Source organism: Lissotriton helveticus, chromosome 6 (assembly GCF_964261635.1).
Source record: "Lissotriton helveticus chromosome 6, aLisHel1.1, whole genome shotgun sequence".
Taxonomy (NCBI): Eukaryota; Metazoa; Chordata; class Amphibia; order Caudata; family Salamandridae; genus Lissotriton; species Lissotriton helveticus.
In genome coordinates, this window is record NC_136067.1 from 2,105,829,318 (window position 1) to 2,105,973,496 (window position 144,179).

The 144,179-nt window shown below is 47.9% G+C and overlaps 1 protein-coding gene across 3 annotated transcripts; it reads left to right on the plus strand.

The window, feature by feature from the left end:
• The first annotated feature begins 15,436 nt into the window (after window positions 1-15,436).
• LOC144764059 (uncharacterized) lies at window positions 15,437-109,933 on the plus strand. Of its 3 annotated transcripts, none has more exons than XM_078650212.1 (2): window positions 15,437-15,565; window positions 105,870-109,933. In XM_078650212.1, exon 2 carries the CDS (start codon window positions 106,827-106,829, stop codon window positions 108,501-108,503), a length of 1,677 nt encoding a protein of 558 aa, XP_078506338.1. In that variant the 5' UTR covers window positions 15,437-15,565; window positions 105,870-106,826; the 3' UTR covers window positions 108,504-109,933. The 3 variants fall into 3 exon arrangements, with proteins under 3 accessions (XP_078506338.1, XP_078506337.1, XP_078506339.1); XM_078650211.1 differs by having other exon boundaries at window positions 15,444-15,592; XM_078650213.1 differs by lacking the exon at window positions 15,437-15,565 and adding an exon at window positions 15,604-15,628.
• Window positions 109,934-144,179: the final 34,246 nt, after the last annotated feature.

Below are 144,179 nucleotides of genomic sequence, written 5' to 3' on the forward strand. Positions count from 1 at the left end.
GCGTGCTGTCGTGCCTATTTTTGAGTAGCCGGGTGAATAGAGGCTAAGAACTGCTCTAGGTAGATCTTCGAGAGGATATCCTCCTTCGTGGCCGTTGTAGGCTTCAGCCACCGATTTGTTAAGTCCTGAATACGTGACGACAAAGCCCGGGATGTCTCCTGGGGTCCTTCCCGTACTTGTCTTAGACGAACCCTGTATGCTTCGTCGTCTATCCCCAGACGCACCAGGATGCATGTTTTTATGTCCTGATAAGGGGTTTGCCCCTGTACGTTTGCCTGTTGATAGGCTGCTTGTAGTTCCCCGGTTAACAGCGGACCCAGATAATGGCCCCAACGATCTGCAGGCCAGGCGGCAGCTTGGGCTAGGCGTTCGAAGTTCGTAAAAAAGAAATCAGGGTCTTCGCCCGGCACGTACTTCTGCAATACGACGGAGGGCAGCGAGGTGACCGGTCTCTGTTGTCCCATGACATCGGTGAGACGTCCGATGGCTTGATCCTGAGCTGTGCCCTGACCCTTTAGGACGTCGTGTAGCTGTCCGCGATCATCCTCAGCTGTCTTCAGGAACTGCTCCATCATTTTTCCTAGGACCTCTTGGCTTTCCGCCAGTTTCTTAACAGCCTCCTCCATGCCTCCGGATAATCCCACTTCTGACACCAAGTGTGGGGAGGGGGTTCAGGCGGACCGGAATAACAGGCGAGGAGGCCGGATGAAGTGTGCAATGATTTACAGTATTGATTGTCTTGGACACAAAAGGTACGAAATATAAGGAGCAAAGGTCGTTAGGGTGGTTTGAAGTCTTCCCCCCGGAGTGACGTCATCGGAAGGAGTTCCCGGCAGGATGAGGGTGCTCTGGTCCTGTGTTGTCCCCTGGTGTCTCTCGGAGGTATGAAAGAGAGAGAAAGTACAGGGCAGTTAGTCCTTGAGCTTCGGACGGTTGAAGCTCCGCCACCGACACCGGGGATGTGTATGACCGGAAAACGGACTGTGAGGGTAGGCGGAGGGGAGGGCTGTGAGGGAGAGAATCAGAAAAGGGGGAGGGAAGAGGGTGATACTGTGAGGACGGGCAGAGGGGTCTTTCTACAGCGAACGGTGCAATTATATACAGTGAGGCGGTGATAACTCAGGTGCTTTAATATTTACACTATCTACAACTACATACAGAGGGGACACGGAGACGCTGTACTCACGTGCCCCGCCGTAACTCTCCTGTGAGTTACGGCCGCTCTCCAGCCACCTCCTGAGGACTCCACCAGTCTTCAGACCAGACGTCGTCTTCCTCGTCCTCGCCACGAATCTTCTCCTTGCCTTCGCTCTCGGTCTCGGGTTCTTCGCTTGCTTCCTTCTGCCACGGGTCTGCTGCTCGGAACGTCTTCTCTTCCTGTTTGCCGTCTTTTCTGTCTTCCAGGGATGAGCTTCCGGGGTCAAGGGGTACTGCTTCCGGTCCTGCGCACTCCGTCACTGGTTCCTGCAGAGGGAGAGAGAGGGGAGGAGTCCGGGATGACAGGGACGCGCCATGGCTAGGTTCGTGTCCTAAGGATGTGGGGCTGGCACGCCGCCCTGCCGAGGTAAGGGCCGCTTCCTTTCTACAGTTCCCAAATCACAGCTTCACCCATCCTCTCCTCCGCCGAAGACCTTACTGACCTCTACAACAAAATGGAAAAACTTGTCAAGACAGTCGCCCCCTAAAACTCAAGAAACCAAGAAGCATCCCCTCCAGATCTTGGTTCAACACAGAACTTAACAAGGAGAGGCGACAACTCCAATTAGTCAAAAGCAATTGGAGACAGCACCCCTCGCTAACCAATCACTCGATCCTATGGGCTGAATTCCTAAAATACAAACAAAACATCTTCATTAGGGGTAGGGGAACTTTACGCAGTTATACTATGTGGAATTCAGCGCAGTTGCATAAAAACACCATGGAATTCTGCTCCACTGTAGGTCTCGCAGAGGCCCTGCGACATGGATTAAAGAAGGGTTTCATGCCTCTGTTTTCCCACCCTTACTTCGTCCCTCTTGCTGCTCCTGGGTGTGTGATCTCCTCCCGCTGTGGCAGCCCCTAGACGGCCCTTGCTGTTCTTTCCCTACCATAGCCTGAGCCTCGGAGGTCACATGTCTCTCGCAGCGCAACAATGAGTGAGGGAGGGACTGGCCTCGTGCAGCCACGAGTGAGGGACTAGCCTGGCGCAGCCACGAGGGTGGGACTGGCCTCGTGCAGCCGGTCCTCTGACCACCAGCCCTGTCCGGTCTCCCTGCAGCGGCAGCTCGTCTCGATGCCTCCCTCAGCAGGCCTGGGTGAAACAAGTGCCCTGCCCCATCAAAACAAACACAAACTGCAAGCATACTCTCTAAATAAAGATCATAACAAGCCCAGTCCTTCACAAAATGAATGTAGACTACAAAATTAAGCATGGTCATATGCAAATGACTCACTCTGACAAACCGTGTTTGTAATGTAATGCCTGGGAAACAGCCGTAGTGTGATGTTTTGGGCTGGCGCCAGTAAACTCTGTCCCGCTACGCAGGAGGCGGAGTTTTTCTCTGAACTCCATGTTTCAAGTAGAGCGCAAAATAAAAAATCTTTGCGTGGTCTGTCAGTGAAGTGGAGTTCACCACCTATCCCTAACCTTCAGAGAAAAAGCTTTGTTTTTCTGAGACCAACTTGACCGGTCTAGAAATAGACCCAAAGACCTCTTCAACATCAACAAACAAAAAATCTCCTCTCTCCACTAACACTCAACTAATGACTGCTACAAGCTGCAAAGAATTCTTAAAATATTTCTCTAATAAAATCTCTAACATCAAGCCCTCCTTTGAGCCTCCCAACCCTTTACCCTGCACCAGGGCTGCCCCCTTCACACAAAGGCCTAACCAAAGCCCTACATTCAAAGCGCATCCGTCCCCCTCTCAGCAGCGCAGTCCACCAACGCCAACCCCTTCCAATTGGAAAATGACGCAACCTGGACCGAATTCAACCTTATCCCGGAAGAAGAAACCCCTGAGTTACTCGCTAGCATAAGGCCGTACTCGCACATCTCCGACCGCTTCCCTGCGACGCTGGTTTAAAACACTCAGCAACATCATCCCTCCTATTTGGACTAAAATCATAAACTCCCCCCTATCGAGCAGCCCCATGCCGCCCCCCCTCAAACTCCGCCAAGTCACCCCCCTCATCAATAAAACAGACGGGGACCAGAGCGACCTTAATAACTACAGCACTATAACTATTCTCCTTGCTAATGTCATTGAAAAATGTGGACTTACACAACTCAACAGCCACATAGAAAAATACAATCTGCACGACAGCTTCCAATCGGGAGTCAGGCAAGGCTGTGTAGAAAATTAGTACGATTTTGGTAAACATTATCTGCGCCATCTTGCCTTTCCCCCTGATGCCACACTTTTTGTCGTGCGCGCCCGCCATTTTAGGTGCCTCGATCAGAACAGCCCTTTTTGCATGCCACTGGCCCCCGACATAGCCCTTCGCCCTCACCAAGCCTGCACGCTGACCAACCCCCTGCTCGCACCTGCCTTGAGTCATAAACCCCTCTTCAGCGCAGCTCTGCCTCAGAACCCCATCCTGTTCCCAGCGCGACACCTCCCTTCATTCCTTTTCATGGTCCCAGGCCCTTTGATGCAAACCCCTTTTTCCCCGTGTGCCCGTTTGTCTTCCTCGTTCCCAGGCCGACACCCAGCTCTGCCGATACTATTCCTTGCCCCTCCCCGTACAGTAGAAAGCTTCCCTCATCAAAGGACCCCCGAGTTGATCAAAGCCCCCACCCCATGAGATCCGATCGAACCCCCCACATTCCATGAATCGGCGGAATATCCAGCTGCGCGATAATCATCACCTGTTGTGACCAGGGTGGGGACTTCTACTGTAAATGTGTGTGGGAACGGGCCCGAAGGGGAGATTCCGGGAATGTCTTTCCGTACATCAAAGCATTGCCATGAATATGTAATCTGTAATAAAGCAATAAAACCTGTATATAAGAGGCCAGGCCTCAGAGATGCGGTTAGAGCACCTCAGAACGATACCTGCTGTCTAACTGATGTGTTCTCCTCCGGAGAGAATAAACCTTGTTTCCTGCCTTCCCGTCTCCAGCGCCTGCCTCTTCATTGATTAATATTTCATGGGTTTAAGAGGCGATACCGCCGGGCAAATATCGGTTGTCCCCCGACCTAGATTCTACAGCTGCAGTACCGAGACTGCGATACTGAACATCATAGACAACCTACACAGATACCCAAATGATGGCCAGGCCTGCCTTCTAGTCCTCCTAGACCTATTGGCTGCCTTTGACACTGTCAGCATTGACACCCTCAAACATCCTCGCACAGCGGGCAGGCATCAATGGAACGATCCTTAAAGGGTTCACATCTTTTCTTGCGCCAGCGCTTACAGATAATCAAACTTAACAACTCGACTTCAAAAGAAACACCAGTCCCACAGGAGTCCTCCAAGGGTCAATCCAGCCCTATGCAACCTCTATACAGAACAATGATCCTGAAACAAGCCAAAATTGCATATCATCTCTATGCCGACGACACCCAACTCTACCTAAAAATGTTGTCATTTAAAGACATCCAGCACGTAATTAGCGCCCTTACCACAGTTCAGTCCTAGCTGACAACCAACCACCTTAAACTCATCCACAACAAAACTGAACTCCTTTTCATCAAACCCAAAGAAAACTCCTTCCCCGTAGATCTCTGGCCCGACAATTTCACTGCATTTAACTGAAAACTATCAAACTCCAATTATGTGAAATCCCTGGGGATTACACTTGACCGTCATCTGAGCATGAAAGAGCTTATAAATGCCTCAGCCACAAAGTACCTCTTGGATGCTAAAATCCCTATAAAAAGTCAAACACGTCATCCCCTCAGTAGACCTAAAGACTGTGGTGCAATCCTTCATCCTCCCCAAGTTAGACTACGGCAGCGCAACTACCATGGGTACCCCCAAAACAGTATAAAAAAAAGAGAGGGGAGGGGGCCTAGGAGCTAATTAAGATCCAGTGTCCATGCTCCTAATATCCACGTTTAAACCAACAAAAAGACACTGTTCTTATGGCGGGGTGCAAAAAGTCACCACGCGCCTTAAAAAATAGGGGAATAAAGAAAGAGAAAAAAAAAAAGAAAAATCCTAGGTCAGACAAGGGCCCACTAATGAGATGGAAGAACACTCTTTGTTCTCTGATGCCCTCACACACTCCAAAGAGTGTGATGCTTTATCATCGGGCGTTTGCTCCTCATCGGGCCGGCGCTGCAATGCAATGCCCCGAAGGGTCACTTTATCGGAGATCTTTTCGAGGACTGCCAGATAGTGCATGCGGGTGTGCGGGGTGTGGGTCTTAAATAGAGGGTGAAAAAAGTGCGTGCAATATTAGTGAAAGGTAATACAAGGGTCATCATGCAGCAGATGTATATGAGATGTACCCTTAATATACTAAAACGGGTAAATATAGTATTAGCTCAAAGGCACATTATGCCCAAGTGTCGTGCAGCATAGGGCAACATGTTTCGTGCCTTCGCCGCCAAAAACGGTCATTGGCGCTTCTTCAGGACCAAGATAGTTAAAAATAGTGAAGTGCACGTGGAAAAACAATACAAATCCCCTCAAAATTAATCAGGGCGGAACAGTAAACTGTAAAACCTTAATGTGGCTACAGCTGAATGGCGGGAGCCGCTCCTGATCAGGACCTAGGAGGAGATTAGACAAGATAGACCACAAATATGTGCATTAGTACAACTTAATGCAACATTGTGTGCCACTAATGTGTGCACATCAATTACACAAAAAAGAGAGAAAGACAGGTTCACGGAACATATAACTGAATCAATCAATCACACTAAGAAAAGCGGGAGAGATGGCCCTGTGTGGTGTACCTTGGTATCTACTGGGGGCCACAGACATGTGAACGCCATCACAAAAGGTCATTGCATGTCCAGTCTCTAACCGGGAGCTATCCACATGTGGCGTAGAAGCCAAAGGTCGTGAGACCAGAAAGGTGGTTCTCGTAGGCAGCTACTCAGCTGTGTGGTGGAACTAGAAGGTACTCCTAGGTCATAGGGTCCCGGGAATAAGAAACCCGGTATCTCCAAAGCCCACACTCCCCCGTCACATAATAAATGCTGTATGCTGATATCAAAACCCCCAGGTGTCTCATGATACAACCCTGCACTCACGGTACCTGATATTCAGGGTGTCCATACCTCGCACTGCAACTGGGAACACTCCACTGACTAGGAGAGATGGACGCCCACCTACTACAGGGCTGAAAAAACAATAAAATACAGCCAAGAAGAAACAGGCAAACACAGGAAGCAAGCTTGAGCATGAGCGATTTATGCTCAATTTTCTAGTTCCTTCCCTCACATTCTACTTGCAATTTTGTCCGGGTGCTCGCTCTTATACACCTACCCCGTCCATGCACCTGTCAGTAGTGAACTTGAGTGGGCAGGGCAGGGGTCAAAATATAGTGGCGGAGTGGGAGAATGGGCGGTAACCCTTTCCGGGAAGTTATCTGGAGCTGACACTCTGTGCGCATGCGCTGGTAACGTTCTATGATGTGCGTGCATTAACAGGGAAAACTGCTCTCCAGAGCCTGCGTGAAGGCACACTGATTATACGACGGCTCATGACAGCAATTCCTGGATTAATGCCGAGTATGCATACATCGGCACTTGTTAAACATGCCGGCATAAGAGCCTCTAATAATCAGGTGCACAGTTTCAGTACTCTGCATAAACATGGACGTACCGCTCAATGCGATACCACTGGTATTATGTAAAGAGGAATCATGTTTTTTTTTAAAAGACAGCTACAAGTCAAAGGTCCATATATGACAAAGGTAGAAGGTGTGTGGCTGGTGTCAAATTGCACTATGCCTGTTAAGAAATTCAATCCTGTCCAAGGGACAACGGGGGAGGAAGCAGGGGGAGGGAGGGAGCGTACAGAATCCAATCGCCCACAAGTCCTGTCCCATTTACCTCACTATCCAACACCAAACAGGTCCTATTAGAACTAGGTCCTCTTAACATAATACTAGTGCCAATGCATGCATACTCTGCATTAATCTAGGAATTGCCATCACAAGTCGTTGTATAATCAGTGTGCCTTCATGCAGGCTCTGGAGACCAGGCCAGCGAAGTGGAGCGAGGCAATGCAGGGTGCGGTGCGAGCAGCGGCTCGGTGACGATCATGCAGACGGCGTCTGTGAGACCAAGGCTTGCGATGCAGGGTGAGACGGTGCTCGATGCGGTGCCTTCAGGACACAAGGCCAGCGACTGAGTCGGTTGACAGTCCGTCACGGTTCCCTCTTCTCTGTGGCAACTGAAACAACGGTTCCAGGAGCGGTACCCAGAGGTTGTTGAAGTCTTTGCAGTCTCTGAGACTTCTTAACAGGAGGCCAGCTCGGTTTCAGGTCCTTGGTGATACTCAGCCCAAGTAGAGAAAGTTCAGTCCAGTCCTTTCACTGCCCAAGGCAGAAGCAAAAGCTTCAGGTCAACCCAACAAAGCAACAACACAGCAAAGGGGCAGTACACGTCCTGGCAGCTCTTCCAGCTCTTCTTCTTGGCAGGTTCCTTGATTCCAGCATGTTCTAAAATCTTGGGGTCTGGGCCCCAATATTTATACCAGCAATTCTTTTGTCCTATGAAGGCCGAGGGGCCTGGACCTAGTTCAAACCAGTTTGGGGTGCATTCTGCCAGGGTGCACCTTCTTCCTTTGTCAGTGTGGCCCAGGGTCCTCAGACTCACCACAGGAGGTGAAGCCAGCATTGTAGGAGGCGAGCCCAGCCCTATTCAGACCCAGGTGCTACTCCTCCCACCCATCTATGTGTAGATGTGCCTATTCAGCCCTGTGCTGACTAACCCGGTCTCCTGAAGTTTCCCCCAGTCCCGGTCATTCACAAACCAGACAGACAATACACAAGCTAGCAGAGGCAGGCTGGATGGTTAGGTCACAAAATACCTACTTTCTAAAAGTGGTATTTTCAAACACAGAATGTTAAAACTAACTTCACTAAAAGATGTATTTTATCATTCTGAGTTAAGGCATACTAAACTCTAATTTCTACCATGTTCCCTGGGTCAGTTAGGATCATAGGATGTAACTATCAAACTGACCACTTTGGCCTATGGAGAACAGGTAGCCTTGCAATAGTGAAAAACGAAGTAGGCTGTAATTCACTATCAGGAAATGCCACACATACCTGGGCATGTCCTAACATTCAAATACAATGCACCCTGCCCATGAGGGTACATCACGGGACGACTCACATGTAGAAAAGGGAAGGTTTAGGTAGCTGCAAGTGTGTGCACTTGCCAAGTCGGCATGGCAGCCTCAGGCTGCGTGCAGGCTCTGCAGTGGCAGGCCAGAGTTATACTTTTTGGGCTGTTTGCGTGGGTGGCACAATCCAGTGCTGCAGCCCACCAACAGCATTTGATTTATAGGCCATGGCACTCGCAGTGCACTTTGCTAGGGACTGACACATTAATCAAATAGGCCAATCAGGGAAACACCAATCCATAACACAGTTTACAAAGAGAGCATATGCACTTTAGCATTGATTAGCAGTGGTAAAGTGCCCAGAGTCCTAAAACCAACATAAACAGGTCAAGAAAAAATAGGAGGAAAAAGCAAAAAGTTTAGGGATCACCCTGCAAAAAGGGCCATTTCCAACAACACCTGATATCTTCGGGTCGAGTTCGAGCTATATTTTTAAAAAAGCATAAAAAAAACTCCACAGGACCAAGGCGTCGACGCGTCCCACCCCCGGGGAAGTCAGAGTCCGCCATGAGCCGTGCATCTCAATCCCACTCCACCAAGCGCTCAGTGCCGCAGCCTACAACCTCTGAGCGCTACAAAACCCCACCTTCTATCACTACATTGAGTCTGTATCCACTAGGGTGACCAACCGTCCGTAAATTTCACGGACAGTCCATAATTTCGGCCGTCTGTCCGTTGTCCGTGAAGGATTCTTTAACGGACGCCATTTGTCCGTAATTTTGACCGGGCACCGGTCCTACCTCCATAAAGCCGGCGCAGCTAATTCCCTTCTTGGTTTGACATGACGCATTCAGGGCTCTTTGCATCTGAATAGATACACCTGCTCTTGAAGCTGCAGCCCCCACCCCTCACACCTCCAGCCCTTGATGAGCTGTTAAGAGGTGCTTGAAGGTGACTGAGAGGAGGCGCTGCAGGTTCAGGAGCAGGGGGCATCTATTAAGATGCAAACAGCCCTGAATGCGCCATGTCTCTGCAATTTAGAGAGGACTCACACATCCCCTTTCTGCCCAGGGCCCCAAACATCCTAGAACTGGCCCGATTAGGCAGCACGTGGTTCAAACAAACCTCGGTTCTGCAAACATGCAGTCTAAAATGTAATAAAATAAACAATGGCCCAATCATACCCACACTGATTAACAAAGTATGGATGACAATCTGTTAAATCAGTTCTCTCGGAGTATCTCCTTTAAGTACTTAACATCACAGTGGGGGATGGCAAAACAAAAATTTTGGAAAGGGTCTGTCTTCTCGTCTTGTCCTGGAGGGGATGAGGAGCCCTACCGGGAAACAACCAGCTCAGCGCATGCATTACAGCGCATGCGTTTACATCGCGTACACCTACAAGACAAGTGACGGTACGTCGCGTGCGTTGTCTGTGCATGCCATTACGTCGCATGTGCATTTAGAACGCATGCATTCACAACGGAACACAGACGAGAGGGAGACAAAGAGGGAAGAACGGCGAAACAGGTAAGGAGGTGCTGTTTTGGGGTTAGGGCGACTAGGGCTGCTTAGGAAATGGGTGCTGTTTTGGGGTGGCGTTAGGGATACTAGGGCTATTTAGAAAATGGGTGTTGTTTTGGGGTGGCATTAGGGCTACTAGGGCTACTTAGAGAATGGGTGTTGTTTTTGGGGTTGCATTAGGGCTTAGGGCTACTTTCAGTATAGGGGCTGTTTTAGGCTTTAGGGTTGAGGTCGGAGTGTAGGCTAATATTACTGTTTAGGGCTTAGGGGTTAGGGAAGGGTTAGCGTGCCGTATTGTAGGGTTCAAGGCTTAAGGATTAGGGTTTAGGGTCGGGTACGTCGCGTGCATTAGGGCTTAGGGCTACTTTCAGTATAGGGGCTGTTTTAGGCTTTAGGGCTGAGGTCGGGGCGTAAATTGCTATGTAATACCATGCGGGGTGTCTGTATGCGATGTTACGGTAATTCACATGCATGCCTATACCAATGCGACATAAAGGCATGCGATGTGATTAGTCACGATGTAAGGACACATGCGGTGTGATAATTCCGATGTAAGGGCATGCGATGCAAGTGTTTCCGATGGATCGTCATACAACCGCCCTAGCCCACCCTGGAAGAGACCAAGATGATATTAGAATACTGCATGCCCACCCCTGTGCCCACCCGGTGGATCCTGTTCCCCCTCCTGTGATAGCTACTGCCCCCCTCCCCCCCCCCGGTGATGGCTCCTGTCCCCCCCCCCACCTGTGATGGCTCCTATCCCCCCTGTGGTGAATCCTGTCTCCGCCCTGGGTGGCTTCTGTCCCAGTCCTGGAATGTATCCTGCAGCGAGGGTGAAGTTCTTGATGAGCCTCGTCTCAAAAAGGCTCAACTCAAAATTAATATTAATATGAAAAGGTGGGCGAGTGAGTAAGTGAAGGGATGGCTGGATGAATTAGTGAAAGGGTGAATGGATGAATGAAAGATTGAATACATGGATAATGAGAGGATGGATGGATAGATGAGTGAGTGGAAGGATGGAAGAGAGAAAAGGTAAATAGCTGGATGTATGGGTGGAAGGGTAGCTGGATGAGTAAAAAGGTGGATGATGAGTGAGTGGGTGGATGGATGAGTGAAATGATGGATGGATGGATTGATGAATTGATAAGTGCAAGGGTGGATGTAAAGATGGATGAGGGAGTGAAAGGTAGGGTAGATAGACAAAGGGATGAATAGATGAGTGAAGGAGTGAAAGGATAAATGGATGAGAGAAAGGATGGATGAGTGATAGGGTCAATGGATGGATTCCTGAGTGGATGAGTAGATGGATGGATGGGTTGGTGGATGGATGGAAGGAAGGGTTGTTAAGTGAAAGGGTCGATGGAGAGACAAAAGGGAGGATGGATGGATGACTGAAAGGGTGGAAGGTTGAGTGACTGGGTGGATAGATGAGTAAGTGAAAGGATGGCTGGATGGGTGAAAGGGTAAATGGATGGACGGGTAGAAGAGTGGATGGATAAGTGTACAGATGGATAGGGTGAAAGGGTGGATGGATGGATAATGGATGGATGAGTGAAAGGATGAATGAAGGGATGGATGAGTGAAATGATAGATGGAAGGATACATGACAGGGGCGGCTGGTGACATTTGAAAGTGGTGTGCGTAAACTAATTTGCATATTGCACCGCAGCGAGCGAGCCCGAACCACCTTGCATCCATCCATACATCATTCATGCACCCATCCATACATCCACCCTGCATCCATCCTGCATCCCTCATTCATTCATCTACCCATCCACCCATCCTGCATCCATCCTGCATCCATCATTCATTCATGCATCCACCCATCCATCCACCCACCAATTCTGCATCCATCCTGCATCCATCATTCATTCATGCATCCACCCATCCATCCTGCATCCATCATTCATTCATCTACCCATCCTGCATCCATCATACATTCATGCATCCACCCATCCATCCATCTATCCATCCATCCACCAATTCTGCATCCATCCTGCATCCATCATTCATTCATCCACCCATCCACCCATCCATCCAGCATCCATCCTGCATTCATCATTCATTCATTCATCCACCCATCCATCCACCAATTCTGCATCCATCCTGCATCCATCATTCATTCATGCATCCACCCAGCCATCCTGCATCCATCATTCATTCATCCACCCATCCATCCTGCATCCATCATTCATTCATGCATCCACCCATCCATCCATCCATCCACCAATTCTGCATCCATCCTGCATCCATCATTCATTCATGCATCCACTCATCCTGCATCCATCATTCATTCATGCATCCACACATCCATCCATCCACCCATCCATCCTGCATCCATCATTCATTCATGCATCCACCCATCCACCCATCCATCATCCATCCTCATCCATTCCTGCATCCATTCATGCATCCACCCATCCATCCATCCTGCATCATTCATTCATGCATCCACCCATCCATCCATCCATCAATTCTGCATCCATCCTGCATCCATCATTCATTCATGCATCCCCACATCCATCCATCCACCCATCCATCATTCATTCATGCATCCACCCATCCACCCTGCATCCATCCTGCATCCCTCATTCATTCATCTACCCATCCTGCATCCATAATTCATTCATGCATCCATCCATCCACCCACCAATTCTGCATCCATCCTGCATCCATCATTCATTCATGCATCCACCCATCCATCCTGCATCCATCATTCATTCATCTACCCATCCTGCATCCATCATACATTCATGCATCCACCCATCCATCCATCCATCCATCCACCAATTCTGCATCCATCCTGCATCCATCATTCATTCATCCACCCATCCACCCATCCATCCAGCATCCATCCTGCATTCATCATTCATTCATTCATCCACCCATCCATCCACCAATTCTGCATCCATCCTGCATCCATCATTCATTCATGCATCCACCCAGCCATCCTGCATCCATCATTCATTCATCCACCCATCCATCCTGCATCCATCCTGCATCCATCATTCATTCATGCATCCACCCATCCATCCATCCATCCACCAATTCTGCATCCATCCTGCATCCATCATTCATTCATGCATCCACTCATCCTGCATCCATCATTCATTCATGCATCCACACATCCATCCACCCATCCATCCTGCATCCATCATTCATTCATGCATCCACCCATCCACCCATCCATCATCCATCCTCATCCATTCCTGCATCCATTCATGCATCCACCCATCCATCCATCCTGCATCATTCATTCATGCATCCACCCATCCATCCATCCATCAATTCTGCATCCATCCTGCATCCATCATTCATTCATGCATCCCCACATCCATCCATCCACCCATCCATCATTCATTCATGCATCCACCCTGCATCCATCCTGCATCCCTCATTCATTCATCTACCCATCCTGCATCCATCCTGCATCCATAATTCATTCATGCATCCACCCATCCATCCACCCACCAATTCTGCATCCATCCTGCATCCATCATTCATTCATGCATCCACCCATCCATCCTGCATCCATCATTCATTCATGCATCCACACATCCATCCATCCACCCTGCATCCATCCTGCATCCATCATTCATTCATCTACCCATCCTGCATCCATCATACATTCATGCATCCACCCATCCATCATCCACCAATTCTGCATCCATCCTGCATCCATCATTCATTCATCCACCCATCCATCCATCCTGCATCCATCCTGCATTCATCATTCATTCATGCATCCACACATCCATCCATCCACCCATCCATCCTGCATCCATCATTCATTCATGCATCCACCCATCCATCATCCATCCTCATCCATTCCTGCATCCATTCATGCATCCACCCATCCATCCATCCTGCATCATTCATTCATGCATCCACCCATCCATCCATCCATCAATTCTGCATCCATCCACCCATCCATCATTCATTCATGCATCCACCCATGTATTTATTCGACGCCAATTTCACACCTTAGTCGGAACATCATTTTTATTTGTTTTTTAAAATATCTATTTATTTAACACCAAAGTAAGTCATGTATACATTTTTATGGTTCATAAGAGGCTCGAACCTGGTTTCCCAGCACCAAAGTCGGCCGCGCTAACCGTCAGGGGTTATGTACCCGGGCTATGTATTGACCAGCCAATCCTGGCGCTATATGCAGCGCCAGGATTGGCTGGGGGGGCACCATGACTCCTCGCTCAGTCGCCCTGTGTAACCCCGGGGGCTGCGGCCGCCCCCTGGTCCTCTCTCTAAGGGGGAATTTACACGAAAACGATCTGCGCATGCGCGGGCATGTTTGTGCCCAAAAATACACTTGCGCAGCTGCAGCAGGCCCATCCTCTCCCCCCCCCCCCCTCCCCCTGCGCACTTCGGGGTAGTCGGGTGTCTCCCGGTTTCCCGGCCGGCAGATAGCGCGATTTGTTTAAATATGTGTATTGGGCTTCTAGTGACGACGCGGTAGGTCCATGGGGCTTAGTGGGGCTACGCCCCTACGCCCCAATGGACGCACCGTGCCTGATACATGATGGATAGGTTTGTAAATGGTTGAATATGTTTGCAAATGGCTGGGCTTACTTATAAACTATTGCGCGACCTCTGATGTGTCTTTAAAACGTACCTATTGTCCTGAAGTATTGTCCTGAATTTTGACCCTTTGTCCTGAATTTGTGTCCTGAATTTTGACCCTTTGTCCTGAATTTTTACACTCACCATCCTGAATTTGCGCCAAGGCCAGTTGGTCACCCTGGTATCCACACACACACTAAGAAAGGCGACAGAAGAAGGGATGCGGGGGCTGGGAGGGGGCCCTTCCCACGGGGCCCGTGGATGGAGAGTCAGCCTCACAGGTGGGGTGACCAGGCGTCCCGGATTTGCCTGGACAGTCCCAGCTTTTCACCAGCTGTCCTGGCAGATTTTTGTAATTTTGGCTCCTGTCCCGTGTTTTAAGGGGGGTTCGACTGAAACCAGTGAGACGTGAGATTGGGTGTCCTAAAGCTGTGCTAGTTAGCAGCTGTTAAAAGGAAGCAATTTAATTAACAGGTGTGCTGCCTATTGGTTTTAGAAATTACATTTTATTTTTTTCTTCGTGCTTCTGTGTTCCAATGCTGTTGATAAGAGTTGTCGATCTGCGCAGCATTGTTGATGTAAAATTGAAGTCCTGTTTTTGCAAAATGTCCCGGTTTTTGGTTCTCAAGATCTGGTCACCCACCCAAGGGCCTTCCCTGGTGGGGGGCACCAGCCCTCGAGCTGGCACCGCCCAGCACTGATGCATCGCTGCCCCTGTGGGGGGAGGGGATGGAATCTGCTTTCATACCCCCCACCTCGCATGGCGCCTCCCCCATCCCGAGCCCTCCATCTCCCTCCCCCCCACCAGCCACAATCCTGTGCTTAACTTTGACTGGGCTGACCCCGGTGTCCTGCTGGCCGTCCCTCCCCGCCCTCACGCCCCCCGCCCCCGCCCGCTCCAGGCCGGGTCTGCCGGGGGGGGGGGGGGGGGGGGGGAGGGGGGTGGGGGTCCAGTAAGGCGCCCGGTCCAGCCACATCCCCCTCCCTTGGGGGAGGGGCGCGAACCAAGGGGCATAGCAGACAGTCATTAACATCAATTATCCATCGGGCGGGGTGGGGGTGACCCGAGGGTGTTTTGGGACTGCCCCCCCCCCTCTGACCACTCCCCCTGAATGACGCACTTCTGACGTCACTGTTAATGGCGGGCGACCACATAAGTCCTGGATGTCAGACTCCGGCAGGCGAGTTACTTTCAGCCCCAGAGGCGCCGTGTGATCTGCGGCAGGTGAGCGCGCCGTGTGATCTGCTGCAGGTGAGTTGTGTGAGCGCGCCGTGTGATCTGCTGCAGGTGAGTTGTGTGAGCGAGCCCTGTGATCTGCTGCAGGTGTGTTGTGGGGGGCAGACACAGACACTCAGATTCTTCATGCTTGTACTTGGTGCAGTTTTCACCCGCGTGTTCCAGCCGGAGTGTGATGTTTTTAGTAATAGACGCGGGTCCATAAAGACTGTTCTAATTGTAGTTGAACAGACGGTCCGTCCTGGAGCGAGGCTTGCTTTTTTAACCCTCCTGTCCAGGGCTTTGTCTCTGATCCGGTGCTTGTAGCGCCTCGAGCCCTGTGAGTTCAGTTCAAGAGTATTATTGAACAGTAACATTCCCAATCTCCCTCGGGTGTCTAGAAACAATTTATGTTAAAAAATATCACCGCTCAGACTGCCACTCCTGTTGGGTCTTTGGGTTGAAATGGAAAAGAGGCCCCCAGAGCCCCCAAAGAGTGTGGCCCCGGGTGTACCACGTGATGAAGTTAGGGGCAGTGACATTGGATTAAAACACATTGGTGTGTTTACATAGACCTTAGCTTAGAAATGCATAGCAGCTATAGAAATACAGTGCAGCGAAAGTACAGTAAAAATAAAGGTACATTGGATTGTTCGATGTTAAATGTTTGACACCATGGCTGTAATGTTGGGGTTGGTTCATTAAGCATCAGAGCAGCGTTCATTTGATAATCAAGCGACTCGCGTGACTGTCAGAGCGCTTAACACTGTAGGTTGTGAGAGACCTGAGGGTGATGAGCGACCCTACTCCCGGTGAGAGTACCTTACTCCCACTCAGTGTACCCTACTCCCACTCGGAGCACATATCGGTGTACCTTACTCCCACTCGGAGCACATATTGGATGTACCCTACTCCCACTCGGAGCACATATTGGATGTACCCTACTCCCACTCGGAGCACATATCGGATGTACCCTACTCCCACTCGGAGCACATATTGGATGTACCCTACTCCCACTCGGAGCACATATTGGATGTACCCTACTCCCACTCGGAGCACATATTGGATGTACCCTACTCCCACTCGGAGCACATATTGGATGTACCCTACTCCCACTCGGAGCACATATTGGGTGTACCCTACTCCCACTCGGAGCACATATCGGATGTACCCTACTCCCACTCGGAGCACATATCGGATGTACCCTACTCCCACTCAGAGCACATATCGGGTGTACCCTACTCCCACTCGGAGAACATATTGGGTGTACTCTACTCCCACTCGGAGCACATATTGGGTGTACCCTACTCCCACTCGGAGCACATATTGGATGTACCCTACTCCCACTCGGAGCACATATTGGATGTACCCTACTCCCACTCGGAGCACATATCGGATGTACCCTACTCCCACTCGGAGCACATATCGGATGTACCCTACTCCCACTCGGAGCACATATTGGATGTACCCTACTCCCACTCGGAGCACATATTGGATGTACCCTACTCCCACTCGGAGCACATATTGGGTGTACCCTACTCCCACTCGGAGCACATATTGGATGTACCCTACTCCCACTCGGAGCACATATCGGATGTACCCTACTCCCACTCAGAGCACATATCGGGTGTACCCTACTCCCACTCGGAGAACATATTGGGTGTACTCTACTCCCACTCGGAGCACATATCGGTGTACCCTACTCCCACTCGGAGCACATATTGGATGTACCCTACTCCCACTCGGAGCACATATTGGATGTACCCTACTCCCACTCGGAGCACATATTGGATGTACCCTACTCCCACTCGGAGCACATATCGGATGTACCCTACTCCCACTCAGAGCACATATTGGGTGTACCCTACTCCCACTCGGAGAACATATTGGGTGTACTCTACTCCCACTCGGAGCACATATTGGGTGTACCCTACTCCCACTCGGAGAACATATTGGGTGTACTCTACTCCCACTCGGAGCACATATTGGGTGTACCCTACTCCCACTCGGAGTACATATTGGTGTATCCTACTCCCACTCGGAGAACATATTGGGTGTACTCTACTCCCACTCGGAGCACATATTGGGTGTACCCTACTCCCACTCGGAGCACATATTGGGTGTACCTTACTCCCACTCGGAGCACATATTGGGTGTACCCTACTCCCACTCGGAGAACATATTGGGTGTACTCTACTCCCAATCGGAGCACATATCGGTGTACCCTACTCCCACTCGGAGCACATATTAGTGTACTCTACTACCACTCTGAGCACATATTGGGTGTACTCTACTCCCACTCAGAGCGTATATTGGATGTACCCTACTCCACTCAGAGCACATATCGGATGTACCCTACTCCCACTCAGAGCACATATTGGGTGTACCCTACTCCCACTCGGAGAACATATTGGGTGTACTCTACTCCCACTCGGAGCACATATTGGGTGTACCCTACTCCCACTCGGAGAACATATTGGGTGTACTCTACTCCCACTCGGAGCACATATTGGGTGTACCCTACTCCCACTCGGAGTACATATTGGTGTATCCTACTCCCACTCGGAGAACATATTGGGTGTACTCTACTCCCACTCGGAGCACATATTGGGTGTACCCTACTCCCACTCGGAGCACATATTGGGTGTACCTTACTCCCACTCGGAGCACATATTGGGTGTACCCTACTCCCACTCGGAGAACATATTGGGTGTACTCTACTCCCACTCGGAGCACATATTGGATGTACCCTACTCCCACTCGGAGTACATATTGGATGTACCCTACTCCCACTCGGAGCACATATCAGTGTACCCTACTCCCACTCGGAGCACATATTGGATGTACCCTACTCCCACTCGGAGCACATATCGGTGTACCCTGCTCCCACTCAGAGTACATATTGGATGTACCCTACTCCCACTCGGAGCACATATCAGTGTACCCTACTCCCACTCGGAGCACATATTGGATGTACCCTACTCCCACTCGGAGTACATATTGGATGTACCCTACTCCCACTCGGAGCACATATCGGTGTACCCTGCTCCCACTCAGAGCACATATTGGATGTACCTTACTCCCACTCGGAGTACATATTGAATGTACCCTACTCCCACTCGGAGCACATATCGGTGTACCCTGCTCCCACTCAGAGCACATATTGGGTGCACCCTACTCCCACTCGGAGCACATATCGGTGTACCCTACTCCCACTCGGAGAACACATTGGGTGAACCCTACTCCCACTCGGAGCACATATTGGGTGCACCCTACTCGGAGCACATATCGGTGTACCCTGCTCCCACTCAGAGCACATATCGGATGTACCCTACTCCCACTCGGAGCACATATTGGATGTACCCTACTCCCACTCGGAGCACATATTGGATGTACCCTACTCCCACTCGGAGCACATATCAGTGTACCCTACTCCCACTCGGAGCACATATTGGATGTACCCTACTCCCACTCGGAGCACATATCGGTGTACCCTGCTCCCGCTCAGAGTACATATTGGATGTACCCTACTCCCACTCGGAGCACATATCAGTGTACCCTACTCCCACTCGGAGCACATATTGGATGTACCCTACTCCCACTCGGAGTACATATTGGATGTACCCTACTCCCACTCGGAGCACATATCGGTGTACCCTGCTCCCACTCAGAGCACATATTGGATGTACCTTACTCCCACTCGGAGTACATATTGAATGTACCCTACTCCCACTCGGAGCACATATCGGTGTACCCTGCTCCCACTCAGAGCACATATTGGGTGCACCCTACTCCCACTCGGAGCACATATCGGTGTACCCTACTCCCACTCGGAGAACACATTGGGTGAACCCTACTCCCACTCGGAGCACATATTGGGTGCACCCTACTCGGAGCACATATCGGTGTACCCTGCTCCCACTCAGAGCACATATCGGATGTACCCTACTCCCACTCGGAGCACATATTGGATGTACCCTACTCCCACTCGGAGCACATATTGGATGTACCCTACTCCCACTCGGAGCACATATTGGATGTACCCTACTCCCACTCGGAGCACATATTGGATGTACCCTACTCCCACTCGGAGCACATATTGGGTGTACCCTACTCCCACTCGGAGCACATATTGGTGTACCCTACTCCCACTCGGAGCACATATTGGATGTACCTTACTCCCACTCGGAGCACATATTGGATGTACCCTACTCCCACTCAGAGCACATATTGGATGTACCTTACTCCCACTCGGAGCACATATTGGGTGTACCCTACTCCCACTCAGAGCACATATTGGATGTACCCTACTCCCAATCGGAGTACATATTGGATGTATCCTACTCCCACTCGGAGCACATATTGGGTGTACCCTACTCCCACTCGGAGCACATATTGGATGTACCCTACTCCCGCTCAGTGTACCTTTCTCCCGCTCAGTGTACCTTACTCCCACTCGGAGCGCATATTGGATGAACCCTACTCCCACTCGGAGCACATATTGGATGTACCCTACTCCCAATCGGAGCACATATCGGTGTACCCTACTCCCACTCGGAGCACATATCGGTTTACCCTGCTCCCACTCGGAGAACTCATTGGGTGAACCCTACTCCCACTTGGAACACATATTGGGTGCACCCTACTCCCACTCGGAGCACATATTGGATGTACCCTACTCCCACTCGGAGCACATATTGAATGTACCCTACTCCCACTCTGAGCACATATTGGTGTACCCTACTCCCACTCAGAGCACATATTGGATGTACCTTACTCCCACTCGGAGCACATATTGGGTGTACCCTACTCCCACTCAGAGCACATATTGGATGTACCCTACTCCCACTCGGAGTACATATTGGATGTATCCTACTCCCACTCGCAGCACATATTGGGTGTACCCTACTCCCACTCAGAGCGTATATTGGATGGACCCTACTCCCACTCGGAGCACATATTGGATGGACCCTACTCCCACTCGGAGCACATATTGGATGTACCCTACTCCCACTCGGAGCACATATTGGATGTATCCTACTCCCACTCGGAGCACATATCGGTGTACCCTACTCCCACTCGGAGCACATATTGGATGTACCCTACTCCCACTCGGAGCACATATTGGTGTACCCTACTCTCACTCGGAGCAGATATTGGATGTACCCTACTCGCACTCGGAGCACATATCGGTGTACCATACTCCCACTCGGAGTACATATTGGTGTACCCTACTCCCACTCGGAGCAGATATTGGATGTACCCTACTCCCACTCGGAGCACATATCGGTGTACCCTACTCCCACTCGGAGCACATATTAGTGTACCCTACTCCCACTCTGAGCACATATCAGTGTACCCTACTCCCACTCTGAGCACATATCAGTGTACCCTACTCCCACTCTGAGCACATATCAGTGTACCCTACTCCCACTCTGAGCACATATCGGTGTACCCTACTCCCACTCTGAGCACATATCGGTGTACCTTACTCCCACTCTGAGCACATATTAGTGTACTCTACTCCCACTCGGAGTACATATTGGATGTTCCCTACTCCCACTCGGAGTACATATTGGATATACCCTGCTCCCGCTCATAGTACCTTTTTTTTTTTTTTTAGTTTTATATAGCGCGAACTAGACCAGAGACATCGGGTATCAGCGAACTTTACATGAGCACCAGTTTTGTCACAGAAAGACATATTCATTTTTTGGTAGGCATGGGGAGATTAAGTAATTTGCCCAGGATGTGGAGCGTCGTTGCCGAGACTCGAACCCGGTTCCCCAACTTCTAGGTCTACCGCACCAGCCGTAAGGCTACATGCTCTCCCCATATTGGGTGCACCCTACTCCCACTCGGAGCACATATTGGGTGCACCCTACTCCCACTCCGAGCCCATATTGGGTGCAACTTACTCCCACTCGGAGCGCACATTTTTTTAGAGTTTTATATAGCGCGAACTAGATCAGAGACATTGGGTATCAGAGAACTTTACATGAGCATCCGTTTTGTTACAGAAGGACACATAATTTTTTTTTTTTGTAGCCATGGGGATATTAAGTGATTTGCCCAGCATCACAGGATGTGGAACGTCGTTGTTGAGACTCGAACCTGGTTCCCCAACTTCGAGGTAGACCGCACTAGCCGTAAGGCTACATGCTCTCCCCATATTGGGTGCACCCTACTCCCACTCGAAGCACATATTGGGAGTACCCTACTCCCACTCAGAGCACATATTGGGTGTACCCTACTCCCACTCGGAGCACATATTGGGTGCACATTACTCCGACTCGGAGCACATTTTGTGCACCCTACTCCCACTCGGAGCACATATTGGATGTACCCTACTCCCACTCAGAGCACATATTGGATGTACCCTACTCCCTCTCGGAGCACATATTGGATGTACCTTACTCCCACTCGGAGCACATATTGGATGTACCCTACTCCCACGCAGAGCACATATTGGATGTACCTTACTCCCACTCGGAGCACATATTGGGTGTACCCTACTCCCACTCGGAGCACATATTGGATGTACCCTACTCCCACTCGGAGTACATATTGGATGTATCCTACTCCCACTCGGAGCACATATTGGGTGTACCCTACTCCCACTCGGAGCACATATTGGATGTACCCTACTCCCGCTCAGTGTACCTTACTCCCGCTCAGTGTACCTTACTCCCACTCGGAGCGCATATTGGATGAACCCTACTCCCACTCGGAGCACATATTGGATGTACCCTACTCCCAATTGGAGCACATATCGGTGTACCCTACTCCCACTCGGAGCACATATTAGTGTACTCTACTACCACTCGGAGCACATATCGGTGTACCCTACTCCCACTCGGAGCACATATCGGTGTACCCTGCTCCCACTCGGAGAACTTATTGGATGAACCCTACTCCCACTTGGAGCACATATTGGGTGCACCCTACTCCCACTCGGAGCACATATCGGTGTACCCTACTCCCACTCAGAGCACATATTGGATGTACCCTACTCCCACTCGGAGCACATATTGGTGTACCCTACTCTCACTCGGAGCAGATATTGGATGTACCCTACTCGCACTCGGAGCACATATCGGTGTACCCTACTCCCACTCGGAGTACATATTGGTGTACCCTACTCCCACTCGGAGCAGATATTGGATGTACCCTACTCCCACTCGGAGCACATATCGGTGTACCCTACTCCCACTCGGAGCACATATTAGTGTACCCTACTCCCACTCTGAGCACATATCAGTGTACCCTACTCCCACTCTGAGCACATATCAGTGTACCCTACTCCCACTCTGAGCACATATCAGTGTACCCTACTCCCACTCTGAGCACATATCGGTGTACCCTACTCCCACTCTGAGCACATATCGGTGTACCTTACTCCCACTCTGAGCACATATTAGTGTACTCTACTCCCACTCGGAGTACATATTGGATGTTCCCTACTCCCACTCGGAGTACATATTGGATATACCCTGCTCCCGCTCATAGTACCTTTTTTTTTTTTTTTAGTTTTATATAGCGCGAACTAGACCAGAGACATCGGGTATCAGCGAACTTTACATGAGCACCAGTTTTGTCACAGAAAGACATATTCATTTTTTGGTAGGCATGGGGAGATTAAGTAATTTGCCCAGGATGTGGAGCGTCGTTGCCGAGACTCGAACCCGGTTCCCCAACTTCTAGGTCTACCGCACCAGCCGTAAGGCTACATGCTCTCCCCATATTGGGTGCACCCTACTCCCACTCGGAGCACATATTGGGTGCACCCTACTCCCACTCCGAGCCCATATTGGGTGCAACTTACTCCCACTCGGAGCGCACATTTTTTTAGAGTTTTATATAGCGCGAACTAGATCAGAGACATTGGGTATCAGAGAACTTTACATGAGCATCCGTTTTGTTACAGAAGGACACATACATTTTTTTTTTTTGTAGCCATGGGGATATTAAGTGATTTGCCCAGCATCACAGGATGTGGAACGTCGTTGTTGAGACTCGAACCTGGTTCCCCAACTTCGAGGTAGACCGCACTAGCCGTAAGGCTACATGCTCTACCCATATTGGGTGCACCCTACTCCCACTCGAAGCACATATTGGGAGTACCCTACTCCCACTCAGAGCACATATTGGGTGTACCCTACTCCCACTCGGAGCACATATTGGGTGCACATTACTCCGACTCGGAGCACATTTTGTGCACCCTACTCCCACTCGGAGCACATATTGGATGTACCCTACTCCCACTCAGAGCACATATTGGATGTACCCTACTCCCTCTCGGAGCACATATTGGATATACCTTACTCCCACTCGGAGCACATATTGGATGTACCCTACTCCCACTCAGAGCACATATTGGATGTACCTTACTCCCACTCGGAGCACATATTGGGTGTACCCTACTCCCACTCGGAGCACATATTGGATGTACGCTACTCCCACTCGGAGTACATATTGGATGTATCCTACTCCCACTCGGAGCACATATTGGGTGTACCCTACTCCCACTCGGAGCACATATTGGATGTACCCTACTCCCGCTCAGTGTACCTTACTCCCGCTCAGTGTACCTTACTCCCACTCGGAGCGCATATTGGATGAACCCTACTCCCACTCGGAGCACATATTGGATGTACCCTACTCCCAATCGGAGCACATATCGGTGTACCCTACTCCCACTCGGAGCACATATTAGTGTACTCTACTACCACTCGGAGCACATATCGGTGTACCCTACTCCCACTCGGAGCACATATCGGTGTACCCTGCTCCCACTCGGAGAACTTATTGGATGAACCCTACTCCCACTTGGAGCACATATTGGGTGCACCCTACTCCCACTCGGAGCACATATCGGTGTACCCTACTCCCACTCAGAGCACATATTGGATGTACCCTACTCCCACTCGGAGCACATATTGGATGTACCCTACTCCCACTCTGAGCACATATTGGTGTACCCTACTCCCACTCGGAGCACATATTGGGTGTACCCTACTCCCACTCGGAGCACATATTGGATGTACCTTACTCCCACTCAGAGCACATATTGGTGTACCCTACTCCCACTCGGAGCACATAATGGATGTACCTTACTCCCACTCGGAGCATATATTGGATGTACCCTACTCCCACTCGGAGTACATATTGGATGTATCCTACTCCCACTCGGAGCACATATTGGGTGTACCCTACTCCCACTCAGAGCGTATATTGGATGTACCCTACTCCCACTCAGAGCACATATCGGTGTACCCTACTCCCACTCGGAGCACATATTAGTGTACCCTACTCCCACTCTGAGCACATATCGGTGTACCCTACTCCCACTCGGAGCACATATCGGTGTACCCTACTCCCACTCGGAGCACATATCGGTGTACCCTACTCCCACTCTGAGCACATATCGGTGTACCCTACTCCCACTCGGAGTACATATTGGTGTACCCTACTCCCACTCGGAGCAGATATTGGATGTACCCTACTCCCACTCGGAGTACATATTGGATGTATCCTACTCCCACTCGGAGCACATATTGGGTGTACCCTACTCCCACTCGGAGCACATATTGGATGTACCCTACTCCCGCTCAGTGTACCTTACTCCCGCTCAGTGTACCTTACTCCCACTCGGAGCGCATATTGGATGAACCCTACTCCCACTCGGAGCACATATTGGATGTACCCTACTCCCAATCGGAGCACATATCGGTGTACCCTACTCCCACTCGGAGCACATATTAGTGTACTCTACTACCACTCGGAGCACATATCGGTGTACCCTACTCCCACTCGGAGCACATATCGGTGTACCCTGCTCCCACTCGGAGAACTTATTGGGTGAACCCTACTCCCACTTGGAGCACATATTGGGTGCACCCTACTCCCACTCGGAGCACATATCGGTGTACCCTACTCCCACTCAGAGCACATATTGGATGTACCCTACTCCCACTCGGAGCACGTATTGGATGTACCCTACTCCCACTCTGAGCACATATTGGTGTACCCTACTCCCACTCGGAGAACTTATTGGGTGAACCCTACTCCCACTTGGAGCACATATTGGGTGCACCCTACTCCCACTCGGAGCACATATCGGTGTACCCTGCTCCCACTCGGAGAACTTATTGGGTGAACCCTACTCCCACTTGGAGCACATATTGGGTGCACCCTACTCCCACTCGGAGCACATATTGGTGTACCCTACTCCCACTCGGAGCACATAATGGATGTACCTTACTCCCACTCGGAGCATATATTGGATGTACCCTACTCCCACTCGGAGTACATATTGGATGTATCCTACTCCCACTCGGAGCACATATTGGGTGTACCCTACTCCCACTCAGAGCCTATATTGGATGTACCCTACTCCCACTCAGAGCACATATCGGTGTACCCTACTCCCACTCGGAGCACATATTAGTGTACCCTACTCCCACTCTGAGCACATATCGGTGTACCCTACTCCCACTCGGAGCACATATCGGTGTACCCTACTCCCACTCGGAGCACATATCGGTGTACCCTACTCCCACTCTGAGCACATATCGGTGTACCCTACTCCCACTCGGAGCACATATTGGATGTACCCTACTCCCACTCGGAGCACATATTGGTGTACCCTACTCCCACTCTGAGCAGATATTGGATGTACCCTACTCCCACTCGGAGCACATATCGGTGTACCCTACTCCCACTCGGAGTACATATTGGTGTACCCTACTCCCACTCGGAGCAGATATTGGATGTACCCTACTCCCACTCTGAGCACATATCAGTGTACCCTACTCCCACTCTGAGCACATATCAGTGTACCCTACTCCCACTCTGAGCACATATCGGTGTACCCTACTCCCACTCTGAGCACATATCGGTGTACCTTACTCCCACTCTGAGCACATATTAGTGTACTCTACTCCCACTCGGAGTACATATTGGATGTTCCCTACTCCCACTCGGAGTACATATTGGATATACCCTGCTCCCGCTCATAGTACCTTTTTTTTTTTTTTAGTTTTATATAGCGCGAACTAGACCAGAGACATCGGGTATCAGCGAACTTTACATGAGCACCAGTTTTGTCACAGAAAGACATATTCATTTTTTGGTAGGCATGGGGAGATTAAGTAATTTGCCCAGGATGTGGAGCGTCGTTGCCGAGACTCGAACCCGGTTCCCCAACTTCTAGGTCTACCGCACCAGCCGTAAGGCTACATGCTCTCCCCATATTGGGTGCACCCTACTCCCACTCGGAGCACATATTGGGTGCACCCTACTCCCACTCCGAGCCCATATTGGGTGCAACTTACTCCCACTCGGAGCGCACATTTTTTTAGAGTTTTATATAGCGCGAACTAGATCAGAGACATTGGGTATCAGAGAACTTTACATGAGCATCCGTTTTGTTACAGAAGGACACATAATTTTTTTTTTTTGTAGCCATGGGGATATTAAGTGATTTGCCCAGCATCACCGGATGTGGAACGTCGTTGTTGAGACTCGAACCTGGTTCCCCAACTTCGAGGTAGACCGCACTAGCCGTAAGGCTACATGCTCTCCCCATATTGGGTGCACCCTACTCCCACTCGAAGCACATATTGGGTGTACCCTACTCACACTCAGAGCACATATTGGGTGTACCCTACTCCCACTCGGAGCACATATTAGGTGCACATTACTCCGACTCGGAGCACATTTTGTGCACCCTACTCCCACTCGGAGCACATATTGGGTGCACCCTACTCCCACTCGGAGCACATATTGGGTGCACCCTACTCCCACTCGGAGCACATATTGGATGTACCCTACTCCCACTCAGAGCACATATTGGATGTACCTTACTCCCACTCGGAGCACATATTTGGTGTACCCTACTCCTACTCAGAGCACATATTGGATGTACCCTACTCCCACTCGGAGTACATATTGGATGTATCCTACTCCCACTCGGAGCACATATTGGGTGTACTCTACTCCCACTCGAAGTACATATTGGATGTATCCTACTCCCACTCGGAGCACATATTGGGTGTACCCTACTCCCACTCAGAGCGTATATTGGATGTACCCTACTCCCACTCAGAGCACATATTGGATGTACCCTACTCCCACTCGGAGCACATATTAGTGTACCCTACTCCCACTCGGAGCACATATTAGATGTATCCTACTCCCACTCGGAGCACATATCGGTGTACCCTACTACCACTCGGAGCACATATTGGATGTACCCTACTCCCACTCAGAGCACATATTGGTGTACCCTACTCCCACTCGGAGCAGCTATTGGATGTACCCTACTCCCACTCGGAGCACATATCGGTGTACCCTACTCCCACTCGGAGCACATATTAGTGTACCCTACTCCCACTCGGAGCACATATCGGTGTACCCTGCTCCCACTCGGAGCACATATCGTGTACCCTGCTCCCACTCGGAGCACATATTGGGTGTACCCTACTCCCACTCGGAGCACATATCAGTGTACCCTACTCCCACTCGGAGCACATATTGGGTGTACCCTACTCCCACTCGGAGCACATATTGGGTGTACCCTACTCCCACTCGGAGCACATATTGGATGTACCCTACTCCCACTCGGAGCACATATCGGTGTACCCTGCTCCCACTCAGAGCACATATTGGATGTCCCTTACTCCCACTCGGAGTACATATTGGATGTACCCTACTCCCACTCGGAGCACATATCAGTGTACCCTACTACCACTCGGAGCACATATTGGATGTACCCTACTCCCTCTCGGAGCACATATTGGATGTACCCTACTCCCACTCGGAGCACATATTGGATGTACCCTACTCCCGCTCAGTGTACCTTACTCCCGCTCAGTGTACCTTACTCCCACTCGGAGCGCATATTGGATGAACCCTACTCCCACTCGGAGCACATATTGGATGTACCCTACTCCCAATCGGAGCACATATCGGTGTACCCTACTCCCACTCGGAGCACATATTAGTGTACTCTACTACCACTCGGAGCACATATCGGTGTACCCTACTCCCACTCGGCGCACATATCGGTGTACCCTGCTCCCACTCGGAGAACTTATTGGGTGAACCCCACTCCCACTTGGAGCACATATTGGGTGCACCCTACTCCCACTCGGAGCACATATCAGTGTACCCTGCTCCCACTCAGAGCACATATTGGATGTACCCTACTCCCACTCAGAGCACATATTGGATGTACCCTACTCCCACTCGGAGCACATATTGGATGTACCCTACTCCCACTTGGAGCACAGATCGGTGTACCTTACTCCCACTCTGAGCACATATCAGTGTACCCTACTCCTACTCTGAGCACATATCAGTGTACCCTACTCCCACTCTGAGCACATATCAGTGTACCCTACTCCTACTCTGAGCACATATCAGTGTACCCTACTCCCACTCGGAGCACATATCGGTGTACCCTACTCCCACTCGGAGCACATATTAGTGTACCCTACTCCCACTCTGAGCACATATCAGTGTACCCTACTCCCACTCTGAGCACATATCAGTGTACCCTACTCCCACTCTGAGCACATATCAGTGTACCCTACTCCCACTCTGAGCACATATCGGTGTACCTTACTCCCACTCTGAGCACATATTAGTGTACTCTACTCCCACTCGGAGTACATATTGGATGTTCCCTACTCCCACTCGGAGTACATATTGGATATACCCTGCTCCCGCTCATAGTACCTTTTTTTTTTTTTTTAGTTTTATATAGCGCGAACTAGACCAGAGACATCGGGTATCAGCGAACTTTACATGAGCACCAGTTTTGTCACAGAAAGACATATTCATTTTTTGGTAGGCATGGGGAGATTTAGTAATTTGCCCAGGATGTGGAGCGTCGTTGCCGAGACTCGAACCCGGTTCCCCAACTTCTAGGTCTACCGCACCAGCCGTAAGGCTACATGCTCTCCCCATATTGGGTGCACCCTACTCCCACTCGGAGCACATATTGGGTGCACCCTACTCCCACTCCGAGCCCATATTGGGTGCAACTTACTCCCACTCGGAGCGCACATTTTTTTAGAGTTTTATATAGCGCGAACTAGATCAGAGACATTGGGTATCAGAGAACTTTACATGAGCATCCGTTTTGTTACAGAAGGACACATACATTTTTTTTTTTTGTAGCCATGGGGATATTAAGTGATTTGCCCAGCATCACAGGATGTGGAACGTCGTTGTTGAGACTCGAACCTGGTTCCCCAACTTCGAGGTAGACCGCACTAGCCGTAAGGCTACATGCTCTCCCCATATTGGGTGCACCCTACTCCCACTCGAAGCACATATTGGGAGTACCCTACTCCCACTCAGAGCACATATTGGGTGTACCCTACTCCCACTCGGAGCACATATTGGGTGCACATTACTCCGACTCGGAGCACATTTTGTGCACCCTACTCCCACTCGGAGCACATATTGGATGTACCCTACTCCCACTCAGAGCACATATTGGATGTACCCTACTCCCTCTCGGAGCACATATTGGATATACCTTACTCCCACTCGGAGCACATATTGGATGTACCCTACTCCCACTCAGAGCACATATTGGATGTACCTTACTCCCACTCGGAGCACATATTGGGTGTACCCTACTCCCACTCGGAGCACATATTGGATGTACGCTACTCCCACTCGGAGTACATATTGGATGTATCCTACTCCCACTCGGAGCACATATTGGGTGTACCCTACTCCCACTCGGAGCACATATTGGATGTACCCTACTCCCGCTCAGTGTACCTTACTCCCGCTCAGTGTACCTTACTCCCACTCGGAGCGCATATTGGATGAACCCTACTCCCACTCGGAGCACATATTGGATGTACCCTACTCCCAATCGGAGCACATATCGGTGTACCCTACTCCCACTCGGAGCACATATTAGTGTACTCTACTACCACTCGGAGCACATATCGGTGTACCCTACTCCCACTCGGAGCACATATCGGTGTACCCTGCTCCCACTCGGAGAACTTATTGGATGAACCCTACTCCCACTTGGAGCACATATTGGGTGCACCCTACTCCCACTCGGAGCACATATCGGTGTACCCTACTCCCACTCAGAGCACATATTGGATGTACCCTACTCCCACTCGGAGCACATATTGGATGTACCCTACTCCCACTCTGAGCACATATTGGTGTACCCTACTCCCACTCGGAGCACATATTGGGTGTACCCTACTCCCACTCGGAGCACATATTGGATGTACCTTACTCCCACTCAGAGCACATATTGGTGTACCCTACTCCCACTCGGAGCACATAATGGATGTACCTTACTCCCACTCGGAGCATATATTGGATGTACCCTACTCCCACTCGGAGTACATATTGGATGTATCCTACTCCCACTCGGAGCACATATTGGGTGTACCCTACTCCCACTCAGAGCGTATATTGGATGTACCCTACTCCCACTCAGAGCACATATCGGTGTACCCTACTCCCACTCGGAGCACATATTAGTGTACCCTACTCCCACTCTGAGCACATATCGGTGTACCCTACTCCCACTCGGAGCACATATCGGTGTACCCTACTCCCACTCGGAGCACATATCGGTGTACCCTACTCCCACTCTGAGCACATATCGGTGTACCCTACTCCCACTCGGAGTACATATTGGTGTACCCTACTCCCACTCGGAGCAGATATTGGATGTACCCTACTCCCACTCGGAGTACATATTGGATGTATCCTACTCCCACTCGGAGCACATATTGGGTGTACCCTACTCCCACTCGGAGCACATATTGGATGTACCCTACTCCCGCTCAGTGTACCTTACTCCCGCTCAGTGTACCTTACTCCCACTCGGAGCGCATATTGGATGAACCCTACTCCCACTCGGAGCACATATTGGATGTACCCTACTCCCAATCGGAGCACATATCGGTGTACCCTACTCCCACTCGGAGCACATATTAGTGTACTCTACTACCACTCGGAGCACATATCGGTGTACCCTACTCCCACTCGGAGCACATATCGGTGTACCCTGCTCCCACTCGGAGAACTTATTGGGTGAACCCTACTCCCACTTGGAGCACATATTGGGTGCACCCTACTCCCACTCGGAGCACATATCGGTGTACCCTACTCCCACTCAGAGCACATATTGGATGTACCCTACTCCCACTCGGAGCACGTATTGGATGTACCCTACTCCCACTCTGAGCACATATTGGTGTACCCTACTCCCACTCGGAGAACTTATTGGGTGAACCCTACTCCCACTTGGAGCACATATTGGGTGCACCCTACTCCCACTCGGAGCACATATCGGTGTACCCTGCTCCCACTCGGAGAACTTATTGGGTGAACCCTACTCCCACTTGGAGCACATATTGGGTGCACCCTACTCCCACTCGGAGCACATATTGGTGTACCCTACTCCCACTCGGAGCACATAATGGATGTACCTTACTCCCACTCGGAGCATATATTGGATGTACCCTACTCCCACTCGGAGTACATATTGGATGTATCCTACTCCCACTCGGAGCACATATTGGGTGTACCCTACTCCCACTCAGAGCCTATATTGGATGTACCCTACTCCCACTCAGAGCACATATCGGTGTACCCTACTCCCACTCGGAGCACATATTAGTGTACCCTACTCCCACTCTGAGCACATATCGGTGTACCCTACTCCCACTCGGAGCACATATCGGTGTACCCTACTCCCACTCGGAGCACATATCGGTGTACCCTACTCCCACTCTGAGCACATATCGGTGTACCCTACTCCCACTCGGAGCACATATTGGATGTACCCTACTCCCACTCGGAGCACATATTGGTGTACCCTACTCCCACTCTGAGCAGATATTGGATGTACCCTACTCCCACTCGGAGCACATATCGGTGTACCCTACTCCCACTCGGAGTACATATTGGTGTACCCTACTCCCACTCGGAGCAGATATTGGATGTACCCTACTCCCACTCTGAGCACATATCAGTGTACCCTACTCCCACTCTGAGCACATATCAGTGTACCCTACTCCCACTCTGAGCACATATCGGTGTACCCTACTCCCACTCTGAGCACATATCGGTGTACCTTACTCCCACTCTGAGCACATATTAGTGTACTCTACTCCCACTCGCAGTACATATTGGATGTTCCCTACTCCCACTCGGAGTACATATTGGATATACCCTGCTCCCGCTCATAGTACCTTTTTTTTTTTTTTAGTTTTATATAGCGCGAACTAGACCAGAGACATCGGGTATCAGCGAACTTTACATGAGCACCAGTTTTGTCACAGAAAGACATATTCATTTTTTGGTAGGCATGGGGAGATTAAGTAATTTGCCCAGGATGTGGAGCGTCGTTGCCGAGACTCGAACCCGGTTCCCCAACTTCTAGGTCTACCGCACCAGCCGTAAGGCTACATGCTCTCCCCATATTGGGTGCACCCTACTCCCACTCGGAGCACATATTGGGTGCACCCTACTCCCACTCCGAGCCCATATTGGGTGCAACTTACTCCCACTCGGAGCGCACATTTTTTTAGAGTTTTATATAGCGCGAACTAGATCAGAGACATTGGGTATCAGAGAACTTTACATGAGCATCCGTTTTGTTACAGAAGGACACATAATTTTTTTTTTTTGTAGCCATGGGGATATTAAGTGATTTGCCCAGCATCACCGGATGTGGAACGTCGTTGTTGAGACTCGAACCTGGTTCCCCAACTTCGAGGTAGACCGCACTAGCCGTAAGGCTACATGCTCTCCCCATATTGGGTGCACCCTACTCCCACTCGAAGCACATATTGGGTGTACCCTACTCACACTCAGAGCACATATTGGGTGTACCCTACTCCCACTCGGAGCACATATTAGGTGCACATTACTCCGACTCGGAGCACATTTTGTGCACCCTACTCCCACTCGGAGCACATATTGGGTGCACCCTACTCCCACTCGGAGCACATATTGGGTGCACCCTACTCCCACTCGGAGCACATATTGGATGTACCCTACTCCCACTCAGAGCACATATTGGATGTACCTTACTCCCACTCGGAGCACATATTGGGTGTACCCTACTCCTACTCAGAGCACATATTGGATGTACCCTACTCCCACTCGGAGTACATATTGGATGTATCCTACTCCCACTCGGAGCACATATTGGGTGTACTCTACTCCCACTCGGAGTACATATTGGATGTATCCTACTCCCACTCGGAGCACATATTGGGTGTACCCTACTCCCACTCAGAGCGTATATTGGATGTACCCTACTCCCACTCAGAGCACATATTGGATGTACCCTACTCCCACTCGGAGCACATATTAGTGTACCCTACTCCCACTCGGAGCACATATTAGATGTATCCTACTCCCACTCGGAGCACATATCGGTGTACCCTACTACCACTCGGAGCACATATTGGATGTACCCTACTCCCACTCAGAGCACATATTGGTGTACCCTACTCCCACTCGGAGCAGCTATTGGATGTACCCTACTCCCACTCGGAGCACATATCGGTGTACCCTACTCCCACTCGGAGCACATATTAGTGTACCCTACTCCCACTCGGAGCACATATTGGTGTACCCTGCTCCCACTCGGAGCACATATCGTGTTCCCTGCTCCCACTCGGAGCACATATTGGGTGTACCCTACTCCCACTCGGAGCACATATCAGTGTACCCTACTCCCACTCGGAGCACATATTGGGTGTACCCTACTCCCACTCGGAGCACATATTGGGTGTACCCTACTCCCACTCGGAGCACATATTGGATGTACCCTACTCCCACTCGGAGCACATATCGGTGTACCCTGCTCCCACTCAGAGCACATATTGGATGTCCCTTACTCCCACTCGGAGTACATATTGGATGTACCCTACTCCCACTCGGAGCACATATCAGTGTACCCTACTACCACTCGGAGCACATATTGGATGTACCCTACTCCCTCTCGGAGCACATATTGGATGTACCCTACTCCCACTCGGAGCACATATTGGATGTACCCTACTCCCACTCGGAGCGCATATTGGATGAACCCTACTCCCACTCGGAGCACATATTGGATGTACCCTACTCCCAATCGGAGCACATATCGGTGTACCCTACTCCCACTCGGAGCACATATTAGTGTACTCTACTACCACTCGGAGCACATATCGGTGTACCCTACTCCCACTCGGCGCACATATCGGTGTACCCTGCTCCCACTCGGAGAACTTATTGGGTGAACCCCACTCCCACTTGGAGCACATATTGGGTGCACCCTACTCCCACTCGGAGCACATATCAGTGTACCCTGCTCCCACTCAGAGCACATATTGGATGTACCCTACTCCCACTCAGAGCACATATTGGATGTACCCTACTCCCACTCGGAGCACATATTGGATGTACCCTACTCCCACTTGGAGCACAGATCGGTGTACCTTACTCCCACTCTGAGCACATATCAGTGTACCCTACTCCTACTCTGAGCACATATCAGTGTACCCTACTCCCACTCTGAGCACATATCAGTGTACCCTACTCCCACTCTGAGCACATATCGGTGTACCCTACTCCCACTCTGAGCACATATCGGTGTACCTTACTCCCACTCTGAGCACATATTAGTGTACTCTACTCCCACTCGGAGTACATATTGGATGTTCCCTACTCCCACTCGGAGTACATATTGGATATACCCTGCTCCCGCTCATAGTACTTTTTTTTTTTTTTTAGTTTTATATAGCGCGAACTAGACCAGAGACATCGGTTATCAGCGAACTTTACATGAGCACCAGTTTTGTCACAGAAAGACATATTCATTTTTTGGTAGGCATGGGGAGATTAAGTAATTTGCCCAGGATGTGGAGCGTCGTTGCCGAGACTCGAACCCGGTTCCCCAACTTCTAGGTCTACCGCACCAGCCGTAAGGCTACATGCTCTCCCCATATTGGGTGCACCCTACTCCCACTCGGAGCACATATTGGGTGCACCCTACTCCCACTCCGAGCCCATATTGGGTGCAACTTACTCCCACTCGGAGCGCACATTTTTTTTAGAGTTTTATATAGCGCGAACTAGATCAGAGACATTGGGTATCAGAGAACTTTACATGAGCATCCGTTTTGTTACAGAAGGACACATTAATTATTTTTTTTTGTAGCCATGGGGATATTAAGTGATTTGCCCAGCATCACAGGATGTGGAACGTCGTTGTTGAGACTCGAACCTGGTTCCCCAACTTCGAGGTAGACCGCACTAGCCGTAAGGCTACATGCTCTCCCCATATGGGGTGCACCCTACTCCCACTCGGAGCACATATTGGATGTACCCTACTCCCACTCGGAGCACATATTGGATGTATCCTACTCCCACTCGGAGCACATATCGGTGTACCCTACTCCCACTCGGAGCACATATTGGATGTACCCTACTCCCACTCGGAGCACATATCGGTGTACCCTACTCCCACTCGGAGTACATATTGGTGTACCCTACTCCCACTCGGAGCAGATATTGGATGTACCCTACTCCCACTCTGAGCACATATCAGTGTACCCTACTCCCACTCTGAGCACATATCAGTGTACCCTACTCCCACTCTGAGCACATATCGGTGTACCCTACTCCCACTCTGAGCACATATCGGTGTACCTTACTCCCACTCTGAGCACATATTAGTGTACTCTACTCCCACTCGGAGTACATATTGGATGTTCCCTACTCCCACTCGGAGTACATATTGGATATACCCTGCTCCCGCTCATAGTACCTTTTTTTTTTTTTTAGTTTTATATAGCGCGAACTAGACCAGAGACATCGGGTATCAGCGAACTTTACATGAGCACCAGTTTTGTCACAGAAAGACATATTCATTTTTTGGTAGGCATGGGGAGATTAAGTAATTTGCCCAGGATGTGGAGCGTCGTTGCCGAGACTCGAACCCGGTTCCCCAACTTCTAGGTCTACCGCACCAGCCGTAAGGCTACATGCTCTCCCCATATTGGGTGCACCCTACTCCCACTCGGAGCACATATTGGGTGCACCCTACTCCCACTCCGAGCCCATATTGGGTGCAACTTACTCCCACTCGGAGCGCACATTTTTTTAGAGTTTTATATAGCGCGAACTAGATCAGAGACATTGGGTATCAGAGAACTTTACATGAGCATCCGTTTTGTTACAGAAGGACACATAACTTTTTTTTTTTGTAGCCATGGGGATATTAAGTGATTTGCCCAGCATCACCGGATGTGGAACGTCGTTGTTGAGACTCGAACCTGGTTCCCCAACTTCGAGGTAGACCGCACTAGCCGTAAGGCTACATGCTCTCCCCATATTGGGTGCACCCTACTCCCACTCGAAGCACATATTGGGTGTACCCTACTCCCACTCAGAGCACATATTGGGTGTACCCTACTCCCACTCGGAGCACATATTGGGTGCACATTACTCCGACTCGGAGCACATTTTGTGCACCCTACTCCACTCGGAGCACATATTGGGTGCACCCTACTCCCACTCGGAGCACATATTGGGTGCACCCTACTCCCACTCGGAGCACATATTGGATGTACCCTACTCCCACTCAGAGCACATATTGGATGTACCTTACTCCCACTCGGAGCACATATTGGGTGTACCCTACTCCTACTCAGAGCACATATTGGATGTACCCTAATCCCACTCGGAGTACATATTGGATGTATCCTACTCCCACTCGGAGCACATATTGGGTGTACTCTACTCCCACTCGGAGTACATATTGGATGTATCCTACTCCCACTCGGAGCACATATTGGGTGTACCCTACTCCCACTCAGAGCGTATATTGGATGTACCCTACTCCCACTCAGAGCACATATTGGATGTACCCTACTCCCACTCGGAGCACATATTAGTGTACCCTACTCCCACTCGGAGCACATATTAGATGTATCCTACTCCAACTCGGAGCACATATCGGTGTACCCTACTACCACTCGGAGCACATATTGGATGTACCCTACTCCCACTCAGAGCACATATTGGTGTACCCTACTCCCACTCGGAGCAGCTATTGGATGTACCCTACTCCCACTCGGAACACATATCGGTGTACCCTACTCCCACTCGGAGCACATATTAGTGTACCCTACTCCCACTCGGAGCACATATCGGTGTACCCTGCTCCCACTCGGAGCACATATTGGGTGTACCCTACTCCCACTCGGAGCACATATCAGTGTACCCTACTCCCACTCGGAGCACATATTGGGTGTACCCTACTCCCACTCGGAGCACATATTGGGTGTACCCTACTCCCACTCGGAGCACACATTGGATGTACCCTACTCCCACTCGGAGCACATATCGGTGTACCCTGCTCCCACTCATAGCACATATTGGATGTCCCTTACTCCCACTCGGAGTACATATTGGATGTACCCTACTCCCACTCGGAGCACATATCAGTGTACCCTACTACCACTCGGAGCACATATTGGATGTACCCTACTCCCTCTCGGAGCACATATTGGATGTACCCTACTCCCACTCGGAGCACATATTGGATGTACCCTACTCCCGCTCAGTGTACCTTACTCCCGCTCAGTGTACCTTACTCCCACTCGGAGCGCATATTGGATGAACCCTACTCCCACTCGGAGCACATATTGGATGTACCCTACTCCCAATCGGAGCACATATCGGTGTACCCTACTCCCACTCGGAGCACATATTAGTGTACTCTACTACCACTCGGAGCACATATCCGCGTACCCTACTCCCACTCGGCGCACATATCGGTGTACCCTGCTCCCACTCGGAGAACTTATTGGGTGCACCCCACTCCCACTTGGAGCACATATCAGTGTACCCTGCTCCCACTCAGAGCACATATTGGATGTACCCTACTCCCACTCAGAGCACATATTGGATGTACCCTACTCCCACTCGGAGCACATATTGGATGTACCCTACTCCCACTTGGAGCACAGATCGGTGTACCTTACTCCCACTCTGAGCACATATCAGTGTACCCTACTCCTACTCTGAGCACATATCAGTGTACCCTACTCCCACTCTGAGCACATATCAGTGTACCCTACTCCCACTCTGAGCACATATCAGTGTACCCTACTCCCACTCTGAGCACATATCGGTGTACCTTACTCCCACTCTGAGCACATATTAGTGTACTCTACTCCCACTCGGAGTACATATTGGATGTTCCCTACTCCCACTCGGAGTACATATTGGATATACCCTGCTCCCGCTCATAGTACCTTTTTTTTTTTTTTTAGTTTTATATAGCGCGAACTAGACCAGAGACATCGGTTATCAGCGAACTTTACATGAGCACCAGTTTTGTCACAGAAAGACATATTCATTTTTTGGTAGGCATGGGGAGATTAAGTAATTTGCCCAGGATGTGGAGCGTCGTTGCCGAGACTCGAACCCGGTTCCCCAACTTCTAGGTCTACCGCACCAGCCGTAAGGCTACATGCTCTCCCCATATTGGGTGCACCCTACTCCCACTCGGAGCACATATTGGGTGCACCCTACTCCCACTCCGAGCCCATATTGGGTGCAACTTACTCCCACTCGGAGCGCACATTTTTTTTAGAGTTTTATATAGCGCGAACTAGATCAGAGACATTGGGTATCAGAGAACTTTACATGAGCATCCGTTTTGTTACAGAAGGACACATTAATTATTTTTTTTTGTAGCCATGGGGATATTAAGTGATTTGCCCAGCATCACAGGATGTGGAACGTCGTTGTTGAGACTCGAACCTGGTTCCCCAACTTCGAGGTAGACCGCACTAGCCGTAAGGCTACATGCTCTCCCCATATGGGGTGCACCCTACTCCCACTCGGAGCACATATTGGATGTACCCTACTCCCACTCGGAGCACATATTGGATGTATCCTACTCCCACTCGGAGCACATATCGGTGTACCCTACTCCCACTCGGAGCACATATTGGATGTACCCTACTCCCACTCGGAGCACATATTGGTGTACCCTACTCCCACTCGGAGCAGATATTGGATGTACCCTACTCCCACTCGGAGCACATATTGGTGTACCCTACTCCCACTCGAAGTACATATTGGTGTACCCTACTCCCACTCGGAGCAGATATTGGATGTACCCTACTCCCACTCGGAGCACATATCGGTGTACCCTACTCCCACTCGGAGCACATATTAGTGTACCCTACTCCCACTCTGAGCACATATCTGTGTACCCTACTCCCACTTGGAGCACAGATCGGTGTACCCTACTCCCACTCGGAGCACATATTAGTGTACCCTACTCCCACTCTGAGCACATATCGGTGTACCTTACTCCCACTCTGAGCACATATCAGTGTACCCTACTCCTACTCTGAGCACATATCAGTGTACCCGACTCCCACTCTGAGCACATATCAGTGTACCCTACTCCCACTCTGAGCACATATCAGTGTACCCTACTCCCACTCTGAGCACATATCGATGTACCCTACTCCCACTCTGAGCACATATCGGTGTACCTTACTCCCACTCTGAGCACATATTAGTGTACTCTACTCCCACTCGGAGTACATATTGGATGTTCCCTACTCCCACTCGGAGTACATATTGGATATACCCTGCTCCCGCTCATAGTACCCTTTTTTTTTTTTTAGTTTTATATAGCGCGAACTAGACCAGAGACATCGGTTATCAGCGAACTTTACATGAGCACCAGTTTGGTCACAGAAAGACATATTCATTTTTTGGTAGGCATGGGGAGATTAAGTAATTTGCCCAGGATGTGGAGCGTCGTTGCCGAGACTCGAACCCGGTTCCCCAACTTCTAGGTCTACCGCACCAGCCGTAAGGCTACATGCTCTCCCCATATTGGGTGCACCCTACTCCCACTCGGAGCACATATTGGGTGCACCCTACTCCCACTCCGAGCCCATATTGGGTGCAACTTACTCCCACTCGGAGCGCACATTTTTTTAGAGTTTTATATAGCGCGAACTAGATCAGAGACATTGGGTATCAGAGAACTTTACATGAGCATCCGTTTTGTTACAGAAGGACACATTAATTATTTTTTTTTGTAGCCATGGGGATATTAAGTGATTTGCCCAGCATCACAGGATGTGGAACGTCGTTGTTGAGACTCGAACCTGGTTCCCCAACTTCGAGGTAGACCGCACTAGCCGTAAGGCTACATGCTCTCCCCATATGGGGTGCACCCTACTCCCCCTCGGAGCACATATTGGATGTACCCTACTCCCACTCGGAGCACATATTGGATGTATCCTACTCCCACTCGGAGCACATATCGGTGTACCCTACTCCCACTCGGAGCACATATTGGATGTACCCTACTCCCACTCGGAGCACATATTGGTGTACCCTACTCCCACTCGGAGCAGATATTGGATGTACCCTACTCCCACTCGGAGCACATATTGGTGTACCCTACTCCCACTCGGAGTACATATTGGTGTACCCTACTCCCACTCGGAGCAGATATTGGATGTACCCTACTCCCACTCGGAGCACATATCGGTGTACCCTACTCCCACTCGGAGCACATATTAGTGTACCCTACTCCCACTCTGAGCACATATCTGTGTACCCTACTCCCACTTGGAGCACAGATCGGTGTACCCTACTCCCACTCGGAGCACATATTAGTGTACCCTACTCCCACTCTGAGCACATATCGGTGTACCTTACTCCCACTCTGAGCACATATCAGTGTACCCTACTCCTACTCTGAGCACATATCAGTGTACCCTACTCCCACTCTGAGCACATATCAGTGTACCCTACTCCCACTCTGAGCACATATCGGTGTACCCTACTCCCACTCTGAGCACATATCGGTGTACCTTACTCCCACTCTGAGCACATATTAGTGTACTCTACTCCCACTCGGAGTACATATTGGATGTTCCCTACTCCCACTCGGAGTACATATTGGATATACCCTGCTCCCGCTCATAGTACCTTTTTTTTTTTTTTAGTTTTATATAGCGCAAACTAGACCAGAGACATCGGTTATCAGCGAACTTTACATGAGCACCAGTTTTGTCACAGAAAGACATATTCATTTTTTGGTAGGCATGGGGAGATTAAGTAATTTGCCCAGGATGTGGAGCGTCGTTGCCGAGACTCGAACCCGGTTCCCCAACTTCTAGGTCTACCGCACCAGCCGTAAGGCTACATGCTCTCCCCATATTGGGTGCACCCTACTCCCACTCGGAGCACATATTGGGTGCACCCTACTCCCACTCCGAGCCCATATTGGGTGCAACTTACTCCCACTCGGAGCGCACATTTTTTTAGAGTTTTATATAGCGCGAACTAGATCAGAGACATTGGGTATCAGAGAACTTTACATGAGCATCCGTTTTGTTACAGAAGGACACATTAATTATTTTTTTTTGTAGCCATCGGGATATTAAGTGATTTGCCCAGCATCACAGGATGTGGAACGTCGTTGTTGAGACTCGAACCTGGTTCCCCAACTTCGAGGTAGACCGCACTAGCCGTAAGGCTACATGCTCTCCCCATATTGGGTGCACCCTACTCCCACTCGAAGCACATATTGGATGTATCCTACTCCCACTCGGAGCACATATTGGGTGTACCCTACTCCCACTCAGAGCGTATATTGGATGTACCCTACTCCCACTCGGAGTACATATTGGATGTATCCTACTCCCACTCGGAGCACATATTGGGTGTACCCTACTCCCACTCAGAGCGTATATTGGATGTACCCTACTCCCACTCAGAGCACATATCGGTGTACCCTACTCCCACTCGGAGCAAATATTAGTGTACCCTACTCCCACTCTGAGCACATATCGGTGTACCCTACTCCCACTCGGAGCACATATCGGTGTACCCTACTCCCACTCTGAGCACATATCGGTGTACCCTACTCCCACTCGGAGCACATATTGGATGTACCCTACTCCCACTCGGAGCACATATTGGTGTACCCTACTCCCACTCTGAGCAGATATTGGATGTACCCTACTCCCACTCGGAGCACATATCGGTGTACCCTACTCCCACTCGGAGTACATATTGGTGTACCCTACTCCCACTTGGAGCAGATATTGGATGTACCCTACTCCCACTCTGAGCACATATCAGTGTACCCTACTCCCACTCTGAGCACATATCAGTGTACCCTACTCCCACTCTGAGCACATATCGGTGTACCCTACTCCCACTCTGAGCACATATCGGTGTACCTTACTCCCACTCTGAGCACATATTAGTGTACTCTACTCCCATTCGGAGTACATATTGGATGTTCCCTACTCCCACTCGGAGTACATATTGGATATACCCTGCTCCCGCTCATAGTACCTTTTTTTTTTTTTTTTAGTTTTATATAGCGCGTACTAGACCAGAGACATCGGGTATCAGCGAACTTTACATGAGCACCAGTTTTGTCACAGAAAGACATATTCATTTTTTGGTAGGCATGGGGAAATTAAGTAATTTGCCCAGGATGTGGAGCGTTGTTGCCGAGACTCGAACCCGGTTCCCCAACTTCTAGGTGTACCGCCCCAGCCGTAAGGCTACATGCTCTCCCCATATTGGGTGCACCCTACTCCCACTCGGAGCACATATTGGGTGTACCCTACTCCCACTCCGAGCCCATATTGGGTGCAACTTACTCCCACTCGGAGCGCACATTTTTTTAGAGTTTTATATAGCGCGAACTAGATCAGAGACATTGGGTATCAGAGAACTTTACATGAGCATCTGTTTTGTTACAGAAGGACACATTAATTTTTTTTTTTTTTGTAGCCATGGGGATATTAAGTGATTTGCCCAGCATCACAGGATGTGGAACGTCGTTGTCGAGACTCGAACCTGGTTCCCCAACTTCGAGGTAGACCGCACTAGCCGTAAGGCTACATGCTCTCCTCATATTGGGTGCACCCTACTCCCACTCGAAGCACATATTGGGTGCACCCTACTTCCACTCGGAGCACATATTGGGTGCACCCTACTCCCACTCGGAGTACATATTGGATGTACCCTACTCCCACTCAGAGCACATATTGGTGTACCCTACTCCCACTCGGAGCAGATATTGGATGTACCCTACTCCCACTCGGAGCACATATCGGTGTACCCTACTCCCACTCTGAGTACATATTGGTGTACCCTACTCCCACTCGGAGCAGATATTGGATGTACCCTACTCCCACTCGGAGCACATATCGTTGTACCCTACTCCCACTCGGAGCACATATTAGTGTACCCTACTCCCACTCTGAGCACATATCGTTGTACCATACTCCCACTCGGAGCACATATCGGTGTACCCTACTCCCACTCGGAGCACATATTAGTGTACCCTACTCCCACTCGGAGCACATATCGGTGTACCTTACTCCCACTCTGAGCACATATCAGTGTACCCTACTCCCACTCTGAGCACATATCAGTGTACCCTACTCCCACTCTGAGCACATATCAGTGTACCCTACTCCCACTCTGAGCACATATCGGTGTACCCTACTCCCACTCGGAGCACATATCGGTGTACCTTACTCCCACTCTGAGCACATATTAGTGTACTCTACTCCCACTCGGAGTACATATTGGATGTTCCCTACTCCCACTCGGAGTACATATTGGATATACCCTGTTCCGCTCATAGTACCTTTTTTTTTTTTAGTTTTATATAGCGCGAACTAGACCAGAGACATCGGGTCTCTGGTCTAGTTCGCGCGCTGCTGTGCATACTAGCTTAAAATAAAGTAAAATAAAGTGCTAAGACCCGCCCACAGTGGAGTATGTTACAGCGCTTTGTTTTTGTTTGCGACATCCTGCGTTGCTGTGCACAAATAAAGATTGACAAAGCCAAATTGCGTATGGGGGAGGAGCTGCAACACAACGAACAGTCTCGTAGCCATGACGGTCCTATACAGAGAGGGAGGTTTGTAGAAGTATAGCCAGGCATCCTTCCGTTGTCTCGATTAAAACCATTCATTTCAGAAGGGTGCGCTCGCGATGCCTTCGTGTCCGGTGTCCAACACTCTGCCCTTGGCCAAAGATGAGAATTAAAAGTGAGGGTGTGACGCTGGTGCTGGGAAAACCGCTTCAATTTTCGGCGTCGGCTTAACATCCCGTGATTCTGTGCAAAAGCCCTTAATCGACCCTTGCATTACAAACCCGTAACATGACCTTGTGTACTGCAGCAGTTGCTTCTGTAAAAGCGCTCCAAGGCCGTCGGGGCGATTGGTGGGAGGTGTTCGCTTGTCCTAGTTGGCTTTCCCAGAAATATTCCCATCCGTGTGAGAAAACCATCTGACATGATTGATATGTTAACGAAGCGTAAATGTTCACGAGCAGTCTGCTGGTGATTCTACAGCATTCTACCATCGCTTCACACCGACAGAGTGCTAAAGTACAACTAGAGTACTGACCTTCTGTTTCATGGCAAGTGTGGGACCTGTCTGGATGCCTCGTTGCTAGGATACCAACTTTTAATTTTAATGTACTTCCTTTGAAGTGCAGTGTATGACTATAAGATTTATTGTTAATACCAGTGATTCATTTGAGCTGGTTGTCCAGTGCTCGGCACCGGCACTTAATTGTCAGCACCAGCACTTAATTGTTAACACCTGCACTTATGACAGCTGCCATATGATGGCGCTGTTTGGGTAATGTAGTGGTGACAATACAGCAGTTGTTTATTCATTTAGCCTTGGGGACCTCAAACAATCTTTATTGTCACGCTTGTAAGTATGTGATGGTGAGTAGTTGTGTTGTTATTGTCATTGGCTGCAGGAGCGGGTGGTGTAAGCTGCAGTGGCCTTCTGACAGGGCCCTGGCACTTATTTATGTTTTTTAACAAAGTAAGTTAGCACTGGAATGCAGAGTTGTAACCAAATGTTAAAGAAATTACAGAACAAAGCGATTTTAGTGATATTTGGCACAAGTTTTAAGACACTAAAATTGTTTCCATTATTTTCTTTATTTCGTTTTCATACCACATATGAATTACAAGTGAGGCTTTATATAGGTATATTAATACCAAACCAGACTGCAACGTATAAAACGCTTGATACAAAAAAGGGTGTTCAAGAATAGCCAGAAACAACAAGTGATGCACATAGGCTGTCAGCTCTCCTCTCTAGCGGGATCACTCAAGAAAGCTGAACTTCAGTGATGTCTAGTTCCTAAAACTGAGAGAAGGGAATCTGCTTGACCCAGAACGGATACATCAGCTAGGGCACACTGTCACAGTGAAAAGCTTAAGAATGGCTTAGGCCAAACTTTCAAAAGAGAAAAGTTGGAAAAATATAAGCATAGGAATAGAAGCATAATGCAAATGGTAAATCTATCAATCAAACAGGTGGCCATGCTACAAACCAACCATTGTAAGCTAGCATTAAACATGGCTAGCTAACCACCGTATACCCAGTTAATTTTTATCTTATTTGCAGCCTTGGCTGGCTCTGTGTGTGTGTGTGTGCGGCTGGCTCTCTGTGTGTGTGTGTGCGGCTGGCTCTCTGTGTGTGTGCGGCTAGCTCTCTGTGTGTGTGTGCGGTTGGCTCTCTGTGTGTGTGTGTGTGTGTGCGGCTGGCTCTCTGTGTGTGTGTGTGTGTGTGTGTGTGCGGCTGGCTCTGTGTGTGTGCGTGCGGCTGGCTCTGTGTGTGTGCGTCTGGCTCTGTGTGTGTGTGTGCGTGTGTGTGCGGCTGGCTGGCTGTGTGTGTGTGTGTGCGGCTGGCTATGTGTGTGTGTGCGGCTAGCTTTGTGTGTGTGTGTGTGTGTGTTCGGCTGGCTCTGTGTGTGCGGCTGGCTCTGTGTGTATGTGTGGATGCAAATGCAATAGGTCTCACATTTGCGAGAGATTAAGCTAATGGCAATGTAAATGACAATGCCATTTATTTATCTGTTTTCAAAACCAACACATAAATACAAATTTTGTCATTTACAATGCCAATAGCTCTAACTTTTCCAAAGGCGAAACCATTGCATTGTAAATGCTTGTTTAAACTTTTGTGGCACCTTTTTAATGAATAATGTGAGATCTTTAGTATTAACAATCAGTTGTTTTTCACTTGTAGCCAAAATGTTATGTAGTTTAAGGATAAAAACCATGTATATGATGTCTGGTAACACCTAGATATAGTCATGTTGTCGTATAGCAACTCAAGCGGTGCAGTAAGTAAACGTGTTTCAATAAGTGCATCCTTGTCAGCTATTGAAGAAGAATTTCCAGGGGACAAAGATCTGAAGAAAGAGAGAGGGATTTGTCAAGTCTCACTTTATTTAGGCGGCAGCGGCATTTCTGTCCAGCGACCTCCCTTTCATATTCTCTACTGTATGTTGCTGGGGGCACTGTGACGTCTCAGCTGGAATCTAATACATTATTACCGTAGAGTAGATCTGTTGTTGTCTTATTGCTGTTGGCCACAATTAGACAGTAATAACTTATTACAGTTGAGTTGTGACATGATGCCTGCTGCCAGAGCCAACAGCTAAGGTGAAAGGCAGGTCAAAGAGCCCCATTGCAGGTGCAGTTTAAACAAAGAAAAGGAGAACTGCCTTTTTAGGTCGAGCTTGGGCTGCACATGCGCTGCTCTGCGAGGCAGGCTGTATTCGAGAATAGACGTGAAGCCCTGCCCACTGTCTGCCCATATATGTCATCGGCTTGTATCAATGTTCTTCGTACATGCTGACTTCTGATTCATTAACAGGCTTGTTTGTGCCTCCTTAGTGATGCTTTGTCTTCGTTTGTAACCTCCCATAAGGACTTACCCTTTTACTTCTGTTGTAACATTGTATGCCTAATTTAGTCTGTAAACACTACTTTCTTTAATGAGTTTCTCATACTGCAGGCACGACATGCTTTCCTGCAACATTCAGCCCACCATGCGCTCTTTCACTTTCCAAGCAGCCCGGGATAATGGCAGCCGCTTCTTTGAAATAAACTAGGTCTCCCATTTACAAGAGTTTGAGCTATTGGTTTTTTAAATGACAATGTATTTTATTTATGTGTTAATTATCAAAACAGATAAATAAAAGGCACTGTCATTTACAATTCTAATAGCTTAAACTCTCGCGAATGCGTTACCAATTGCATTGGGTTGTACGACGGTACAAACTTCACTAAGGGGGGGTCAGAGGGAGATTTAATGACCAAAATGCTACGTCCCTCAAGAGTACTAGACACCAACTAACAAGTAGCATTAAGTCGAAAACCCTTCTAAGTGAGGGTTGAATGAATGCGTGTGCTGATGGCAAAATCAATAATGGGGCACCTTCAAGCTAGTTACAGTGTTCCCAGCAGAGTTCCATCCTGTACCGCCCTACATCATTTGGGAAGGCCACCATAAGTACACAAGGAGGAACCCAATGTACGATTTGGCGCAGCGTAAGCCTGGTGGAAATTAGTAACCCAATGAGCTTTATAACAGGTAGGAGTCAGGATGTACCTACTAAGCAGTGCTAAATAATAATGAAAATAAAGAATTTTTCAAAAAAGTGGTGGTTTAAAAAGGGGTGGTAGAAGGAAAAATAAATTTATTGCCAACCTTCTACTCCCACTATCTAAAAACAGTGCAAAAGGTAGTATCAGCAAATAACTACCTAGACAGTTCGTATAGTCATGGTCGACATGTTTCTGCAGCTTTACCTGTGCCCCGGGGTCACTTACTGCTTCGTCAGGACCTATGCTGCTACTGCTTAATTAGTGCATGATAAACAAGGAAACTTAAAACAAATTAAATGTCACCTTCGATTCTCCCAATATTGTGGAGAATGTTGCCCCACCTCACCCGGCACTAGCTCAGGTACTATGGAGCCCCGCTCTATCCGTCGGTACTCCAGACGTCCAACTGGGCTGTCTGTGGGAGGTTTGAGCTATTGGTTTTTTAAATGACAATGTATTTTATTTATGTGTTAATTATCAAAACAGATAAATAAAAGGCACTGTCATTTACAATTCTAATAGCTTAAACTCTCGCGAATGCGTTACCAATTGCATTGGGTTGTACGACGGTACAACGCTGGTAAATACATTGCATGCATTTTCCTCCCAATATTTTACCGCGATTATGCATTTTCCTCGCATTCCAATACCACTCATTGGTTTTATATTTAAAAACAATGTATTTGTGGGGGGAGACCCCCATCCACCCAACTTACCTTAAATTTGTGGTATTGGTATACGATGTAAATGTATAATCACAGTAAAAAATGTGTGCTAAAAATGCGAGGCAAATGCATGCGATGTATTTACCTCGTTGTAAATGCTGTTTCCCATTGCATTGTAAAAGCTTGTTTAATTTGAGCAGCACTGCCGCTTCAGCTGGGATAACGGCAGAGTTGTGCAAACCCGATGAGCGCTAGGTGTGCAGTTTCAAGACCGAGCATGAGTAAACATTGAATCAGTCTCAGCCAGAAAGCTACAGCAGGGAAGGAATCTTGAGAGTAAACATTGAATGAGTCTCGGCCAGAGAGCAACAGCAGGGAAGGAACCATGGGGTATATTACCAACAACTAGCGATAATTTTTGTCTCTAACTTGTTTAGAGACAAAAATTATCGCCGCACATCGGCGATTTTTATCGCAGATAAACCTTGCTATTAGCAAGGTTTATCGCAAATGCGATAAAAAACGGCCGCAATGCATGAATATCGCTGAAAAGTCAGCGATATTCATGCATTATCGAGCAAATGCTCTTAGCCATGTTATCCACCTCCCATTGGATAACATGGTGAAGAACTGCTCAGGGCAGGTGTTAGCTTTTGGAGATATTCGCGCTTAGCGCGAATATCTCCAAAAGTTGGTAATAGGAGATAGCGATGTTAGCGACTGTTTCCAGTCGCTAACATCTTGGCACGCCCACTTTGCATGTCATTAGTGATAAATATCACTGACATGCAAAGCGGGGCCCAAGATGGTCGCTATCTCCTATTAGCTGTCACTAACTGGTGTTAGCGACAGCTTGGTAATAGGGAGATAATTTTATCTCCGCTTTCTTGGCTTTTAAAGCCAAAAAAGCGGAGATAAACCCCTTGATAATATACCCCCTTGTGAGTAAACATTGAATGAGCCTCAGCCAGAGAGCTACTGCAGGGAAGGAACCTTGTGAGTAAACATTGAATGAGTCTCGGCCAGAGAGCTATAGCAAAGAAGGAACCTTGTGAGTAAACATTGAATGAGTCTCGGCCAGAGAGCAACAGCAGGGAAGGAATCTTGTGAGTAAACATTGAATGAGTCTCGGCCAGAGAGCAACAGCAAGGAAGGAACCTTGTGAGTAAACATTGAATGCGTCTCGGCCAGAGAGCAACAGCAGGGAAGGAACCTTTTGAGTAAACATTGAATGAGTCTCTGCAGAGAGCTACAGCAAAGAAGGAACCTTGTGAGTAAACATTGAATGCGTCTCGGCCAGAGAGCTACAGCAAAGAAGGAACCTTGTGAGTAAACATTGAATGAGTCTCGGCCAGAGAGCTACGGCAGGGAAGGAACCTTGTGAGTAAACATTGAATGAGTCTCGGCCAGAGAGGTACAGCAGGGAAGGAACCTTGGGAGTAAACATTGAATGAGTCTCGGCCAGAGAGCAACAGCAAGGAAGGAACCTTGTGAGTAAACTTTGAATAAGTCTCGGCAAGAGAGCAACAGCAGGGAAGGAACCTTGTGAGTAAACATTGAATGAGTCTCGGCCAGAGAGCTATAGCAAAGAAGGAACCTTGTGAGTAAACATTGAATGAGTCTCGGCAGAGAGCTACGGCAGGGAAGGAACCTTGTGAGTAAACATTGAATGAGTCTCGGCCAGAGAGGTTCAGCAGGGAAGGAACCTTGGGAGTAAACATTGAATGAGTCTCGGCCAGAGAGTAACAGCAAGGAAGGAACCTTGTGAGTAAACTTTGAATAAGTCTCGGCAAGAGAGCAACAGCAGGGAAGGAACCTTGTGAGTAAACATTGAATGAGTCGCGGCTAAAGAGCTACAGCAGGGAAGGAACCTTGTGAGCAAACATTGAATGAGTCTCGGCCAGAGAGCAACAGCAGGGAAGGAACCTTGTGAGTAAACATTGAATGAGTCTCGGCCAGAGCTACCGCATGGATGAACCGAATTGTAATGTTGGGCCTCAGGCCCGCATGACGCTCAATCACTGACACGGACAAATGGATATATGTCGGTGTACCCTACTCCCACTCGGAGCACATATTAGTGTACCCTACTCCCACTCTGAGCACATATCTGTGTACCCTACTCCCACTTGGAGCACAGATCGGTGTACCCTACTCCCACTCGGAGCACATATTAGTGTACCCTACTCCCACTCTGAGCACATATCGGTGTACCTTACTCCCACTCTGAGCACATATCAGTGTACCCTACTCCTACTCTGAGCACATATCAGTGTACCCTACTCCCACTCTGAGCACATATCAGTGTACCCTACTCCCACTCTGAGCACATATCGGTGTACCCTACTCCCACTCTGAGCACATATCGGTGTACCTTACTCCCACTCTGAGCACATATTAGTGTACTCTACTCCCACTCGGAGTACATATTGGATGTTCCCTACTCCCACTCGGAGTACATATTGGATATACCCTGCTCCCGCTCATAGTACCTTTTTTTTTTTTTAGTTTTATATAGCGCGAACTAGACCAGAGACATCGGTTATCAGCGAACTTTACATGAGCACCAGTTTTGTCACAGAAAGACATATTCATTTTTTGGTAGGCATGGGGAGATTAAGTAATTTGCCCAGGATGTGGAGCGTCGTTGCCGAGACTCGAACCCGGTTCCCCAACTTCTAGGTCTACCGCACCAGCCGTAAGGCTACATGCTCTCCCCATATTGGGTGCACCCTACTCCCACTCGGAGCACATATTGGGTGCACCCTACTCCCACTCCGAGCCCATATTGGGTGCAACTTACTCCCACTCGGAGCGCACATTTTTTTAGAGTTTTATATAGCGCGAACTAGATCAGAGACATTGGGTATCAGAGAAGTTTACATGAGCATCCGTTTTGTTACAGAAGGACACATTAATTATTTTTTTTTGTAGCCATCGGGATATTAAGTGATTTGCCCAGCATCACAGGATGTGGAACGTCGTTGTTGAGACTCGAACCTGGTTCCCCAACTTCGAGGTAGACCGCACTAGCCGTAAGGCTACATGCTCTCCCCATATTGGGTGCACCCTACTCCCACTCGAAGCACATATTGGATGTATCCTACTCCCACTCGGAGCACATATTGGGTGTACCCTACTCCCACTCAGAGCGTATATTGGATGTACCCTACTCCCACTCGGAGTACATATTGGATGTATCCTACTCCCACTCGGAGCACATATTGGGTGTACCCTACTCCCACTCAGAGCGTATATTGGATGTACCCTACTCCCACTCAGAGCACATATCGGTGTACCCTACTCCCACTCGGAGCAAATATTAGTGTACCCTACTCCCACTCTGAGCACATATCGGTGTACCCTACTCCCACTCGGAGCACATATCGGTGTACCCTACTCCCACTCGGAGCACATATCGGTGTACCCTACTCCCACTCTGAGCACATATCGGTGTACCCTACTCCCACTCGGAGCACATATTGGATGTACCCTACTCCCACTCGGAGCACATATTGGTGTACCCTACTCCCACTCTGAGCAGATATTGGATGTACCCTACTCCCACTCGGAGCACATATCGGTGTACCCTACTCCCACTCGGAGTACATATTGGTGTACCCTACTCCCACTTGGAGCAGATATTGGATGTACCCTACTCCCACTCTGAGCACATATCAGTGTACCCTACTCCCACTCTGAGCACATATCAGTGTACCCTACTCCCACTCTGAGCACATATCGGTGTACCCTACTCCCACTCTGAGCACATATCGGTGTACCTTACTCCCACTCTGAGCACATATTAGTGTACTCTACTCCCATTCGGAGTACATATTGGATGTTCCCTACTCCCACTCGGAGTACATATTGGATATACCCTGCTCCCGCTCATAGTACCTTTTTTTTTTTTTTTTAGTTTTATATAGCGCGTACTAGACCAGAGACATCGGGTATCAGCGAACTTTACATGAGCACCAGTTTTGTCACAGAAAGACATATTCATTTTTTGGTAGGCATGGGGAAATTAAGTAATTTGCCCAGGATGTGGAGCGTTGTTGCCGAGACTCGAACCCGGTTCCCCAACTTCTAGGTGTACCGCCCCAGCCGTAAGGCTACATGCTCTCCCCATATTGGGTGCACCCTACTCCCACTCGGAGCACATATTGGGTGTACCCTACTCCCACTCCGAACCCATATTGGGTGCAACTTACTCCCACTCGGAGCGCACATTTTTTTAGAGTTTTATATAGCGCGAACTAGATCAGAGACATTGGGTATCAGAGAACTTTACATGAGCATCTGTTTTGTTACAGAAGGACACATTAATTTTTTTTTTTTTTGTAGCCATGGGGATATTAAGTGATTTGCCCAGCATCACAGGATGTGGAACGTCGTTGTCGAGACTCGAACCTGGTTCCCCAACTTCGAGGTAGACCGCACTAGCCGTAAGGCTACATGCTCTCCTCATATTGGGTGCACCCTACTCCCACTCGAAGCACATATTGGGTGCACCCTACTTCCACTCGGAGCACATATTGGGTGCACCCTACTCCCACTCGGAGTACATATTGGATGTACCCTACTCCCACTCAGAGCACATATTGGTGTACCCTACTCCCACTCGGAGCAGATATTGGATGTACCCTACTCCCACTCGGAGCACATATCGGTGTACCCTACTCCCACTCTGAGTACATATTGGTGTACCCTACTCCCACTCGGAGCAGATATTGGATGTACCCTACTCCCACTCGGAGCACATATCGTTGTACCCTACTCCCACTCGGAGCACATATTAGTGTACCCTACTCCCACTCTGAGCACATATCGTTGTACCATACTCCCACTCGGAGCACATATCGGTGTACCCTACTCCCACTCGGAGCACATATTAGTGTACCCTACTCCCACTCTGAGCACATATCGGTGTACCTTACTCCCACTCTGAGCACATATCAGTGTACCCTACTCCCACTCTGAGCACATATCAGTGTACCCTACTCCCACTCTGAGCACATATCAGTGTACCCTACTCCCACTCTGAGCACATATCGGTGTACCCTACTCCCACTCGGAGCACATATCGGTGTACCTTACTCCCACTCTGAGCACATATTAGTGTACTCTACTCCCACTCGGAGTACATATTGGATGTTCCCTACTCCCACTCGGAGTACATATTGGATATACCCTGTTCCGCTCATAGTACCTTTTTTTTTTTTAGTTTTATATAGCGCGAACTAGACCAGAGACATCGGGTCTCTGGTCTAGTTCGCGCGCTGCTGTGCATACTAGCTTAAAATAAAGTAAAATAAAGTGCTAAGACCCGCCCACAGTGGAGTATGTTACAGCGCTTTGTTTTTGTTTGCGACATCCTGCGTTGCTGTGCACAAATAAAGATTGACAAAGCCAAATTGCGTATGGGGGAGGAGCTGCAACACAACGAACAGTCTCGTAGCCATGACGGTCCTATACAGAGAGGGAGGTTTGTAGAAGTATAGCCAGGCATCCTTCCGTTGTCTCGATTAAAACCATTCATTTCAGAAGGGTGCGCTCGCGATGCCTTCGTGTCCGGTGTCCAACACTCTGCCCTTGGCCAAAGATGAGAATTAAAAGTGAGGGTGTGACGCTGGTGCTGGGAAAACCGCTTCAATTTTCGGCGTCGGCTTAACATCCCGTGATTCTGTGCAAAAGCCCTTAATCGACCCTTGCATTACAAACCCGTAACATGACCTTGTGTACTGCAGCAGTTGCTTCTGTAAAAGCGCTCCAAGGCCGTCGGGGCGATTGGTGGGAGGTGTTCGCTTGTCCTAGTTGGCTTTCCCAGAAATATTCCCATCCGTGTGAGAAAACCATCTGACATGATTGATATGTTAACGAAGCGTAAATGTTCACGAGCAGTCTGCTGGTGATTCTACAGCATTCTACCATCGCTTCACACCGACAGAGTGCTAAAGTACAACTAGAGTACTGACCTTCTGTTTCATGGCAAGTGTGGGACCTGTCTGGATGCCTCGTTGCTAGGATACCAACTTTTAATTTTAATGTACTTCCTTTGAAGTGCAGTGTATGACTATAAGATTTATTGTTAATACCAGTGATTCATTTGAGCTGGTTGTCCAGTGCTCGGCACCGGCACTTAATTGTCAGCACCAGCACTTAATTGTTAACACCTGCACTTATGACAGCTGCCATATGATGGCGCTGTTTGGGTAATGTAGTGGTGACAATACAGCAGTTGTTTATTCATTTAGCCTTGGGGACCTCAAACAATCTTTATTGTCACGCTTGTAAGTATGTGATGGTGAGTAGTTGTGTTGTTATTGTCATTGGCTGCAGGAGCGGGTGGTGTAAGCTGCAGTGGCCTCCTGACAGGGCCCTGGCACTTATTTATGTTTTTTAACAAAGTAAGTTAGCACTGGAATGCAGAGTTGTAACCAAATGTTAAAGAAATTACAGAACAAAGCGATTTTAGTGATATTTGGCACAAGTTTTAAGACACTAAAATTGTTTCCATTATTTTCTTTATTTCGTTTTCATACCACATATGAATTACAAGTGAGGCTTTATATAGGTATATTAATACCAAACCAGACTGCAACGTATAAAACGCTTGATACAAAAAAGGGTGTTCAAGAATAGCCAGAAACAACAAGTGATGCACATAGGCTGTCAGCTCTCCTCTCTAGCGGGATCACTCAAGAAAGCTGAACTTCAGTGATGTCTAGTTCCTAAAACTGAGAGAAGGGAATCTGCTTGACCCAGAACGGATACATCAGCTAGGGCACACTGTCACAGTGAAAAGCTTAAGAATGGCTTAGGCCAAACTTTCAAAAGAGAAAAGTTGGAAAAATATAAGCATAGGAATAGAAGCATAATGCAAATGGTAAATCTATCAATCAAACAGGTGGCCATGCTACAAACCAACCATTGTAAGCTAGCATTAAACATGGCTAGCTAACCACCGTATACCCAGTTAATTTTTATCTTATTTGCAGCCTTGGCTGGCTCTGTGTGTGTGTGTGTGCGGCTGGCTCTCTGTGTGTGTGTGTGTGCGGCTGGCTCTCTGTGTGTGTGCGGCTAGCTCTCTGTGTGTGTGTGCGGTTGGCTCTCTGTGTGTGTGTGTGTGTGTGCGGCTGGCTCTCTGTGTGTGTGTGTGTGTGTGCGGCTGGCTCTGTGTGTGTGCGTGCGGCTGGCTCTGTGTGTGTGCGTCTGGCTCTGTGTGTGTGTGCATGTGTGTGCGGCTGGCTGGCTGTGTGTGTGTGTGTGCGGCTGGCTATGTGTGTGTGTGCGGCTAGCTGTGTGTGTGTGTGTGTTCGGCTGGCTCTGTGTGTGCGGCTGGCTCTGTGTGTATGTGTGGATGCAAATGCAATAGGTCTCACATTTGCGAGAGATTAAGCTAATGGCAATGTAAATGACAATGCCATTTATTTATCTGTTTTCAAAACCAACACATAAATACAAATTTTGTCATTTACAATGCCAATAGCTCTAACTTTTCCAAAGGCGAAACCATTGCATTGTAAATGCTTGTTTAAACTTTTGTGGCACCTTTTTAATGAATAATGTGAGATCTTTAGTATTAACAATCAGTTGTTTTTCACTTGTAGCCAAAATGTTATGTAGTTTAAGGATAAAAACCATGTATATGATGTCTGGTAACACCTAGATATAGTCATGTTGTCGTATAGCAACTCAAGCGGTGCAGTAAGTAAACGTGTTTCAATAAGTGCATCCTTGTCAGCTATTGAAGAAGAATTTCCAGGGGACAAAGATCTGAAGAAAGAGAGAGGGATTTGTCAAGTCTCACTTTATTTAGGCGGCAGCGGCATTTCTGTCCAGCGACCTCCCTTTCATATTCTCTACTGTATGTTGCTGGGGGCACTGTGACGTCTCAGCTGGAATCTAATACATTATTACCGTAGAGTAGATCTGTTGTTGTCTTATTGCTGTTGGCCACAATTAGACAGTAATAACTTATTACAGTTGAGTTGTGACATGATGCCTGCTGCCAGAGCCAACAGCTAAGGTGAAAGGCAGGTCAAAGAGCCCCATTGCAGGTGCAGTTTAAACAAAGAAAAGGAGAACTGCCTTTTTAGGTCGAGCTTGGGCTGCACATGCGCTGCTCTGCGAGGCAGGCTGTATTCGAGAATAGACGTGAAGCCCTGCCCACTGTCTGCCCATATATGTCATCGGCTTGTATCAATGTTCTTCGTACATGCTGACTTCTGATTCATTAACAGGCTTGTTTGTGCCTCCTTAGTGATGCTTTGTCTTCGTTTGTAACCTCCCATAAGGACTTACCCTTTTACTTCTGTTGTAACATTGTATGCCTAATTTAGTCTGTAAACACTACTTTCTTTAATGAGTTTCTCATACTGCAGGCACGACATGCTTTCCTGCAACATTCAGCCCACCATGCGCTCTTTCACTTTCCAAGCAGCCCGGGATAATGGCAGCCGCTTCTTTGAAATAAACTAGGTCTCCCATTTACAAGAGTTTGAGCTATTGGTTTTTTAAATGACAATGTATTTTATTTATGTGTTAATTATCAAAACAGATAAATAAAAGGCACTGTCATTTACAATTCTAATAGCTTAAACTCTCGCGAATGCGTTACCAATTGCATTGGGTTGTACGACGGTACAAACTTCACTAAGGGGGGGTCAGAGGGAGATTTAATGACCAAAATGCTACGTCCCTCAAGAGTACTAGACACCAACTAACAAGTAGCATTAAGTCGAAAACCCTTCTAAGTGAGGGTTGAATGAATGCGTGTGCTGATGGCAAAATCAATAATGGGGCACCTTCAAGCTAGTTACAGTGTTCCCAGCAGAGTTCCATCCTGTACCGCCCTACATCATTTGGGAAGGCCACCATAAGTACACAAGGAGGAACCCAATGTACGATTTGGCGCAGCGTAAGCCTGGTGGAAATTAGTAACCCAATGAGCTTTATAACAGGTAGGAGTCAGGATGTACCTACTAAGCAGTGCTAAATAATAATGAAAATAAAGAATTTTTCAAAAAAGTGGTGGTTTAAAAAGGGGTGGTAGAAGGAAAAATAAATTTATTGCCAACCTTCTACTCCCACTATCTAAAAACAGTGCAAAAGGTAGTATCAGCAAATAACTACCTAGACAGTTCGTATAGTCATGGTCGACATGTTTCTGCAGCTTTACCTGTGCCCCGGGGTCACTTACTGCTTCGTCAGGACCTATGCTGCTACTGCTTAATTAGTGCATGATAAACAAGGAAACTTAAAACAAATTAAATGTCACCTTCGATTCTCCCAATATTGTGGAGAATGTTGCCCCACCTCACCCGGCACTAGCTCAGGTACTATGGAGCCCCGCTCTATCCGTCGGTACTCCAGACGTCCAACTGGGCTGTCTGTGGGAGGTTTGAGCTATTGGTTTTTTAAATGACAATGTATTTTATTTATGTGTTAATTATCAAAACAGATAAATAAAAGGCACTGTCATTTACAATTCTAATAGCTTAAACTCTCGCGAATGCGTTACCAATTGCATTGGGTTGTACGACGGTACAACGCTGGTAAATACATTGCATGCATTTTCCTCCCAATATTTTACCGCGATTATGCATTTTCCTCGCATTCCAATACCACTCATTGGTTTTATATTTAAAAACAATGTATTTGTGGGGGGAGACCCCCATCCACCCAACTTACCTTAAATTTGTGGTATTGGTATACGATGTAAATGTATAATCACAGTAAAAAATGTGTGCTAAAAATGCGAGGCAAATGCATGCGATGTATTTACCTCGTTGTAAATGCTGTTTCCCATTGCATTGTAAAAGCTTGTTTAATTTGAGCAGCACTGCCGCTTCAGCTGGGATAACGGCAGAGTTGTGCAAACCCGATGAGCGCTAGGTGTGCAGTTTCAAGACCGAGCATGAGTAAACATTGAATCAGTCTCAGCCAGAAAGCTACAGCAGGGAAGGAATCTTGAGAGTAAACATTGAATGAGTCTCGGCCAGAGAGCAACAGCAGGGTAGGAACCATGGGGTATATTACCAACAACTAGCGATAATTTTTGTCTCTAACTTGTTTAGAGACAAAAATTATCGCCGCACATCGGCGATTTTTATCGCAGATAAACCTTGCTATTAGCAAGGTTTATCGCAAATGCGATAAAAAACGGCCGCAATGCATGAATATCGCTGAAAAGTCAGCGATATTCATGCATTATCGAGCAAATGCTCTTAGCCATGTTATCCACCTCCCATTGGATAACATGGTGAAGAACTGCTCAGGGCAGGTGTTAGCTTTTGGAGATATTCGCGCTTAGCGCGAATATCTCCAAAAGTTGGTAATAGGAGATAGCGATGTTAGCGACTGTTTCCAGTCGCTAACATCTTGGCACGCCCACTTTGCATGTCATTAGTGATAAATATCACTGACATGCAAAGCGGGGCCCAAGATGGTCGCTATCTCCTATTAGCTGTCACTAACTGGTGTTAGCGACAGCTTGGTAATAGGGAGATAATTTTATCTCCGCTTTCTTGGCTTTTAAAGCCAAAAAAGCGGAGATAAACCCCTTGATAATATACCCCCTTGTGAGTAAACATTGAATGAGCCTCAGCCAGAGAGCTACTGCAGGGAAGGAACCTTGTGAGTAAACATTGAATGAGTCTCGGCCAGAGAGCTATATCAAAGAAGGAACCTTGTGAGTAAACATTGAATGAGTCTCGGCCAGAGAGCAACAGCAGGGAAGGAATCTTGTGAGTAAACATTGAATGAGTCTCGGCCAGAGAGCAACAGCAAGGAAGGAACCTTGTGAGTAAACATTGAATGCGTCTCGGCCAGAGCGCAACAGCAGGGAAGGAACCTTTTGAGTAAACATTGAATGAGTCTCTGCAGAGAGCTACAGCAAAGAAGGAACCTTGTGAGTAAACATTGAATGCGTCTCGGCCAGAGAGCTACAGCAAAGAAGGAACCTTGTGAGTAAACATTGAATGAGTCTCGGCCAGAGAGCTACGGCAGGGAAGGAACCTTGTGAGTAAACATTGAATGAGTCTCGGCCAGAGAGGTACAGCAGGGAAGGAACCTTGGGAGTAAACATTGAATGAGTCTCGGCCAGAGAGCAACAGCAAGGAAGGAACCTTGTGAGTAAACTTTGAATAAGTCTCGGCAAGAGAGCAACAGCAGGGAAGGAACCTTGTGAGTAAACATTGAATGAGTCTCGGCCAGAGAGCTATAGCAAAGAAGGAACCTTGTGAGTAAACATTGAATGAGTCTCGGCAGAGAGCTACGGCAGGGAAGGAACCTTGTGAGTAAACATTGAATGAGTCTCGGCCAGAGAGGTTCAGCAGGGAAGGAACCTTGGGAGTAAACATTGAATGAGTCTCGGCCAGAGAGTAACAGCAAGGAAGGAACCTTGTGAGTAAACTTTGAATAAGTCTCGGCAAGAGAGCAACAGCAGGGAAGGAACCTTGTGAGTAAACATTGAATGAGTCGCGGCTAAAGAGCTACAGCAGGGAAGGAACCTTGTGAGCAAACATTGAATGAGTCTCGGCCAGAGAGCAACAGCAGGGAAGGAACCTTGTGAGTAAACATTGAATGAGTCTCGGCCAGAGCTACCGCATGGATGAACCGAATTGTAATGTTGGGCCTCAGGCCCGCATGACGCTCAATCACTGACACGGACAAATGGATATATGGTGTAGTAACTGCCCCGAGCACGTGCACCCGGGCCCTTTTATTAGCGGGGTCACGTCACTCGTGACACCCGTGATGGATGGGCGTGGGGGTGCAGTGTGCCCAGCCCTCGAGGGAGTGGCTGGCATGACAACTTCCTGCGGGACACTAGAACATGTCTCGCAGGATACTACATTCCTCCCCAACTTTATTGAGGAACAAATGAAAATGCTAGTCCAACCTGTGGGGGTAAAACAAACAGTTAACTAGTTACCACAGGGTTCATCAGTCTCTAGAGTCAGGTGGCAGGACGACAGCAGACCTGGATTGGTGACTTGGCTTGCAGCAGAATCTTCTCGGCGGGCACTCGTAGTTTAACCTGAGGGCCTCAGGACACCACCGCTGGCTGGGAGACGTCTTCTGCATGCCGACAGTTCGTTGACGGTGATATGTCTTGCTGCCTTGCCTGGTTTCCACTTCGCTGACGTCCATGATGGCCCATAGTGGGTTCTAACAGTTCATTGTAGTGGGCTGCGTCATAAAGATGGATGGAGTCCTACAGGAGAGTTCACAGAGGTGTGGCTGGGCCGACTCTCCTTGTTGAACGGCTGGGCTGTGACTGGAAACCTGTCGGTGGAGCACTCTACTCGCTCTCCCGTTGTCGGGGTTGCTCCAGGACTGTAGGAGGGCTGCGCTGAGGACGACTGAGCTGGAGTGTCTGTGGCGGCTTGACACGTAGAGTGTGGGGATCCTCTCTTGCCTGGCTTGGGGCCACTGCCGACTCCATCTTGAGGCGGCGTGAGGACGGACACTCTATGCTGATCTTCACCCTTGGCATCTGCGGACAGGAGCAGGGATGCGCTTAACTTAGACTGCCGCCACTCAGGGACGGACAGTCGCCTGGGGAAGCGTTATGATGAGAGGCGGTTGGCGCTTGTTGCAGCTTACGTTCGGTTCACCCATGAGGCTGTATCCAGGGACGTCGGTCCACCTTGGTGGCTGTCTGGGTTGTCAGGGTGTGCTCTTAGCTGGCTGTAAGTCCTCGGTCTTCCCACTTTGTTGGCTTGTTCAGCCTACCTGTGCTCATCTAGTCTTCAGGGTGACAGGGCTGTCACTCTTCGTCTTTTCTTCGAGAGCGTTGCGTTTGGACCTTGAGGCGGCGCTGTCATGGCGCCGGCTTCTGCCTCGGCTCTAGCATGCTTGTCTGGACTAGTCACTTGGTGACGTGCTCCTTGCTTGCTGGGCGACGTGATGTCCGGTTTTGTGTCGCTGTTTGTTGGAGCGCCCGGTGCTGTGGCAGGCTGCCACGTGGGGTATGCGGCTCCTCTCTTGCCGATCTTGGGTCGCGGCCGACTCCGTCTTGAGGCAGTGTGAGGGAGGACACCATGGGTGGTCTTCGGCCTACTGCAGGGCTTTACTGGGGCGGTGGAGACGTGGGTGCTCTCCTACCTGCGTTCAGCAGTGCTTCTTTGTGGAGAGGTCTCCTGGGTGCTGACTGTGCAGTCAGGTTCACTGGCGTTGCTTTCTGTGCACTTCTGGCTTTGCATAGTCTTTGCGTGCTTGGTCTTGTTCGTGGACGCTTTCTTCTGGCACTTGGGTGCCTGTGGTGTGGTTGGTGGTTGTACCTGTTCACCGGCAGGGGCGAGTGATGTGACCGTATCACTGGCGGTGGCTTTGGGCGGCCACTTGTGGTGCGTGCTCTGCACTAGTTTTTCTTGTGCCATTGTTGGGGGTAGCTTCTCTTGAGCCGTCGCAGTCCTAGCTGGTTTTCCATTCTTGCTAGTGGGGCAGTCCGTGTGTAGCTCTGAGTTCCCTGTAGCTCCTTGCGGGGTTTGTCCACCTCTCCCCCGGACTTTGCAGAGGTGGCAGGTGGTGCTCTTGCCTATATGAGGCTGGTGCGGCTGGGGGCACCTTGGGGCTCTTGGGTGTGGTGGCTACCTGTAGACTTTGCTGTCTTCGAAGGCGTCCTGGCTGTTCTCCCTTGTAGGGTATAGAGGGCCACTCTGTGAGCGTTCTTCTCTGAGGGCACGTTTTGCTGGGCCTGGTGCAGTCTGTCTTTGCAACTGGGTGTGAGCAAGCAGTCTTCTTTGCCGTGGCGGTGCACATTCTGGGATCTGTTTGCTGTCGCCGGTTGATTAGCTCGACGCTGTGCTGTACTGTGGTACTGCTGATGTCGGTCGCAGTGAGCAGTTGGGTGTTGGACCGCTGCTTGGATGCGCGGGTGTGGATCCTCTTTTGCTAGGATCATTTAGCAACCTCCTGTTACTGTTCTAGCCACTTCCAACAGGGTCGTGGGGCGTCAGGGCCTCCCTTCGGGTCTGCAGTGCTGTCTGGGCTGACGTCGTGGGGCACAGCTGGCTATGCGCTCTGGCTCTGCAAAATGTCTGTCCCTCCAGGTGGCACTGCGGTCGTCTTGGTGGCCTGTTTTGGTTGCTGCAGATTTTGGGCTTCCTGGGAGCCTTTGGACTTCTTGAGGTCTTTAGCTGTGTCATGTGGGTGTACCCGGATTCCTGGCCGCTCTGCCCTCGTGGCATCTGTGAGTTTCCTGTGGCCATCAGAAGGGATCTGTATCTTTCTTGTGTCGACGTGGGGGGCGCACTCTATTCCCTTGGAGATCCTTACAGATAGTGGTTCTGGGGAGATGGGTGGGAGGCCAATACGTCCGTGGACTGGCATCTGCACAGGTCTCCTGTTACTGTGCTTACTCCAGGTCGTGCAAGGTTTGAGCAGTAGTGGCTCCCAGCCAGGTATCAGTGCTGTGGTACTGTGTGGAGCACTGTGGGCTTGTGGCTGGTGTCAGACAGCGGGGCTGGCCTTACTTCGTAGAGAGGGTACTCTATTGCAGACTGTGAGGTGTCTTTGAAGGCGGTACTGCAGGTTAACACCAGGTGGCGCTGTGGGTTCTCTTGTAGGCGCTCTTCCCGGCCACGGCAGCAGTCTTTCTCATGCCGGCTGGCTTTGGAGGTTTGCAGGTGTGACCGTGGTCACCTGTTACAGGCAGTTTGGTGCTAGTGGCAGCCTTTTGTCCTGTTGTGGCGCTGTGTGTGGCCACTAGATGGCGCAGATCCTTTATACTGGGGCATTGGCAGTCTTTCTCCGGTTGTATGATGAGTCGCCCCTGCGCGTGTCGTGAGGCGGGCGTGGTGATATGTCATGCAGGGATCCTCTGGTGGCAAGGTAGGTGCTCCCTTATATTTTTTTCTGGGATAGGCAGGAGTGGGCAGCCTGCCGGAGGGTTGCAGACAGGGCGAGACACGTCCAGGCACCGATCCCTTACAGACGCCGGGTTGCAAGGCGTGCAGTCTCTGCTGGGGGTGCTGCTCTTGCTGCACGTGTACAGCTGCACTGAGGCTGTGCGTGGAGCACTCCTGTTCCTCTGGGCTGCGGCGCCGTGTCAGTCTGATGATCTTGGCTGCATAGACACTGGGGGGGGCTGAGACTGGAGCAGTGGGGCGGGCGGTCCGTGGCTGCTTCTGAGCTTCCTTTGATGTGATAACCTGGCTTTGGCCTCATGCTAGAGCCAGACTTTGGATTTGACCTTACAACCTATGCTGATGACACCCAAATTGTGGTGTCTCTTTTACCTGGGCAGGAACATGGGACGGAGAGGCGTTTTCAGGACTGCATGGAAGTAGTAGGCAAATGGATGGGGACAACTGTTTAAAGTTGAACTCTGATAAGACAGAGGTGATTGTATTTGGTAATGACCATCATTTTTGGACGCCCAATTGGTGGCCACCATCGCTGGGCTCCCTCCCTACACCCAAGAAGAAGGCCAAGAATTTGGGTGTAATTATGGACGACAAACTCAACTTTGGTGATCAAGTCAACGCAGTCTCATCTAAGACAGCCTGTTATTAAAACAATTAAAAAACATTGCCCTATCTGCCATTAGGTAGTCAACAGGCCGTAGTTACGGCTCTGTTTCTATCTAAACTTGACTACTGCAACTGCCTTTATCTAAACATTCAGGAACGCTTTATGAATAAGCTCCAGATTCTGCAAAATGCTGCAGCTAGGCTGTTCACTGGTATACCAAGGTTTGCCTCTATTTCTGGAGGTATAAAAAATTTACATTGGCTTACCGTGAGAAATAGGGTTCGTTTCAAGGCACTGCGTACGGTCTATAGGGCTCTTCATGGTATCGGACCAAAATTCCTAATACAACAACTGACATGGTATGCACCTATAAGGAATCTCCGTGCTTCGGGAGCCAAGTTGGCTACCGTGCCAGTGATCAAAAAGGCCACTTGGGGAGGAAAAAGCTTCATCCTAGGGGCCACAAAGGCTTGGAATGACCTTCCCGCTTATCTCAGACAGTCCATTGACTTAACATCTTTCAGGAAGGGCCTGAAGACTTGGCTGTTTGAAAAATAGCTGGCGCAGACTTTCACACTTCCTCGCTTTAGTCACGCCCTCTGTTGTGACCTGTATATTGGAAAGGTAACAAGCGCCAGGACACCTCCGGGTAATCGCGAGCTATATTAGTTATCATAACATAACATAACATGATGCTGTTGTTGGGGCTGGGAGCACAGTCGCGACGCGTCTTCTTCCTCTTTGGCAGGCAATGCCCCATCGGTGTACGGGATGGCTTGAAGGGTGCAGGCTGTCCTGCCGCCGCGGGCTGCCTGCTACGCTGCTTGCTGTGCCAGTCGCGGGAGCAGACTCGGGCTCTGGCTTGCCGCTTGTGTACCTTCCCTTTGGGCGGCGTCGCTGGATCCTCCAACTTCGGGTCCTTGTCTATGCTCTCCCAGGCACTTCTTTGGCGGGAGACTCGACGACCGGGAGGGTAGACGCCGCGCTTACTCTGGGTCGCCTGTTCACCCTCCTCCACCTCAGACATCCGGGAAGGGGGGGAGGGCACGGCTAGATTTGGACGCTGGTCTGGGATTGCGAGGAATGGTGTTGCACCAGAGCAGCACTGCAGTCACTGGTGGCCGTGAACATCGCCGTGGGGTGCCACCTCTCAGGTGTGATGAGTGAGTGTTAAGCTGCAGGCATGCGGGTTCAACTACCCGCCTCGTCGCCAGTGAAATGTTGGGCCTCAGGCCCGCATGACGCTCAATCACTGACACGAGCAAATGGATATATGGTGTAGTAACTGCCTTGAGCAAGTGCACCCGGGCCCTTTTATTAGCGGGGTCACGTCACTCGTGACACCCGTGATGGATGCATGTGGGGGTGCAGTGTGCCCAGCCCTCGAGGGAGGGGATGGCATGACAACTTCCTGCGGGACACTAGAACGTGTCTCGCAGGATACTACACCAATGAGTAAACATTGAATGAGTCTCAGCCAGAGAGCTATGGCAGGGACGGAGAGACGTCTAGACATCAGCTGCTGCTGCAGGACCGATGGACAGCAGGTGAGTATACTGTGCGCGGTTTGTCTGCCTGCACTGACTTGCCACTGGGCTCGTCTGGCTGCAGTTTGGGGGCCAGGGCTCCAGGCACATGGTCCCCTCTCCATTCCCAGCCCATCAAAGGCTGGCATGTGCTCGCATCCCCCTCCCCTGAGTCATGCAATTATCTGGAGGCCATGAACGGCTGTTAAAAGCCTGACTGGCTGGGGCAGTCAAGTGTGAAAATACCAAGCGCTGTTCCTAAAAAAATTTCATTTTCCCTCCACATAAAATGCACAGAAGAAATGGCGAGATTGAACCGCAAATAAATGCAGGGTGGCATCGAAACACAATCCCTGTATTTTTTTGCTTAATTTGTAAAACCTTGGGGACTTTTTAAAAATGGTCCCCTTTTGGATGCACGCACAGATGTGGCTTTTTCTATTGCAGATAAAAAACCTCCGCACAACATCTGTGTTTGAATTTACAGACCATTTTCCGCATGTTCTTGCGCTTTTAAAAATGTTCCATTACCTCACGTTGTGTGATTACGCCCTTACTCATTCCTTAATCTGTCCCTCCGAGAATAAAAAACAAACATGACATCTATAATTCTCAGTCATATGAGGAACGTACATTCTCCCACAAGCATCAAAATTCTCATGAAATCTTTATTTTAGGGCACAGACGTCTGTGGATTTAGCTAATGTGAATTATGGTTAGCTAAAGGATAACAGATGCTGAGTTTACTCACATCTATATTGTATAATGTGCATAGAGTGTGATTATCTTTTGTAAAATAAGTGTTATTTTCAAACAGTTGAATTCTTATTTTACACTTTGAATTGACAACGCTCCTAGACTGAGGAATTCAGAATAGTGGTAAACCTGTGCTATTTATAAGTTATCCCGTTCATACATCCAAATATCTCTCTGGTGTTGTAATATTACATCCAATAAATACTCACATTTCTTTTGGTATGAAGGAAGCATTTCTCCTCTGCTTTTAAGATTTTTTTGGAGTTACCACTAGGGTTGTTGGAGAGAGGCATTGGCTGCACTCTTGTGACGCAGACGCTAGCTTCCTGTGCGGTCTCCCCATTACTGAATGTTGATACCGGAATGAATATAACCGGTGGTATCACCAAACCCAGGGGATAGTACTCCACCTGACGTGAGTAAGACATCGCACCGGCAAGGACGCATGCAGGCTGAAACATGTTGACAAAGTGATGTGAAGGACACATTGCACATCCCATATTTCACATCCACCGTTTTTAATCTTACCCTCTAGTTGTTTAGAATAAATTGCTCCACATGATAAAGAGGTCATTTAAAATTTTCTATTCTGCACAAACTAGATCCGAACCAGTTTTTGAGGATCTCCTCCTGGTGGAAGCCAACAAAAGACCTGATGATGCTAACAGCCAAGATTACACCAATGGCAAGAAACATACCAATGGTGGATAATGGCTTTTGAGGGTCTTTTTATATATTTGTGCCAGATCCTTCGAGGCCTCTTGGCTCCACCCCTTTTTGATTTAGTGATATATATCCGGAAGCTGAGTAGGGCTCCCAGAACGCTACTACTTCCCCCCCGTTTGATATATAAGCAGTATTATCACAGCCAAATTTCCACAACCTTTAAAACGAGGGTCTTAGTCGGCCCCACTGGTGTTCGAACCTTCTGACCTCTGAAGTATGCTCTGTTCTCTGAAGTGGGCTCTTATACCTCACTGGTTTGTTAAAAACTCAACTTTGTAAAATGAACTCTCTGTAGAGTTGTCATACGTTAAATCCCTTCCAGTTACAGGAGTCGGGTACTTCTCTATTAGTGGCGAGCCATGTGTGACACTTGAGGAGGAAGGAATAACCAGTACTCTTGGCAGGCAGCTTGCCTTCTCAAAATGCTTGTATTTTTAATAAGACAGTAATCTAGTCATTCAATACATAAGATGGCGCGCAAGCTTCCCCGAGCCGGACCTGGCAAGCTTCATAAACACACACTCAACACACTGGGCCCCATTCACCCATCCGCACCAGTCCGGTTCGGCGATCCAAATACTTACCCTTACATTCCTATCATATATTTCCCTTGAGGTCTTACCACACCTCAAGCCCTGGATCCTGGCGTTGAAGTGGCTGGGAGATAAGGATTTACTCACTTCTTACTCTGTCTAATTCGCTGCCTAGAATAACCCCACATGTAGGAGGTTTGAACAATCTTTATATAAGACTTTTGCATAAGGTAAATACAAAGAAAGAAATATTCTCTATAAACCCTACAAAGTCACAGATTGCAATAGAAAACAGGCGCTTAAATGATTGCAGAAAATAACGCCTGAAATGTAAAGCATACCATAGCAAAGGTATAGAAGTGTGCAACATCTAATAAACCCCAGGTACCCATGTGCTCATAATTACCTAAAAGTTTGGATAGTGACATGCAATGTCACACCAGACAGGACTTCCCTCTCTGGACCAGGAATGGAACGGGACTCAGGATAATGACTCCGGACAACCCACGGGACCTCGGGTGGACTCCCCTCTCTGGATGGACTGCGGGACTTCGGGACCTCGGACTCTTCTCTAACTTCGGTATCAGCTTCCTCCCCTCGACTCCTCTGCTTACTCGATCGACCCACTGGACCTCCCGACAGCAATTCTGATGGATGTAGTATCACCTGACATAGATTCAGGCTGACAGCTCTCTATCTGCTTCTCTTCCCACTGCAATTCTGACCGACAACATCGATGGCTACTGACGGACCAACTGAACTCCTACGACAGGCCTCTGCCCTATTATTTACTTTCTACACCTTGGGAACAATTCAAAATGTTTCAATACCTTGGGTTCTCTGTCTCTGATTGGACGGGGAAATGGGATGAGCACATCTCGTTAAGTCACACGAGTACCTTTCTGAACAGTTTTTGTTTTAACATTCCCTCGATGTTTCAAAGCTTTATTCCCACCCATTGTACAAAAATGCAAATAACAATTTGATACAACATTTTGAGCAAAGCTTTCTCGTGGCAGCTTCTTCCCACAGTTCACAGTGTGGTGACCTTGGCCTCCGGAGGACTCTTAGGATGTAATATGGCGTTTTTCTCCCCCATGGGCACATGCGTGCCAACGATAGCAGCTCCAACTCATCAACCCAACCAGTGACAAAAACGAAACTTATAAATCAGAAAGAAACATATGTTAACATCCAGAAATAAAGAATGATACAAATCGGAATGTTTCAACGTTCCCACCAACTAATGTTACTATCCCTATTGCGTTTGGCATTAATAACATTAAATGACTCTTTAAAATCACAATTTAAGCTTGACCCGTCCACACACTATATTAGCGGCCAAGTTAAAACACTACTGCGCAGCTGCAAAAGATTCCCACCAAGAATGTGACATCATGCCTTACGCGCATGCGCAAATAAGGAAACCCATTAAAACAGCCATATTTAATTCACAACATAAACGACAATGTTAATCAGTGCAAGCTTCGTGGGGATAACCATAAATTCTGAATTCTTCCCACAAATTTCACTCAAATTCACACGGTTAGTGCTGTTAACTGTTACGCTGGGGGGGGGGGGGGCTTTCTCAACCAGGGTTCCTTTCGAAACTCTGCTCCATCAATCCCCTCTCTGATGACATTTACTGTTATCACCAAACACACATGCGCACACGCCTGTGCGCGCGCATGGAATCAATTGCCAGAGCCCTCATTTATCTCTGTTTGCCTTTCCGTCTTTTCAACTTGATTTTTGTGGTGGCGGCCTTTCATTCTTTTATACAAACTACATTTTTCTTCTAAATCAGTTCCATCTGTTTTTCTCTTCTGTCCTTTTCCATTTTCTTGTACACATTTTCGCAAACAACATTTATAACATAATATAATTATCAAAAAGGTACCTGTAAATAATGCTACAGGTATTAATACTTTACCAAGGACACTACTGCCTAAATTAGAAAACCAATGTCCTACAGCATGCACATCATTGGCCCGTTGTTTCCAGTCATCCTCCAGTGGTTCCAATTCAGTTTTCAAATGAGTAATGTTATGCACTTCTTCCTCAATTTTACCACTTTGGTCAGGAATGTAAGTGCAACAATGATTTGTTCCCAACATTCTACAGACCCCACCCTGTTTTGCCAATATTGTATCAAGGGCTGTAAATAACCTACGGAGCTATGTTTACTAATAGCCCCGCCCCCCAATACCAATTACCAATAATCAGTCAGTTGGCAGTGAAGAAGTTTCAATCGTTTATTCTAAATGGACTCTGCGCAGAGGAGCCTCCCCGTCCACACCCAGTCAGTGTGACAAGAAGACTGCTGGCTTACAGTCAAAACCAGACAGATATACTTTCAGTAAGACGCATGAAGTCACCGTACATGGAAAAATACAAGTTGGTTCAGGGTGCTTGAAGGAAGGACCATATATGGCGCACATGATTAGTTCAAAACTTAGCTATTCATTACTGGGCAGGTCAGGAAGGGTGACTCCCTTTCGTCTTGGAGCTTTAGGAGGGTACGCACGGCGCCTCCAGGAATCTGCTCATCAACTCTGAAACCAGATGCAACCTTGGGCATCAGAACAGTGGGAGAGTAACAGGAATTCAGCTGTCCATGTAACTCAGCTAACGGGGCCTTGCTTGACTGCTGAAGGACAGCACGTTCCTGCTGCCTGAATCTCAGACATGTACACCAAAATGGCGTCAGTTTGGTTCTCTGTTTGAAGACAAATAATACTACTCAAGGGTGGGGAAGGAGTTCCCTGTAATAATATAACTGATCATTCTAAACTATGATAAACGTGAAATAGATTAGGTATATAGATAGATACATCATGCTAACAAATATATATATATAACTAGGTCTAATGTTGCAGAAAGGGGGGGGAATCGAATTCTCATTCCTTCAGTCCACCCTTTTTATCATGATGTATCTAACTAACTAGGGATCAGTCTTCAAAAATGCCTTCATCAATCTTCATCATGTTATGTTATGTTATGTTATGTTATTATTGTCTTCTATAGCGCACGGCTACTCAACAAGAGTGTCCCGGCGCTTTATTGACAGCCTAAGAAGGACAAACACAACACAGAGACACAGACGGGAACTGTTAAAGGGAGTCTAAAGGGCAAAGAGCCAGGTTTTCAGGCCCTTCCTGAAGGCCAGCAAGTTCGGGGTGCTACGTAGGGCCAGAGGCATAGTGTTCCAAAGCTGTGGGGCCCGCAGCCTAAAGGAACGTCCTCCAGTACGGGCCTTCTTCACACGAGGGACCAAGGCAAGACACAGCGATTCTGATCTCAAAGATCGTGCCGGATGGTAAAAGGGGAGCCTCCTTTGCAAATACTTAGCCCCAGATGCGTGAAGAGCCTTATGGGCCAGGGTCAGGGTCTTAAAAACTATCCGCTTCCGGATAGGCAGCCAGTGGAGAGACTGCAAAAGGCTAGAGGCTCTAGCTCGCCTGTGAAGGCCAAATATGGCTCGCGCGGCCGTATTCTCGACCACCTGCAGCCGTTGCAAGAGGTACTCCGGCAGACCAAGGTAAAGGACGTTGACATTGCCCAATCTAGAACCAATTAGGGCCTGTACCGTCGTCCTCCTGTGATCCTCAGAAAGCAGAGGAAGAAACTTCCGAAGCATCCTGATGAGGGCAAAGCAGGTGCCAGTAAGGGCAAGGATCTGAGATCTTAAGATCAGACCATTGTCTATCTTGATCCCTAGGTTCTTAGCCAACTGGGACGAACGAGCTGGAGGAGACATATCGGCAGGCCACCATTCCTGCCAGTCTGGATCAGATTGACAACCGAACAAGAGTACCTCCGATTTGTCTGAGTTGCACATGAGGCTGTTCATCTGGAACCATTTTAAAAACAGCCCCAAGGCACTCCCGGATACTCTCTCCATCAAAATCCTCTCCTTTCCCGCAGGTGAAGAGGAGCTGGGTATCGTCGGCATAAGATACGATCTGGGCCCCTAAAGATTCAGCCAATGCCGCGAGAGGGGTCATAAAGATGTTAAATAGAGTCGGGCTCAGCACCGAGCCGTGCGGGACTCCGACTCCCAAAGGCGGCATCTCAGCCGAACTGGATGAGGCCCAGACCGTTTGTCGACGGCCTGCTAGAAACGATCTAAACCAGCTATGCACCGTCCCCCTCAGACCGATCTCATGGAGTCTGTCATTTATCTCTTGCTGAATCATTTGAATTTTTTACAGCTGAAGGGGACGGAACCATTGCAAAGGAAGGTGTAGTGTCATAATAGGAACGACAAGCTGATACACACTGTATACAAAAACAGCAGGTGACGATGACACCAACTATAACTGCAAGGATCATTAACAGCTTCCAACCCCAGGTGGATAAGGGTTCCCAAAACCTCCCAGTCAGGGACCAGGTGCCATGGCGACAGGGCAGGGGAGGAGACGTGAAAGGAGAGGCAACAGGCCAGGAGAGGCAACAGGCCAGGAGAGGTGACGGGGCAGGAGAGGTGACGGGGCAGGAGAGGTGACGGGGCAGGGGAGGTGACGGGGCAGGAGAGGTGACGGGGCAGGGGAGGTGACGGGGCAGGGGAGGTGACTGGGCAGGGGAGGTGACGGGCAGGGGAGGTGACGGGGCAGGGGAGGTGACGGGGCAGGAGAGGTGACGGGGGCAGGGGAGGTGACGGGGCAGGGGAGGTGACGGGGCAGGAGAGGGGACGGGGCAGGGGAGGTGACGGGCAGGGGAGGTGACGGGGCAGGGGAGGTGACGGGGCAGGAGAGGTGACGGGGGCAGGGGAGGTGACGGGGCAGGGGAGGTGACGGGGCAGGGGAGGTGACGGGGCAGGGGAGGTGACGGGGCAGGGGAGGTGACGGGGCAGGGGAGGTGACTGGGCAGGGGAGGTGACGGGGCAGGGGAGGTGGCTGGGCAGGAGAGGAGATGCGGCATGAGCTAGAGCAGTAACCGGCCGTGAGCGGTGAAAGGACAGGATCGGTCAAAGGACAGGAGCGGTGAACGGGGCAGGAGCGGTGAACGGGGCAGGAGCAGTGAACGGGGCAGGAGCAGTGAACGGGGCAGGAGCAGTGAACGGGGCAGGAGCAGTGAACGGGGCAGGAGCAGTGAACGGGGCAGGAGCAGTGAACGGGGCAGGAGCAGTGAATGGGGCAGGAGAGATGACGGGGCAGGAGAGATGACGGGGCAGGAGGGATGACGGGGCAGGAGAGATGACGGGGCAGGAGAGGTGACGGGCAGGAGAGGTGACGGGCAGGAGAGGTGACGGGGCATTAGCTAGAGCAGTAACCTGGCGTGAGCTGTGAAAGGACAGGAGCGGTTGAAGGACAGGAGCGGTTGAAGGACAGGAGCGGTTGAAGGACAGGAGCGGTTGAAGGACAGGAGCGGTGAAAGGACAGGAGCGGTGAATGGGGCAGGAGCGATGAACAGGACAGGACAGGAGCAGTGAACGGGGCAGGAGCAGTGAACAGGGCAGGAGCGGTGAACAGGGCAGGAGCGGTGAACAGGGCAGGAGCGGTGAACAGGGCAGGAGCGGTGAACAGGGCAGGAGCGGTGAACAGGGCAGGAGCGGTGAACAGGGCAGGAGCAGTGAACAGGGCAGGAGCAGTGAACAGGGCCGAAGCAGTGAACAGGGCAGAAGCAGTGACGGGAAGGAGAAGTGACGGGCCAGTAGAAGTGACGGGCCAGGGGAATTGACGAAGCAGAAGTGTTGATCGAGCATGAGCAGGAGAACTGACTGGACAGGAGCAGTGAAAGGGCAGGAGCAGGCGTTTCCCAGGGCGACTGGAAGGGTAGAGGGCCACTTTAGTTTGGGGGGACCGGTTTTGTACAAGTGCAGGAGTTTTAAAAACACTGCAAAGTTCTTTGTATATTCAGCAGGTTTCGGTCAAGATAACTTTGGTGATCAATGTACCTGCTGGAGAGAGATTTGAGCATGTTTTGTCTAGTGGCTGTTTTTACTCATCTAAGGTAGCGCAGAGGGGTAATATGCCTGCTGTAAAGAACATGTACCATGCATATCAAAGAGCAATATGTTATGTGCATAGTTCAGTGGGTACGGCTTTGTGTTCACTTCCTGAATGAAAGGACACTTGAATACATATGGCCTGGCAGTTTGGGCTGGACTGTTCACATTGGGATTTTGGAAAAAGGGGGTGGTGATGGACAGAGTTTCTGAATGATGCAGAATACTCTTACCAAGTCAAGAGATCATGGTTTTAATCCATCGCCGTTTTTTAGCTCACTGCACCATCCCAGCTCAGAACCTGGCTATATGCAAATTAGTCTGTTCCTGTCCCAGTGCATGATGGGAACAGGGCAAACCAAACTACCAAGCCAATTCTTATACTGGGAAGGAAACAAGCTTCCGGGTACCGGTTTCTGGCATCACAGCCTTCTTCGGCCCGGCTTGCTTGAATCCTGATGGTGCAATGAGCAAGGGACTCACGTCTGAGTATACCCTCCCACACATAGTGTGGATAAAATCGATTTTGGAAAAAGGGGGTGGTGATGGACAGAGTTTCTGAATGATGCAGAATACTCTTACCAAGTCAAGAGATCATGGTTTTAATCCATCACCGTTTCTTAGCTCACTGCACCATCCCAGCTCAGAACCTGGCTATATGCAAATTAGTCTGTTCCTGTCCCAGTGCATGATGGGAACAGGGCAAACCAAACTACCAAGCCAATTCTTATACTGGGAAGGAAACAAGCTTCCGGGGACCGGTTTCTGGCATCACAGCCTTTTTCGGCCAGAAACCGGTCCCCGGAAGCTTGTTTCCTTCCCAGTATAAGAATTGGCTTGGTAGTTTGGTTTGCCCTGTTCCCATCATGCACTGGGACAGGAACAGTCTAATTTGCATATAGCCAGGTTCTGAGCTGGGATGGTGCAGTGAGCTACAAACGGTGATGGATTAAAACCATGATCTCTTGACTTGGTAAGAGTATTCTGCATCATTCAGAAACTCTGTCCATCACCACCCCCTTTTTCCAAAATCGAATTTATCCACACTATGTGTGGGAGGGTATACTCAGACGTGAGTCCCTTGCTCATTGCACCATCAGGATTCAAGCAAGCCGGGCCGAAGAAGGCTGTGATGCCAGAAACCGGTCCCCGGAAGCTTGTTTCCTTCCCAGTATAAGAATTGGCTTGGTAGTTTGGTTTGCCCTGTTCCCATCATGCACTGGGACAGGAACAGACTCATTTGCATATAGCCAGGTTCCGAGCTGGGATGGTGCAGTGAGCTAAAAAACGGTGATGGATTAAAACCATGATCTCTTGACTTGGTAAGAGTATTCTGCATCATTCAGAAACTCTGTCCATCACCACCCCCTTTTTCCAAAATCGAATTTATCCACACTATGTGTGGGAGGGTATACTCAGACGTGAGTCCCTTGCTCATTGCACCATCAGGATTCAAGCAAGCCGGGCCGAAGAAGGCTGTGATGCCAGAAACCGGTCCCCGGAAGCTTGTTTCCTTCCCAGTATAAGAATTGGCTTGGTAGTTTGGTTTGCCCTGTTCCCATCATGCACTGGGACAGGAACAGACTAATTTGCATATAGCCAGGTTCTGAGCTGGGATGGTGCAGTGAGCTAAAAAACGGTGATGGATTAAAACCATGATCTCTTGACTTGGTAAGAGTATTCTGCATCATTCAGAAACTCTGTCCATCACCACCCCCTTTTTCCAAAATCGATTTTATCCACACTATGTGTGGGAGGGTATACTCAGACGTGAGTCCCTTGCTCATTGCACCATCAGGATTCAAGCAAGCCGTGCCGAAGAAGGCTGTGATGCCAGAAACCGGTCCCCGGAAGCTTGTTTCCTTCCCAGTATAAGAATTGGCTTGGTAGTTTGGTTTGCCCTGTTCCCATCATGCACTGGGACAGGAACAGACTAATTTACATATAGCCAGGTTCTGAGCTGGGATGGTGCAGTGAGCTAAAAAACGGTGATGGATTAAAACCATGATCTCTTGACTTGGTAAGAGTATTCTGCATCATTCAGAAACTCTGTCCATCACCACCCCCTTTTTCCAAAATTGATTTTATCCACACTGTGTGGGAGGGTATACTCAGACGTGAGTCCCTTGCTCATTGCACCATCAGGATTCAAGCAAGCCGGGCCGAAGAAGGCTGTGATGCCAGAAACCGGTCCCCGGAAGCTTGTTTCCTTCCCAGTATAAGAATTGGCTTGGTAGTTTGGTTTGCCCTGTTCCCATCATGCACGGGGACAGGAACAGACTAATTTGCATATAGCCAGGTTCTGAGCTGGGATGGTGCAGTGAGCTAAAAAACGGTGATGGATTAAAACCATGATCTCTTGACTTGGTAAGAGTATTCTGCATCATTCAGAAACTCTGTCCATCACCACCCCCTTTTTCCAAAATCGATTTTATCCACACTATGTGTGGGAGGGTATACTCAGACGTGAGTCCCTTGCTCATTGCACCATCAGGATTCAAGCAAGCCGTGCCGAAGAAGGCTGTGATGCCAGAAACCGGTCCCCGGAAGCTTGTTTCCTTCCCAGTATAAGAATTGGCTTGGTAGTTTGGTTTGCCCAGTTCCCATCATGCACTGGGACAGGAACAGACTAATTTACATATAGCCAGGTTCTGAGCTGGGATGGTGCAGTGAGCTAAAAAACGGTGATGGATTAAAACCATGATCTCTTGACTTGGTAAGAGTATTCTGCATCATTCAGAAACTCTGTCCATCACCACCCCCTTTTTCCAAAATCGATTTTATCCACACTATGTGTGGGAGGGTATACTCAGACGTGAGTCCCTTGCTCATTGCACCATCAGGATTCAAGCAAGCCGTGCCGAAGAAGGCTGTGATGCCAGAAACCGGTCCCCGGAAGCTTGTTTCCTTCCCAGTATAAGAATTGGCTTGGTAGTTTGGTTTGCCCTGTTCCCATCATGCACTGGGACAGGAACAGACTAATTTACATATAGCCAGGTTCTGAGCTGGGATGGTGCAGTGAGCTAAAAAACGGTGATGGATTAAAACCATGATCTCTTGACTTGGTAAGAGTATTCTGCATCATTCAGAAACTCTGTCCATCACCACCCCCTTTTTCCAAAATCGATTTTATCCACACTATGTGTGGGAGGGTATACTCAGACGTGAGTCCCTTGCTCATTGCACCATCAGGATTCAAGCAAGCCGGGCTTTTTTTGTAAATTGTGAGGATATATTGTGCTTTTAACTATGAGCAACATTAAGTTTTATATTTAGAGTGTAACCCGAAGGGAGGAATTAAATAAATATTATTCTTTTTTTTATGAAATTGACTATGATGCTTAGTAACTAGTGACACTTGCCCTAATGTTCTGAGTCTTTAATACTTTGTGAAGCACTGAAAGTACCCACGTATTATAGGTAGTTCTTTCCACTAGATCGATCAGACCTTTCCGTTGAAATACTACGGGGTTTACCTTTGTTTGTCATTTACCCCCTTCCCTGTCAATAAGCACAGGGGTATCTTCCTACTTTTTGAACGCACTTGAACAATACACCAACAATAATAAAAGGGCTGCAGGAAGATATAAAACCGATTTTCTCTAATCCAAATTATGCAACATCAGTTTCTAATAAGGACTGTGAATTTATTTACACAGACTAGCTAATAAAGAATTAGCAATGTCACCTAAGATTTGTAGAACAAAACTATCCACAACTATTTCCCCTTAAAGATCAAAATAAAACATGAGAAAAGGGGAGAGCAACATACATATTACCTAGCCTTAATTTGTAAGGGAGCTAACCTCCGCCTCCTTCCTCCAGATTGACAGGAGGAAATCTGAAACCGGTTTCAATTCTGTCAACACTATCAATCCCTGTGTGTAGCAACTGGGCATAAGCAAAATTATAGGAGGTACATAGCACTTTTGAGAGGGCTAGAAATCCTTTTAGCAAATGTACAAATTTCATTGCCTCAGCTTATAAGCATTAGTGCCGTATAAATATGGCAAAGCTTATCTGTTAATCAAAGTTCACATATACAACTATAAGCAGTGTGAAATATACTTATTTCATAATATAGAAATCAGCTATTTGTATTATACCCAAATGTATGTATTTACTGAAACCTAAGGCAGATTAAAACTGCTCTGAATGCACAGTTTGTTGTTGTAAATTAATGGATTTTTGCCCAATTTCTACTTTGCTATTTGGGACCCTTAAAAAGAAATATCCTATACATTGTTTACATATTAAACATCCTCAGAATGTTTTCTACAAACTGCAGAGATTGGTCATTAGACATCTCTCATGTAAATGCCTAGAAAAATTCATTTTGTACACATGCGCTGAGTGAAATTCCATAGGCAAATGTCCTCATTATACGGTACAACACCACTGAAATTAAATGTTAATGCTAGGAGGTCATAATATGAGTATTTAGCTTCCTAAATATTAAAAAACGAATTTAAAAGCACTTATTAATTTTAATAATTTTCATAATTAATAATTTGTCTTTTAATAAAACCAACCAATAGTTTTTCGACAATTCCACCTATAAAAGCAAGCTGAATCCGTTACCTATCATATTTAGACGCCTCCATTCATAAGCCTAAGCACAGAAGCCTAACTTGAAACATGACAAATTTTTGCGCCACCTTTATTATTTAGCAACAGCTTATAAAAACTTTTAAGAAGGGAAATCCCCACCTCAACCTTTTTCCTCATATGTAAAATAATGAACCTCCTCAAACTTTTTCCTCATATCTAAAATAATGAACCTTATTTGTATAACCCCTTTACAGTATTCTAAAATGCAGAGTTTCTACCGTGTTTTAATTTGTCGAAGTCCTGGCTGAGGGAACGTTCCTGTCTATTCGTGGCCTACAAAAACGACAGCTGTTTGCTTATCGGTGGTAGTCTATTTTGAAACTAAAACAGTCCCAAGTTTTAAAATGCATGTGCAGTACAGCGAAATCCAAGTATTCAGATAATGCGTTTTGCCTATTAATATCTAATACAATATATGTAAGGAAAATTCTTTATAATTGTTTATTTTATTATAGAACACGCAAATTCGTTTTTGAGGCCTTTTATCCCTTTTAAGGAATGCGGAAAAGGAAGCCTGGTTTCCTTTAAGGAACAAAGGCATTCCATACACTACCTAGGAAGCAGAGCAGGATTAGCTAAGGCAATATCAGAAAAGTTCAGGTCACCTTTAGCAAGAGCCACAAATTTATAGTTGTTCCTTAATGTCCAATCAGGAAACATTTGAGCAAGGGCTGCCTGTCCCTAAGGGAAAGGGCAGTCATGGCTAACTGCAGGTGACACATATTTTAGTCTTGCATAACTTTTATTTTTCTTCAATACCATTATAGCCAAATAGACATACACTGCTGAAGTGTTGTCTGTCATGTTCACAGCATGAAATGTCATATCTGTGAAATGTAGAAATCAGAACAAGTCCAACCAATTGCTGTGTAGCGATGGGCATCATCATGACCACCCCCTCACAACACCGGGGAACTCGCACTAGTATCAAAAGTAGAACTGTCAAAATGATACAATAACAAAAACATACATAAAATAAAAACACACATTCCAAGCCATCAGGTATACTTGCTGTATACCAAGCACAGAAAGCATAGACAAATCACAATAACACATGCAAATGAGCAGTGACGCACACCACTATGTCACACACTTTATGCACAGTGAACCTGCAGCCCAAAAGCCAATATTCTGGCCTGCTTAATTTGTCAGGCTTAAAATAAACAGTTTCTTCACTTTTCTCTCTCATCAGACTGCACGTCACCTTTGTGATGATCGGCTGCATCCTTCTTTTACCCTTATTTTCTACCTATAACTATTCAGGGCGCACATTTCACCTTTTTCCTCTTACAACTATGACATTTTATTTTGTTTGTCAATCCAACTCGCGTGTCTTGCTTGTCAGCCTTAAAACCACCCAGAACAATCCATGAATGATCTGTGGGCAGAAACAAAACTACACAACACACAAAAATATCAACTGTAACTTTTAATCAGGAGACAAAGCATAATGCACATTTACAAAACACAAAAAATTAAATTCTATTACTTAACTGTAATCATCTTGTCAGTCAGCTTGCAACATTAAACCTTAATTTTAACTTCCTAAAAGTAGAATTGTTTCACAGACACTCTGTGTTAGCTTTGCGCGACAAATTTCCTATGAAAAATAAATTTGAATTTGCTAATCGTTTTAACCTAGGCATGTAGCCCACAAAATTCTAAGAAAGAGCTTCATCTTATTTTCTACCTAAGACTAATACAACATTTTATTTTCTGTTAAATGAAGGCAACTACGTGGACATTATTTTTCAACAGCAGAATTATGAATGTATTATTTTCTACACAGCACATAGCATGGTGTTGGGATCTTCAAAGAAAAACCCTTCATCATAAATTTTCCATTTGGGTGGGGGCCCAGTTTTAGCCAGGCCGTTCAGGAATGCACTTCTCGGAGACAAGGCCCTAATTTATGAGGCTGCAGATGTCGACTCCCACAGTCTTCAAAGAGCGAAGAATAACACCTCAGCTCAGAACTTTTCTGGGCTGCTAGCCAGCCCCTGCCAGCCTTCCTGGCCCCCACCACTTTCCAAGGTTCCTTCATTGTGCAAGCATTACAAGTCTCTATCAGAGACGCTTTCTAAGCAGTGATTTCTCCCTTAGTTTTCACTCGCTCCTAACCCCCACCTCACAGACCTCAAGGTAAAAATCTGCCTCGCGCTCAGCGCTCCTCAGCCCCCTCTTTCTCCTCACTCTGAAGCTGTAAAAGACAAAAAGCCTTCCTAATTCTTTCTAACCTTTAATAATTAACCCTATTTAAAAATAAATTTTTGTATACGGTTTCTTTTCAGGGGGCCATAATTTTATTTCTATTCTCAGATTCAATTAAAACACTCACTGTGAATAATTCACAGCACCAACAAATATAACAAACCAGCATAGAACAGATATTGGTTATTACTCCAAGCAATGGTACTCATTTTATCAACCTCTATTGGATGAATGTCTCAGTAGGTCCAGCTAGAATCAGAACCTACAACCATGATGTTAACCACAAACCTCTGGATCAAGCACATTGGCTCACTGAGCCACCAAGAACACAAACCCACATGGGAACAACTTACAAATTCCAAATGCACACTTTTTTTTTCAAACTGAATTTTTAATCTGTCCCTATTTACTTTCCATTAGTACTTTTTGTACATTAAGGGTGTCACCAAATCACAGGGGTTGCTCTTTTTCTAGCTACACCCCTGTTCAATTTCCTTTTGTGACGCATTGATGGCGATGAGACCAGATTGAACTTACTCCTTAACTTTCACTTCTCAGAATTCTTTCACTTATTCACAGTCATCCAATCACACGCTCTTCCGGCGCCACCAACATACAGAACACAATTTACTAAAACACAACATGTTTATCAATTCAATAACTCATACCGTTTCAACTAGACTTATTCACAAGGACGCGTCCATCTATCACATACTCATTTGCTCTTGAATCATACAATCTCACTCGCCCTTTTCGCACATAAACTTCATAATTTTCGATCGATAGATGCAATTCAATCACAGTTCTCAATATCCGATAATAATTTCCAAAATACTTCATGACATGTCTTTTACTCAAACAGAGCCCGTCGACTCCTGTTCGGGGAATCGATCGCGCCGGATTCCAGACCAACAATATTCACAAAAGAGACAGTCCAAAGACTGTCCTGAGATCATCAGACAGGCAAACCACGGACCCTCTTACAGGCCATCCCATAGTTCTGTGCTGGTTGGGCCGGGCAGCTGGGCACGCAGCTCCAGTACCCAATCAATCAATCAATCAATCAATCAATCATGGCATTTATATAGCGCACTACTCACCCGGAGGGTCTCAAGGTGCTGGGGGAGGGGGGTCCGCTACTGCTCGAACATCCAGGTCTTGAGTTGCTTCCTGAAGGCGAGGTGGTCCTGGGTCAGGCGGAGGTGGGTCGGGAGGGAGTTCCAAGTCTTGGCGGCGAGGTAGGAGAAGGTCCGTCCTCCTGTGGTGGCTCTTCGGATGCGGGGGGCGGCGGCGAGGGCATGGCTGGTCGATCGAAGCTGGCGTTTGGGAGCGTAGAAGTTGAGGCGGCTGTTGAGGTATCCTGGGCCTTGGTTGTGTAGGGCTTTGTGTGCGTGGGTGAGGAGACGGAAGGTGATTCTCTTGTTGACCGGGAGCCAGTGCAGGTCTCTCAGGTGTCCGGAGATGTGGCTGCGATGGGGGATGTCCAGGATGAGTCGTGCTGAGGCGTTCTGGATCCGCTGGAGTCTTTTCTGGAGTTTGGCGGTGGTTCCGGCGTAGAGGGAGTTGCCGTAGTCCAGGCTTACCCAGTTGCTCCTAGGGCTTTCCCGAAGAACATTCGCCCAAGTGAGCACCCCGTGCAACACTAGGGCATCCAATGTTGTCTCAATTAATCACCAAACAAGTCTGTGGGGCATCTGCCCGTGCAGTCACTCCTCTGCCACGTCAGACCCCCAGATTCCTTGTGGTTCACTAACCACTACATTCCAATACAGTTAACTGTTAAGCCACTTCTCTTAAGTGCTTATTTACAGGCCACGTCTCTTAAGTGCCTATTTCCATGACGTCGAAATACAAACAATACAATTCACTCACCTGGTGCACTCAGGTCTGATTGCGCGTTCCCCACTGCCAGCCCCTGAAGACCAACACGGTCAGCTCCTGCGTTACAACTCATAGGATCCCGGCGAGGGGTCAATACCAATAACAGCTAGGGCTCCTTGATCGCGAGAGCGGAGTTCCACCAGAATCTTTAGTCAGTCCACCCCCTCGACCAGAGCACCCCTTCATTTGTCCTTTCTCACCCCGTGTTACGGGAGGATGACCCCAATGCGGAATCCCAGACGAGCCCCCAAACTGTTGTACCAAAAATAAATAAGCTCTGGAGCTATACTTACCAATAGCCCCCCCCCATACCAATTACCAATAATCAGTCAGTTGGCAGTGAAGAAGTTTCAATTGTTTATTCTAAATGGACTCTGCGCAGAGGAGCCTCCCCTCCACACCCAGTCAGTGTGACAAGAAGACTGCTGGCTTACAGTCAAAACCAGACAGATATACGGTGAAGTCACCGTACATGGACAAATACAAGTTGGTTCAGGGTGCTTGAAGGAAGGACCATATATGGCACACATGATTAGTTCAAAGCTTAGCTATTCATTACTGGGCAGGTCAGGAAGGGTGACTCCCTTTTGTCTTGGAGCTTTAGGAGGGTACGCACGGCGCCTCCAGGAATCTGCTCATCAACTCTGAAACCAGATGCAACCTTGGGCCTCAGAACAGTGGGAGAGTAACAGGAATTCAGCTGTCCATGTAACTCCGCTAACGGGGCCTTGCTTGACTGCTGAAGGACAGCACGTTACTGCTGCCTGAATCTCCGACATGTACACCAAAATGGCGTCAGTTTGGTTCTCTGTTTGAAGACAAAGAATACTACTCAAGGGTGGGGAAGGAATTCCCTGTAATAATATAACTGATCATTCTAAACTATGATAAATGTGAAATAGATTAGGTATATAGATAGATACACCATGCTAACAAATATATATATATATAACTATGTCTAATGTTGCAGAAAGGGGGGAATCGAATTCTCATTCCTTCAGGGCAAGTCGATTTTGTAAAACCATTGACCTGATCGCAACTAATTCTGTATATACTAGTTAAAATCCGTTAGCGGTGTCTGTTGCCAGCTTATCAACCACTGTGGATAATTTGCATATTTTCTCTGAATTCAAAATCTCTCCCACTGAAGGAATCAATGCACTGAATAAATCTCCTAAAACCTCCATAAAACTAGCTCTTTTTACACGTGCTAGTTCCCCTACATGGTTGTTGATTCTAGAGAGCTTGTCAACATGGTATATTTTAGGAAAAACAATTCCAAAATAACAGCTTCCATACCGTCTATCAGGAAGTCTGAAATACGCCTTGTTACCGCATATACAATAAATTCCTGGAAATATTGAATCATTTCCGTATTTGAATCCCCAGCCCCCAATCCCCTCCAATGTATGCTCACAAACACTAGAACCAACGAAAATATTATTATAATCATTAGCAACTCTTTTGAGACAGATTTTCCCTTTCTTTTCAGCGTACAGAGTCATTGCAGCATGAGCCTTTTCAGCAGATGATCATACCATATTGTCGCCCCATTTTGGAACTTCAGCCTTATTACTAAAGGCCTTTAGTTGATACTCCTTTCAACCATTTCAAGAAAAATCTTCTCTTCCCTATACAATTTACATGTCAAATTTCATTTATATGCATCTTCTATATCTATCTTTTCCCTATCTAAAAAATATTCTCCCATAAATCGTGTGTACAAAGGAGTCAAATCTGGGTTAAGGTTTCTACGTACAGGAATTTCTGAAAATATCACATCCTCATCTGAATAAAAATACTGTAAACTACCTATCTTATAAAATCAACTAGTCAAAACACTACAGGAGGTGGCATAGGTCAGTGGTAAATAATAATAAGTAAGCCCTTCCTCTACTGATGAAGGGAGCCTAGCACACACATAACACTTACTCACTCTCATGGTATCAACATATTGTACTAAAAGCTTAGGAAAATATTGGCAGAAGTATCATTTACTAATGTGGTGTGATGAAAATCTAACTCAACTGGTGCATCTATGGCTAACTTAATATTCCTACCACGAGGAATCTGTACGGGTGGTTTCATAACATTGACATCCCTAAAAGGTATCATATAATGCATAACTATGGCCACTATTAATCCTATAAGCATTCCAACAAATATACTACAAGCAGCTATTCTGCACCATTTCTTTATACAATTTGCCATCTGGAATTCTCAACTAGAGATCTCAACTAGACTCCTTTTTCTGTAAAGTCAATCAAAGGTCACGCTGACCTAGGCTAGGTTAGCTTTCACGTATGCTCGTCTGTTACATCTATTATTTCTGGATCTGACCCGCTGCTTATATTGTCTTTGTTTTCATTTATGTCAAAATTTTCAAAATCTTCATGGATGATATATGTCCACTCAGGGCCTTTATACTTGTTATACTGTGCTCTGACCCTTCTACTTCTGCGGATGTGTCGTGATTGTTCGTCTTCACTCTGATCTGCTAAATCTGGCTAATTCTGTTCAGTAATTCTCTTAAACGACACCGGATTATTTTAACAGCACGTGGCCAATTATCACCCTTTCGACCTTCTTTGCTACTACTGCACAGGCACCCTCATCAGGTGGTCTTTTATTTTCGTTCTGTTGTGGCACGATCTGCCTGTTCTCGTCTTCAATTTTCTGATCTAACTGTCCAGGACTTTCTGCTCCTTCTTCTGCCTGGACATTTCCCTCCTCTCTTATTAATACCTGTTCAGATTGGTTTGACAGTGTGCTATCTTCTTCCTGAACTTGAACTCCTAATTCTAACTTGTCCTGCTCAGGGCTTGTCGAATCTGGATTATCTTCTGCATGAGGCGATCTTCTACGGTCTAACTGTCCCTTCCCAGACTCGTGAACTAACTCGTTCACTTCAGTTTGGGTTGCTTGCTCTTTCCCTAAGGGTTTCTTTCTGCACTTGCTCAGATTCCCTACCAGTCGTTCCTACTCTATTCTGAGCAGCTTCTTCTAGACCTGACTGATCCTGACTCTATTCCTCTCTGTTTTATGTGTTCTAACAACCTCTTCAGGAAGATCTTCAAAGGGTTCCCATATGTTCTGACCTGGGCTCAGTTGCGATAGATCAGCTACTTCAGGATCTAGTGGTTGCGATCCCTCAGCTGCACAGCCTTCAGCTGTCTGAACCCTTTCAGCTTGTTGAGAACTCTCATCAGGAGCTGGGACCCTTTTGGTATGACTGGCATGAATCCAATTTGGCGAACCAGCACACTTCACAGCCGTTGTCGTAACTAATATGACCTGCTAAGGTATACCCCACCTGGGTGCTAGGCACGATTCTCGAGTGTTTTCTTTCACAACCACCCAATCACCGGGGTTCAGGTCATGCGCTGGATTCAGCTGTCTGGCAACTGCGTCTTCGCCAACCTGGTGAGAGATAGAACGCCCTTGGTCAGCCAGTTCTTTGCAATATTCCAGTACTAAGTCATCAGTTATGGTCAACAACTTATTTCCTGGAACACAGGCCTGCCTCATGGCTCTCCCCATCAGGATCTCATGGGGGCTCAATCCCGTATTCTTGTCTGGGATGCTCCGGAGTCCCATGAGAACCAGGGACAGGGCATCGGGCCATTTAAGATCAGTGGACCTACACACTTTCCCAAGCCTGCATTTAATGGTGCCATTCAGTTGTTCTACCACTCCAGTAGCCTCTGGACGGTATGCACAGTGCAGTTTTTCTCGACATTGAAAGCTTCACAGATGATTTGAATGATTTTGTTATTAAAATGTTTCCCTCTGTCTGACTCAATCTTTACTGGGAAACCGATCCTAGGGATGATTTCTCTCAATAACAGTTTTGGTATAGTGATGCTGTCATTCCTACGTGTAGGGAAAGCCTCTACCCATTTGGAAAACAGGCACACAATGACCAATACATATTTCAACCCTCTGCAGACTGGGAGCTGAATGAAATCAATCTGAAAAAGGGACTACAAGCTTTACCTATTCTTCCTAGGGCTACTATCGTTTTCTTCCGGGATTCATTTGCTGGCAAATCAAACATCTTTGACAGAGGCTCTCTGCTACGGCTCTGAACTTTGGGTTGAACCAAACCTGTCTAAATAATCTTATCATGGCATCTTGTCCCACATGAGTGTCCCCATGATACATTCTGGCCATTTGGGACATCATGGAATCAGGCATAATTGGTCTTCCATCCACATACACCCATACATCATCATTTCCCCTCTGGTGACATCCGGTCCTTTCCCAACCTGCCCTTTCTTCTTCATCGGCTTCATCCTGTAGTTGCCGTACTTCCTCCCAGGTACCTACGCCTGCAAGTAGCATGATCTGGCAATTGCTTCCGTAATCTCCACCATCTGTATTTATGCCAATTTTATAGTGTGCACAATGCTGTGCCACTTGATCAGCATATCTGTTCCCAGCAGTCACCTTATCATTTCCTGACCTGTGAGCAGTGCATTTTACCACTGCCACTCTTTTCGGTAACTGTATTGGTTCTAGCAAGTCTTTTACAAATTTTCCATTTTTGATAGGGGTTCCTGAAGAAGTCACGAAATCTCTTTGCATCCAGAGCTAGCCAAAATCATGCACAACCCCGTAGCCGTAACGGCTGTCAGTGTAAATTGTAATTACTTCATTTTTGGCAAGCCTGCAGGCTTTTGTAAGAGCCACCAATTCAGCTATTTGTGCAGATTTTACACATGGTAAATAGAATGCTACGACTATCCCTTCCAATGTACAAATTGCATATGCAGCGAGGGTCCCTCCCGCTGCATCGCGCTTGCATGACCCGTCAACAAATAGCTCATTGGGTGAGTCTTCAAGAGACTCGTCTTGAATATCAGTACGCGGTTTGGTGCACAACTCTGTATAGTCGATACAGTCATGCCCGATCTCACTGTCCTCCTTTATTTCTTCTACCTTAACATCTGGTAATAATGTCGCAGGATTGAGGATGGCGCACCTCACAATAGTCACGCTCTCAGCACCCAAGATCACTCGCTCATATTTAGTTAACCGGCTGGGTGTCAAATGCTGAGTTTTGGTACGAGTCAACAAAATTTCCACAGCATGGGGAACATGTACTTTCACAGGATGTCCCATAACAATGCCTTTACTTTGCTCAATACTTACACAGGTGGCTGCTACCGCTTTCAGACATCCTGGCAAGGCAGCCGACACTGGATCTAAGGTGGCAGAAAAGTAGGCCACTGGCCTCCACAGGAGCCCGTGCCTTTGGGCTAACACCGAGAGTGCACACCCATTTCTTTCACAGCAAAACAACCCAAAATTCTTTGCATAATCCGGCAACCCTAGTGCAGGGGCCTCACAAAGACTCACATTGAAGAAGAGAGTCTGCCCTATATATTTCAATCTGACGGCTCGTCTAGAGTCCCAAACTTATCAAAAAGTGCACAGCCTCACAAAGACTCTGCCGCAGGGCCACAAATGCGTCTTTGCTTTCTTCGTCCCACTCTAGAGGGTCTTTTTCTCGCTTCTTGGTCAATTGAATCAGAGGTTTTGCTAACATAGAAAACCCTAAAATCCACTGCCTACAATAACCCACAACACCCAGGAACATTCTTACCTCTTTCTGGGTTCTCGGGGGTTTAATTTCTTTGATGATTTTTACTCTATCCACTGTGACCTGCCTTTTTCCTGGTCGAATTAAATGACCTATGTACTTCACCTCTTCCAAACAGAACTGCAATTTTTCTGGAGATACTTTATGTCCTTTATCTGCTAGGTGATTTAACAGTGCAATTGAATCAACCACACAGTCATTTCGGTTCAACAATGCTAACAATAGGTCATCGATGTATTGCACCAACACTGAGCGTCAGGGCAACATCAATGACTCAAAACATTTCTTAAGTATCTGACTGAATATAGAAGGACTTTCCGTGTAGCCTTGTGGATTCCGATTCCACATGAACACACGATCCTCGAACTTAAAAGAAAACAAATATTTGCTGTCAGGGTGCAATGGTATGGAAAAGAAAGCATGACACAAATCTATTACTGTGAACCATTTGGCTCGTGATGGTATCTGATACAGAATAACTGCTGGATTCGGAACTACTGGACAACAAGGAACCACAATTTTATTAATTTTTCGCAAATCCTGTACAATTCTATATTTCCCATTTGGCTTTTTAATTACCATGATCAGTGAATTACATGGGCTGCCCATCACTTCAGCTAATATACCTTGTTCAAGCATTCTCTCAATTTCTTCCATCACTCCTGCCTTTACCTCCGGACTCATTTTGTACTGGCGTGTATTGGGGAATACCACTCCTTCCTTTACAGTTACCTGTATTGGGTCAACATCTGCTATCAATCCTTCTTCTTTCCCTGTAAAATCCCATACTTTAGGATTTACTGCAGTCTGTATTTCCTTAGGCAAATCACTTTGGGACATTAACGTGAACGCTCGAGCGTCTTGTTCGGCCATCAGGAATTTGTATACTCCATCTTCGTCAGGTGTCCTTATTGCAACCCCATCTGGTGTGCAAAAAATGGTACAACTCATTTTACACAAAAGATCCCTACCTTGCAAATTAACGGGGCTGGAATCACAAACTACAAATTTATGCATCTGCTTAAACTTCCCTATTCTCACTTCCATTGGATCTGTGAGCGGTGTCTCAATGTATTGTTGGCTACGCCTACTACCTGGATAGTTTCACCCGAGAGGGAAAGATTAGGAATATCTGCCGATCTCACAGTGGACCTACTTGCGCCAGTATCCAAGAGGAAGGTGATATCATTCCCCTCCACTTGACCCTCAATAAAAGGACCTGACTGATCCACTGCTAAGGAGGCACCCAGCACGCACCCCATTTCTTTCCCTCTCAGGCCCTGTCAATCATCGAGGTCTGAGAGGAAAGTATCCTGCAAAAGATATTGAGTCGTTAAATAATTCCTCTTACCCCCTTCTCCTTGGCGTCCGTCGTCTGCACTATGTCTGGACTGGGGTGAGTGATTTTGCATAGGAGCAACTGGTAACTGATTCTGCGGTCCCCCTCCCTGCTGATTTGGGTTCCTTAACTCCTCATTCTCCGCCTGTAAATTAGAGTTCGGACCTTTATTAGTTTGCACATTCTTACACTCGTTTTGCCAATGCCCCAATTTTCCACACACATGACACGGGAACTTCTTCTTTGATTCCTCTATATTAATTTTTCCCTTAAACCTTCCTCCTCTGCCTTCCCCTGTGGTCTGCCCTTTCCCTGTTCTCTCCTCCTATTGCTTGAGCAACAGTTGGTTTGCTGTTCCACCAGTTTCACCTGTGCCCACATAACCTTTTTTCTCTAACTGTTTTCTCTTATTGTCGATTTCGTCTCCACAATATTTTGCATATTTGAGTATATCATCTATGGGTTTTATTTGCCAACACAACATATGCTGTTTGATCATATCTCCGATTTCAGGTTTCAATCCCGTCACAAATCAATACACAAACTGTTCCATGACTTTGCTAGTGATATTATCTATTCCACTATACTGTTTGAATACTTGCAGTAATCGTTCATAATATGCATTTATCGATTAATTTTTCTCTTGTGTAGTACGGTCAATTCTTACACAATCAGTTTCTTTAGGGGGGGGTTTCCCCTTCAAATAGGTAACTACCTGACCGTATTTTCTCATCACGTTTGGCGATGGGGCTCCTGTTTTGGGGTCTCTGGGATACTCGTCATTTGGCCAATCTACAGTGATTTTACATTCTGTCCGCACATCCGGGGGCACTACTATTTCAAACAGTCCATCAAAGTCTTTTAATAATACCTTTGACACTTTTACAAATCGGTCTACCTGCCGGTACCATTCAACAGGATTATCTCTAAGTTTGGTGAAGTCCTTCGTAAAGGATAGTATATCCTGTCTTGTCCATGGAACATGCACATACCCACCTTCGGGTACTTCTCTTATTGGAAAAACCCCTTCTACTTTGTCTTTTTCTTGTAACACATATCTGGAAGCAGTCTTGCTTCCCTGGACTTCATCCCTTTTCTTTGTCCACCTGTTCCTCTATTTTTCCAAGTCACCCCATTTCTGAAGAGTCGTCAACAATTCTTTAATCTGTAATTTCCTTCCTGATACATTCATGTGTTCCAGATCCTTTTCACTAACTTCTGCCCTGTTGTTTCGTTGCAATGCTTTAGACCTCCCAATATCAATGTCTAATGCCAATGTCAAATCACTTAATTTTTCATGATATATTTTAACATTTCGAGTGATGCTTTTACACATAAACAACAATTTAGCATCACTATAGGTGTTTAATCGGTCTAAACCCACATTTCCTGCTATCAATTCCTCTAATTCTACTCTTAATTTATATACGTCTAGGACTTCCGGTAACTGATTTGGTCTTTCTCTTTCTCGAGACCATCTCTCTATTTCTTCAGGAGTAACGCTTGATCCACTCTGAGTGCTCGAGCCAGGATCTAGCCTTACCTCTTTTCGAGCTCGAGGAATGGTTCTTCTCGGGGTATCATCTAATTTACCCCCTATGGGCAAATCCATTAAGGATATTATTGATTCACATTCACTCATTTGATCATCATTGACTATTGTTTCCTGTCGTATTTCAGGTACAGACGTGTTTGTTAAACTTTGTACTACAGGATTCAAAGTGGTAGGTGTGCTTAATGCTACAGGATTCGGGCCAACGGATTGGGTCCCGTATAGTGGTACCACTGTCCCAATAGTTACTGGAATCGTTAAAGCTTCCGGATGAGCACCTAATTGAGTTGTTTTCTGGATTAATTCTTCCCTGTTTTTACTAATGGCAGCTCTTTCCTTATCATGCAAGCCTCTTTCTTCTGTTGGTTTATGCACTACTTGCGGAACTAGCAGTATAGGTAAGCTTGGTGTGGGGGCCCTTGGAGAGGGATGCCGCTCCTGGTAAGGAGGCGGTCTTTTCATCAATATATCATCTAAATAATCATCCTCATGTCATACTACTCATAGGATTCAAACGATTTTTCTTTTCAGTACATTTTCCGCCAGTAAACTCCTCCCCTTCTCTCATGGGGAACATTCCTTCGATCATGGTTGCTCCTATCCAACCCTTCATTACAGTTTCTCGGTTATCCTTTGGTAAACTTGGATAAAGTTCCTTCAGACCCTTCGAGCCCTTCTTATTTATTTGATCGAGAGCCTCTAGTTCCCATTCTTCTAACGCCTAATATTGCGCCATCCTAGGTCGGGGCACAATCTTATTCATTCTCCTTCTCAAATTATGTAATCCTTCTCTATTAAAGCAACCATGTTCCGGGAATGCTAATACTCCATCATCTTTCGTATACTCTGCCCAATTTTCTACCCATATGCAAGTATGGTAACCCCTCTCAAATGCCATGTGCAATACGGGTGTTCCAGGAGGAGCGATAAGAATGCCCTCCCTCGTTCCTATCCGTTTGTTGGGTTTGAACAAGTTTTTCAATTTTCCCATAAGTGTCAATTTCTTGTTTGGGCTGTACATATTTGCTACTCTTTCGCTTAAAAATCATCTTCCTGCATATCCTAAAGGTTGTCCACTAGGATGCAAAACCTTCCTTGGAGTGTAGTAGAACGGCATAGGGTTTGTCTAACACTCCTTCAAACACAATGCTTGATACAATCCCTGCGGTGAACCACCCTGGATTTTTCCTTTATTTATTTGCCAACCCATACTGTTGCTGCGTTTGAGCTACGTCAGTTCTACTTCCCACGGGTTTGACCCTTTCTTCACAATTTCCCTTACACGCCCGCTGGTTACTCCAATCCCAGCGCGGTCTGTCGTGATGTCAGCACTTTCCCACAACTGATTCTTTCCCTCGCGTTTCTTGCGCTTTTATTCAGAACAACATAAAAACATTTGCTACTATGTTTGATCTTCTAAACTAAAATCCGCACATACTTACGAATAAAATCTTCTTCTATTTTACTCTCCACATCCGTCTTATCCTTCACGCACTGCGAGCAGAACCTACTTTCCAGTTTGCCCTTCACTTAAGTATCGGCACTCCTACTATTCTCCTGATGCTACCCTTACTAGGTAATATAGGACCAAGATTTCGCTAGCGAGCCCTTTACTGTCATAAACTCTTGATTCCCTAACTTTGTGCCTAGAGTCCTGCGTAACTCTTCAGCACTGACCAAACAAGTAACCTCAACTGCAGTGTTACTACCAGTTGCTACCTGCTTCCAATATTCCTATGAATTTCCGGACAACATGTCACAGGTACCACATTTACATGTAACATAGAGAGGTTAGTTAACACATATGACACATATATTTTCGGATCCTTTCCACGTCTTTTACTCACCTCAGTACTTCGCCTAAGTTTTGTTCATTTACTTACCTTACCTAGCCACTTATACCCTAACCATCCCTCTGCTACCACGCTTTACTGATGGCGCGCAAGCTTCCCCGAGCCGGACCTGACAAGCTTCACAAACACACACTCAACACACTGGGCCCCATTCACCCATCCGCACCAGTCCGGTTCGGCGATCCAAATACTTACCCTTACGTTCCTGTCATATATTTCCCTTGAGGTCTTACCACACCTCAAGCCCTGGATCCTGGCGTTGAAGTGGCTGGTAGATAAGGATTTACTCACTTTTTAGTCGGTCTAATTAGCTGTCTTGAATAACCACACCTGTAGGAGGTTTGAACAATCTTTACATAAGAATTTTGCATAAGGTAAATACAAAGAGAAATATTCTCTATAAACCCTACAAAGTCACAGATTGCAATAGAAAACAGGCGCTTAAATCATTGCAGAAAATAACACCTGAAATGAAAAGCATACCATAGCAAAGGTATAGAAGTGTGCAACATCTAATAAACCCCAGGTACCTGTGTGCTCATAATTACCTAACAGTTTGGATAGTGACATGCAATGTCACACTGGACAGAACTCCCCTCTCTGGACCAGGAATTGAGCGGGACTCAGGATAACAACTCCGGACAACCCACGGGACCTCGGGTGAACTCCCCACTCTGGATGGACTTCGGGACCTCTGACTCTTCTCTGCAGGCTTCTCTAACTTCGGTATCAGCTTCCTCCCCTCGACTCCTCTGGTCACTCGATCGACCCACTGGACCTCCCGACAGCAACTCTGATGGATGTGGTATCACCTGACATAGATTCAGGCTGACAGCTCTTTATCTGCTTCTCTTCCCACTGCAATTCTGACCGACAGCATCGATGGCTACTGACGGACCAACTGAACTCTTATGACAGGACTCCGCCCTATTATATACTTTCTACACCTTGGAAACAATTCTAAATGTTTCAATACCTTGGGTTCTCAGTCTCTGATTGGATGGGGAAATGGGATGAGCACATCTCATTAAGTCACACGAGTACCTTTCTGAACAGTTATTGTTTTACCATTCCCATTCCCTCGATGTTTCAAAGCTTTATTCCCACCCATTGTACACAAATGCAAATAACAATTTGATACAACAACATTTTGAGCAAAGCTTTCTCGTGGCAGCTTCTTCCCACAGTTCACAGTGTGGTGACCTTGGCCTCCGGAGGACTCTTAGGATATAATTTGGTGGTTTTCTCCCCCATGGGCACATGCGTGCCAACGATAGCAGCTCCAACTCATCAACCCCAACCAGTGACAATAGCGAAACTAATAAATCAGAAAGAAACATTTGTTAACATCCAGAAATAAAGAATTATACAAATAGAAATGTTTCAACATTCCCACCAACTACTGTTGCTATCCCTATTGCGTTTGGCACTAATAACATTAAATGACACTTTAAAATCACAATTTAAGCTTGACCCATCCACACACTATATTAGCGGCCAAGTTAAAACACTACTGCGCAGCTGCAAAAGATTCCCACCAAGAATGTGACATCATGCATTACGCGCCTGCGCAAAAAAGGAAACCCATTAAAACAGCCATATTTAATTCACAACATAAACGACAATGTTAATCAGTGCAAGCTTCGTGGGGATAACCATAAATTCTGAATTCTTCCCACAAATTTCACTCAAATTCACACGGTTAGTGCTGTTAACTGTTACGCTGGGGGGGCTTTCTTGACCAGGGTTCCTTTCGAAACTCTGCACCATCACATATCAATAACACATGCCTTCCTAGCTAGAGCATTGTTTTTTTTTTTATAAAAGTGAGTTTAATTTTCGGTATGATTATTAGCATCAAAAAGATGACTGCTCTTCTTGTGGAAGCATAGTGATCATGCTTTCTAATTGTTTATAAATTAGGGTCACCCAACGCAGGTTGACGAGGGCCAGATTACACACCCATTCTGGTTCCCATTTTCATTACAGCAGTAAATAGGATTCAGGTGGATATTGTGAAAACCTGACATGGCTTCACCCTCAAAGTCTTTACTGACTAGGTAGGTTTACATGATGACTCCATGTCATTGAGAATGCGATTCACTAGCGCTGGGTTTTTCTTTTACAATCTCCTTCCGTTGAAGCAATCCCCACTGCCCATTCTCCCCTGAGCACTTTCTTTGTCTCCTTCACCTAAAGCACTCTGCTTGCCTACCATTTACCTCCTCTCAGGCACTAGCCTTTGCCCCCTCTCCTAGGCCCACCAGGCGCTCTATGCACCCCTACCACCTAGGGTGACCAATTATCATTGGTGTAAATTTAGGACGATGAGAGTAAAAATTCAGGACACTTCTTTGCTACCTCCTAATGGGTTCACGCAGAGATGCATCACTTCGGTTTTTCCGCAGCTGTATGAGCTCACTGTATCCCTGTATCCCTGCCTCCCTGCAATATGCTAGCTCTCACCAGTCCTCGTCGCTCCCACTGTGTATCCATTGCTTGCACCCCCAGTCTCTGTGCCTTGACCGGTGTTCATCCTCCTCTTTTTACCTTATGCCTGATTGATACCCTGTGCTTCAATGTGTGTCCCCCCAAATGCACCCCCTTTGGTTTATGTTTGTATCGCTGCCTTCATAACCTGTAATTCCTGTGTCTGCTTCAGCTCACATTGTCTCACTGTAGCCCTGCTCATCGTGTCTCTGCTCCCCATGCCTATGCGTCCAGTGCTTCCCCAGTCTGTCTCCATTCTCATCCTACCATTACAACCTCCGGCTAGGTTTGATTAGTCTGTGCACAAACCTACTAGTTACAACCTGGAATTTTCTCTTTATTCTGCTCGTTGAGGGGCCCTAGGGATAATCACACCAGATTCATAGCAGCCACCCAACAGGGTGTTAAAAACCAGGTAAAATTAGCACCATCATGCTGCTTAACGTTATTAAATACCCACAAATAAAATAATCAGGTGACTCTTATTCTCTTGGGTTCAATATTTCCATACCCGGCATTTTCCTTTATGTAATAAAGCATTCTCGTTGTGTCTTTAATAACTGCATAGTATTCATTTGCTAAAACAAATCCAGGATTGCTTTAAACTGTATCCCAGTAAGCCCCATACACCAGAAACACAACACAAACCCTACGCTTGATTATAAATTGATTGTAAAACACACAATTGCCATCACATCCATCCACTACTAAACGCATAAGTAAAAAATATTTATATTTACACTAATAGCTCCAACTCTAAAAAATGCGAGACCTATTGCTTTGCAAATGCTTGTTCTTTCTTGGTGTTGTGCAGCATTGGCAAAGCCTATATGTCTAAAAGGTGAGACTTCTTGACTTTGCCAATGTGTGTTTATTATGGTTGTAAACCTCCTGTTCCTTGTGTAGATCTGGTCAGAGCCTCATCTGTGGAGTTACACTATGTGAAAGATGCTCAGATTATTGTCCGGGTCCCATCACGGGCTCTCTGATAGTATACAGGACTCCCTTGCAACAATTAATGACATTTTCTGCCGTTAATGTGATGCTCTTTGTTGTGTGGTCCAGTCACTGGAAAAGGCTCTGTTAGACCTGACAGCCATAGGGTGGTCTTTCCCTAATTATTTACCTGCCTCCCTCCATTTTCTGTACTAGTTTTTGCTGACTTTAGGACTCTGCACCCGCTACCACTGCCAATCAGTGATACAGTGTTGATCTCTCCCCTAAACATGGTAACATGAGCTCACACTCACTTGGCATATTTAATTTGCTTATAAGCCCCTAGTAAAGTGCACTACAGGTGCCCAGAGCCTGCTAATTATTTGCTACTAGTGGGCTGCAGCACTGACCGTGCCATCCACATATGCAGCCTGAAACCATGTCTCAGGCCTGGCACTGCCGTGCCTGTGTGTGAAGTTTACTGCCACTTCGACTTGGCATTTAAAGCTACTTGCCAAGCCTAAAACTCCCCTTTTGTTACATATAAGTCACCCCTAAGGAAGGCCCTTGGTAACCCAAAGTGCGAGACGCTATGTGAGTAAAAGGCAGAACATATACTTCTATGTTTTTTCATGTCCTGGTAGTGACAAACAGCTAAATTACTTTTTCACTGCTGTAAGGCCTACTCCCCTCATTGGCTAGAACTGGGAATTCCTTAGAATACCTTTAATCTGTAATTCCTGATTGGAAAGGAGTGGCGGTTTCATGTTTTATATCTTTGCAATGGTAATGATAAATCCTCTTCACTGGGAAAGTCTGATTTAACAATACTATTTTAGAAAAGCTACTTTTAGAAAATGGACTTTTCTCTGCTTGTACTTCTTTATGTGCCTTACACCCTGTCTCTAATACACGTCAGGCCTAGGTGACCGACCCCTTTGTGTATTCCTTCTAGAGAGCTACAGACACTGCAAGGGTTGGGTGTGATTTTGCACTTATCTGCATCCATCTGCATCCCAATGGATTTTTCTGGGCAGATGGGAGGAAGGGGCCCACTCTTACCTTTCACAGGGTAGTAGATGGACCCCATACAAAGGAATGATAACTCCCTTTGGTAGTCTGGAGTGAGTGCTGGGATTGGAAGAGATACTGGTGCACTTCAGAACCACTCTTTGAAGTTTCCCTCACATCAAAGGCACATTTGGATGTAAATGCGGAGTCTCTGGCCTCATCAAATCCACTTATGGATCTACACAGAACCGCTGACAAAAGACTCAACTGGAGTCTTGGTTTCTCCTTGAGTCTACACTCTGCGATAGGAGGGCGTCAAGGAAGGATCGTATTCCCTTGCTCTGCCTATTGCATCTTTACATTTATTTATTTATTTATTTATTCAAAGTTTTATATAGCGCGAACAAGATCCTTACAGATATCAGAGCGCTTCACAAAGACAGGGTAGGGGCAGTAGGAGTGAACAGAGCTAATGGGAGCAGTATAGTCTGCGCCCGTCCGCGGCCGACCGAGGCCCGGGGCCGTGCATGCTGTGCAACGCTTGGTCTACTCCTCTCAGGCACTTCGTGTCTTATCCCATCACATCTCCCTTGCTCCCCGTGTCATAGCCACCATTCTAGAAAATAATATTCTATCCTCTCCCTCGTCTACAATTCCTTCCTCCCCTTCCCTTCCCATTTCCCCTCCTTCCCCCGCTGCACCTCTGCTGATTCAGTCTAGTCCTAGCGGCAGAAATCCCCTTTCATTACTCTATCTCAATACTCGTTCCCTTCCGAAACATCAACTAGACATATTCCAACTTCTAGAAGGAGGCCTCATTGACATCTTGCTCCTTACGGAAACTTGGTTGAACGCTGACTCTTATCCAGATATCTTGGCCGCCATTCCTGCGGGTTACTATATCCTCCACTCTAATAGAAACTCCGGCAGATCTGGCGGCGGAGTCGCCGCCATTATCCGCTCTCATTTACAATTCACCACTCTTACCACTCCACCCATAGCCAATACGGACATTCTTACATTGAAATTTACCTCTTCCAGTTCTTCTTTTATCTGTATACTAGTCTATCGCCCTCCTGTCAACATGCCCCTCTTTCCATCCCTATTTAGTAATATGATTTCGCAAATAGCCATCAACTCTGCTAGGGTCTTAGTGGTAGGTGATTTTAATTATTGGCCACTAGACCCCCAAGAATCCTCTCTCTCCCGTGAGTTCACTGACTCACTGCTTGGTTTAAACTTCTCCAAACATATCTCGGTTGCCACACACAATAAAGGTCATACTTTAGACCAGATCTGGTCTACCAACTCTGACATTTCCCCTCCCTTGGTTTATCCCTGTCCCTGGTCCGATCATTTCTTTGTCTTTTTCCTTACACCTATTTTTGTCTACTTGCCATCCGGTCCCTCATAATTTTAGGGCTCGGAACTGGAAACACGCCGACATTCCCTATTTTCATTCGATCCTTGCTTCCACACCTCTCCCTGACCATTTTGATCTCAATTCACAAGCAACTTCCTTTGATCAGTGGCTGTCCTCGGCCTGTGATATCATTGCCCCCATTAAAATCGTCAAGTCTAAACGTCCCCACGACGCTCAGCGCTGGTTCACTTCTACTCTGAAGGCGGATAAACTTCGCCTTAGACAGGCTGAGCGCCGCTGGCGGCGTAATTATGACCCTTCATCCAAAACCAGTTACACTGATCTATTAAAAACTTATAAAAAATCGATTATTTCGGCCAAACTTTCCTATTTTTCTCAGAAAGTCCTGACCTCGGCATCCAAGACCAAAGAAATTTTTTCTATTGTTGCTGAACTCTCTCTCCCTGACCGGGTCACTCCCCAGCCTCTACCTTCACAAGCCCTGTGCAATTCTCTCAATTCTTTTTTTTCTGATAAGATCTCTACGATCAAAAACAACATTCCCCCTACTACTTTGTCTCATGATTCTGTTCTCCCTCCCTCGAACCCTTGTTCCTTCTCTGTATTTCCCCCTATCTCTTTGGATACTTTTCTTTCACTACTTCAGTCTGTGAGCTCCGGCTCTCCTAAGGATTGCTGTCCTACATCTATTTTAAGAGCTGCCTTTGTGGCCTGCCCCGGTCCCCCTCTTGATCTCCTAAACCAATCTCTCTTGTCAGGCACTGTCCCCAATGCTTTCAAAAGCGCTGTGGTGGTCCCCATTTTAAAAAAACCTGGGCTTGACCCTACCACGTTGGCAAACTATCGTCCCATTTCCCTCCTCCCTTACTTGGGAAAGGTCTTGGAGACCTACGTCACCCGCTGCCTCAGTGCTTTTATCGAGGAAACACACTTCCTCGATGATCGACAGGCTGGTTTTAGACCTGCTCACTCCACTGAGGCAGTGGTGGTGGCAGTCATGGACACGCTGAAACAGGGAGCTGATAAGAACTTGGCCCAGGCCCTTGTACTTCTAGATCTTTCAGCCGCATTTGACACGGTCGACCATGGAATCCTGGTCGACCGTGTCAGAAATGCTGGCATCTCTGGGCTGGCCCTGTCATGGGTGGTATCCTTTCTCCAATCCCGTTCTCAATCTGGTCGCCTTTCCTCCTTCTCTGCCCCCCTATCTTCACTCTCCTGTGGTGTTCCCCAGGGTTCTGCTCTGTCCCCGCTTTTGTTCAACCTTTATATGCAGCCCCTCCTTGTTTCTCTTTGTCAGTTTTCAGTTACTGCTTTCAACTACGCAGATGATCTGCAGCTTATTTTTCCTATCAATCCTTCCCCTTCCTCCTGTTCCAATTTTCAAAATGCCATGTTCTTTATTTATGAGTGGATGAACCTTAGCCAATTAAAGCTCAATCCAAGTAAAACGGAGCTGGTGGTGACCGGCGGCCCCCTCACTCCCTGGTCTCCCAACTTTTGGCCTACCGCTCTGGGTTCCCCTCCTTGTCCAGTGAATACTGTGAAGAGCTTGGGGGTTACCATTTCTAGTGACCTCTCGATGCGGCCACATATTAACACCGTCACCTCGGCCTGTTTTTATCATCTTCGCCGAATCGGGAAGATCCGCAGGTTTTTATCCCAAGAGGCCCTTATTCTTGTTATCCTGGCCCTCATCACCTCACGTCTAGACTATGCCAACTGTCTATACGTGGGGGTTCCTGCCTGTCACCTCTCCCGACTTCAACTGGTTCAGAACCAGGCAGCCAGATTAATCTTCCAGCAGCCTAAACATCAGCATGTCACCCCTCTGCTGAAGACCTTACACTGGCTCCCAGTTGCGCAACGGTGTGTCTTTAAAATGGCCTGCACCATTTTTAAATCCCTGTTTACCTGTGCCCCTGCCTTCATCTCCTCTTGTTTGCACGCTTATGTTCCTTCCCGTCACCTCAGATCTTCGGCCCACAATCTTCTGATCACTCCCAGGTTCAACCGCAAGAAACACGGGGGTGCCTGTTTCTCTTTTCTTGCTCCCTCTACCTGGAACTCCCTTCCTCTTCTTATTCGTCTGTCCACCGACTATCGTTGCTTTCGCACTTTATTGAAAATCCACCTGTTCCGTCTTGCGCATGGTTAGCTGCCCGACCCCGACTGTTTTTCCTCCACCCGGTCTCGAGCGCCAAGAAACCAATTGGTGTATGTGCCCGGTACCAAATCTCTTTTAATAATAATAATAATAACATGGTGGGGTAATAGTAACATATATAAAACATATCAAAATACAGTCAGGTAAACAAGTAATATAAGACGGCACAAGTCATTGATCCCACTACAGGGGTGTTCAGGTGCTCCTTGGGTGTGTGGATGGCTTATACCAAAGTCTTAGTGTAGCGAGAACACTGAGTGGGGGCATCTGGAGAGTGAATCAACGTGTATCAAATATGGGTAGTGACAACATCAAGTTAGAGGTATAGTGCCAGAGGACAAGGTGAACAGTGATACAAAGCAATGCAGAGTCTCTGATCCAGCACCAATCATGTTCAGGAGATCTTGGCCAGAAGGATGGTTTTCACCTCTTTCTTGAAGAGTACAGTGGAGGAGATCCGCCTAGTTTCAGGCGGGAGCGCGTTCCAAATCCTGGGTGCCATTCCAGAGAAGGAACTCTTGTATGTTTTCTCTTTCCGGAATCTACGAGGTTTCAAGAGTAGGTTTTTTGTGCTTCTATTGGACCTCGAACCTCCTGAGATAGACAACTTTTGAGAGAGGTAGTTGGGTGCATTGTGGTGCACGGCCGCGTGTATCATAACTGCAATTTTTAGCTGTATTCTGGCTTCCAAAGGCAGCCATTTTAGAGACTTTAAGTCTGGGGATATATGCGAATGTTTTCTTGAGCCAGTAATGAGTCTTGCTGCAGCGTTCAGGGAGGCTCTTAAGGGTGCAGTTGTGGCTAGCGGGAGTCCGCTGAGGGCCACAATTCCGTAGTCTATTCGAGGGATGACTAGAGCTTGTACAGCAGTTTGGAAGTCTTCGGCAGGGAGGAAAGGTTTAATTTTCCTCAATGTGTTGATTTGGCAATTAGCTGCTTTTGTGGCTTTGCTGACGTGCTGTTGCATGTTGAGCTTGGCGTCGAGTGTGATGCCTAGGGATTTCGCCGAGTCCACGATGGTAGGTTGGACATTGAGTGCTGTTAGGTTATTGAGCCATGTTTGGGTGGTGGAAGTTTTCGCCGGGGGTGAGATGAGTAGGAACTCGGTTTTCAGAGCATTTAGTTTGAGGTGATTATCTGCCAGCCAAGATTGAGTGTTAATAAGCGTGGAATTCAGATGTTTGATATCTTCCGGAGATTGTAGCTTTAGGTAGAGTTGTGTGTCATCGGCGTACATATGGAATTGGACATTGGAAGCTTGGAGTAAGGTGGCGAGCGGTTCCATGACGAGGTTGAACAGTGTGGGGGAGAGGGAGGATCCTTGTGGAACACCCAGATCTGCAGGCACAGGTGTGGATAGCACATTGTCGATCTTGAACTTCTGTGACCGATTGTGAAGGAAGGACGAAAACCATTTGAGAACAGTTCCCGATAGACCCATTCTAGTGCTTAGCAGCTCCAGCAAGTTCTCATGTTTGACCGTGTCAAATGCTGACGAGAGGTCAAGAAGGATGAGGAGGCAGGACTCATTGCGATCTAGAATTGGAGGGCGTCATCAATTATGTGTGTCATAGCTGTTTCCGTGCTATGTTTCGCTCGGAAGCCTGATTGATGAGGGTTGAGGAGGTCAAATTGGTCAATGTGTTTAGTTAGTTGTAGTTGGACACATTTTTCCAGCAGTTTGGCCAGGGTGGGGATATTGGTGATGGGCCGGTAATTGTTTAGGTCAGACGGATCAGCTGTAGGTTTCTTGAGTATAGGCGTGACTTGCCCCACCTTGAGGGAGTCCGGAATGATGCCTTGTTGCAGGGAGCTGTTGATGATTTTGGTCCAGAGAGGGAGGAGCAAGGGGATGAAGTCTTTTACAGCATTAGCAGGTAGGGGGTCTGTGAGGTGATTAGAGGGCTTCAAGGTGCCGAGCAGTTTGCGTATTGCTTCTTCCGAGTAGGTATCGAAGTACAGCCAAGATGCCTTGTTTTTAGGTTGAGTGTAAGACATTCTGGTGTTGTTGGGGAATCGACTTACATCCATGATGAGGTCATTTCTTATGTTGTCAGTCTTTAGCTTAAAGAAAGCAGAGAAGGCTTCACAGTGTGGGGTGTCGCTTGTTGTGCTGTTTGATTGTAGGGGTTGAGTCTTTGTTTGGGTCTTGATTAGTTCGAATAGCTTTCTTGGCCTGTTTTTTGCTTGGTCCAACTGGCGGCTAAAGAAGTCCGCCTTTGTGCGCTTTATTTTCCTAAAGTAGGCGTTTCTCTTGTTCTTAAGTCTTTTGAGGTGCAGTGCTGAAGGGTCCGATCTCCAGGTGCGCTCTGCCATTCGCATAGTACGCCTGTCGTCATTGAGTCTATCATCATACCAGGGGTTAGAAGTTTTGGTGGAGACTCTCTTCAGTTGCAGTGGGGCGACTTCATTGACTACTGTGTTCATAGAGTCAAGGTAGTGGTCCATCAGTGATTGAACATCCGAGGCACCTGAAGGGGGAAGGAGGAGATTGCCGATGTGGGGGGGCAGGGTAGAGGGGTTAAGGTTCTTCATGTTCCTTTTCCATGTTTTGGATTTGATTGGTTGAGCTGGGATAGGTTTAACTTTTTCATTGATAAAGAAGGTGATAATGTGGTGATCAGACCAGTCGCAGGGTTGAATCGCCTCCAGTTGTGTTGAGTTCTCTTTGGCAATGATGAGATCGAGTATCGAGCCTTTGTCGTGTGTTGGCCTATCGCATATTTGGGGGAGATCAAGCGCATTAAGGAAAGTTTTGAGACTATTTACCACTGTGTCTTTCTGATCGTTCCAGTGAAGATTGAAGTCACCCAGGTAGACTTGGGTTGTCTGCCGACCGGCATTGGAAGTGATCATGTCCATGAGTTGTTGAGTGAAAATGAGATTGTCACCAGGCGGGTGATAGATGAGATGTAGAGCACAAGCTTGTTTGCCCTCGCTGGTGATGTCGAGGCAGAGGAGTTCACTGGAGGAGAGGGAGGGGGGGTGATTTTAGTAACGGAGAGGTTGCTCCTAAAAATGCATGCAATTCCCCCGCCCGTCTTGCCAGGAGACCTGTCCAGCCTAATGATGTGATAATTGGGGGGGGACTAGTATGTCCATAATCGGGGTAGAGGCTTCAGTAAGCCACGTTTCCGTTAGAATAGCTAGGTCCAGATCCCTAGCTGAGACGAGATAAGCGATGTCGGAGGAGTGTCTCTGGGCCGATCTGCAATTGAGTAGGATGCATTTGAGTTTGGGAGAGAGAAGGGTGGTCGAGCTTTCTAGTGTGAGGGGAACTTTTCTGAGGTTGTTAGGGACGGAACCTCTATTGTTGAGTGTTGGGAGCCTCAGAGGGTTTGTAAGAATTGTGGGTATGGAGATGTGTGCGTTGGATATGTGTTTTACTGGACCTGGGCCATAAGAGCGTAGTAGAGAGCCTAATTCACGGTCCGACAATGGGTTGAGGACACGACGGGGGCGGTGGGCGTTAGTGCAAACGGGGATAGTCGGCCATCGCGGGTGTCGTTGGAGGCGAGGGTATGTAGGGAGGGTGCGTCGTTTGTAGGGTAGAGGGATGGTTGGAGGTAGACTGGGCTGTGAGGAGAGAAGCTCTTTGATTGCGTGGACATCTTTTTTGATTTGTAGAATATCCTCTTTGACTTGCTGGAGGGTGGATAAAGTCTGGTCAGGAGGTGTATTGGGGATGGGGTTTGTGGTGAGAGCCATTGGTGACTCGTTGAGTAGTGCGTTGGAAAGCAGGCAGGGTATCGAGGGGGTGGATATGCTGGTGTTGTTGGAGTGTTCTGCAGTGCTAAAGAGTGGGATGGCATTCAAAGTGGGGGCCTTTTTGTGGGCGAGGGGTGTGGGTGAAGTAGGTGAAATGGGCGGTTGTTGAGAGGCATACGTAGTGACGTCAGTGGGAGACGGTGTCGGTGGGTAGAAGAGTGAGTGAAGGCTGAAGACAGTGGGGGAGACAGGGGGGTAGTGAGGGCTGAGAATAGGAGGTGGGAGAGAGGGGGATGCTAAGGTAAGGGAGGCGGTGTGTTCTGTATCTTTTGTTGGGAGGGTGAGAGTGTCTTGGGTGAGGGTGGGGAGGGAGCTGGGGAGGGAGAGGTGTCCGCCGTGGGGGGGATGGGAGTGGGGGGTGGATAATCTCCAAATGGTGGTGTGTTCAGATGGTGGCTTGTGAGTGAGAGTTATTGTGTCAGGTGTGAGAGACTCGTGGGTGGGAGTGGGGAGTGAGCTGGGGAGGGAGAGCGGTCTGCCGAGGGGAGGAGGGGGTGAATAAGCTCCGGGCGATGGTGTGTTCAGATGGTGGCGTGTTGTGAGTAGGTGTTGTTATGTCAGGGGGAGAGGGATGGAGGGGGTGTGAGTGGGGGTACGAGGGGGCCTGTTAGACGGGCGGCTAGTATATGAGGTGGGGACATTTTGTGACTATTTTTGGGGAGTGTGGGGCGTTAACAGCAGGTGGGTCATATACTGGGGTGCTAGGGGTATAGATGTTGTAGGTGGGGGCTGCGACGTCAGGGGTGGTAGTGCTGGTGGAGTTCTGGGTAGGAGTCCGCAGCTTGGAGAGGTGTTCTATGAACTTGGGGAACAGGTTGTCTAGTAGTTCCAGGTTCTTATCCGTGGATTGAATTAGGACAATCCCGTTATTGTAGATAGTAATGGTGGTCCTGCCAGGGAAGAGGTGGGAAGGTGTGATAGAGAGAGTTAGGCCGTGAGTTGTTTTCCTGGTAGTGGAGACGGTGAGTAGAGATAGGAACACTTTTCTCCATTGGGCTCTGCGTGAGGTGTGGAAGATGATATCAGTATTCGGGGCTCCATTGCCCGGTGAGAAGTAGGTGTCGGCAAAGGGTGTTTCAGGGGGCGATCTCAAGAAGTTATGTTTAAAACGTTTAGTGGCTTTTTTGGTGAGTGAGGGAGGGTAGATAATTCTGAAAGTGTGCGTGCCGTTGAGCTCCAATTTAGAAAGGCTGTGATGTTGGGTGTAGGAGATATGGGAAAAACATTGAAAGTGTAATCTAGAATTTCTTCAGTGCACTTGTCTCTGTGGTCAATTAAATGTTTCATTAAATGCCAATAGATTTTCGTGATGGACCTGCCATTTAAGCTTATCCAGTGTTTTTTTTTCTTCCAACAGGTGAAATAAATGCAGTAACGAACAAAAAAGGTGAAGGCATTAAATGTGTTTGTTTGTACTTGTAGAGCGCACTGCTACCCAGGGGTCTCGTAGCGCTGTATTCATACCGCTGTGGAACCCTTCCTGGTTTTCATGTGGATTGTCCACTCCTGGGCACCCCCAAGGTGAAGCCAGGCATCCTAGCGCTGTTGGGGCCGTTGTGGAGATTAAGCAAGCTATTGCCCAGAGTTGCAGAGTGGGACCTATGATTAGAAGAGGCACCGAGGCGAGAATTATCAGGTCCCGGGAAATTGAGTCCAAGGGCCGCCAAAGCAGGAATTGAACCCTGGTCCCGGGCCAGACCTCTGCATCAGGGTCTGCCGCTCTAACCATTGAGCCACACTTCTCCATTAAACATCACTTGTGTAGGAAGTGATGTAAAAACAGTGCACCTCGAAAATTCTTCCCTTGAAGGCTAATGCCTCGCCAAAGTCTGTTTCTACAGCAGAAAACCCAAACTGCCCAATGTGGTCTGTACTTGACTCTTAGGGATCACCTGGTTTACATTGACGAAATAACACACTGACATACTGAAGCAAGTCTGATAAGGTTCTCATTACGACTGAAGAGCTATCCTGGATCAGAAAGAACACACAGAAGAGAAACCGTATGAATATCTAGAAAGTGACAACACATTTATTAGGGAGAGAAAGAGCAAGTGCAACATCAGAAAATCATACTGGAGAAGAACCATATTGATTGACTGATTGTGGAAACATTTTCTTTGCAATGAAAGACCTAATGTAGCATCAGAGTGTCCACCAGAAACCATGTATATGTACAGAATGTAATAAAGTGTTCCATAGGAAGAAGAATCTAAGGCAGCATTACAAAATCCACACCGGATAGAAACCATATGAATGTATTGACTGTAATAAAGTGTTCATAAAGAATAAAAACCTAAATCAGCATCCACAAATGCATACCGGGGATGGACTGTATAAATGTATAGAATGTGACAAAACATTTGTAGTAAGTGATCAACTAAAACGACATCACAAAATCCACACTGGGGAGAAACCATATAAATGTATAGAATGTGATAAGGCATTTATAACACTTGGAGAGCTAAACCAACACCAGAAAATCCACACTGGGGAGAAACCATATAAATGTACAGAATGTGACAAAGCATTCATTAGAAAGTCACATCTAATGGATCATCAGAAAATCCACACTGGGGAGAAACCATATAAATGTATAGAATGTGATAAGGCATTTATAACACTTGGAGAGCTAAAACGACATCACAAAATCCACACTGGGGAGAAACCATATAAATGTACAGAATGTGATAAGGCATTTATAACACTTGGAGAGCTAAACCATCACCAGAAAGTCCACACTGGGGAGAAACCATATAAATGTGCAGAATGTGACAAAGTATTTATATCAAATGGAATGCTAAAGCAACACCAGAAAATCCACACTGGCGAGAAACCATATAAATGTACAGAATGTGACAAAGCATTTACAAGAAATGGAGATCTAAAGCTACATCACAGAATCCACACTGGGGAGAAACCATATAAATGTACAGAATGTGACAAAGCATTTACAAAAAATGTATTTCTAAAACTACATCAGAAAATCCACACTGGGGAACAACCATATAAATGTACAGACTGTGACAAAGTATTTATAGCAAATCGAACGCTAAAGCAACACCAGAAAATCCACACTGGGGAGAACCCATATAAATGTACAGAATGTGACAAAGTATTTATATCAAATGGAAACCTAAAGCAACACCAGAAAATCCACACTGGCGACAAACCATATAAATGTACAGAATGTGACAAAGCATTTACAAGAAATGGAGATCTAAAGCTACATCAGAAAATCCACACTGGGGAAAAACCATATAAATGTACAGACTGTGACAAAGCATTTGTAGAAAATGTAAAGCTAAAGCGACATCAGAAAATCCACACTGGGGAGAAAGCATATAAATGTACAGAATGTGACAAAGCATTTATAGAAAATGTAAAGCTAAAGCGACATCAGAAAATCCACACTGGGGAGAAACCATATGAATGTACAGAATGTGATAAGGCATTTATAACACTTGGAGCGCTAAAGCTACATCAGAAAATCCACACTGGGGAGAGACCATATAAATGTACAGAATGTGACAAAGTATTTATAGCAAAGGGAAACCTAAAGGTACATCAGAAAATCCACACTGGGGAGAAACCATATAAATGTACAGAATGTGACAAAGTATTTATAGCAAATGGAAACCTAAAGCTACATCAGAAAATCCACACTGGGGAGAAACCATATAAATGTACAGAATGTGACAAAGAATTTATAGCAAATGCAAACCTAAAGCGACATCAGAAAATCCACACTGGGGAGAAACCTGACCAATGTACAGAATGTGACCAGGCATTCATTAGAAAGTCACATCTAATGGAAAATCAGAAAGTCCACTTTGGGGAAAAACCACATCAATGTACAGAAGGTGACAAAGCATTTATAACAAAGAGAGGGCTAACGCTACTTCAGAAAATCTCCACGGAGGAGAAACTATATGAATGCACTGAATGTGACAAAGCATTTATAACCAATGGAGAGCTGAAGCAACATTAGAAAATCCACACCAGAAATAGACTATTCAACTGCACTTAATGTGAGAAGGCATTTATTAGAAAGTCGCATCTTATGCAGCATCAGATAGTCCACGTAGGAGAGAAACCTTATAAATGTACATAATGCAAAAATACATTTATTACTAGGCAAAGATAAATACTACATCAGAAATTCCACACTGGTGAGAAATGATATGGCTGTACTAAATGTGACTTAGCAGTTATTACAAAGCAAAGTTTAAAAATCTATCAGAATATTCACACATGAAAGAAACCACATAATTGAACAAAATGTAACAAAACATTTATTCCAAATGGAGGGTGACCATTCAACTGCACTGCATGTGACAAGGTATTTACTATAAAGGGAGAGTTAAAGTAATATCAGTGTCCACACTGGGGAGAAACCACATGAATTTACAGAATGTGACAAGAGATTAATTACAAAGCAAAATGTAATACAAGATCAGGAAGTTCACACATGGGAGAAAATATATGTATGTCCTGAATACCACAAAGCATTCATAAAAAATGGAAAACTGAAGCAAAATCTGAACATCTACATGGCAAGAAATCCAATGTATGTACAGAGTTTAATAAAGTCTCCCACAGGAAGAATAAGCTAATGCAGCATAAACAAATACACACTAGGGAGAACCCTTATTAATGAATAGAATGTGACAAGGGATCGATTACAAACAAAATGTGATATATCAGCCCTATTTAACATACAACTCCACGGGCTACGAGAGATTCCTATTAACCAGGTTCAGACTAGACAGCTTTCACCACCTGGTTACCTCTCCTCAAATTAACACCTGGAAAAAACCTCTTCAAGCTTGTCCTTGTGATGACCGCTCCCCCCAATCGACAATCCACATGACACTTTTCTGTAAATTCTATTCAAGAGCTGAGGCGCCATTGGCTTCTGCCAATACTCAAGATTATGGGCCTCCGCAGGTGCCGCCCGGCTTATCTTGCTCTCCAATTCCTAGACGCCGAACCCTTTGCTCGAAGGGTTGCGACCTTCTTAAAGCTAGTTACCAAACACAGGCGGAACCTGAGATGATCTAGGATTGTACCCCATCCCCAACTAGCCACTGTTCACGACTGTTAGTACTGTAACGCTTCATATGGAATCAATTTCTGGAAATTGTTTTACTTGTTTTTAGCTTTTTCTCAAACACGCAAAAATTTCTTATCCTAATCATCCATCGAATAGCTTGTTTTCGGGTGAAACTGTACTTTATACGTAAATGAAATTATTTGATGCACAGCACGAAATTTTAACTTGTAGTGTGTCTACCCTTGCTTTTACTAGCTGTCTTCTTAATGAAAAACAATTTTACGGAAAAATGTTTTTGTAAATTAATTTTATTGTTCTTTTATGGCTGTTCTTCTTACACCCGAATAAAACTTGATTTGATTTGATTTAATATATCAGAATGTTCACACAGGAGAGAAACTCTATAAATGTATTGAATGTGACCACGCATTCATAAATGGAGAGCTAACTCGACATCAATAGTCAACCGTGAAGACCGCACTGAATTTAGCAAGGCATGTATTGGCAAGGGAGAATTAAAACCGCATCAGAAAATCCCCACTGAGAAAAATCTATATGAATGTATAGACTCCATCAATAAATGGGTATTAAGCGCAGCAAATCATCAGTGAGGTTTTCAAGGTGCTGCATAAGGAATTTTTGTCCGGAAGGGCCTATCGGTTGAACAGCCAGGTCTTGAGTCCTTTCCAGATTCAGTGATGAGGCAGATCTCAGGTGCAGGGGGGAGTTCATTCCAGGTCTTTGCAGCCAGGTGGGAGTAACCGCGGCCTCCGTGCCAGGTGCTTTAGACTCTCGGAGTTTAAGCTAGGAAGAGGGAGGCGGACTGCAGGTGTCTGGTGGAGAGCCATCTAAAGATCATGTTGATTTGCTTCTTCAAAGAAAGCTTGTTGTCCAGGACAATGCTGGAGTCACCGGGCATGGTCGGTAGGGGAGGGGAAGAAGCCAGATTTTACTTACCCCGATGCGTTGCTTCAAGGAGATACGTGGTTACTGAAGATGAGGACTTCTGTCTTGTCCGTGTTCAGTTTTAGGCAGTTGTGCTTCATCCAGTCGGTGATGTTGGCCGGTCACCTATGTAAGTTGTCTCTGGAGGTAGTGAGGTGGGTCTAGTCGGTGTCGAAGATGACCTTCAGCCCGTGCAAACTAACAATGTTGGCTAGGGGTGTCATGTAAGTGTAGAAGAAGGGGGGGCTAACTGAGGATCCTTGTGGGGTGCTGCAGATGATGTCCTTGGGTTCAGAAGTTGGGCGGGAGTAGAATGTGATCCATTTGAGGGCATTTCCTTGGATTCTGATCTGGTATGCTTGTCGATCAGGATCTGGTGGGAGACCATGTTGAAGGCAGCTGACAGGTCAAGGAAGATGAGGGCTGCAGTCTCATGGAGGGCTCTGATGTCATCCATGGCTGCTGTCTGTGCTTAGCAGCCGAACTGGGAGGAGTCAAGGAGGTTGTGCTCCTGGTGTCTGGTCACCTGCCTTTTGATCGACCTCTCGAAGACTTTGGCCGGGAACGAGAGCAGGAGTATCAGTCGCGAGTTCTTCAGCTGCTCTAGGTCTGCTGAAGGTTTTTTCAGGAGGGGTTTCACTTCTGCGTGTTACCACTCTTCCGGGAAGGAGTCCATGGCTATGGATCTGTTCAGTGGTTTTGTGAGCTGTAAGCTGATAACCTTGCTCATGAGATTAAAGATAAGGTGGGGGCATGGATCAGTGGGTACCCCAGAGTACTTCATTATAGAGGGTGTCATGTGCAATGCACAAGACACCAGTCTTGGTGGGTGAGAGGAAGTCGAGGCTGTCACTCGCGGAGAGCTGAGATTCAAAGTCCCTGTAGATGACTGCAATCTTCTAATGGAAGTAGTCAGCAAGCATGTCCTGCAGATCCCAGAAGGGAGTTATGATATTCTCAGTGGACGCAGGGTTGCTGAATTCCCTAACGATGGCGAAGAGCTCATTGTTGTGGTTTGAGCTGATCTCTATGAAACATGTGAGAGCACACTTTTTCGCTTCTTTAAGGAAGAGGTGGTAGTGGTTGATCGCTGTTCTGAAGGTGGTGTAGTACACTGTATCCTTACTGGTACTCCATATTCTTTCTAGCCAACAATAGTCTCATTGAGAGGTCTGAAGTTCCCGGGTAAACAAGTTGGCACACTTTGCAGATTCTCTGATCGTGCTCGGCGGGGGTGACATAGTCGGTGATCCAGTCTGTGAAGTTCTTGATGGCCTGTTTAAGGTCTGGATCTGGGTGGTCAGTTGGCAAGGAGACTGTTGTTCCAGTTCGCATCTGAGACAGTTTTCAAGTTGCGCTGAGGTGTGCTGGGTGGTTTGGTTTTGGTTTCTGTAGCGTTGTGCCCTGTGATGGAGAAGTGGACAATGGAGTGGTTGGTCCAGGTGAGGTCTGTGTCATGGTGGTCCTTGATTGTTTTGCTGAATACGAAGATGGAGTCAAGCATGTGCCCTACGTTGAGCTTTGTGTCGATGATGAGTTGGATGAGGCCGATGCTCATGCTTTCTATTAGGTTGTCAGTGCTGGCATCGCTATGGTCTTCCATGTGGAAGTTGAGATCTGCTATGGATATGTAGTGTTCGAAGACAATGGTGAGTTGGGTGATGAAGCAAGGGATGGCTTTGCAAAACTCGGGGCGAGTTCCTGGAGAATGTGACAAAGTGTTCTTAATGAAGTAACTGTATGAATGTACAGAAAGTGACAAGGCATTTATTAGAAGGTTACCGCACAGCCAATGTACCATAGGAAAGCCCACCCTGAGGAGGAACCATGTAAAGGGCCAAGGGTATGCCCAGAGGTGGGTCCCGGGTTCACTGTGCACTGGATTCAAGCTGACTGCTGAGGGGTGATACCCCTAAACCGGTCCCAGGATGCTTGTTTCTGGGCCAGGGAGGACCTGACTTTGCAGTTCGAGCTGCACTGTTCCCATGAGGAGCAGGGCCATTGGTTTGCATATGGCAGGGTCTAAACTGGCGTGACATGGTGAGCAAAAGAACAATGGATGTAAACAAGATCTCTTGACGGCGGTGAATGTTTGATTTATTCTGAATCCCGTCTATCATTTGTGCTTCTTTTGGTTACATATATAAGCACCGTACAAATTTTGAACCAGCAACAAAACGCAAGAGACGTATCAATTTTATCAACTCTATGCCCGCATACTTAGATTGAGGTGGTCTGCGATATCACTGCTGGTTGTGGTGACGGGATAACACATCGAGTGATGTGTCCTGTTTACAATGCCGACTCATGGTCACTAAGCAGCTTGATAAAGCCCTTTTCCTGTCCCAGAGTCTACTATAATAAATTGCCATGACAAAGGCAATAGCGCTATACCACGCTCCTCTCCGACTGTGCTACCACCAAGTAACAAGGATAACAAACATAATACTACTGAACTGCATGGGCCCATTTGGTGACTGAAGAGCCACAGTGGGAAGAATACAAAAATAAACCCTCAGTACTTGAATGGACAGAAGGGGCAATTGATAGGTCAGTGTTTCACCATCCTGAAGACAACAATACTTGGATAGAGGCTATAAAAAAAACTGGTCGCTTCGCTTTACTTGTTTATGAAAGGCTAACTGTTAATTCCACTGCGATCAAGACTTCAATCGAGCAGGAATTATAAAGCCCGGCTAATCCCCCGCAGTGTCTCCCTCCACAAACACGCGGGGCAGACCCGCCTCGTTGCCAATGTGGTGTAGTGCCTCAGCCCCACATTATGCAAATGATGGACACAGACACCTGGTGACTATAGTGTAGTAACTGGCCACAAGCACATGCACTCCGGCCCTTTTATTGGCGGCCCACGTCACTCGTGACACCCGTGATGGATGGGTGTGGGAGTGCATATGTGTACAGCCTTCAAGGGAGTGGCTGGGAGTACAGCTTCCTGCTGAACACTAGAACGTGTCCAACAGGACACTACACCAAGTATGCCAGCCCTCAGTGCAGCCTCTCTACCTCATGCGGTTAAAAAAGGGGGGTGGTGATGGACAGAGTATCTGAATTAAGCAAAACACTCCTACCCAGTCAAAAGATCAGGGCTTGATCCATCACCGTTTTTTAGCTCACTGCACCATCCCAGTTCAGAACCTGGCTATATGCAAACTAGTCTGTCCCTGGCCCAGTGCATCATGGGAACAGGGCAGACCAAACTACCAAGCCAATTCTTTACTGGACAGGAAACAAGCTTCCGGGGACCGGTTTCTGGCATTGCAGCCGTCTTCGGCCCGGCTTGCTTGAATCCTGATGGTGCAGTGAGCAAGGGACTCCCATCTGAGCATACCCTTCCACACTTGTGGTGGCTAAAACGGTTCAAAAAGGGGGGTGGTGATGGACAGAGTATCTGAATTAAGCAGAACACTCCTACCCAGTCAAAAGATCATGGCTTGATCCAGCACCATTTTTTTTAGCTCACTGCACCATCCCAGTTCAGAACCTGGCTATATGCAAACTAGTCTGTCCCTGGCCCAGTGCATCATGGGAACAGGGCAGACCAAACTACCAAGCCAATTCTTTACTGGAAAGGAAACAAGCTTCCGGGGACCGGTTTCTGTCATTGCAGCCGTCTTCGGCACGGCTTGCTTGAATCCTGATGGTGCAGTGAGCAAGGGACTCACATCTGAGCATACCCTTCCACACTTGTGGTGGCTAAAACGGTTCAAAAAGGGGGGTGGTGATGGACAGAGTATCTGAATTAAGCAGAACACTCCTACCCAGTCAAAAGATCAGGGCTTTATCCATCACCGTTTTTTAGCTCACTGCACCATCCCAGTTGAGAACCTGGCTATATGCAAACTAGTCTGTCCCTGGCCCAGTGCATCATGGGAACAGGGCAGACCAAACTACCAAGCCAATTCTTTACTGGAAAGGAAACAAGCTTCCGGGGACCGGTTTCTGGCATTGCAGCCGTCTTCGGCCCGGCTTGCTTGAATCCTGATTGTGCAGTGAGCAAGGGATTCACATCTGAGCATACCCTTCCACACTTGTGGTGGCTAAAACGGTTCAAAAAGGGGGGTGGTGATGGACATAGTATCTGAATTAAGCAGAACACTCCTACCCAGTCAAAAGATCAGGGCTTGATCCATCACTGTTTTTTAGCTCACTGCATCCTTCCCAGTTCAGAACCTGACTATATGCAAACTAGTCTGTCCCTGGCCCAGTGCATCATGGGAACAGGGCAGACCAAACTACCAAGCCAATTCTTTACTGGAAAGGAAACAAGCTTCCGGGGACCAGTTTCTGGCATTGCAGCCGTCTTCGGCCCGGCTTGCTTGAATCCTGATGGTGCAGTGAGCAAGAGACTCACATCTGAGCATACCCTTCCACACTTGTGGTGGCTAAAACGGTTCAAAAAGGGGGGTGGTGATGGACAGAGTATCTGAATAAAGCAGAACACTCCTACCCAGTCTAAAGATCAGGGCTTGATCCATCACCGTTTTTTAGCTCACTGCACCATCCCAGTTCAGAACCTGGCTATATGCAAACTAGTCTGTCCCTGGCCCAGTGCATCATGGGAACAGGGCAGACCAAACTACCAAGCCAATTCTTTACTGGAAAGGAAACAAGCTTCCGACGAACGTTTTCTGGCATTGCAGCCGTCTTCGGCCCGGCTTGCTTGAATCCTGATGGTGCAGTGAGCAAGGGACTCACATCTGAGCATACCCTTCCACACTTGTGGTGGCTAAAACGGTTCAAAAAGGGGGGTGGTGATGGACAGAGTATCTGAATTAAGCAGAACACTCCTACCCAGTCAAAAGATCAGGGCTTGATCCATCACCGTTTTTTAGCTCACTGCACCATCCCAGTTCAGAACCTGGCTATATGCAAACTAGTCTGTCCCTGGCCCAGTGCATCATGGGAACAGGGCAGACCAAACTACCAAGCCAATTCTTTACTGGAAAGGAAACAAGCTTCCGGGGACCGGTTTCTGGCATTGCAGCCGTCTTCGGCCCGGCTTGCTTGAATCCTGATGGTGCAGTGAGCAAGGGACTCACATCTGAGCATACCCTTCCTCACTTGTGGTGGCTAAAACGGTTCAAAAAGGGGGGTGGTGATGGACCGAGTATCTGAATTAAGCAGAACACTCCTACCCCGTCAAAAGATCAGGGCTTGATCCATCACCGTTTTTTAGCTCACTGCACCATCCCAGTTCAGAACCTGGCTATATGCAAACTAGTCTGTCCCTGGCCCAGTGCATCATGGGAACAGGGCAGACCAAACTACCAAGCCAATTCTTTACTGGAAAGGAAACAAGCTTCCTTTTTGAATCGTTTTAGCCACCACAAGTGTGGAAGGGTATAATCAGACATGAATTCCTTGCTCACTGCACCATCAGGATTCAAGCAAGCCGGGCCGACGACGGCTGAAATGCCAGAAACCGGTCCCCGGAAGCTTGTTTCCTTTCCAGTAAAGAATTGGCTTGGTAGTTTGGTCTGCCCTGTTCCCATGATGCACTGGGCAAGGGCCAGACTAATTTGCATGTAGTCAGGTTCCGAACTGGGATGGTGTAGTGAGCTAAAAAACGGTGATGGATCAAGCCCTGATCTTTTGACTGGGTAGGAGTGTTTTGCTTAACTCAGATACTCTGTCCATCACCACCCCCCTTTTTGAATCGTTTTAGCCACCACAAGTGTGGAAGGGTATGCTCAGACATGAGTCCCTTGCTCACTGCACCATCAGGATTCAAGCAAGCCGGGCTGACGACGGCTGAAATGCCAGAAACCGGTCCCCGGAAGCTTGTTTCCTTTCCAGTAAAGAATTGGCTTGGTAGTTTGGTCTGCCCTGTTCCCATGATGCACTGGGCCAGGGCCAGACTAATTTGCATGTAGCCAGGTTCTGAACTGGGATGGTGTAGTGAGCTAAAAAACCGTGATGGATCAAGCCCTGATCTTTTGACTGGGTAGGAGTGTTCTGCTTAACTCAGATACTCGGTCCATCACCACCCCCCTTTTTGAATCTCTACCTCATGCAACACCAGGAGGTCACAGTCCCAAATGGGTAAATTAGGAGGGAGGCTGTTTAAATCAGACAATGGCCCCCCAGCGCTGAGAGAGCAAAGCAAGATCTGGAGCACTAGGTAGAACACATTATTGTTGTAATTGTCCATTTCAATCTTTTTTTAACTAAAACATATCTCCTCCAACTTCTCCGTGAATCACGGGGACAGCATTGTCAAGAAGGTTTTTGTATTTGTATTTATAAGCGCAACCTTCCTCAGGGAGGATATAACGGTGCTAGAAAGCCTAAGACCTGAATGAGGGTACCTTTTAGAGCCTGAGGAACAGATATGTTTTCAGCTTCCTTCTAAATGACATATAGTCATCGGTAAGACAAAGTTCTAGAGGTAGTTCATTCCAGTGGGTTGCCGACAAATGAAAGAGTGGCCTCCTGCCCTAGCTTTCTTAATGCATCTTGTTATTGTCCATGCCTGGTAGCATGACCCTCAAATTCCGTGTAGGGGCATAGAATTCGATGTTATCTTGTAGGAGTCTGGGGCCGTGTTGGTGTAGGGCTTTGTCTGCATGGCGTAGGAGCTTGAATTTGGCGCTTTGGCGCACAGGCAGCCAATGGAGCTCCCTCAGGCATTCCGATGACGGGCTGTATTTGCTTTAGTTACCCACCAGCTGGGCAGCTGCGTTCTGGACTCCCTGCAGACGGGAGAAGCGGTAGTCTGCCATGCCCACATAGAGCGCATTCCCGTAATCCAATTTGCTTGTGAGTAAAGCCTGAGTGGTGGTTTTCCTGCAATCCAGCCGGATCCATACGAAGAGTCTTTTTAATAGTTTTAGTGTAGTGAAGCGTTTCCTACACAGTGATCAGACTTGGTCCTGTATGGTTAGTGCATTATAGATGAATATGCCCAGGTTTTTTATGACCTGTTTGGACTCAGGGGCAGATCCTAATGATAGGGGCCACCAGGTTGCATCCCAGATTAGGTGGGCTCCTCCATAGAGTAAGATCTCTGAGTTCTCTGCGTTAAGTTCCAGACAATGGTCTGACGTCCAAGTCGCCATTTCTGAAAGGCAGTTATTCCATTTATTCCTGGTTCCTTGTGCCTTTCTTCAATGGCTATCAGCAATTGCGTGTCGTCTGTACAGGAGCAGATGTTAAAGCCCCATTTCTTGCTGATTTTGGCCAAAGAAGATACATCAGCATTGAAGAGGGTGGGGCTCAATGAACCTCCCTGCGGGACACTATAATTGATCGTTTTTAAGTTGAGGGTGAAAGGGCCCATTTGCACTGTTTGTGTTCGGTTGCTTAAAAAGGAGCTGAACCATTGAAGGGCTTTGGAATGTATACCCTTTTCATGTAAGGTACTCAGCAGGAGGCTGTGAGAGACAGTATCGAAGGCTGCCGACAAGTCCAGAAGGATCAGGGTGGCGGCTTTGCTCTGGGCAATTTGGGATCTGTTATTATCTAAGACCACCAATAAGGTGGCTTCTGTGATGTTAGTGGCTCTAAGCCAGTCTGAGATGGGCCCAGGAGCTCATTGGTTTCTAGGTAGTCGGACAGTTGTTTGTTAACCAGCTTCTCCTATACTTTAGACTGGTATGGAAGCTGGGAGATTGACCGTTAGTTTGCGCGGTTGTGGACGTCGGAGTCCGCTTTCTTTAGTAATGGAAATACGATGGCTTTTTTCCAAATTTCCGGGAACACAGCAGAGTCTAGGGATTAATTGAATATGCGAGTTACATGAGAGCATACGATACTGTGAATAATTGCAGGAAGTCTATAATAGCCTCCAGGCCATCTATATGTGGTTAGATACCTCTCCAGAGCTGGGTGCCACAGCATGAAATGCCCCACTCCCTATGCAGCATCACGTTCAGTTGGAGCTTGACTGTCTTGAGTCACACGCAAGTGCGTTAAGTGAGCTGGACTATGTACCTAAGGCATACACATTAGGCGGAGGGGTTCCGGTGGGACCCACAATAATGGGGACTGCATCAGAACATGAAACTTCAACTTTAGAGTCGACAAAAGGTCCCCACAGCACTCATACTGTTACCAGTTAATCAGGCCTTGGAAGAGGATCAGATGAACAGCAGGGGTTCAACTGCACTCTGGAATTTCCTTTAGGGAATCAATGGACAGATTGGAATTCTACAGACATACATTCCTCAAGGCTACACGTTTAGAAGCGCCAGAAGCTGGCCAGGCACGTAGCTTGGTGAGGACGGTCACAAACATATAATAGTGTGTTGTGTCCATTCTAGCAAGACATTTTCACACCCTTGCTACTAACGGGAGCTTCTATGTAGTATACAGTAAGTGGTGTTTGCATGAGTGCCGAGGATATGAGGGCTAAAGAGCATTTCAGGCTCCCCTTGGCTTTTAGCCAAAAGACCACTGCACAGGAGGACGGTGGGTGATTACGAAGGGCAGAGGCTGGGTGATGGCAATGGCAACGCTAGACTGCCAGCTTGATGAGTAAAATGTATCGTATCACCAAGTAGAGGGGTATTAGGAGGCAAACCAGTGAACAGGTAGGCCTTTCATTCTGGTCGAGGGCAATGAATTCCGTGGATAAACCTATTGTACTAGGTCCAATTCTTCGACTGGGCTCACTCAGCAGTAAAGAAAGCAAAAGATTTAGCACAGTTCTAAAACAAATCTAGGTGCTCACTTGTAGACGCACAAGAGACAAACATTCACTGAAACCAGATTTAACACCATTAACTTGTTCGCCATAGTTTACCAATAAGACTGTCTGTGCAAATGTCTGGTCAATTCAGCAAAGAATGTGCATTCCGTAAACAAAGGCACGCTTCAGATTGCACAGTAATAGCAGTTCATACCACACCACAGAGGGGTGCTTCAGTTAAGATAGAATTTGCCCGCCTCACCGCCACTGCAGCTAGGCGGGTTGTTAAAGTTATCATCTAACAAGTGTGCTGTGGTTCCAAAAGTTGGGGAAGCACCGGGTTAGAGCACAAAAAGGCTACAAGGTAGTAAAAAACATTGGCATACCAATTATTCGATGAGGGCAGGGAACTGTACGTATGGTTCTCCTCCTGTTCCCACCCACTTGCCTGCTCCTTGGTGTACATTAGCAGAAGTTTGGATTTGGAGGACTTACGCCAGGGCGGGGCCATCAGCATGGCGACAGCACCCAAATAGCAGTCAGACGGTGAGGGGCTTGCATGCAATAGGGGCATGGAATAAGCAGAATACTGGGGGCGCAGCCCCTCCTCGCATTAGATGGTAGGGCAGTGGGACCCTCAATGCTATAGGCATTACGCTTGCCCCTATATGAGCAGAAGGGTACATTGGCAGGAACCTGCAATAGAGTGGGTTTTAAATAGGTTTTTCTTTTGGCCATTACTAGTAAGGATGTGCACTCTGTAAATGTAAGCATATGGCTCACAGGATCCTGCATTTAAGGAAGCCTGGTGGGCTGCTTTGCTTATCACTCCAAACAATGTGCTGTGACTCCAATAGTGTGAAGAAATATGGGTTCAGAGCAGAAATGGTGACAATTAACGGAACTGAACGCATCTTGCATTCATATTCAAGAAGGTGCAGGTATAATTGGTCATATGTTATTCCATGCCCTCACAAATCCAAAAGCATTGGCAGTGGCATCTGTTTTGGCACCCTGGTAGGCCTTTAGCAAAACCTGGCTTTGGGCTACATACACTAGGGTGGGGAAACCAGCACGGCGACACAGCATCGGAAGACATGGTTTTGCGGGCAGTAATGACTTGAAATGTGGCAGGATTTAGGAGTATCCGTAGGGGACCTCAGGCCCAATGCCCCCATCCTCTGGCGTTCAGATCTACCTTTGCCTTGTATTAGGTGGGGAGGCTCACCATGCATCCTCGAAGGGATATGAAACAGCTTAGAATCGATGCATGTCATATGAATCCATGGGGAGTTGCCGCTAGCTGCTCTTAAGCTTTTAACCACTTGCACTTTATTTTTAACAATTGTTGTCCTAATATTTCATTGCTGCTCCTACCTGTCTTCATTGCTGCATCCTCCCCGAAGCCCTGGTCCGACACGGCTTGCGCCGATTGTTCGGAGGGCTGATCCGGGAGCTTTCTGCACCACTTCCGGCAGATGCCGGAGTTAGCGCTCCAGTCTCTGGTGTTACCTAGAGTACATAGGGCACAGAGCAAGCGCAAGCGCAGCGGACGCGCGCAGCGTGCGCGCCAGCGGCGCGCCACAGGCGCGCCTAAGGCAAGCCCGTCTGCGCCCGTCCGCGCCTGGACCGGGCCCAGGGCCATACCCCCTGGTGCAAACAAGTCAGCCGTCAGGCGCTGCTATTCCAGCACGGCCCTACTTAACCTACGTTCCTCAGCTAGATGTCCAGGTACTCACTTTACCTTTTATGGAACCTCCCACCTTGCTAAAGTCTGTTTGCGCTGCCTCTTTAATATACACATCGACCCAAGTTCAAATATCACCTCCCTATCGCCTTCTATCAACAAAAAAAGGACCAACCTTCTAGCAGCCCTCATTAACGCCAGGTCTCTGGGCAAACATAAAGAGGAAATAGCTGAATTAATTACCCTCCACAAACTAGATTTTCTTTTTATCACGGAAACCTGGACCAATCTCTCATCGGAGCCAGACTTACAAGTGACTGTCCCAGAAGGCTACAACATCTTAAAACAGGACAGAGCCATGAAAATAGGGGGTGGTATTGCCATAATCTACCGCAGCCATCTTAAAACCTCCATAAACCCAGTCCCACTCACCACATGTGAGGCCACACACTTTTCCATTGCCCTGGGTCCCTCTCAACGCCTCAAGGGCATTCTATTAAATTGCCCACCTGGTAGTAAGACACAATTTTTAACCACTTTTATTGAAATGGTGGAATCCCTAGCCACCGATAACTCCACCACCATCTTAGGCGACTTTAACTTTCACTTAGAAAACTCGGCAGACAAAGATAGCAACTGTCTTTTATCAGAATTAGAGTCCTTGGGTCTCACACAATTGGTCCCCAAAAGTACCCACGAAGCAGGCCACACTTTAGATGGTTTGTTTTCCAATGTTAAAAACATCAAGATAAAAGAGGTTTTACCTCTTGCCTGGTCAGATCATCATGCAGTGATTCCGAAATCCCCCTTGACTCTCCATCACACTCAACTACCATGACACACGCTTCCATCTCGTTTAAATCATGGAAAGATCTTGATAATCAATAGCTTAAGGAATTCCTGCCTACCTCACAACCTGAGATCTCTAACGATCCAAATATAGCTGCCAAAGAATACACCCACTGGCTAACCACTGTCATGAACAAACTAGTGCCTATAAAATCCCTCTCTTAAAACCGCAACCCCCCCTCGGCCCCTTGGTTTACCAGTGCACTCAGAGAGCAAAAACAGAAATGTAGAAACCGAGAAAGACACTGGAGAAAGACTTATTCCACCGATGAGAAACAGCTTTACAAAAACGAACTTACTAAATATAAAGCTATGAATGATTCTCAAAGAAAAAAGCTTATACTATTCCACTCAGATGGAACAAGCTAGAAATTCCAACAAACGACTTTTCCAGGTCGTATCCAAACTCTCACAATTACCCTCACAAACCGTTCCTGCTCCCTCGCAAGCTTTTTGCAATATCCTTGCAAACTACTTTTATGACCAAGTTAACAACATATACACCTACTTCTTGGATCAAATTAAAGAACCTCCACTTTCTCAACACATAGACGACTCCCAGCCCACCTTTAGGCAGTTTCAAAAGATCAATGTCACCCACGTAATTAATGCCATGACCACCATCCAATCAGGCTCTGCAAATGATCCTTGTCCACCGGCAATACTCCTCCCAGTTGCTGACATTATAGCCCCCCAACTCACAGAAATATTTAATTCAATGTTTTGCACGGGTGTCTATCCTACCATTTGGAGAGACACCCTTCTCAAACCTCTCCTGAAAAAACCCTACCTAGATTCTGAAGACACTAAAAATTACAGACCCATTGCTAGTCTGCCTTTTGCGGCCAAACTCGTAGAAAAATTAATGAACACACAAATCTCCCAGTACATTGAAGATCATTACATACTGGAGGATACCCAGTTTGGCTTTCGCAAGAATCATAGCACTGAGACAGCACTCATTAAAGCATCTGATGAAATAAGAACCATTCTTGACCAAGGAGGGACGGCAGTGCTCATTCTACTTGATTTATCTGCTGCCTTTGACACAGTCGATCACAACATCTTGATCGACCGTGTCAACACCATAGGCATCCAGGATAAAGCCAGAGACCTTCTCGCCTCATTCCTTTCCAACCTCACCCAGACGGTCCAGTTGGCCAATTTCAGCTCTGCTCAGATGACATTACCATGTGGCGTCCCACAGGGCTCATCCCTAAGTCCAACGCTATTTAATGTCTATGTAGCGGACTTAGCGAGAGTCATCGAGTCTTATGGGATGAGCCTAACATCTTACGCGGACGACACTCAGTTGGTTTTGACTATAAAAAACAACGGAGAGAAAATAGCGGCCAACTTTCAGCACGGCATGCTGGCCATCAGTAATTGGATGGCCACCAACTGCCTTAAATTAAATTCAGAAAAAACGGAAGTAATGATATTTGGCAAGCTTTGCCCGACTTGGCCCAGTTCCTGGTGGCCCACAGAGTTAGGTCCTCCGCCCAACCCTGTCACTCTTTGATGACAAACTGACATTTTCTGCTCATGCAAATACCATTGTTTCAGACTCCTTTTACAAACTCAAAACTATCAAAAAAATTCACCCATATCTCCCCCCTAACTCAGGTAAAACATTGGTCACAGCTTTTGTAATGTCTTCCTTGGACTACTGCAATGGACTCCTTATCAAAGCCCAGCAAAAAGTCATTCGAAAACTGCAGTCCGTACAAAACGCAGCAGCCAGAATGCTCTCAGGTACTCCAAAGTTTAAACCCATTGCCCAGGTTATTAAAGGCTATCACTGGCTAGCGGTGAAAAACCGAATAAAATTTAAGGCACTGTGCATTGCCAATGAAGCCTCCCACAAGCAAGGACCAGGCTTTCTTCTCAATTCCCTAGCCTTTCATGTCCCCAACAGATCATTACGATCTACTAATGCTCTTTTGATGTCTGTGCCACGGACCAAAACAGCCTCCTGGGGCGATCGCCGATTCACTGTCTCTACAGCCAAACTTTGGAATTCCTTGGATAAGGACTTAGATCCTGCCCTACTCTTATCGCCTTTAGGAGAAAAATAAAAACTTGGCTGTTCAATCAATAAATCCTCTTTTCACTCCTCCTTCTTTTCTGCCACGTTCACAGCGCTGAGACGCCCTTGGGCATTTGTTGCGCTTTATAAGTTTCATAAATAAATAAATGCCTACGGTGCTAGCTCAGGTGGGGGTGCCATTGGTCATTTGGCTCCACCCTGTCCCTGCCCAATGACCCTCTGCAGGGGACGCCATATTTCACTGCTGGGGCGGCACCCGGTTATCAGTCCGAGCCGCCAGAATGTGGGACTAGCCAACTAATGGTGGTAAACAGGGATTAGTCAACCCCAAATGTAATGCACCTATTTATACACAGTGCACAATGGATTATATCAGATAGAACTGTGGTTATGAAGAGAGCAGTAGTTTTAAATTCCCTATGGGTAATTCTTGCCGGCGCTGTACTCCCATACATGTAGAGGTCAGGGGGGAGAGATAAGGGCATGGTGTTGGCCACAAACAGTAACCTGTTAACACATATACTAATGGCTTTGGAGGCGAACTCCACTATGCTTGCCTACGGCTGGTTAAATGAAGCTGTGGTTAAACAGAGAATAGCAGTTCCCGACTTCGGAGAGGCCATCAAACTTTCCTACGGCAAGATAAATAAGACATGAACAAGCCCACCAAGCAGGAGGTCTTGGTTGCATTCTAATGAAAAATAAAATAGAAAAAGAAGGGCTTGATAATTAGGTGTGTCATCTTTAGTGCAAACACCCCTTGGTACCCCTGATAGGGTCGGGCACACACCACAGAGGTAGAAATGAGCTGTCCAGTAGAAGGACGTAACCGCAGGTTGCAGGAGAGAGGAGTTGGCCTAATTGCTAGGGCAGTCAATCTCGAATCTGGGGAACCGGGTTCGAGTCTCGTCAATAACTCTGAACATTCTGTGATTCTGGGCAAATCACATAATCTCCCCGTGCCTAACAAAAATGAATGTGTCCTCATGTAACGCAACTGCTGCTATGCTATGTAGAGCGCTCTGATACCCGATACCAGGTCAAGTTCGCGCTATATTAAAACTCTAAAAAAATGGCGCCTGCCAGGACCATGGTTGAAAATGACAACGCCCCGCTAGTCCTTCAGGCGGTTGTAAGCCTGAGCGACCGGGGGCTTCCCTAGCCACGCTCCAACCCTAAAAAGGCATGAGTAAAGTTATGGACTGGTGGCCCATGGTTTTTTTATGGGGATAATCCCCACATAAATGGTAGGACCGATTGGGTTGGCTACGGTGCAGTTGATTCATCAGGCGGGCAGGGCAGTGTAGGTTAGTTTCCGCTGTCTGCCCTTGGATCGCCCGTAAGTTATCCCACTACGTTGGCATAGTTCCTTGTATAAAATAATCCTGCAGCAAGCTGTTTTCCAACAAAATTTGTGAGGACTGATTTTTTACAGGGCACTTAACTGCTAAGCAGTCAGACACCTGTGCCCTTGTCTCCAGTACCCAGCTCCTGTGCCCTCTTCTCCTGTGCCCTCCTCTCCTGCCACCTTCCTTCTGTCCTCATGTACAGCACATAGGACAGCAGCACGTGTGCGGTTCAGTGCTGCACACTCACTGTACAGTGTCTCTTTACACGTCCTTATATCAAAAGGGAGGGAAGAGGATTTTCGGTCCATTCAGTTCCCCTGATTAGATCCGGAGGCAATCAAAAATAGGGAATGGACACTAGTATCTACTGAACCATTAGTTCAAAGTTGACAACCCTCATAGGCAGCCTGATTATTGCGATGCGGTATATCTTTTTTCCGCCCCGTCAGGTGTCATGGCATATTCATAGGGAAGTCAAAAGGTTGTAGTATGCCTGCCTCACCCGAGGCTACCTCTGGTCCAGGTAGAAGTGTCCAGAAATAATAGGGAGGGTGAAATATTTATAAAAGCAGTGTATCTCCAAAAAATTATTTAATGAAAGAGGGGATACCACTGTCAATTAAAAAGTTCGATATATATGTAATCGAGTAACTAGATTACCATATACCAATGTATATATGGGTGCGTCAACATGTTTCAGCTCCTTGGGCCCAGCCGGGTCTATAGAGCTTTCGTCAGGACAAAGAACAAACAAAAAACATACATGAGGTACTCACACTAGTAGTGTAGGTTCCTTTCGCTATTTTTAGCGTTTCTTATTTTGTCACCTGGAAATATAGGAACACAGAAACATACAATCCAAAACATTGTGGTATTGTGGTTATGGTGATTAGGCATAATGTTTTCAAGTTTTCAAAACACACATACTAGTATTGCTAGTGAATGGTTATGCAGCTAATTCTTAGTTACATAAAACTTTTTTTGGCAAGAGAAAGGTAATGGGGAACAGGTAACTACGTAATATACAGAGCATGCGATTAATGCGTGTTATCGGTGCTGCGCATCAAGTTGGATTGACATGCAGAGACATTAGCGCGTTCTATTGTGTTGTATAGAGGACGCGCGATCACTGGTGAAGAGACGTTACGATAATTGGTTCATTTGTGGGCTTCAGCAAGGGGATGATGTCGTTAATCAGGGAAATTTTTTTTACATTATGTGCATAAGAAGAAAATGCTATCAATGCGTGTTGGCGATATCACACATCTAGTTGGTGTCGCGTGTAAAGGCATTACCGCGTTCAGTTGTTACATAAAGTGGCGCGCAATCACTGGTACCTTAATAGGTTCTTTTCAGGACTTCAGCAAGGGTAAAAGTCGCTAAACGTGTTCTCTTCTAAAGGAATATAATTAAAGGTTAGGGGAGTCTCAGTATCAGGTCTTACCCGTGTATCTGCATCATGGACAGTTATTCTTACCCACGTGGACCGCGTTCTGGGACCTGTGCTGACTCTGCCCCTGGTTATAGGCGGGGCTCCGTTTCTGGCCTCTTAACAATAGTTTCACAAATACAAAAGGCGGACTACGGTGTATTCTCTCAAGATGGACACCACCTCTAGATGTGAAACTTCGGAATGTTGATTATTAAACATTCAATGTTCATATTTTGGAGTTGAATGTGAATTTAAAATGAAAAACTCGTTTTTGAAGTACAAAATTCGTTTTTGGAAACATAATGTCTCTGGACATTGTCCTCAAGTGAAATATTATTGGTTTTGTTGTATAATGTTTTCTGAACAACAATGATCTTAATTAAACTGACCCCTGGGAATATTATCGTTCATTCCGGAGAGATGGGTGCCAAGACGGTCTACCCACCTTTGCTCCTTCTCGAAGAGAACTCGTTCCGCATTGTTGTTTTTATCTTGCAAGATCTCAAGGACTGTCCAACTCAGGTCGTCACAGGTATGTCCGGCCTCCACAAAATGTGTACACAGTTTTGTATTGTTTTTCTTCAAACTCACATTGCTCCTATGTTCTCCAATTCATAGCTTCACTTTCCTGCATGTCATGCCTATGTATTGGCGTTTGCAAGGATGTGTGACCATATAGATGAGATGCGACGAATTACAATTCGTATGATGTTTCTGGGTCCATTTGAGGGTGTCTGTGAGTTGTAGAGTTTTGGTTGGTTTTGTGAACTTACATACACCACATGTGCCACATGGGTAATGTCCAACGACAGGTTGCATCCTGGCATCTCTTATGGCTGTGGGTATTTGTTTTATTCTAGGTCTCGTGTGGACCAGGACGTCTTTTATGTTCTTTGTTCTCTTGTTTGCAAAACGTGGTTTTGGCCAGTCAAGTTGTCCAGAATTGATTATCTGCCAGTTTTTCTTGATCAATTTCTGTACCTCATAAGTGGCGGGACAGAAGGTGGTAACACAGGTCACTAAGTCTTTTACTGGTTCCTTCACATTTGTTTGTAGTAAGCATTCACGTGGCTGGTGTTTTGCCCTTTTCATGCATTTTTTGATCACCGCTGGTGTGTAGTCCCTTTGTTTTAGTTTACGGCTCAGTTCCGTTGCTTGTGTTTGGTAGTCACTGTCCTTACTGCAGTTCCTTTTGTGGCGTAGATATTGGCTGAAGGGGAGGTTATCCCGCAGTGGCCGTGGGTGGTAGCTGTAGTACGACAGCAGGCTGTTTTTTGCTGTAGGCTTCGTAAAGGTTTTGGTTTCGAGTTTCCCATTTTCATGGAAGATTGTTAAATCCAGGAAAGCTATGCTTTGGTTGCTCGCAGTGAAAGTAAAGTTCAGCTAACGGTCTCTCGCATTTAGCCATTCAATTAATTTGGTCAAATCTTCTTTGATGTCCCAAATTAAAAGGACATCATCGATGTATCGTTTCCAGTATAAAATACTGGAAACGAAGGGGTTGGTTGTGTTGAGTACCAAATTTTCTTCCAGTTGACTCACATAGAGTCCTGCCACCGAAGGAGCACAGGCACTCCCCATGGAGGTCCCATGGCTTTGTAAAAAGAGCTGTCCGTTATACTCGAAGTAATTTTCTTTTAACACAAGACGGCAGCACTCCAAAATGAAGTGACGTGGAGTTCTGTGTGGCCAGTCTTGGTTGAACAGGAGGTCTTCCAGCATTTGTAAGGTATCCTCCTGGGGCAAGCTTGTATATAGCGCCTCGACATCTAGGCCCACCAGCAACATCGTATCTGGATTGTATTCAAAGTCCTTCCTGTGCTTTGGTGGCCCCGCCCTTGACCTCCTCTGCCCTTTATCTTCAGGCATACGCAGTCCGATGGACGCCACCTGTTGAAGAAGAAATGGGATTCAGTGGGGAATTTAGGGCTGCGAGTAATCTGCTCTCCACCCAGCCAGAACTGGAAAATAGGTGGAGGGTGACTGCTGTAGAAGAGGCCCTCCACTGGTCGATGTACCCACAGCTAACCCAGCCCCACCAGCCTCTCCTGGATATTGTTCTGTGTGCCTGCCCCGAGGTCCCCTCCCCCTCCTTTCCAGCGCTGCTCTTTTCCCTGCACTGGGACCTGAGAGAGGAGCCTGGACTGCCTCTGAACTCCAGGCTCTTAAATAAACATCAAGTAAGTTGGGAAAATGAAAGAATACCTAGTGCATTTTTTTTTAAATAACAGGAAAATGTGGAACGTCTTATCAGCTGTTTTTCTTATGTTCTTTTTTTAATGTGTACCACTGCTTTGTCTGTGTTCAGGGATGTGGTCTTTTAAAACGCGTGGCACACCCTACCATAACGGTTGCACAGATACATAAGAACGCATTTACTCAGGTAGAGAGGGGCACAAGGGTGGAGCTTTATTTTTCTACCAGTCAATGTGTCCAAATATTGGTACAAAACTTCCCAGCATCCCGGCAAAATTAGATGTCACTTCTGCAGATCAGGAAGCCTGGTCATAGTGTTTCGCACCTGAGCCTCTGCGCTCAAGACAGCTAGTAAAGTGACTGCGCTGTCCCTGCTCAGTTCATGATGATGCCTGCAGCCAGTGGTTAATTTGAGCCGGTGGTTGCAGGGGCAGATATTCGGCAGGGTGGTTCTATGAGTTAAACACTCACCGCTGAGATCTGCGGGCCATTAGTCGGAATCACAGAAAGGCTAACTGAGACCTTGTTCCTTCAGAGGATGGTAAATTAAGTATAATTTCACAGGGTTTTCAGGAACTTCTATTGTTCTTGGAAGCTTGGATTGAAACTCAACATGAAACAGGTTATTACCCTTAAAATAGGGACAATTATAGGACGGGATGTGAGGAAGGCAGACAAGGGACGAAGCCACCTGCCTGTTAACTTCATTTTAAGAGCCACTCATGCCTGACCACCCTGAGGGGGTCCAGTGACACCCACCCCTGAAAGGAACAGTCTTGCCCGTTCTATTGACCCCCCTCCCCCATCCGCTATTACCAACTCAATTCTCAGCAGCCTGGATGCCCTCACAGTCTCAATTAAGAGTCCTTCCTGTGCCTTCCTCCTGTGCCCTCTACTTTTCTCCTGCCCTTTCCTCTCCTGCCCCCTCCTTCTGTCCTCATGTACAGCACATAGGGCAGCAGCACGTGTACAGTTCAGTGTTGCACGCTTACTGCACAGTGTCTCACTCAGTAGTGAAAGTGGGTGGGATCAGAAGGGCACCGTGTGCCCCTACTTCAAAAAATCATTTCAGTCCATTCCCCTACTTCTTTGTTTTTTAAAAAGCGTCCAGCGCGGCAGGAATAGTCCTACTGTTGGACCCGGCCCTTTAGGCAGGTTCACCTCGAGACCTTTTGCTTTTTCCTAGCCTGTTTATGGAACCTGGTGGTGGTTATTTTAGGCCTCTGCGCATTTTTTCACTGTGGTACAGTGTAAAGTGCTTGAGCTCTCTGTGTATGTGTGGTGAGTGACCTGCCCTCCCATAGGAATGAATGGGGAATATGTATGCCCATGGTAGTTCCTGATGTGTGGGGAGTGCAGGGGCGAGTTTGATATGTACGAACTCGTGAGATTGAATGCTGCGAAATGGTATATGCGGCATGACTGTGTCTAGTCTAGAAGTGCCACTTTTAGAAGTTGGCATATTTGTGTAATTTGTGTCTGGCGTGTGATTGGCTGGTGAGCCTGGGTCAGGAGTGCCTGGGCCTGCTTGTGGATTGACTGTCTGGTTTGAGGGTGACAGGGGCTGGAGAGCCCAGGAGGTTGTCTGAGTCAGCCCATAGATGAAAGGCAGCATCTGCTACCAGGGAAGTGGGAGGAGATGGCACCTGATAGTGAAGGGCTGTGCCTGCCAAACCACAATGCTGGCTCCAGCCCCCCGCTGGGCGACTGTCACCTCTGTCCCTGATACTGACAGGACTTCCCTATAACCAGTTCTAGCTGGTTCTCACACTGCCTACACAAAGACTTCAAAGACTTTTCTGTGTATAAGAAGGGGCTGTGTCCCCTTCCAATTTGTTCTTGTTTCTGACTTGAATCTATCAGGGGCGGGCGCTGCCCAGCCCCTGGATTCCTGGAGGACTTCTGGGGGACCCCTCTGTATTGCCTGGGCTGATGGGGGACTTTGCTTTGCCCTGGATACCTGATGGACCTATCCTGAACTCTGGAGACCTTTTGCTGGGTCCCCTTTGCTTCCCTTGCTGCTGGACTTTGCTGGTAGCACTGGGGGAGTGCTTTGTTTGAGGCAGAGACCTTCTTTTGGTTGCCTATAGCGCTGGGAGCGCTTTATTTCCCCCTTCTAGTGCTGAGGGCGCTTTTTCGGGACCTTCAGCGCTGGGGAGCACTGTGAATTGCCTGCAGCGCTTGAGAGTGCTTTATTTTCCTTGCTGGGGAGTACTGTTCAACTCTTACGGCGTCGGGCGCTGTTGTTGCCTATTGCCTGTGTTTTCATTATTTTTATGGATGGGTGCCACCCCATTGATTTAAGTGCCTAACGGGTGCTCACCCCGTTTCTACGTTTATTTTTGTGACCGAGGGTGCCCACCCCTCGTTATGCCCCTTCGTTCACCGCCGCGGCCCGAGCTTTGGTTCATGGCCGCCGAGGGAAGCTGATCTAAGGAGCCGCGAAGCCATTGGCTGGCTGCGGGAGGCTCGTCCTGCGAGCCACGTGGTGATTGGGCAGCGTGAGAGGAGCTGCCACGTCAGAGGGAGGCTCGTCCCGAGGGCCGCGCTGCAATTGGGCCCCGGCAGAAGAGGCAACGGCGTCACAAGGGGCTCGTCTCCAAGGCCGCGCTGGGATTGGCCCAGCGCTTGTGGAAGCCCCTGGAGGAGAAGAATCATGGCGGCCGGTGACAGGGCTCCCGTGAGCTGAGGGAGCCCTGCCGCAAGAGGAGAGGAAGCCGCGAGTGAAGCGGAGCCCCCCCGGACCAGCCCGGTGAGTGTCGAGGGGCTGGGGGTAGGCGTGGAGCTCCGCGGGCGGCAGTGCCTGAACGAGGCAGTGTTCGAGCGGCCCCGTGGCAGCGGGCCACTCCTCCCTTCTTGCCGCAATGGGTTTGAGAGCCCCGAGGGGCTCAGGGCACCACCATCATTTCGAGAGCCCTGCAAGGCTCCGACGGCGGGCCATTTTGTGTTTAGAGCCACGGAGGCTCTAGTGGGCACATTGAGGACTTGGAGCTCAGAGGGGCTCACGGCGCCACAGTGGTTTTACAAGCCAGAGAGGCTCAAGGCGCCCTAAGTGTTCCCGGGTCTCCCGTGAGGGATCCCACCGCCCGGTGAGGCTACATCGTTGTTTCAGAGCCTGAGTGGCTCCAAAGTTGGGCATGTTTGGCGGCAGCAGTGGGCACAGTTTGCTCCTGAGGGCTAGTGAGAGCCCTGCCGCAGTTCTGATTCCCAGCTGCCCAGCAATTAGTGGGCAGCTGCACCGTTTAGGCGCAATTTCAGGAGAGAGTCCCTGTGTGGGACAGAGAGGGCACAGTAGTGCCAGGCCTTCACAGCTGCGCAGCACTTAGTGCCAGCTGCTACGTTTAGGCTTTCTTTTTTTGAGACTGGCGCTGCATGGCAGCGCACCCTGACATTGAGACTCAGGGCGTCTTAGCCCCAACAAGGCTAGTTGGCCTAGGGACTGCCACAGGTGGTGGCTTATGTAATTTCTGCGCAATGTGATTTCTATGTTTTTAATAGTAATTGCCTACTGTGTGTTTTTGCGCTATTGTGTTGTTCTGGCACCTCTGAATGTTTTTAGGCATCATGTGTCTTTCTTTCCCTGCGCTGCACCTCTGAATGTTTTAGGCATCATGTGTCTTCAAGCGCTGCACCCCTGAATGTATTTTATTGCATCATGTGCTTTATTCTTAACACCGCTGAATGTGTAGGTTTATGCATCATGTGTTTCTCTTTATTACTCCTCTGAATGTGTTTCATGCATCATGGGTAATATGTTCTTGTTTATACCCCTAAATGTATTTTATTCTTAGGTGGTTGTTCTTTTAGTACAGGTGGTCCTAGTGAGGTCCTGGTACCTGTTCCCAGTAGATACTGGTTGTGATTTATAACTGTTACTTTGTGCTACAGTGATTTTATATCCTTTTATTCTAATTTCTAAAAGTGTTGATTCTGACAGTGGCCCATGTGGCCTTGTCTTGTAAATAATCCCTTATGAATGTTGCCCGTGCCAGTTGGCACAATGTACATGTGTGATTTTTTATCTGATGTGTTTTTACAATACAAAAGTTATTTTATAATAACCTTGTGTGGAGTCTCTTTTGTGGTGTGCCTAGTATGTTGTTGCTGTTGTGTGCTGGCGCAAATGCTTTACACATTGCCTCCGAGTTTAGCCTTACTGCTTGTGCCAAGCTACCAAGGGGGTGAGCAGGGGTTATGTTGGCGTGTGACTTCCTTGCCCTGACTAGAATTGTGGTTCCTGCCTGGCTTTGGCGTCAGCCTTAGCCTACCAGAAATAGCCAGTTCTAACATTGTTGGTCAGCGGTGCGGATTTGGACTTGTGTTTGCGCAGTGCCACAGCGACAACTGGCTACATTACAAAACTCTGCAATTTTTTTCAGATAGTCACATGTTTGGGATTATTGTTTTTGATTTTTGTTTTTCCTCGAGTGTCATTTTCAAATGTGTTTCTGCGCTTTATGTTTAGTGGCAGATGAGAGAAAGTGACAGGGCGGGACGCCAGTAGAGGGGGAGGTTCCCATAGCTTAGGAATCCCTTGCTGGGTCCAGTGCCCAATCCCTGTTCCTGTTCCCATGTGTGTATGTGGGTAAATAGGAGAGAGAAGGGGTGTGGAGGAGAAATGGCTAGCTCAGGAGGGTGGTTGTTCCCTGAGTGTAGTGTGTGTGTCTGGATTCCCCAGTTTGGAATAATCCAGTGGTGGCAGCTTAATAGTGTCCAGTACATTTGTTCCCCGCCCCGCTCCCAGAGTTTGGTACCTGTGTCACGTGTGGTCAGGTTGAGGAATCAGGGGTGGTAGAAACTGCCTTACCAGTCCGAGGGGGGGGTTGTGTGTGAATGAGTGGTGTGTTGAACTGGAGGAGTTGGTGTGTGTTTTTTTAAGGAGCTTGCACGTGAGGTGTACCTCTTGTGGTGTGCAGGAGGTCCTGCAGAGGAACTGGACAGGAAGGTGGATGTCTGGCGGTGTGCTAGATGTCTTGCAGAGGCATTAGGGAGTGATTCTAAAAGGAGTGGCTTGTGTATCTGATGATCCTGTGAAGGGGAAGAGGTTCATGTGTAACCCAGCTAGGTCTCAGTAGTATGGTAGGGGTGTAGAGGCTCACGCCCTGTCTCAGTGGAGGCGGAGTGAGTGTGGGACGGTGTGTCCCACGTTGGCCTGAAACCCTACCTCAGGGCCTGAAGGGTTCCCTAAGGGAGCGCCAGGTCAGGGGCCTAAGCTGTACATAGGTCATTTGAGGAGGATCTTCCTGTGTCTAGTTGACGGGGAGTGTCTGTAACCAGAACTCCGGCGGTCCTAGTGTTGGGCAGTACCGCTCCTAAGTGGAGGGTGCAGAAGTCCTGGCTCGCTGAGCCTTTGACCGTCTAGAGTGCTTGACCATGTGTGGGGCCTCTGGAGGTCGTTCCCCGAGGAGGGGGGAAAGCCGGGTTGGGGTTGTGGCATGACCTGGAAGGAGTACTGAAGGAAAGCGTGTCACTGACACGCCGCTGGCGTGTGCTCTGTCTAGCCTGGGACATACTGAGAATTACCCTGTGATAGGGATTACTGGAGGAGAGTGTGTCGCTGATACGCCGCTGGCGTGTGCTCTGTCTAGCCTGAGACATACTGGGCCTGTAGTCATGGAACTGGAAGGGGGTGCAGAGGGACGGTGTCCTTACTTCTAACCCTGTTGCAACCTGAGGGTTTAGATCTTAGGTTGGGAGATTAGGAAACTTCTAGGTCAAGAGGAATCTCTGCCAAAGTGGATCAGCTGAAGAGACTGAGGGGGCTGCCCATGCTGTGTGTTCTGGGGCTCACCTGCAGTTTGTTGTTTCCACTAAGGTAGAGGAAAGGGGACTTTGCTGTGTGCTGTGTCCCCCCACCTGCTTGAAGAGGGACTGTGCTGTGTGCTTTGTACCTCAGAAGTGAACTAGTTTCCAGGTGGTAGATCAGTGACGGAGGGAGGTCCTGATCTGGTAGGAGAATTGTGTTCTGGTGAGTGCTTCTCTGTGAGGGTGCGGAAACCCAGAAGTAGAGGTAGGGTGGGGCATTCTTGCCCGTGACCTCTGGTCAGCCTGAGGGTATGGTCCCTAGGCTGAAGGATCAATGGTAGTTGTAGCTACACTGAGGAAGAGTGGAGAATGGCTATTTTGTGCCAGGGGTTATTGCCCCCCGCTCTGTGGATTGGTTAGGACCTGCGATTTGGATGGTCTTGGCCATGGATGACTAGGGAGTACCAGTGTGGTATCCTAGTTGTGTAAGAGAGTTATTGTTTGGAGGTAACCAGGTGGGTTCAGAGTGGTGTAGAACTAGAAGGTGTCCCTGCTGTGCGGGTCCGTGTCCGTGTTTTGTCGCCCAAAGCAAGGAAGCCCATCAGTGGAGTGATTGGTCTACCCTGCGTTTTGGCTGGAAGGGGGTTGTGTTGGACCCGGCCCTTTAGGCAGGTTCACCCCGAGACTTTTTGCTTTTTCCTAGCCTGTTTATGGAACCTGGTGGTGGTTATTTTAGGCCTCTGCGCATTTTTTCACTGTGGTACAGTGTAAAGTGCTTGAGCTCTCTGTGTAAGTGTGGTGAGTGACCTGCCCTCCCATAGGAATGAATGGGGAATATGTATGTCCATGGTAGTTCCTGATGTGTGGGGAGTGCAGGGGCGAGTTTGATATGTACGAACTCGTGAGATTGAATGTTGCGAAATGGTATATGCGGCATGACTGTGTCTAGTCTAGAAGTGCCACTTTTAGAAGTTGGCATATTTGTGTAATTTGTGTCTGGCGTGTGATTAGCTGGTGAGCCTGGGTCAGGAGTGCCTGGGCCTGCTTGTGGATTGACTGTCTGGTTTGAGGGTGACAGGGGCTGGAGAGCCCAGGAGGTTGTCTGAGTCCGCCCATGGATGAAAGGCAGCATCTGCTGCCAGGGAAGTGGGAGGAGATGGCACCTGATAGTGAAGGGCTGTGCCTGCCAAACCCCAATGCTGGGCGACTGTCACCTCTGTCCCTGATACTGACAGGACTTTCCTATAACCAGATCTAGCTGGTTCTCACACTGCCTACACAAAGACTTCAAAGACTTTTCTGTGTGTAAGAAGGGGCTGTGTCCCCTTCCAATTTGTTCTTGTTTCTGACTTGAATCTACCAGGGGCGGGCGCTGCCCAGCCCCTGGATTCCTGGAGGACTTCTGGGGGACCCCTCTGCCTTGCCTGGGCTGATGGGGGACTTTGCTTTGGCCTGGATACCTGATGGACCTATCCTGAACTCTGGAGACCTTTTGCTGGGTCCCCTTTGCTTCCCTTGCTGCTGGACTTTGCTGGTAGCACTGGGGGAGTGCTTTGTTTGAGGCAGAGACCTTCTTTTGGTTGCCTATAGCGCTGGGAGCGCTTTATTTCCCCCTTCTAGTGCTGAGGGCGCTTTTTCGGGACCTTCAGCGCTGGGGAGCACTGTGATTTGCCTGCAGCGCCTGAGAGTGCTTTATTTTCCTTGCTGGGGAGTACTGTTAAACTCTTACGGCGTCGGGCCTTGTTGTTGCCTATTGCCCGTGTTTTCATTATTTTTATGGATGGGTGCCACCCCATTGATTTAAGTGCCTAACGGGTGCTCACCCCGTTTCTACGTTTATTTTTGTGACCGAGGGTGCCCACCCCTCGTTATGCCCCTTCATTCACCGCCGCGGCCCGAGCTGTGGTTCATGGCCGCCGAGGGAAGCTGATCTAAGGAGCCGCGAAGCCATTGGCTGTCTGCGGGAGGCTCGTCCTGCGAGCTGCGTGGTGATTGGGCAGCGTGAGAGGAGCTGCCACGTCAGAGGGAGGCTTGTCCCGAGGGCCGCGCTGCAATTGGGCCCCGGTGGAAGAGGCAACGGCTTCACAAGGGGCTCGTCTCCAAGGCCGCGCTGGGATTGGCCCAGCGCTTGTGGAAGCCCCTGGAGGAGAAGAATCATGGCGGCCGGCGACAGGGCTCCCGTGAGCTGAGGGAGCCCTGCCGCAAGAGGAGAGGAAGCCGCGAGTGAAGCGGAGCCCCCCCGGACCAGCCCGGTGAGTGTCGAGGGGCTGAGGGTAGGCGGGGAGGCAGTGTTCGAGTGGCCCCGTGGCAGCGGGCCGCTCCTCCCTTCTTGCCGCAATGGGTTTGAGAGCCCCGAGGGGCTCAGAGCACCACCATCATTTCGAGAGCCCTGCAAGGCTCCGACGGCGGGCCATTTTGTGTTTAGAGCCACGGAGGCTCTAGTGGGCACATTGAGGACTTGGAGCTCAGAGGGGCTCACGGCGCCACAGTGGTTTTACGAGCCCGAGAGGTTCAAGGCGCCCTAAGTGTTCCCGGGTCCCCCGTGAGGGACCCCACTGCCCGGTGAGGCTACATTGTTGTTTCAGAGCCTGAGTGGCTCCAACGTTGGGCATGTTTGGCAGCAGCAGTGGGCGCAGTTTGCTCCTGAGGGCTAGTGAGAGCCCTGCCGCAGTTCTGATTCCCAGCTGCCCAGCAATTAGTGGGCAGCTGCACCGTTTAGGCGCAATTTCAGGAGAGAGTCCCTGTGTGGGACAGAGAGGGCACAGTGGTGCCAGGCCTTCACAGCTGCGCAGCACTTAGTGCCAGCTGCTAGGTTTAGGCTTTCTTTTCTTGAGACTGGCGCTGCATGGCAGCGCACCCTGACATTGAGACTCAGGGCGTCTTAGCCCCAACAAGGCCAGTTGGCCTAGGGACTGCCACAGGTGGTGGCTTATGTAATTTCTGCGCAATCTGTTTTCTATGTTTTTAATAGTAATTGCCTACTGTGTGTTGTTGCGCTATTGTGTTGTTCTGGCACCTCTGAAGGTTTTTAGGCATCATGTGTCTTTCTTTCCCTGCGCTGCACCTCTGAATGTTTTAGGCATCATGTGTCTTCAAGCGCTGCACCCCTGAATGTATTTTATTGCATCATGTGCTTTATTCTTAACACCACTGAATGTGTAGGTTTATGCATCATGTGTTTCTCTTTATTACTCCTCTGAATGTGTTTCATGCATCATGGGTAATATGTTCTTGTTTATACCCCTAAATGTATTTTATTCTTAGGTGGTTGTTCTTTTAGTACAGGTTGTCCCAGTGAGGTCCTGGTACCTGTTCCCAGTAGATACTGGTTGTGATTTATAACTGTTACTTTGTGCTACAGTGATTTTATATCCTTTTATTCTAATTTCTAAAAGTGTTGATTCTGACAGTGGCCCATGTGGCCCTGTCTTGTAAATAATCCCTTATGAATGTTGCCCGTGCCAGTTGGCACAATGTACATGTGTGATTTTTTATCTGATGTGTTTTTACAATACAAAAGTTATTTTATAATAACCTTGTGTGGAGTCTCTTTTGTGGTGTGCCTAGTATGTTGTTGCTGTTGTGTGCTGGCGCAAATGCTTTACACATTGCCTCCGAGTTTAGCCTTACTGCTTGTGCCAAGCTACCAAGGGGGTGAGCAGGGGTTATCTTGGCGTGTGACTTCCTTGCCCTGACTAGAATGGTGGTTCCTGCCTGGCTTTGGCGTCAGCCTTAGCCTACCAGAAATAGCCAGTTCTAACACCTACCTAAAAATTACAACTTTTTCATTCAGCCTGTGTGGTGCATTTCGAGGAAGGCCTCTGCAGTGCCCACGGCCTCCCCTCTTCCCCTCTGTATCTGAGGGGCAGAGGCCTGCAAAGCAACCCTGAAAGGGACATCAGTCTTAGGTTAGCGTGAAAACAACTACCTCTGAGGCCCTGCTGCTGCAGCGATTCACGCCTCATTTAGTGAGGACGCTGCCTGCCTGCTCCCACTGTGACCATTACAATGGTCACATCAGGATGCTTTGGTGGCCCCGCCCTTGACCTCCTCTGCCCTTTGTCTTCAGGCTTACGCAGACCGACGGACGCCACCTGTTAAAGAAGAAAAGGGATTCAGTGGGGAATTCATGGCTGCGAGTAATCTGCTCCCCACCCAGCCAGAACTGGAAAATAGGTGGAGGGTGACTGCTGTAGAGAAGGCTCTCCACTGGTCGATGTACCCACAGCTAACCCAGCCCCACCAGCCTCTCCTGGATATTGTTCTGCGTGCCTGCCCCGAGGTCCCCTCCCCCTCCTTCCCAGCGCTGCTCTTTTCCCCGCACTGGGACCTGAGAGAGGAGCCTGGACTGCCTCTGAACTCCACGCTCTTAAATAAACATCAAGTAAGTTGGGAAAATGAAAGAATACCTAGTGCATTTTTTTTTAAAAACAGGAAAATGTGGAACGTCTTTTCAGCTGTTTTTCTTATGTTCTTTTTTTAATGTGTACCACTGCTTTGTCTGTGTTCACGTATGTTGTCTTTTAAAACGCGTGGCACACCCTACCACAACGGTTGCACAGATATGTAGGAACGCATTTACTCAGTTAGAGAGGGGCACAAGGGTGGAGCTTTATTTTTCTACCAGTCAGTGGGTCCAAATATTGGTACAAAACTTCCCAGCATCCGGGCAGAATTAGATGTCACATGTGCAGATCACGAGGCCTGGTCCATAGTGTATCGCACCTGAGCCTCTGCGCTCAAGACAGCCAGTAAAGTGACTGCGCTGTCCCTGCTCAGTTCATGATGATGCCTGCAGCCAGTGCTTAATTTGAGCCGGTGGTTGCAGGGGCGGATATTCAGCAGGGTGGTTCCATGAGTTAAACATTCCTCGCTGAGATCTGCAGCCATTGGTCGGAATCACAGAAAGGCTAACTGAGACCTTGATCCTTCCGAGGATGGTAAATTAAGTATAATTTCACAGGGTTTTCAGGAACTTTTATTGTTCTTGGAAGCTTGGGTTGAAACTCAACATGAAACAGGTTATTACCCTTAAAATATGGACAATTATAGGACGGGATGTGAGGAAGGCAGACAAGGGACGAAGCCACCTGCCTGTTAACTTTATTTTAAGAGCCACTCATGGCTGACCACCCTGAGGGGGTCCAGTGACACCCACCACTGAAAGGAACCGTCTTGCCCGTTCTATTGACCCCCCTCCCCCATCCGCTATTACCAACTCAATTCTCAGCAGCCTGGATGCCCTCACAGTCTCAATTAAGAGTCCTTCCTGTGCCTTCCTCCTGTGCCCTCTACTTTTCTCCTGCCCTTTCCTCTCCTGCCCCCTCCTTCTGTCCTCGTGTACAGCACATAGGGCAGCAGCACGTGTACAGTTCAGTGTTGCACACTTACTGCACAGTGTCTCACTCAGTAGTGAAAGTGGGTGGGATCAGAAGGGCACCGTGTGCCCCTACTTCAAAAAATCATTTCAGTCCATTCCCCTACTTCTTTGTTTTTAAAAAGCGTCCAGCGCGGCAGGAATAGTCCTACTGTTGGACCCGGGCCTTTAGGCAGGTTCACCCCGAGACTTTTTGCTTTTTCCTAGCCTGTTTATGGAACCTGGTGGTGGTTATTTTAGGCCTCTGCGCATTTTTTCACTGTGGTACAGTGTAAAGTGCTTGAGCTTAAGTGTATGTTTGGTGAGTGACCTGCCCTCCCATAGGAATGAATGGGGAATATGTATGCCCATGGTAGTTCCTGATGTGTGGGGAGTGCAGGGGCGAGTTTGATATGTACGAACTCGTGAGATTGAATGCTGCAAAATTGTATATGCGGCATGACTGTGTCTAGTCTAGAAGTGCCACTTTTAGAAGTTGGCATATTTGTGTAATTTGTGTCTGGCGTGTGATTGGCTGGTGAGCCGGGGTCAGGAGTGCCTGGGCCTGCTTGTGGATTGACTGTCTGGTTTGAGGGTGACAGGGGCTGGAGAGCCCAGGAGGTTGTCTGAGTCAGCCCATGGATGAAAGGCAGCATCTGCTGCCAGGGAAGTGGGAGGAGATGGCACCTGATAGTGAAGGGCTGTGCCTGCCAAACCACAATGCTGGCTCCAGCCCCCCGCTGGGAGACTGTCACCTCTGTCCCTGATACTGACAGGACTTCCCTATAACCAGTTCTAGCTGGTTCTCACACTGCCTACACAAATACTTCAAAGACTTTTCTGTGTATAAGAAGGGGCTGTGTCCCCTTCCAATTTGTTCTTGTTTCTGACTTGAATCTACCAGGGGCGGGTGCTGCCCAGCCCCTGGATTCCTGGAGGACTTCTGGGGGACCCCTCTGTCTTGCCTGGGCTGATGGGGGACTTTGCTTTGCCCTGGATACCTGATGGACCTATCCTGAACTCTGGAGACCTTTTGCTGGGTCCCCTTTGCTTCCCTTGCTGCTGGACCTTGCTGGTAGCACTGGGGGAGTGCTTTGTTTGAGGCAGAGACCTTCTTTTGGTTGCCTATAGCGCTGGGAGCGCTTTATTTCCCCCTTCTAGTGCTGAGGGCGCTTTTTCGGGACCTTCAGTGCTGGGGAGCACTGTGAATTGCCTGCAGCGCTTGAGAGTGCTTTATTTTCCTTGCTGGGGAGTACTGTTCAACTCTTACGGCGTCGGGCGCTGCTGTTGCCTATTGCCCGTGTTTTCATTATTTTTATGGATGGGTGCCACCCCATTGATTTAAGTGCCTAACGGGTGCTCACCCCGTTTCTACGTTTATTTTTGTGACCGAGGGTGCCCACCCCTCGTTATGCCCCTTCGTTCACCGCCGCGGCCCGAGCTTTGGTTCATGGCCGCCGAGGGAAGCTGATCTAAGGAGCCGCGAAGCCATTGGCTGGCTGCGGGAGGCTCGTCCTGCGAGCCGCGTGGTGATTGGGCAGCGTGAGAGGAGCTGCCACGTCAGAGGGAGGCTCGTTTCGAGGGCCGCGCTGCAATTGGGCCCCGGCAGAAGAGGCAACGGCGTCACAAGGGGCTCATCTCCAAGGCCGCGCTGGGATTGGCCCAGCGCTTGTGGAAGCCCCTGGAGGAGAAGAATCATGGCGGCCGGCGACAGGGCTCCCGTGAGCTGAGGGAGCCCTGCCGCAAGAGGAGAGGAAGCCGCGAGTGAAGCGGAGCCCCCCCGGACCAGCCCGGTGAGTGTCGAGGGGCTGGGGGTAGGCGTGGAGCTCCGCGGGCGGCAGTGCCTGAACGAGGCAGTGTTCGAGCGGCCCCGTGGCAGCGGGCCACTCCTCCCTTCTTGCCGCAATGGGTTTGAGAGCCCCGAGGGGCTCAGGGCACCACCATCATTTCGAGAGCCCTGCAAGGCTCCGACGGCGGGCCATTTTGTGTTTAGAGCCACGGAGGCTCTAGGGGGCACATTGAGGACTTGGAGCTCAGAGGGGCTCACGGCGCCACAGTGGTTTTACGAGCCCGAGAGGCTCAAGGCGCCCTAAGTGTTCCCGGGTCTCCCGTGAGGGATCCCACCGCCCGGTGAGGCTACATCGTTGTTTCAGAGCCTGAGTGGCTCCAAAGTTGGGCATGTTTGGCGGCAGCAGTGGGCGCAGTTTGCTCCTGAGGGCTAGTGAGAGCCCTGCCGCAGTTCTGATTCCCAGCTGCCCAGCAATTATAGGGCAGCTGCACCGTTTAGGCGCAATTTCAGGAGAGAGTCCCTGTGTGGGACAGACAGGGCACAGTAGTGCCAGGCCTTCACAGCTGCGCAGCACTTAGTGCCAGCTGCTACGTTTAGGCTTTCTTTTCTTGAGACTGGCGCTGCATGGCAGCGCACCCTGACATTGAGACTCAGGGCGTGTTAGCCCCAACAAGGCTAGTTGGCCTAGGGACTGCCACAGGTGGTGGCTTATGTAATTTCTGCGCAATGTGATATCTATGTTTTTAATAGTAATTGCCTACTGTGTGTTTTTGCGCTATTGTGTTGTTCTGGCACCTCTGAATGTTTTTAGGCATCATGTGTCTTTCTTTCCCTGCGCTGCACCTCTGAATGTTTTAGGCATCATGTGTCCTCAATCACTGCACCCCTGAATGTATTTTATTGCATCATGTGCTTTATTCTTAACACCGCTGAATGTGTAGGCTTATGCATCATGTGTTTCTCTTTATTACTCCTCTGAATGTGTTTCATGCATCATGGGTAATATGTTCTTGTTTATACCCCTAAATGTATTTTATTCTTAGGTGGTTGTTCTTTTAGTACAGGTGGTCCTAGTGAGGTCCTGGTACCTGTTCCCAGTAGATACTGGTTGTCATTTATAACTGTTGCTTTGTGCTACAGTGATTTTATATCCTTGTATTCTAATTTCTAAAAGTGTTGATTCTGACAGTGGCCCATGTGGCCCTGTCTTGTAAATAATCCCTTATGAATGTTGCCCATGCCAGTTGGCACAATGTACATGGGTGAATTTTTTATCTGATGTGTTTTTATAATACAAAAGTTATTTTATAATAACCTTGTGTGGAGTCTCTTTTGTGGTGTGCTTAGTATGTTGTTGCTGTTTTGTGCTGGCGCAAATGCTTTACACATTGCCTCCGAGTTTAGCCTTACTGCTTGTGCCAAGCTATCAAGGGGGTGAGCAGGGGTTATCTTGGCGTGTGACTTCCTTGCCCTGACTAGAATGGTGGTTCCTGCCTGGCTTTGGCGTCAGCCTTAGCCTACCAGAAATAGCCAGTTCTAACATTGTTGGTCAGCGGTGCGGATTTGGATTTGTGTTTGCGCAGTGCCACAACGACAACTGGCTACATTACAAAACTCTGCAATTTTTTTCAGATAGTCACATGTTTGGGATTATTGTTTTTGATTTTTGTTTTTCCTCGAGTGTCATTTTCAAATGTGTTTCTGCACTTTATGTTTAGTGGCAGATGAGAGAAAGTGACAGGGCGGGACGCCAGTAGAGGGGGAGGTTCCCATAGCTTAGGAATCCCTTGCTGGGTCCAGTGCCCAATCCCTGTTCCTGTCCCCATGTGTGTGTGTGGGTAGATAGGAGAGAGAAGGGGTGTGGAGGAGAAATGGCTAGCTCAGGAGGGTGGTTGTTCCCTGAGTGTAGTGTGTGTGTCTGGATTCCCCAGTTTGGTAGGATTCAGTGGTGGCAGCTTAATAGTGTCCAGTACATTTGTTCCCCGCCCCGCTCCCAGAGTTTGGTACCTGTGTCACGTGTGGTCAGGTTGAGGAATCAGGGGTGGTAGAAACTGCCTTACCAGTCCGAGGGGGGGGTTGTGTGTGAATGAGTGGTGTGTTTAACTGGAGGAGTTGGTGTGAGTTTTTTTTAAGGAGCTTGCACGTGAGGTGTACCTCTGGTGGTGTGCAGGAGGTCCTGCAGAGGAACTGGACAGGAAGGTGGATGTCTGGCGGTGTGCTAGATGTCTTGCAGAGGCATTAGGGAGTGATTCTAAAAGGAGTGGCTTGTGTATCTGATGATCCTGTGAAGGGGAAGAGGTTCATGTGTAACCCAGCTAGGTCTCAGTAGTATGGTAGGGGTGCAGGGGCTCACGCCCTGTCTCAGTGGAGGCGGAGTGAGTGTGGGACGGTGTGTCCCACGTTGGCCTGAAACCCTATCTCAGGCCTGGAGGGGTCCCTAAGGGAGCGCAAGGTCAGGGGCCTAAGCTGTACATAGGTCATTTGAGGAGGATCATCCTGTGTCTAGAGGACGGGGAGTGTCTGTAACCAGAACTCCGGCGGTCCTAGTGTTGGGCAGTACCAC

What these genes read in the sequence shown, in the direction of transcription:
- LOC144764059 (XM_078650212.1), top strand. Translation starts at nt 106,827, where the DNA reads ATGCATACCGGGGATGGACTGTATAAATGTATAGAATGTGACAAAACA.